The sequence below is a fragment of the Sphaerodactylus townsendi genome, linkage group LG14 (genome assembly GCF_021028975.2).
Source record: "Sphaerodactylus townsendi isolate TG3544 linkage group LG14, MPM_Stown_v2.3, whole genome shotgun sequence".
Taxonomy (NCBI): domain Eukaryota; kingdom Metazoa; phylum Chordata; class Lepidosauria; order Squamata; family Sphaerodactylidae; genus Sphaerodactylus; species Sphaerodactylus townsendi.
In genome coordinates this window covers 31,634,721-31,777,290 of record NC_059438.1, presented here as the reverse complement: position 1 = coordinate 31,777,290, position 142,570 = coordinate 31,634,721, and the positions used below count along the sequence as shown (strand labels likewise).

At 48.9% G+C, this 142,570-nt stretch overlaps 4 protein-coding genes across 5 annotated transcripts; 1 reads left to right on the top strand and 3 right to left on the bottom strand.

The window, feature by feature from the left end:
* Positions 1 to 70,458: 70,458 nt before the first annotated feature.
* On the top strand, positions 70,459 to 97,093 carry PPARA (peroxisome proliferator activated receptor alpha). Its single transcript, XM_048516235.1, has 6 exons — positions 70,459 to 70,701; positions 72,121 to 72,281; positions 77,569 to 77,707; positions 82,071 to 82,273; positions 87,305 to 87,752; positions 94,187 to 97,093. The coding sequence occupies exons 1-6, from the start codon at positions 70,464 to 70,466 to the stop codon at positions 94,432 to 94,434; spliced, it is 1,437 nt and encodes a 478-aa protein (XP_048372192.1). The 5' UTR covers positions 70,459 to 70,463; the 3' UTR covers positions 94,435 to 97,093.
* A 6,503-nt stretch (positions 97,094 to 103,596) lies between these two features.
* CDPF1 (cysteine rich DPF motif domain containing 1) lies at positions 103,597 to 120,454 on the bottom strand. 2 transcript variants are annotated; one of them, XM_048515815.1, is made up of 4 exons: positions 120,356 to 120,454; positions 114,930 to 115,051; positions 110,415 to 110,526; positions 103,597 to 105,297 (listed from the first exon to the last, which is right to left on the bottom strand). In XM_048515815.1, the coding sequence occupies exons 2-4, from the start codon at positions 115,040 to 115,042 to the stop codon at positions 105,139 to 105,141; spliced, it is 384 nt and encodes a 127-aa protein (XP_048371772.1). In that variant the 5' UTR covers positions 115,043 to 115,051; positions 120,356 to 120,454; the 3' UTR covers positions 103,597 to 105,138. The 2 variants fall into 2 exon arrangements, with proteins under 2 accessions (XP_048371772.1, XP_048371773.1); XM_048515816.1 differs by having other exon boundaries at positions 114,930 to 115,042; positions 120,356 to 120,453.
* Positions 120,455 to 122,516: 2,062 nt separating this feature from the next.
* Positions 122,517 to 130,400, bottom strand: LOC125443328 (polycystic kidney disease and receptor for egg jelly-related protein-like). Its single transcript, XM_048515350.1, has one exon. The coding sequence runs from the start codon at positions 130,398 to 130,400 to the stop codon at positions 122,517 to 122,519; it is 7,884 nt and encodes a 2,627-aa protein (XP_048371307.1).
* A 3,895-nt stretch (positions 130,401 to 134,295) lies between these two features.
* On the bottom strand, positions 134,296 to 142,002 carry LOC125443327 (polycystic kidney disease and receptor for egg jelly-related protein-like). The gene has a single exon (XM_048515349.1). It carries the CDS (start codon positions 142,000 to 142,002, stop codon positions 134,296 to 134,298), a length of 7,707 nt encoding a protein of 2,568 aa, XP_048371306.1.
* Positions 142,003 to 142,570: the final 568 nt, after the last annotated feature.

Here is a 142,570-nt window from a genome sequence, read left to right as displayed (position 1 = left end):
TCTCTAGTAGTTAGTAGCTGTTGGGACAAAACAAAAAACGCAATCAAGCCAAGATTATTCGGCCTGACCAGAGCCGAAAACCAAACTCCGAATAACCAGCCCAACGTGCATCTGTGGATTGCAGTGCAGATACTGCACAAGCCTCTCCCCTGAACATGTGGACACTCCGTGGCAGTTTGCTAATCCTCAGTCTGCTCAGCGGCCACTTCAACCCTGTCAATCCTGACTGTTCTTGCAGTCTGTCTTCCATTAGTCCCACTGTGCGGTTAGACTGGCTAGTTTTGCATCAGGAGCAGGCCACGGTCCTTTTGCTGTGCCTTTCTCAAGAAGGTTAAACCATTTGTCAGCCGCCACAAAGGGAAAGGATGGGAGAAAGGAACGAGGTTAAGCCACAAAATTTGTATTATTGTAATGCTGGGCTTTTCCTGCTCATGATGCATTTTTGGTTTTGCGCACACCGCAGAGCATTCCTCTGAAATGTTGGATCTCCACAGCGGCTGGCAAGCAAGCATTAACCCTTTCCTTGCTACAGCTTGCTTGGGAAGAACTTGCAGTGTATACTCAGAAGGAAATCTTGTTGAGTTTAACGGAACTTATTCCCTAGGAAGCGTATTTAGGAGGACAGCCTTATTCGAGTTAATTCATATTATTTAATAACTGGATCTGTTTTCATTGCTATGTCTGCCTTGAGACACATGTGAGACTCCAGCTTGACTAATGTATTTAAACACCTTGCTGAGTGGGTGCTATGATTTCTAGATGGTCTGTTCTTGCAGTCATATCTCTGTCTTAAGCATCTGGGCAAATATGGCTCATTTTGTAAGAGTTGGTTGGGTCAGTGTAAAACGAAGAACTTTTCTGCACAAGCAGAATAATGCACTTTCGATCCGTTTTCACAATTGTTTGCAAGTGGATTCTGGTGATATCCCTGGCGATTAATCCTGGGATAGTCACCCGAAATATCCAGGTTCCCTCAAGATCTCCTCACAGCCGAACCGCGGAAGACAGATCAGTCCCGTTTCTGGTGCTCCCCCCCTTATCACTGGATTTTCTTGGACCTGCTTGTATATGCGCCTTTTTGAAAAAAACACTCCAATGGAAGTTAATAGGAGATGGGGGCTACACATTTGAGGGTCCACAACTTTGGCCCCCATGAACCAAACTTCACCAAAACTGGGTGGTATCATCAGGAGAATCTCCTACTGATACCACCCAGGTTTTGTGAAGTTTGGTCCAGGGGATCCAAAGCTTTGGACTCCCAAAGGGGGTCCCCCCCCCCATCCTCCATTGTTTCCAATTGGATCTAATAGGAGATGGGGCTACACCTTTGAGAGTTTATAACTTTGGACCCCGGGAACCAAACTTCACCAAACCTGGGTGGTATCATCAGGAGGGTCTCCTAAAGATACTCTGAAATTTTGGTGCAGCTAGTTTAACAACTGCACCCCTGACAGCAGGCACACACCCCACCCCACCCCCGGGGCAGGCCTAAATGTCTTCACTAGAAACATGCTGAAGTGAGGATGTTGGAACCTGGATGAAAATGTGCCGATCCTTTTGAAACTTGGTTGTATCTAGATTAAATTTTCAGTGGGAATTTGGCCTTTGCTATTCCACACAGCTGCAAAGTGCATTGAAAGTGGATTAAAAGTGCATTATTCTGCATGTGCGGAAGGAGCAAATGAGTCATCAGGGCATTACTGGCTGGCAGGCTAAACATCAACCCCCACTGCACCCCACCCCACCTCCATGCATTGTGGTTTATGAGAAGCTTGACCTCCCCCCATCACCCCCTCCCCGCATCGCCCCCCACCACTTTTTTGTTTTTATTGGCTTCTTGAAATGATGGGAAATATATCACTGGTAGAAATGTCAATAGCAAAAGCTCTAGTTTTAGAATGTTTCCAAAGGTTCATGTCACTGTGCTTGGGGTTTTTTTAAAGTATGGGAGGGATCTGCAACTGTCATGTTACATTAACTTCACATGTAATAAAATCAAGGTATTGCACCGCTGGTCAAAATGGTCTAAATTTATACAGCTTGCTAATAATGATTTGAGACCACTTTAACTGATTAGTGAGCTGACTTTTTTGTGTGTGGTTCTTGCTGTGGTGCCCTTACTATAGTTTATGCACTTGCAATATGAATAACAATCGCACTTTTGAGGACTCAGCATGCTTTGCATCTTGATGTTACACTTAACAATAGTCCTGTAAAGTAGGCTGGTGTTATTGGCCTAAGGAGCAATATTTATACTCCAAAATGGGTTCTGAAGTGGCATGCAGTCAGCTGGCAGGGAAGTCAGAGACAAAAGAATTGATGGCTTTTCCAGGGTTTGAAAAAGAAAGACAGAAGAGACTTGATGAGTCATCGGGACCCAAGAAAGTGCCCAGACTATGTATTGTCGAAGGCTTTCACGGCCAGAATCACTGGGGTGCTGTGTGGTTTCCGGGCTGTATGGCCGTGTTCTAGCAGCATTCTCTCCTGATGTTTTGCCTGCATCTGTGGCTGGCATCTGCAGAGGGCCTGATAGATCCTCTGAAGAAGATGCCAGCCACAGATGCAGGCGAAACGTCAGGAGAGAATGCTGCTAGAACACGGCCATACAGCCCGGAAACCACACAGCACCCCTGCCCAGACTATTCTCTTGAATCCTGATTGATTGATTGCTGGAATGGGGGCAGGTAGGGTAGGTAATGGTGTGTCCCTGTGCCTTCATGGCACCTTTTAGCGGGAGGAGGGGCCTGCCTGCTTACAATCTGGTCCAGCCCCTCAGTTGATGCCTTGAGCTGGCTCTCGGCGGGGGATGTTGAGGGAGACGAATCACGAGCCATTGCGCTTGTCACAGAGCAAGTTTTAACATGCATAATAATTTCAGCTGGAGCATCAGTCTTAGCCGTCTCGGCAGGTGACTCCATGGTATATGGGAAAGGGTGAGTCAGAGAGCTTGTGTGTATTCGTGGGCCTTGCTAGCACATTGAATCAGATCGCGTGTCACCGTCTCTTTGTTGCATTGATGCGTTCAGTGGATTTACTGAATGCTGGTTGCTCCTCATTTGCTTGGTGAGTGGGTTTGAGGAGGATAATTCTGACAGGAACTATCCTTGTAACGGGAAGGAGGGGGCCATGCTTCAGATGAGACACTGAATTTGGGAGTTGTGGCGTAGCTCAGTCTCTGAGGGACTGAACTGCAAATCAACAAAGGAAATCTCACCTCTCTTTCCGTCTTAGCCCAAGATATATTGGAATCAAGTCACAGCTGACTTACAGTGACCCCTGGTGGGGTTTTCGAGTATCGCAGGTGGTTTGCCATTGCCTGCTTCCACATCACAACCCTGGTATTCCTTGGAGATCGCCCATCCAAACGCCAGCAAGGACAGGGCTGAGAGTGTGTGACTGGCCCAAGGTCACCCAGCAAGTCTCCATGGTGCCATTGGGGTTTTGAACCTGGGTTTCCCAGACCCTAGTCCAGCGGTTCTCAACCTGTGGGTCACGACCCCTTTGGGGGTCGAACGACCCTTTCACAGGGGTCGCCTAAGACTCTCTGCATCAGCGTTCTCCATCTGTAAAATGGATAAATGTTAGATTGCTAGATTCAATGTTATGCCATCTGCCTTACTACATGGCAGGTGTAATAACCTGGAAAAATCTAAAAGGTTGTGTAGCTGTAATTCTAAGGTAGTTGAAACATTGGCTCACCAGCTATTACATTGCACTAAATTTGCTAGAATTAGATCTAAATATGTCAATCTACACCCTCTCTTCCATTCTGAGTTAACAGATTCGATTAGATTATTTCTCTTGTTGAACAATTCTGATTCTGTTTTTTGTGAAGAGGTTGCAAGCTTTGTTACGGAAATAATTAAGAGCCAGTAATAATATATATATATCTAAGGTTATCCTTTTTGCCTTTTAAAATTTTTTATGTTTGTTGTGTTTTGTTACTGTTGTTCTATGTATGCCAATAAAGGCTTTGCTTTGCTTTGATAAATGTTAGGGTTGGGGGTCACCACAACATGAGGAACTGTATTAAAGGGTCACGGCATTAGGAAGGTTGAGAACCACTGCCCTAGTCCAACACCTTAACTACCACACCACACTGCCCCCCCTGCCCAATCTTGAAGCGAATAATTACCTGTCTCCCTTGCCTGGTTGTAAGGATTGCCAAGGTAAATGTGAACTGCTTGAAAAATTTCAAATGTGCTACATAAATAAAGTTGTATTATTCTATGTCCTATCATTCTCCAAATTTTAAGAGGCACAGAGGGAAATGTTAAACTGTTCTGACATTTCTAGAAAATCGTTAGCATACGTGCAAGCGCCACACTCCTCTTCATCTGCTATATAGACAAAAGATTGATATATGGACAAAAGATTGATCATGCCTGAAGTGTTGACCTGAGGTGGTTTCTCATGGAGACTGTAAACCTTACCAGTAAATTAATTTTTTCTTCTTGGGTGAGAAAGTGAGTAGACTATCTGATGGAATATTGGGCCTTTTAAAAACATTATTTATATACGACAATTAGTATATTTGGTACTTTACAGGTTGAAATAAGAAATAAAAAAGACCAGTGCCTAGATGAGTAGATTGTTCATTTGTTTAGCAACTTTGTTCCTTTAACCCAAGTTTCACATGCTTTCCTGCTAGCTGTTGCAAACTACGGCAAGCAGGAAGCGTTCTATTCTCACCCCCTTCCATCCACCATTATGGTGGATTCCCTAGGAGGCCGCCATTAGAGTGGATTCTCTACGCAGCTTGTATCTTTGTGGGGGGATTCTTGGGTGAGGGGATTCTCAGATGCACATTTCAGAGGGAAACATCCCGCATCCTGTCACCAGGCTCCCAGCGATCCTGGATGGCAACATGGGTCCATTTAACCTGTTTGTGTTGTCTACGCAGAAGGGACCTTGAAACTGTTCTTGGACCACTTTTCCAGTCATTGTTATTCTGAGGCTTCTTTTTCAGAGGTTGTTGATCTGAATCTTTTGGGGTCAGCCATTTTTGTTGCCGGTCTTCCCAGTAACTTTTTCAGTCCTTTATGTGTAATTGCTGCCGAAGCAAGACCAAGAGTTGTATACGTTTCATGATGAACATTTGTCACAAGACAACAGAATAAAGGCACAAAAATAAAGTTGGTTTTAAATTGGATTCTCTCAGCAGAGAAGCCAGACTGAAATGGAGTTTTGGAATCAAAATCCTGTAAAATCCAATCGTAGCATTGCTACTCTTTCTGTACAAAAACAAACAGTTCTTATGCAAGACCACATAAGGGCTATATATATGCAGGTCCGTGGTCAGGTGATCGGATGTTTGGGGTTGATGATGGGCAGGTCAAACTCTGTTTCTTCCCATCCCTCGATCTTTTCGTGCATCTGAGTAGCTGGCTGCTCTCTAGAAGGATTTGACCAGAGCACTCCACACACAGCCCGTGCGAGTAAGCTTGGAGGAGCATTGGGGAGGGGGTCGCTTCAGAGCAGGAATCTGTAGCGGGAAAACAAAGGAAGACTTCAGCAGAGAGCGAGTCTCCATTTTTCTGTGCTTTTCATAGCCAATCATAAAAGTTCCCTTGTTGCTTTCACTTATGTAAAATTAGAGCCCTCAGCAACGGCATCATGAATAATTGACTCCCAGAATAGCAAGCTATTGAACACCCCAGCAGCTTCCGTGAGCAGCTTGCTTCCTAGCACCCAGTAAGCTTTATTTCATTCCATTAATGAAGATTTTTAACTACGTAAAACTTTCACAGGTTAAAGGTAAAGGTAGTCCTCTGTGCAAGACCCGGGTCATTGCTGATCCATGGGGTGACAACATATCATGACATTTACCAGGCAGACTCTGTTTATGGGGTGGTCTGTCATTGCCTTCCCCATTTGTCTACACTGCAGTGGTGTCAAACTCACGGCCCTCCAGATGTTATGGACTACAGTTCCCATCATCCCCTGCCAGCATGATTCTGGCAGGAGATGATGGGAGCTGTAGTCCGTAACATCTGGAGGGGTGTGAGTTTGACACCTATGGTCTACAGCAGTGGTGGCGAACCTTTGGCACTCCAGATGTTATGGGCTACAATTCCCATCAGCCCCTGCCAGCATGGCCAACTGGCCATGCTGGCAGGGGCTGATGGGAATTGTAGTCCATAACATCTGGGGTGCCAAAGGTTCGCCACCACGGGTCTACAGTACATCACCAGCAAGCTGGGTACTCAACTTTGAGCCTGAGACAGACTACCTGAAACAGACTTCTGTTGGGATCAAATTCAGGCTGTGACCAGAGTTTTGTCAGCAGTAATACAGCTTACCATTCTGCACCATGGGGCTCATACTGTGACTTAAAACACTCACACACACACACAAAGTTCACTTGAGAGCAAGCAGAGCATTAACAAAATGTGTGTCATGTTCCATGGATTCTTCTTCTCGATCAGAGGTGTCCAGCTCTGGCTCTTTGTTCATGTTCATGGACTACACTTCCCATCAGCCCCTGCTGGCATGACCAATTGGGGAATTTTTCACAGGGCAACAGAATTTGGGAGTTGTAGTCCGTGAACATCTGAAGCACCAGAGTTGGACCCCTGTTCTAGATGGATGAGTATCAGAAGTTCTAGTACAATTTAAAAAGACCACACTCTCCTTGGGTCAGTTTTCACCCACTGTTCAGCTCACCTGGTTCGTGTATGTGGAGCAGCACCAATATTTTGCCAGTTATTTGCAGGGGGTTGTATTATTTAAGAACCGTTGTCTGATGAAGATGGGAGAGATTTGAAAATGGAAGAAGAAGAAGAGTTTGGATTTATATCCCCCCTTTCTCTCCTGCAGGAGACTCAAAGGGGCTTACAATCTCCTTGCCCTTCCCCCCTCACAACAAACACCCTGTGAGGTGGGTGGGGCTGAGAGAGCTCCGAGAAGCTGTGACTAGCCCAAGGTCACCCAGTTGACGTGTGTGGGAGTGTACAGGCTAGTCTGAATCCCCCAGATAAGCCTCCACAGCTCAGGCGGCAGAGCTGAGAATCAAACCCGGTTCCTCCAGATCAGAATGCAGAATGAGCTCTTAACCTCCTACGCCACTACGCATACAGCTGAAAGTTTTACAAGACTGTACTCAAGATGTGCTTCTAAGTGAATGTATATAGGATTGTGGCATGAAAGTGACAACCTCATCATTTTGCAACCTCCAAGACTGGGTAAAAAAAAAAATGTCAAGAGGACAACAGCTTCTGTGGTAGCTGCCTGAATCTTTCTCTTCTGACTCCTCACCCCAGTCAAGTTTTTGCCTTGAATTGTTGCTGAAGGAAATTGATTTTTCTTGCTCAGTGTGATTTCTCTCTCTCCTCCTTTCCAGGTTCCTCATCCATACCAAAAGCTGGCTTGGCGCTGACTTCCGAGCTCAAACCATCTGGTAGCCATCACTGCCTCCTGTTGAGATCACGGAAACAGGGCCCAGCAGGAATTTGTTCTTCCCCCCCCCCCCCCCCCCCGCCCTCAGCTGCGCATGGCATCTTTGGATGCCATCTTAGATGTGGGCAGAAAGCCCACTGGCGTGAAGACAGCAGTGCGGCAGAGAAGTACAGGTAAAAAGAATGCTGGGGGAGCCATCCTCACAGGGGAATGAACGGGAAATCGTAAGTACTTAACTTGGGCAGGAGGGCAGCCTTTATAAGCTGTCCCTCTTTTTGGCTGGCGGCCTTTTACCTTCAGTGAGACAGTGGGTTCAAAAGCACCGTCTGAATGAGAGAGGAGGAACTTCTCTGGCCTGCAGTGAGATCCAAGGCAACGATATCAAGTTTCATACTTGCTTGCCATCGAAATTCACATCTTGGCCTCGCAGCTGGAGTACATGTTACCCATACCACATGTAAAAGAGCTCGGCCTCTCCAGGCCTTCAAAGCCCTCCTCCTCCTTACAGGCAAGGAAAGCCAGAGCAGTTTGGCATTCAGCTCACAGGGAGGGCAGCGACTGGCTAAATTGTTTTCCTTGTTCTCTTGTCGTACTCTCTTGTTGGAGGAAAACCTCCCTGCTCTTCCCACCCCATCCGTCTCTGCATTTTGCAGACAACATTGCTCCACCAGTTTAATAGCTGAGTCTCACACATGTTGTCTACACCAGTGGTGGCGAACCTATGGCACGGGTGCCAGAGGTGGCACTCAGAGCCCTCTCTGTGGGCACGTGGGCACAGAGCTCGTCATGTGATAATAGTGCAATTATTTCAGGGAGATTATTAGCACTAAACCTAAGACCTAGTTTTGGGGAAGCAATGTAGGTAACCCTGTTAAGCGCTGTTAAACCCTACTGATTTTCATGAGAAAAACTAAAGCGAGATCCTTTACCTGGGAGTAAGCTCGGTTGCTGGCAATGGGGCTTGCTTCTGAGTAAACCCTTCTAGAGTCGTGATTCACCCTTTTGAAGCGTTGCACAGTTGCTTCAAAGCAAAGCCACTGACTACTACCAAGCTTACTCCCGAGTAACACGTGCCTTGGAGCCAACCATTTTTTCTAAAATAAAACCTCAGTATTCAGGTTAAATTGCCAGGTTGGCACTTCGCGATAAATAAGTGGGTTTTGGCTTGCAATTTGGGCACTCGTTCTTGAAAAGGTTCGCCATCACTGGTCTACACCAACATGGTACATTGGTTAAGAGCAGCAGACTGTCATCTGGAGAACCAGGTTCGATTCCTCACTCCCACACATGAAGCCTGCTGGGTTACTTTGGGTGCAGCGTGACCTAGTCACAATTCTCTCAGTACTCTCTCAGTCCCACCTCCCTCACAAGGTGCCTATGGCAGGGAAGGGAAGGCAATTGTAAGCTGCTTTGAGATTCCTTACTGCAGAAAAAAACAGGGTGTAAAAAACAACCCTTCTTCTTTCTTCTGACATTTTGAAGGAACCAAACCTTGTTTTTCTATCGAAGAGATAGAAAAAGTGCAGAGAAGGGCAACGAGGATGATTGAGGGATTGGAGCACCTTCCTTATGAGGAGAGGCTGCAGCGTTTGGGACTCTTTAGTTTGGAGAGGAGACGTCTGAGGGGGGATATGATTGAAGTCTATAAAATTATGCATGGGGTAGAAAATGTTGACAGAGAGAAATTTTTCTCTCTTTCTCACAATACTAGAACCAGGGGGCATACACTGAAAATGCTGGGGGGAAGAATTAGGACTAATAAAAGGAAACATTTCTTCACGCAACGTGTGATTGGTGTTTGGAATATGCTGCCACAGGAGGTGGTGATGGCCGCTAACCTGGATAGCATTAAAAGGGGCTTGGACAGATTTATGGAGGAGAAGTCGATCTATGGCTACCAATCTTGATCCTCTTTGATCTGAGATTGCAAATGCCTTAGCAGACCAGGTGCTCAGGAGCAGCAGCAGCAGAAGGCCATTGCTTTCACATCCCGCAGGTGAGCTCCCAAAGGCACCTGGTGGGCCACTGCGGGGAGCAGAGTGCTGGACTAGATGGACTCTGGTCTGATCCAGCTGGCTCGTTCTTATGTTCTTATGAACCTACTTGTTTTCGATGGAATGGGACTGATTTTTTCAGAGTGGGTTAAGATCTTGGGTATGTCCTGGGAGCCAGCCCCATTGTTTGGAAAGCACGTTGTTATGGTGCCCAAGAGTGCCTTCTGTCAGCTGCATCTGGTTTGCCAACTGTATCTTTTATCTGAATCAACCAACCTGGCTACAATAATCCACACCTCTGTTACCTTGCCATTATACTACTGTGATGTGTTCTGTGGGGCTGCCCTGGAAAACAGCCTGGAAGTTTCCACTGGTAGCCAAGTTCTAAACATCCTGTTTATTTCGAAACAGCTATATGGGCTGCAAGTCTGGTTCAAGGTGCTAGTGATAATCTTTAAAGCCTTTCACAGCCTGGTACCCACACAAATAAACTGTGGCTTTATGGGACAGTGAGCCTTAGCAGGTTTCCGTGCCTGTGAGCCGGCAGAACTTTCAGGGTTCTGAAGAAGCAGAGTTGGCCCACTTTTGGATGTGGTGCTTAGGAGCAGGTGGATTCTCATCTGCAGAATCAGGTTTGATTCCCCACTCCTCCACCTGAATGGCAGAGGCTTATCTGGTGACCCAGATGTGTTTCCACACTCCTACATTCTAACAACAACAACAACAACCTTTATTTGGCATTTAAAAATAGGTTCTAGAGCATTGCCAGACATTTTTGAAATACAAATCAAGAGTACATTCAAAGCGCAAACAGGAAGACTGTATATAGCAGTATACATTACTTAGAAAGTTCTGTCACTTGCAAAAGAAATTTTGCTACTTTTTCCAAGAGCATGACATCTGTGTTGTTTAACAGAAGCTCCACACAGAACAGTCAGAGTCACTTTCAGATTTGTCTAGGGCCAGCCTGGGAGAGAAATTCCTAATGCCCACATATCTTGGACAGTCAAGAATAATGTGAGCAAGAGTCTCCACTTCTCGGCCTTTTGGCTAAGATCAAGTGTAGTCTCCACTCCTACATTCCTGCTGGGTGACCTTGGACTAGTCAACAGTTCTTGGGAACTCTCTCAGCCCCACCTACCTCCCAAGGGGTCTGTTGTGGGGAGAGAAAGGGAAAGGAGCTTGTAAGCCACCTTGAGTGTCCTGACAGTAGAGAAAGGTGGGATTTAAATCCAAACTTCTCTTTTTCTTTTGACAAAGAAACAATATTTAATATTTGATGCTCACAACCTGAATTTAAAAAAATAACATTTTGCTGCACATCTGCGGCTAGCTCACTCGTAGGGTTTTTCGGACAGGTTGCCAAATATGATAAGGATAAATTCTTTCATGCTGGCCCTGCTCTTGGTGTGTCACTGGGTTATCCGTGGTTTCAGTATTGATCATGCCCATATCTGGATCACCAGACCCTTCCCCTCTGGCCCCACACCGGCTCCACCTACAGCTACTCAGCTCCCCTGTGTGGCTTATTCAAGTTTTTCTTAGCTTTCCCCTTCCTGGAAGACTGGTTTTATTTTTAACGCATGGTTCAGCAGCCCCACTTACGTGATTTATAATTGCGAGGTTTTATCACTATTAAGTTTCTAATCCCCACAACTGTGAGATCTTGGATTTTATCTCCTGTTTTAAAATATTACTTGTTATATAACATAAGTAACTGGCTTTCTGCGTTTTAAGAAAAGGCTGCTGAGGTATTTATTAGCACCAGTTCCGGTCTTCCAAGGAGTTAAGAGTGCGGCCCACTTAGTGCTGAAATGTATGTGTGTAGGGGGTGGGATTGGCATGGGGGTGGGATATCAGCTCTGCTAGTGTAGAATAGACCTCAGGTGGACTCTGTACATGCCATTCCGCTTTATGCAGTCACATTTTAACAAGTTTAAATAAATTTACAAGCCCTTATAAAAACCTAAAAGTAATTGGTTTTCACCCTTAAGCAAAACGTTTCGTAACAGGCGCATAAAGCATTAATGTAACCAAACCTTTTTTTTATTGTTAACAGCCACAGGACGATCAGGGTTAAAACTAACAGTTTGTCATTAATATTTATGATGGAGCTTATGACTCACCTGTGAGGCAATTAAGTGCTGCTTTTTAAGAGAAAGAGAATCGGAGATAAAAGATCCTTCTTCTGAATACTCAGTTGAATTTCCTGTGATTTTGCGCAGCCTTGTTTCGAATACGGGAAGTGAATAGACTCGAGATTACTAGTATTGTTTTGTTTTGGGAGACCTCTGTATATAGATAGCATCAATGCACACACAGTAAAATGAAACCCAAAAGGATCCAGAGTAGTGCATTGGTCTCCCCTCAAAATCAATTCAGAAACTCCCATTGGTGTAGTAGAATGTCTCAGCTTCGCTATTATTGGGAGCTAGATGGAGCATGCATGATGTAGTAGTTAAGAGCAGTGGACTCTAATCTGGAGAACCAGGTTTGGTTCCCTATTCCTTCACCTGAAGCCTACCAGTCATAGTTCTCAAGATGGGGCGAATGCTTTGGGGGGTGGTTTCATGTTTTTGACGATGCGTACATGACCCATCCCTGTTCTTTTGACCGTGCTTCGCCTTTTGATCGTGCTTCGCCCCAGTCAGTTAAACTCAGTATTAAAATCTGGATCAGATTTCCCAATGAAAATGTTACCACATCTATGTGAGATGTCATCCAATCCTAAGCAGGCTTACTAAGAAGCGAGTCCCACTTGGCTCAGTTGGCCTTTCTCCCAAGTAAATATGCATGGAACTAGAGCTGTATTATTGTTGGTTACTAGGAAGTTTGTTCAGTTGGTTATACATTTACATTTCTTTTCTCAACTGTTATTTATTTACATTTTCCTTCGCAGGTGAGATTTCCAGTTCCCACTGTGTCATCCATGCCCTATGAAGAAACATCAACAGTGGATCTCTCTCTCTCTTCTCTCTTCTCTCTCTCTTCTCTCTCTCTCCTCTCTCTCTCTCTCTCTCAGAACATACATTGCCATCATGAAAAATAAATGAATTATTCCTAGGCACAAATCTCCAAATGAGTTGTTAAAATAACAAGTCTGGGTTGTGTTAGTCCCAGAGAAAAATAGGATTCTGGGATGGCTTTCATTAGATGAATGTTGTTGGTAAGCTAGCAAGCTTTGGAGCTGCATAGAAGACTTCCAGTGCACAGTTTCCAAGTTCATGCGTTGCATACCAACCTAAGAATCCATTGCTGGTTTCTCTGCTTCTGTGATTTCTGCGATTTTGACAGAACTAGACCATTTTGGAGGGCAACCAGTGCACCATTTTTGTCTTGGTGTGCTTCTGGCTCTCTTTCAGATGTTCTCATCATCTTGGACCCAGTGTGCACCTCACAGGGGTGTAGCTCCATTAGAGGATCTTTCTTAGAACTCACTAATTGGGAAGGTTTGCATGGCAGGAAGGTTTTCTGAAGATACCTAAAGACCTTCTGTTGTAACATCTCAGTTGGAAGCACAATCAGGCCTTCAGCTGACTGACTGTTAAGGATGGGCTAAGATGGGAAGTCTCAGATACAGTGAGCATTAGGGGCAGGGTAGAAATATGAACATAGAGAGTGGAGAATTTAGCACAGTGACAACCTAGGCCAGTGATGGCAAACTTTTTCGAGACCGAGTGCCCAAATTGCAACCCAAAACCCGCTTATTTATCGCAAAGTGCCAACACGGCAATTTAACCTGAATACTTAGGTTTTAGTTTAGGAAAAAACGGTTGGCTCCGAGGCGTGCATTACTTGGGAGTAAGCTTGGTGGTAGTCGGTGGCTTTGCTTTGAAGCAACTGTGCAACTCTTCCGACGGGTGAATCACGCCCCTAGGAGGGTTGACTCAGAAGCAAGCCCCATTGCCAGCAACTGAGCTTACTCCCAGGTAAAGGATCGCGCTTTAGTTCTTCGCATGAAAATCAGTGGGGTTTAACAGCGCTTAACAAGGTTACCTACACTGCTTCCTCAAAACTAGATCTTAGGTTTAATGCTAATAATTGAGCCTAGCGGCCCAAGCCAGCCTAGATGTGGGGGGGGGGGGCGACTCTGTTTGCACATGCCCACAGAGAAGGCTCTGAGTGCCACCTTTGGCACCCGTGCCATAGGTTCGCCACCACTGACCTAGGCAGATGCCACTGTCATTGTCTTGCGATCAATAGCTGGGAGTCTACCATCAGGCCCAACGCCTGGTCCAGTGTGCACTCATGTGGAAGAGTGGGAAATGAAGAAATACCGAATTTATTTTGGTAAACAGTCCTCAACAATTGTGTCGTGCCTAATGTGTATCACACTGATGGGCTGACGGCTTGTGGGGTGTCCAATTCAGATCCATTCACTGTTTTCTCCAGAGGTTTTTTTTTTTGTCTTTCAGATCACTGAGTGGCAGCCCTCCGAACTGCGGATCTAATCAGAGTCAGACTGCCCTTTGGGGTGAGGTAGTAGGTTGTATAGTTTTAGGGTGATACCCTGCCTGTCAGATAACTATACAATCTACTGTCTTTCCTGAAGTGGCTGTGATAGCGGCGCTGGATATACAATTGACCCTTCTTCTGCAGTCCATCACAACCACCTACCTGCGGATCAGGAAATGTCATCTAACTGTTGTTGCTGCACACAAGTGTAGTCTGGTCAGAAGTGCAGTCATTGGCTCTTGGTAGACTATGCAAACTTTAATCAAATACAGCCCTTGTTTGAACAGGTGATCTCTTCGTCCGGAACGAATGGTCTCCTCTTGTACTTTGCAGGTCGGTCTCCGTGTCCAGAAATGCAAGCTTTGATGGCAACCGAATGGGCTTTTTAAATTTTTTTTTTTTTCAGGAAAAGGTACTGTTGTAGAAAAGATTGAGAAGAATGCGTTCATTTGTGTGAAAGTCATTTCGCAGAACTTCACAGACTGCAAAGACCCGCAAGTGAAAGTCACACACGCAAAAATGATTGGCAGTTAGAGGCCCCCAGTGCAAGGGGTGATAGTGGGGTAGATTCTGCTATGGCAGCGATGGCGAACCTTTTCGAGACCGAGTGCCCAAATTTCAACCCAAAACCCACTTATTTATCGCAAAGTGCCAATGCGGCAATTTAACCTGAATAACCCCTCGAGCAGGGGTGAGCCTGCTGTAGCCTCCAGCAAGTCCCCCATGCACCGCTCTGCACCTTTGCCCCCTCTGCCCCCCCCCCCCCCGCACCCGGGGCAGCAGCCACCTGGAGCACAGGCACCAGGCCCGCCAGCCGAGTCCTCCCTGCTCGCTGAGGTGCACGCACATCAAGTTCAGCAGCCCAGGCAAGCCTAGATGTGTGTGTGGGGAGGCGATCCCCCCCCCCCACATGACGAACTCTGTGTCCGCCGTGCCCACAGAGAGGGCTCTGAGTGCCACCTCTGGCACCAGTGCCATAGGTTCGCCACCACTGTGCTATGGCTTGGGGTTTTCATTTCTCACTTGCATTCAGTTGACTGTTGCTATTTGGTCACCAGGAAAGATGGGAGAGCTGAGGGAGACAGCTGCATAAGTAAGTTTGACCATTCTCCTATGTAACGTCTTTTTGTATGGGATATCTCCCACTCACATGCAAGAAAGCCACTCAATAAACAGTAGCCAGAAGCAGGGTGTGGCTGAAACTATCCCTGTAGCCTTTGGAGCCCTAAAATGCACAAAACAGGTGCTCTTTTTTTGCCATCAAGCTCATTTATGGGAACCATAGGGTTTTCAAGTCAAGAGATGTTCAGAGGCGTTTTGCCATAGCTTGCCTCTGCATCAAACTCCTGGTATTCCTTGGAGGTCTCCCTTCAAAATACTTGCCAGATTAAAAATACTTTTTTTTTACCTTCTGGGATCTGATGAGGTCAGACTAGCCCATGAATCATTCACTCCCATCTCCAGCATTCACAATGAAGTATATTCAAGAGTTGTCCTGTGGGCCACTTTCCCCAACCTTTTCAGTAGATGTGGAGTGACTTTGTATTTGCATCACAATTCAGTCAGTGTTTCTGATGAGAAGCTGCGAATTTTGCCCTTCAGGCAAGGTGGGGAAAGGCCAAATTAACCCAGAAGGCCCATTTCCAGACAGTGGGGGAGAATGGAAGACTTTCACAGCCGGATTCAACTGGTTCTGGTGGGTTTTCCGGGCTGTGTGGCCGTGGTCTGGTGGATCTTGTTCCTAACGTTTCGCCTGCATCTGTGGCTGGCATCTTCAGAGGTGTATCACAGAGGGAAGTCTGTTACACACTGTGTTGGTACATGAAGATGACAGCCACAGATGCAGGCGAAACGTTAGGAACAAGATCCACCAGACCACGGCCACACAGCCCGGAAAACCCACCAGAACCAGTGGGGGAAGGGTTGATAATCTCTGAAGCGGAGCTGCAGATATCTACACCATTCTGGTGGTTGCTGTCATTGTCTCTCTCTCATGCAGCCGCGGAGGGCCTGCAATGTGGAATTCTCCCTCCAAGCCGAAGAAGCCAACTCCATCAATACATGACGCTTGGCAGGCTGAGGTAGTAGGTTGTGTGGTTTCAGGGTAGTGATTTTACCCCAATCAGGAGATAACTATACAACCTACTGCCTTCCCTGAGAAGCAGTTTCACAACAGGTCCCGGAAGCTGGTACTCTGGTATTACAAAGAGCAGCTCTGTGTTAAAAATTTGTGGCGGTTCTTTACTACTGCAATGTCACTGCATGTCCTAAATGAATGCTGGGAATTGCAGTTGGTCACACAAGAGGAACCTCAGCAGAGAGCTGCACGTTGATCCGTCATAATTAAAAACTTTACACACACTTCGGTCCGTGGCCTAGAAACGCCCACGGAGGATTTTAGTGTCTTCATGAACCCCGAAGCAGACCTATATGTAAGTACAAAACAATACTATCAAAGCCATTATGCTTATATAGAGAGAGAGAGCACTTAATGTGTATAATTACTTTTAAAAACTCAATAAATTGTGCTGCCATTTGAAAAGTTTGACTTTTGTGTTATTTGAGTATTGAGAAAGCGTTATGACCTGCAAACGGACATTCATTTTTGCACGGGCACAACTTGGCTTTTAGAAGAAGAAGAAGAAGAGTTTCGGATTTATATCCCCCCCCCCCTTTCTCTCCTGCAGGAGACTCAAAGGGGCTTACAATCTCCTTGCCCTTCCCCCCTCACAACAAACACCCTGTGAGGTAGGTGGGGCTGAGAGAGCTCTGAGAAGCTGTGACTAGCCCAAGGTCACCCAGCTGGCATGTGTGGGAGTGTACAGGCTAATCTGAATTTCCCAGATAAGCCTCCACAGCTCAGGCGGCAGAGCTGGGAATCAAACCCGGTTCCTCCAGATTAGATTCACAAGCTCTTAACCTCCTACGCCACTGCTGCTCCTTTTAACACCATCTTTGCCCTTTTTGGAATTCCTACAGTAGATGGAAATTAACAAGCACCAGTTTTGGGTCACAGCAAGTTTGTCGAAGGCTTTCATGGCCAGATTCAACTGGTTCTGGTGGGTTTTCCGGGCTGTGTGGCTGTGGTCTGGTGGATCTTGTTCCTAACGTTTCGCCTGCATCTGTGCCTGGCATCTTCAGAGGTGTATCCCAGTGGACACTGGACACAGTGTGTAACAGACTTCCTTCTGTGATATACCTCTGAAGATGCCAGCCACAGATGCAGGTGAAACGTTAGGAACAAGATCCACCAGACCACGACCACACAGCCTGGAAAACCCACCAGAACACAGCAGGTTTGTTCTGAAGGGCTTTATTTGGCTATCGCTGCTTTTTATGTGTGTGTAAGATCAGCTACCGAGGGGGTGGGGGGGACAAGTATAATGTTCTTCTCCCAAGTAGTCCAGTGGGTTAGTTTTAAAAATAAATTATAATTCTTGAAGAAAAACTTTGTTCTTGCATGAAGTCCAGCATTTTTCTTTCTTGCTAGAAGACTGTTGCAGCAGAACCCGAGGCCAACTGGAAGGGAATGGGAACTGAGGGAATCTGCAGGTTGCAATAGCAGCCCATGAGTCCTTGTAAACAGCCACAGAGAGCATATCAGCATCCCCAGCCTTTATTATTTCATTTTGAAAACTGCCATTTGCCCTCCTAGCAAAGAATGTTGAGAGTTGTAGTTAATTGAAGGTGCTGGAAATTCTCTTTGCAAGCCCACATTTCCCTGACAGAGCTAGTGTTTATTGGGGGAAAAGAAGAAGAGTTTGGATTTATATCCCCCCTTTCTCTCCTGTAGCAGACACAAAAGGGCTTACAATCTGCTTTCCCTTCCCTCCTCACAACAAATACCCTGTGAGGTAGGTGGGGCTGAGAGAGCTCCGAAGAGCTGTGACTAGCCCAAGGTCACTCATCTGGCATGTGTTGGAGTGCACAAGCTAATCTGGTTCACCAGATAAGCTTCCACAGCTCAAGTGGCAGAGCAGGGAATCAAACCGGGTTCTCCAGATTAGTGTGCACCTGCTCTTAACCACTACACCACGCCGGCTCTCAGGGAGCAACAGTCAAACTGCTTGAAGTCTGTACTTTAAATCACACCAGCAGACAACACGAGCTACCAGCTCCCTTTTGATGGGAAAGAAGGATTCTGCTCCTAAAAACAAGTGAAGTGGCTCCTGGCTTTGTCGCTTTCATCATAGGTGAAGTGACAAGCAAGTGAGTGACAAGCTTAGTTCCAGCCATGCTGGGCCCACCACTGTTGTGGCTTTCATTTCCTGGTAGTGAAAAGGATGTGCTGAATTGATGCCTGACAACTCAGGCTGATTTTGCAAGAACTGAACACCTCCTTTCCTTATCAGGGCCCTACAGGTACACAAAACACTACAGGCAGCCTGCCAGATAGTGGGGAGAAGTAAATGTCAGCGGTTAGCAAGCAGAACCCAAGTGCTAAGGGGAACCTGAAAAGCAGACTTCAAACCCTATTTGAAGTTGGTCCGTTTACCTGCCTGGGAATTCTGCCTGCCTGTAAATGGATGTTTGTAAAGAGCTTCAGCAGAGGTGGGATCCAGCAGGTTCTCACAGGTTCCCGAGAGTAGGTTACTAATGATTTGTGTGTGCTGAGAGGGGGTTACTAATTGGTGATTTTGCCACGTGGTTTTTGCCTTAGTTGTGCCCTTCCTCTCAGCAGTAGCGCGCAGAACTTGAAGCAGTCTAGCAGGAGGTGCACCGGTGTGCGTGGCAGCCTGCGCCTGCGTGCATTCGTTTCCTGCCCAATGACCGGCGCAGCAGCTGCGTCCTTGCCACAGCCACGCCCAGGAATGCCCAGCCACGCCCCGTTGTGCCCCGCCCAGCCCCATTGGCGCTACGCCACAGTTTGAATCCCACCACCATGGGAACCTGTTACTAAATTTTTTGGATCCCACCACAGAGCTTCAGTCACTTCTAGGCGTGATTATTTTACTGGGTGAGGTTTCAAAGTGGGAGCGTAACCCTTGGCCCACCACCTCAAACGGGGCTTCTATTATGAGTGCATTATAAGGACAAAAAGGCTCGTCCTACCCAGCTGGCCAACCTGACCGAGGCTCACCTGTAATCTCTGGCAGCAAAGCAGAGAATCTGGGGCAGCTTACCAGAGATGTAGCAACTGGACTGGCCAAGTCCTGTCAAGACCCCGTTGGGCTGCATTTCTCTGAAACACCCGGCATCATCCCAACCTCATCCCAGCCGTTCTTGAGCATTCAAAGTAGTACAATTTCTGCTTCCCAGTGAAGTCATATGATATTCAGATGAACTTTGAAATCCCAAGAGGCATCCAAAGAGCAGCAAATGATACCAGCAAGCCATCTCAGAAAGGGGCCGGGGGGAGGGGGGAGGGAACAAATGAGGAGAGGCTGAATGTTAGCAGGAGAATACGTGGAGTTTCAAAGAGTTTTCATTTACAGCCGAAATCTCTTATTTGCATGATAATGCATTATTTATTGCACACCACTCTGAGCTGTGGGAAGAAAGGCAGGAGTAAAAGCTTTCTCCATAAATACAAATAAACGATTCCCAGCTCAGCTGGCTTTAGAGAATACAGCATAACCCAAACAGCATATCCATGTATATAACATGAGTCATGGATAGCAGACCTAGAGGCAAATCACATATCCCATATTTCCAAAGGTAGAATATATGTGTGAGGCCACCAACTTTAATTGAGAGAGCCAGTATGAGGTTAAGAATTAAGGACTCTAATCTGGAGAAAGGATGTGATTCCCCACTCCTCCACATTATTCCTGCTGGGTGACCTTGAGCTAGTCATGGTTCTCTCAGAACTCTCTCAGCACCACTCACCTCTCTTACCTACTTCTTATTTCCAGTCTCTGACCACACAAGGACCACTCAGTTATCCTGTTTGCCCGTAGAAAATGGCAGCAGAAGTCCGAGAGGGTCAGAGTCTTTGTCCCTCTCTTGCATGGAGCATTTGCCTTACCCAGCTAAATAGGCTCCAGCAATATTGCTCAGATCTGCTTCCACCTGTTTGTAAAAAGGATGTGGAGCGGGTGACCAGCGTACCCTCTGACATTCTTCAGCAACTGGGCATTATAAAGCCTCAGAGACTGATGCGCACTTGTGCTGGGAATATAGAAGAAGAAGAAGAAGAAGAGTTTGGATTTATATCCCCCCTTTCTCTCCTGCAGGAGACTCAAAGGGGCTTACAATCTCCTTGCCCTTCCCCCCTCACAACAAACACCCTGTGAGGTAGGTGGGGCTGAGAGAGCTCCGAGAAGCTGTGACTAGCCCAAGGTCACCCAGCTGGGAGTGCACAGGCTAATCTGAATTCCCCAGATAAGCCTCCACAGCTCAGGCGGCAGAGCTGGGAATCAAACCCGGTTCCTCCAGATTAGATACACGAGCTCTAAACCTCCTACGCCACTGCTGCTCACTATACATATAGCTGATGTTTGGCCTCCCCATCAGAGAATTCATATCAGCATCATATGAGTCACTGGCCCAGGTCTTGCTGATCCTCTGTCAAATCCAAGGCCCAAGAGGAGTGTTGCAAAACTTAATGTTTCCCAGTTTGTTTTTGAAAAATCCCTCCACACAGACAGCTAGCGTGTCAGGGAAAGGAGCTCCAATCTAGACTTTATCCCAACATTTTTCTACATGCAGAGGGCCTGGTTTGTAGAGGAGCACTCAGACGCATGCTCCCTGCCTGGCAGACTCTGGGAGGAGTTAACCTTGTCGGTAATGGAAGCATCCACCTGTGTCACTTACATACGTAGTGATTACAAGTTAAAATAATATGCAACAGGATTTCAGGCTCCTGAAGGTTACAAGTGCACAACCTGGACTGGTACAGAACCCCTGAGTGTCTGCCTTGGAGGACTTTGGGCGGAAAGACATTTAATCTTTGGGAACAGTTTGGTTCCCTGGCAAAGCCACAATCCATGCCCGTAGGGCAGCGTTCATCTTCACGAAGGCCAGGGCAACGTCTTTCCCTCCTTTTCTGTGCTTTCACAGCAGCCCGTCATTCAGAATGCTGCAGGTGAAGTTTTCCGTCTTGCTGTGCCAGGAAAATCTCCGCTTCTTTTATGCTGGCACACAGGAGCAGGAAGGGCCCGTGCATTCCAGCAAAAGCGACTGACGGCAAGACGTAGGCAGCTGTGCGAAGCCTTCCACTTGACATGTGCACAGAGACACCTGCTGGTTGATGACCGGCAAGCAACTGATCTTAGAACGCCTTCTCAAAGGGCCTTGCAAAAAACATGACAGGCAGAATACGTGGGATCTAAGTCTTTGCACGCTTTTTGTTTTTTAAAAAAATCATGTTTTTTTTAAAAAAATCATGCTTTGATTACTCACATTTCAGCTCGAAAAGCTGTCGACGGGACTTGACAAAATTTCAAAATTACCTTGAAAGAGCAAAAGGCATTCATTTTAAAAAAGTAAAAATGCTGAAACTGAGGTAAACGCACAACACAGACATCAAATTGGAGTAAACGCACAACACGGAAATCAAATTGAGGTAAATACACAACACAGGCATAAACACACAACGCAGGCATCAAATTGAGGTATCAACTTGAGGTAAATGCACAACACAGGCATCAAATTGAGGTAAATACACAACACAGGCATAAACACACAACACAGGCATCAAATTGAGGTAAACGCACAACACAGGCATCAAATTGAGGTAAATACACAACACAGGCATAAACACACAACACAGGCATCAGTATCGGTAACAGAGGAAAGCTGCCAGGCGACAGAGTAAGAAGCGCAGGGATTGTTTCCCTGGCATTGAGAAATAACAGCAAACATGCGCCGAAGCAAAGACTATGAGGTGAAGGCTCCTTCTGGTTGCAGTAAACTCCTCGTGCCTTTGTGTACTCAAAACACAACACAGGCATCAAATTGAGGTAAACGCACAACACGGGCATCAAATTGAGGTAAATACACAACACAGGCATAAACACACAACATAGGCATCAAATTGAGGTAAACGCACAACACGGGCATCAAATTGAGGTAAATACACAACACAGGCATAAACACACAACACAGGCATCAAATTGAGGTATCAAATTGAGGTAAACGCACAACACGGGCATCAAATTGAGGTAAATACACAACACAGGCATAAACACGCAACACAAGCATCAGTATCGGAGGAGGAAAGCTGCCAGGCGACAGAGTAAGAAGCGCAGGGATTGTTTCCCTGGCATTGAGAAATAACAGCAAACATGCGCCGAAGCAAAGACTATGAGGTGAAGGCTCCTTCTGGTTGCAGTAAACTCCTCGTGCCTTTGTGTACTTAAAAAAGAATTGTCTTGGTATTTTTAGCTAAGGACACCTGTAAGCAGGTATGCTTTCTTCAAGCCAGGAGAGAAGGACAGAAGAGGAGCCCACGAAACTCTGAAGTCAAGGGCTACAGAGGCACTGTTGGCCTGGAAAGAAGACAATAGACTTCCAAGCTCAACTACACTGGACAGTGGTCTATCTGATCCCATCAGGTGTACAAGAGGACCTGGGGATCTTCTGGAATTACACCTCATCTCCAAACTACAGGAATCAGTTCCCCTGGAGAAAATGATAGCTTTGGAGGGTGGACTCCAACTTGTTGGAAGAGTGACTCCTGTATAGTGGAGTTTATTCCTGTTCACATTGAGCAGAGTGCACAGGAAGCTGAGAGCACAGCAGAAGCCTTACCTCGTGTGCGTGCGTGTGAGGACCCCATGTGCGTTCAAGCTAGCACAAAAGAAAGTTGGAGTCAGTTGTAGTTTCTGTTCTAATAAAAAGAGTATTTATTAGTGAACTCCATTCTGGATAGAAAGGTAGGTAGATAGGTTCACTAATCTATCCTAATCTAGCTGGATGGCGATGGATGCGCAGAGCACCCATTCTCCCTCTAGGCATGGTGAAAGTAAGATGGAGAGGTCTCGAGAAGAAGGCGGAAGGAAGGAAGTCCCTGAGAGTATCAGTCTAACATCAAAGGGATAGAACAGTGATGGTGAACCTTTTCAAGACTGAGTGCCCAAATTGCAACCCAAAACCCACTTATTTATCGCAAAGTGCCAACCTGCTCCAGTGCCTCCACCCCACCCCACCCCTCAGCCTCTGCCCCACCCACTCAAGCAGGGGGCAGCCTGCTCTAGCAAATCCCGTGTGCACCGCTCTGCGCCTCTCTAGCATCTCCGCCTCCTCTGCCCCCCCTCGGACATCAGCCACCTGGAGCACAGGCACCAGGCCTGCCAGCCGAGTCCTCCCTGCTCGCCGCAGGGCGTTGTTCTCAGCGGCCCAGGCCAGCCTAGATGTGTGTGTGTGGGGGGGGTGTGATTTTCTGCCCCCACCCACATGATGAACTCTGTTCACATGTGCCCACAGAGAGTACTGTGAGTGCCACCTCTGGCACTCGTGCCATAGGTTCGCCATCACTGGGATAGAACAAGCATGATAGAGTTAAGGTGTCAATTCCTAGGTCCCTATCTAGCCACTGGCTCTCTAGTAAAACCCCCTCTGTAGGTTGAGGCAGGAAACAGCGTAAAGTCCTTCTCTTCCAACACAACTGAGGTCCCTATTCTCCCCAAGCGGTATCCCAAAATCTCCAGGAATTTCCCAAACTGGATCCGGCAACCCCACCCAATCTCCTGCTGGTGGCCAGAATGGATGTGGCAACCCTAGGGAAGCGGAGGCCAATTTTAACAGCCAAACAGGGCCAAGCAGGCCTGTGGCTTCCCCTGCTTCTGGCCCACACTTCTGGCAAATGACTTGCGGGGAGATAAGGCAGAGAGGGGGAGATGATTCCGATCCCTTCAACCTACCCTTTGCGATGTGCATCATTAGGGAAGATCCAAGGTTGTTTTTTACAAATGAGTACCGCTGCTCTCCTTTGCCGTTCTGAGATGCAGCTTGTTTCTTCTCCCAGCCGAAACTTCGTCCTGTTGATTTATGATGCCTTATGACCTCCCTGGGTGGAATTCTACCCCCCACCCCACAGTACATTCCACTGACTCGATTATTCTGCAGATTTATGGTGGTTTTTAAGCCAGGCAAGACAGGAGGAAATATGATGCGTAAAGAAAAACCCTCAAGGGCCCAAGGATGTGGTGAGAGGTGAACATTATATGGTGATCCAAGATTTCCTTTTCTACACAAATGTCAGTCTCTGGTGAGTTTCAGGTGTTTTTGGCAGCTCTGCCCGGCATACTGAAGCATGAGGATCTAACCTCCTTTCTAGCTGAAAAGGAGCTTTTCAATACTATAAACAAATGGAACAAAGGCGAGAAAAGAAGAGGATTTTCTCTCCCAGTCTTCACTGGTCATCTTTGCTCACAGACCTAAAACTGAGGTGGAGGAAGCTTCTGCCCCTTTGACCTCCATCCTACTGTGCTATTGAGCCTTTCCCCACTTACCCTTTTCCAAGGGTTGCTGCACGCAATCCCCAGCACGCGGCATCCCTGGCGCGTGCCCGGGCGTCCCCACGAGGCGCCCTTCGAAAGGCGCCCTTTGAAAGAGCGCCAGGAATGCCTCGCGCTGAGGGGCGCGACAGCGGCAGCGTCGGGGCAGCTGCGCTGTCGCTGCCCCTCTCAGTGGGGAGTGCCGAGGGACCCCGCGCTACTCTCCTCGAGTAGCGCGGGGCTTAAGGGAAGTGGGGAAAGGGCCATTGTCACCTTCTTCTAGATGCAGATGCAGCAAACTCAGAAACAAGATAGTTTTTATTTATTTTGACATTTATATCATGCTAGGCATAGATGTGCCCTGACCTGGATGGCCCAGGCTAGTCTCCGAAGCTAAGCAGGGTCAACCCTGGTTAGTAATTGGATGGGAGACCAAGGAATGCCAAGGTTGTGTAGAGGAAGGCAATAACAAACCACCTCTGTCAGTCTCTTGTCTTGAACAAGTTATGGGATTGCCATAAGTTGGCCGCAACTTGACAGCACTTTATATACATACAAATGTATATAGACCAGTGATGAAGCGAGGGGGAACTGCCCATGCGTGCCCGCCCCACCCCCGACACGACACCCCCTGGCCCCACCTCCCATGTGACCGCAATAGCGCCGCCCAGGACAAGTCGCCCTGGATGTCCTCTTTGCAGCTACGCGCCTGATATAGACCCAGCCTTGACTCTGAAAGGTGTACTTCGCTCCACATGGCATGAAGGAATACAGGACCAGCACTCTTAATAACTTACAGATGTGATGAAGTGTCATCTTTTTCTAAGAAGCATTTTGCCCCAGAAAAAAAGGCCAGGAACTTACAGAAATCCAAGAGGTGGTCTAGCTGTGAGAGAAGGCAGCACTTGAATCCTTGACTCAGAGGCTCCTTCCGTACATGCAGAATAATGCACTTTCAATCCACTCTCACAATTGTGTGCAAATGGATTTTGCTATTCCGCACAGTAAAGTGCATTGAAAGTGGATTGAAAGTGCATTATTCTGCATGTGCAAAAGGGACCAGAGAGACTGAAGGAGTACTATCTGCCACAGTAGGAGAAAGATGAGCCGAATAGCAGAGACGTAGCTGCAATGGGAACATCCGAGCAGCTTGCCCTGGGCATTGCCATTGCAGTCACATGTTGGGGGCGTGTCAGGGGCAGTGCAGAGCATGTCGGGGGCATTTCAGGGAGGGGCGGGAGGGGGTGCGCAGGCAGCTCACGTCCAGGGCGCAGTTCCCCCTCCCTTTATCACAGCCAAATAGCAGGATGCTGCTTTCTTTCTAACTGATTTAGGGAATAGGATGAAACTTATATAAGAGCAGGCCTGAGTCCCACCGGCACTTCACTTTGACCACTGGCAAGGGAGACAGGTGAGAGAAGTGAACTTCATCCTCAGCTAAGAGGGGCATTTTGACGAGCCTTTTTGTCCCTGCTGAGGGGGTGTATGCAGCCTGCTAAGATTTTTGGGATCTCAGTTTTTTTATGGGGAATGCAGCTCTGTAGAAAGATCTTCGTCCAGTGAGAGTTTCAGAGGAGCAAAACAAAAAAGTTGGTGCTTGGAACCAGTCTGGGAGGCCAAGAAGTCTGACAGATAAGACCAGTCCGTGAGGGACTGGATCACAAATCCATTGAAAAGAAGGCACTTGTGTGCTGGGTGTATCTGTACCCATCTCACAGATGCTATTTGCTCAGTCTCACCATTGGGCTCTGATTCTGCTCCAGAGCTTTCCACCATTGTCCATTTTCCAGGCTGGTTTTTCTCCTTGGTGCCAAGCCTTTTTCTCTTTCCGTGAATGCCATGAGCTGTCTGCTGAAATCAGTGTTGACAACGTACTGGAGTGAAATATTATTGAGCGAATTTCATCAACAGAAGGTTAATTTACAACAGTGCTCTAATATATGCACTTTAAATGGAAAAGAATGCAATTATCCTTGTTTTAATGGATACGAATGCATAATAATTTTTATTTATTTATTTATGGCTTTTCGCCAACTATTTATTTATTTATTTATTTGTGTATTTATTTATTTTCAATTTTCTATGCCACCCCTCCCCTGAAGGGCTCTGGGCAGTGCACAGCATGAATTAAAACACTAATGGAGCATATAAACAAACAATCACACATTAGAAACAGAGCAAATCCTAAATGCACAAAACAAGTTGCAATAAAGTTGAAAACAAATAAAACATGGAATTTACAGTTGTACAGGATTAATTTTTAAAATAATTTATTATAAAAGGGGAGGGGCTGCATAGTAAATCAAATAAATAATGAATAATGGAATTGAATTTTTAATTTCTATACCCCGGAGGGCTCAGGGTGATGTACAACAATGCAAAACAAACAATAAGCATAATATACAGTGGCAATAATCATAAACATCAATAACAGCAATAATAACAACATCACAAGAACATATCAATATTCCAGGATCAACAATGCTCATAATATAGCCAATATAACAACATACCATCATAATATCATAACATCTTAGCCACTATAACAAATACTAAAAAGTATAACAGAATATAAAAATTTATTAAAAAGAATGAATCTTTACAGATAAAAACAACATAATATATACATTGTATGATGAATCTTGAAATTTATCATATTTTAAGTTTGAAAAAGCTTTTCTTATAAATCATTACTTAACTAATATCATTCTTTTAAGTTTAACTTTCTTTAAGAAAATACCTGCTAAGCATTAAATGTATTGACTACAGATCTAATATCTGCAAATAATAAAGTACTAGTTCCATCATTAAAATCTATTGCAATCAATATTAATATAAGAGGCAATATGCCCCATATATTTTAATTGATTTTTCTACTTTACAAACATATTATTGAGACATATCAGCACAATATATAAAATATAATTTCCACTTCCCAACTTCTGTTTTGGCCATTTGTTTAGAAGGTTGGTGACCTTTGCCATTGTAGCATAATCTCTTATCTTCTCTTCCCACATTTCTCAGTCTGGACAAGTTACTGCTTTCTATCTATATGCCAATACCACTCTGGCTGCTGTTAATATGTACAGGAATAGTTCTTGCAATTTTTCTGGTAACTTTTTGGCAGAATTCTCAATAATAAAGTTTTTGCATCCCTTTGAAATAGGAGTAATTTGTTGAAGGCATGACAAGTCATTGGGCTTTAAGTATTATCGCACAATATTTTGCAACCTGGACTCTCCCATAAGAACCTGTTTAATCAACTCCTCTTCACCGCTAATATGCAGTCTTTCAATCAAGGGCTCAATAGTCATCAAGGTATAAAAAGAACATCTAAAAAATACATGGTCAATAGTACCCAGCTCCCCAGATCTGCACGGACAAATTCTCTTGGAAAGGAATGCACGTATTTTTTTCTAGGAGCAGCAGTGGTGAAGTGGTTAAAAGCTGGTGTTCTCTAATCTGGAGGAACCGGGTTTGATTCCCCACTCTGTCACTTGAGTTGTGGAGGCTTATCTGGGGAATTCAGATTAGCCTGTGCACTCCAACACATACCAGCTTGGTGACCTTGGGCTAGTCACAGTTCTTCTGAGCTCTCTCAGCCCCACCTACCTCACAGCATGTCTGCTGTGGGGAGAGGAAGGGAAAGGAGCTTGTAAGCCACCTTGAGTCTCCTTACAGCAGAGAAAGGTGGGGGTAGAAATCCAAACTACTCCTCCTCTTCCTCCTCTTCCTCTTCTTCTTCTTCCTCTTCCTCCTCTTCCTCCTCCTCTTCTTCTTCTTCTTCTTCCTCTTCCTCTTCCTCCTCCTCTTCTTCTTCTTCTTCTTCTTCTTCTTCTTCTATGTAGGGCAAACACAGCTCCGGGGCTGGAGGGTGTGTGTACAGAACCAGCCAAAGGAGCCGGTGGGGCTCTGGACTTCGAAGTTAACCCCAGTGAGAGCCCCTCCATCTAGCCAACATGCCACCCCAAGTCTGGGCAGTGAGGCAAGGCCACCAGTCATTCCCACACACCCCAAGCAACCAGCCAGCCCCTCGCCATCATCGCCCGCCTTCTCCAGCTCATGTATGTGAGACTGGAAGGCCCAGCCACAGCACTAGCCCTCCCAAACCCCTTGGAGCCCAGCTGGAGAGCCTCACTTTTAACAGTGGCTGGGGTAATTGGGAGGGATGCTGCTCCGGAGGGCCTCCAGAAGGGCGGAGATGCCACCCCCATTTCTACTGCGGTAAACACAGTGATATAAGCACAGCACTGTGGGCAATGTGAAGAATCTAGACAACATTTGCTATTGCACTATGCCCACTGGCCAAAATCCAAAACAAGTAAACAACAGGTGATTTTAATGTAGAAAAGAGCAAAGTGCAGTGCCAACACAGAAGAACAACACAGAGAAGAACAGAACAAAACAAAATCCTCTATTCCTCTATGAACAATACCTAACATTACTTAATTCCTACATAGTTGTGTATTGTCCATTTGAAGCGCCATCAGCCCCAGGTTCCAGGTGTGTGGGCCCCAGACTCTGGGTTCAGTACAGCAGGGGAGCTCCCAGAGCAGGGAGGCAGAAGGAGAGGTGAGGGTTTCTGCTTGATGATGGTCACTGGGCAAAGCAAGGTGCCTGACTCTTCTTTGTAGCGGGAGAAGGGTGGAAGGCACTCCACCTACCTAGGAGGCAGCCCGGACTTTGGGGACAGAGTGTGGCCGCAAACACTGGGCGGGGGGCGGGGTGAGAGGGCAGCAGGTAGCCATAGCTGGAGAAAGAAGGAAGGGGTGAGGCTATAATTAAAGGAGGAAACCCAAGGGGAGAACGATTGAAGAGGCACCAGTCATCCTGCCGAGGAAGAGGGGGCAATTACGGGCACGTCAGAGAAAAGGCAGCCAGATGGAAGCCCGGGGCTGTAGAAGCTACAGGAGCTGAGCTCCAGGCATTGAGGCAGGCCCAAGACAACAAACCAGGAGGGTGTCACAAAAGATTCAGGCCACTGTTATCGAGGCCAGTAGGATGAGATACAGGGCTGCTGGGGGTGTGATTCTGGAGGCCCTGTGGCAGGAGCGGGTAAAGACTGTGCCTGTGGGCCAGCAGAATTGTTTTCAGATAAGGGAGGGTTTTTTAATGAGGGTTTTAATGTTGGACGCTGATAAATTTGTATTGAACACAGTATTTTAAATGGGTTTTAGTGTTATGGCTAATGGAGCCTATATTGTTTATTTTATAATTTGTATTTTGTCTGCGTGCTCCATCTGTTGCTGCTGTATTTAAGTTGTGTACTGCCCAGAGCCCTTCGGGGGAGGGGTGGTATATAAAATTATCATCATCATCATCATCATCATCATCATCATCATCATCATCATCATCATCATCATTATTATTATTATTATTATTATTATTAATTAAATTTGATAAACCGCCCACCCCCGAAGGGCTCTGGGCGGTGTACAGCAAAACCACAACTAAAACAATGTACGCAATAAATAAGTGATAAATAATTAAAATACATAACTCAGAATAAGCAACATTCTAAAACCCAGTAAATAATGTTTGGGCTGGCCAGGTGTTGTCAGAGGGATCCAGATGAAGATTTTCTTTTCTGGTGGTCTAAAGTAGCACAGGGCCTCCAGAATCACCCCCCCCACACAAAAGTCAACACCCCCAGCACCACCAAGCCAGCAAATTGACAGTTGTGGTCTAGTTTTGTTTTGAAGTCAGGTCATCTAACTGGATCGTTGTGTGGCATGTAAGCCAGCCTCTCCTTGGAAACTTTGTCTTCCAGAATTGGCTGCTGATTCTGAGGCTCTGTGCTGAGGACGAGCACTTTGCACACAGCCATTATCCAATTTCTTTGTACCTTCCGGAGCTGAACTCTTATCCTGGAAAAGCCCTTGGGCATCCCAGAAACCGCTTGCCAGATCCAGTTTTTAAATCACCTTTAGTTAGCAGGTGCTTGGATTTTGGGCAATCCTATATATATGGTGCTTGCGTGTAAAGTGCATTGCGGGGGGAAACACAGCATAAGTTTGGCAGACTCCCAGCCCAAAGCTCAGACGATCACTTACAGTGTCAACCATAAACAGAGGTATAGTTTTCTAAGCTGCAGCTCTGTTTGGACTTTACTGCTAGTGAATCTTCCTCTGGTTACAAATAAACATTTGAAAAACCATTTAAAAAACAAACAAACAAAGGTTTCATTAGCAATTAAAAGCGATAAACCCTGTTCTTACTGTAATTTTGTGCTAAATAACTCCCCCCAAAAATCTCTCTTATATTTCCCACATGGCTTAACAAACCCGGAACTTTATTTTCTTGCAGTGTGATCTTTTCATACAAAACTTGTAAAACGATACTTAATAAAACGATACTTAATAAAACCAGTTACTTTTCCTCTTGGCTGTTGTAAATATTTCTGTTTTAACCTGTCCTCCTTTCCCCATAAGAATTGGACTGCAATGCTGTTCATTTTCATTTTCTAGAGTCCCATGTGTATCAGCTGTGATCTAAGCACTCAGACACTTTGGTTTATGCTTAACGTTGCAAAGGAAGAGCGTAAATGAATTATGCAGCTTGACATCTCAAAAGTCAAATGGAGCTAACATTCCGGGACAAAACGTATAAAGATATTTTCTCTCATAGAAGTGGCTTCTTCTTTTGCAAAATCTCTCATTTTGTAGTGGCTAAAAAACATCTCACAGGGTGTTTGTTGTGAGGGGGGAAGGGAAAGGAGATTGTAAGCCCCTTTGAGTCTCCTACAAAAGAGAAAGGGGGGATATAAATCCAAACTCTTCTTCTTCTTCTAGCAGACAGAGACTTTTGTACTGTCATAGAATGTGCACAAACCAAAGTATGTTCCATTTGATCACATAATGAGTGTCTTTGTGTTATTACTGACAGCAGAATACTATTGCGTGATAGCACAAGTGAGGAGTTGAAAAACTTCCAACCCTATCCAATATTTCCCCAGTGCTGGTCATTGCAGCCCTTGTGGTATTGAGAAAATAAACAGTAGTCCTTCAGCACCTTAAAGACTGTGGCCATTTACACCTGTGTGGTCTCCTTCGCTTTGAGCACACATTCCCTTCAGGTTTGATTCGTGTTTACGCACACATTTTCTCCTCTTTGGCACTCATTCCACTCCCAGATCTCAGAATCCCCATTATTTTTGGAATGCTGTGTAAACACAACTCCTCCTCACTTTTCGCAGGGAAAGTGAAGGAGATCCCTAAGTGTTAAGGTTTGCTTGGGTTTTCTCGCTCTTCTCCACCTTTATGTGTCCACTTCTTGGGCAATTTTTATCTTCTTTCCTTTACTGTACCTTTTATTAACTTTCTGCCATCCAGACGCATAGCTGGGCCAAACTGTGCCCAGTGCACAGTCTATATTTTCTGTCCCCCATGTCCCCCACCACGGCACCCCACCCCCATGGCCCCCCCTGTGGCGCCCCCCTTCCCACACTTACCTTAGTTCCTTTCCTTGTGAGCCCCAAGGTCTCCTGGGAACTGTAGTTCCTCAGGCCGTTTTTAACCTGTACTGTGAACAGGCCTTTTTTTCAGCCTGAAAAAGTTCTAGAAAAAGGAAAGGAACTAAAGTAAGTGTTGAAAGGGGGGTGGGGGAAGCCGGAAGGGGGAGGGGTCAGGGTGGATTTTGCGCCCCCCACGTGACCCAAAACTGTTTGCCCGGTGCATGGTGCACCCCTCCAGCCCCCTGGTAGCCCCACCTCTGCTGACATCCATTTATATAACTCTGAATGTGGCCCTAGTCTTCTACATCCTGGGTCCAGTTGCCTATTGGGAAACGGGGTTTCCTGCTTCCCCATCGCTTTTTGGTGTATTCATGCACCTGGGCAACAAGGAATCAAAACAACAGGTTGTATATACTATTGCAAGGCATGTATTGTGTGGTAATATCAAGCAAATTTGAATCATATATTACACATGAGTGCCAGGTAGTATAAATACTTTTCTACTATATCTACAATAATAAAGAGAAAAATCAACACATGACATATCATCTATAACATCTACAGATCAATTCAGATCTTCATCTGTGTATTCCAAGATAACGATACTTGCGTAGTATATAAGTCCAGTTAGCTACGTGATATAGAGGAGTCAATAAGCTCAACTGGTGAAAGCCAAAGTTCTGTCATCTGAAGACTCGATGTCGAACTCACATTTATGGAATGCAAGTCAGGTAAGTCAAATTGTGGAAATCATGCACAGGTGTATCCAATGATGTAGAACCACCGATCAAGAGCTGCAGCAAGCGGCAATGTATGCAACCGGCAAAGAAGCAGCGAACAGTAAACGGCAGTAAAATGCCAGGAGACAGCAGGAAACGGCAGAAGCGACAGAACGTATTGTGTGCTATGTTACATTTTCAACAATTTTTCTTCTTCAGTGCCTTTGCTTGACATTCTTATTAAATAATGTGGAATAAGATTTTTGGTCCTTAAGAATCAATTTAAAAATTACCTTGGAAGGATTGCCCACATGGGTTATCTGCCATGAGTTCTGTGCTTTTAGGGTGCCGTGTGTGTGTGTGTGTGTGTGTGTGTTGTGGTTCCCCACAGCATTGTGTTGCATTTGTGCACCTCCAAAGGTTTCCTGAGATTTTCTCCAGTCTTTCTCAAATCTGCAAAGTTGAAACCTGGGTGGCTGCTTTAGTGGTGGGTAAATTCAGATTTTTCTGGCCCACATTTTCCCTGACCTTATCCTCACAGCAGCCATCTTCCCCTCATTCCGTAGAGGGGCTTTTATTATTTTTAAAATATCACTAGCAGGCCCGGCCACGCATTGCTGTGGCAACTGTCCTTCTCATCACAGTCCACAACCCACACAGATGTCCATGCAGGTCCAATGATCAGCAGCATAGCCTTTTGGGGTGGTCAAATGGAATCCCTCTTTCCCTTTTCAATGCATATCATTATATGGTGCTGACTTGTTTTTTTAGTATAAGGTAACCCTTCCCATTCCACAATGGAACTGTCCAGATTGCGAATCCCGCTGTCCATGAGGCTGGTTGACATGCACAGTCCTGGCTTGGGGAAGGCAGAACTGGGGCAAGGAGGCTATCCCAGTCAGGCAGCAGAGGCAGGGTGGTGAGGCACTCAGATCGAGGCCAGCTCCCTGGGTTCTTAAAGGGCCACGTGCAAAAGAAGTGGAGCCGGTAGTGTTGGTTTGCCCCTACCCCGTGGATTTTCTTAGAAGAAAAAGGCAAACTCCAGCTCGCTTTTAGTAAAAGAGAGCTGTGGTGAATATGGGTGAGGAAGTCGGTAAGTGGTGGTTGGATGTGAGGAAGGGCAGAGTGAGGTGTGTGAGGATGAGCTGGATGTGTATTGTGTGGTAGCAGTGGGTGAGGCACAGAGAGTGAAAGTTACCTGCATGTGTGTGTGGGGGGATCCCACCTGTCGTCTCACACGGCAAAGTGTGTATGTGTTTCACTTCCACTCGTATTACCTAACAGTATTGCCTATTTACTGTTTTCACTGCTCATCTCTGCCCATCTGAGCGAACATTGTAAGCCCTCATACCAAGACCTCAGGCCACAGACAGACAGGCTGCACGAACATTCTAAGGGTGACAGTTGAACACAAACAGCTTCTTGGCCTGATGCGCCAAGAAAAAGACGTTTTACCTGGCTCAGGTATGGACTTTCGGTGATTTGAAGGTCCGATTACCTGCCCGCAACAGGGAGGGATGTCCTGTGAAAATTTGGGGGCGATCCATACAGCAGCTTCTGAGGGAGACCATCAGGGACAAACTGTTAAGATTTTTATATAGATAGATAGATTATATCAATGTATTGTTGGAACAGCAGGTGTAGCAGGCCTTTCAATCCGAAGCTTTTATTTGTTTAAAAAGGCTCCAGCATCTTCCTTTGTACAGAGCCATATTGGGGAGGGCAGGATATAAACTGAAAAATAAATACATACAATAAAGATGTGAGGAGGAAAAAATCTTACCGAGGAAAGTGGCTAGACTTCTTCTTCTTTTCAAATGAAAGCTATGAATTTAGATCATCTGTTACTGCTAAAAAAATGCTTAAACTTTCCCTTCAAACCTCAAAGGGGAAATTTCATTTCTTTACAGACCGTAATAAAGATTGATGATGGTGATGAGGAGGAGGAGGAGGAGTCAGATTCTGAATGACTGTGGTGAAAAGTAGACCATGGGGTAAATCTTGCACCTGTCCCAAGAGCTGCTTGTGCCCTTAAAAATATTTTCAAATGATTTCATCCCTCCTCTGCTGGCAATTTCAAGGTGATTCATAATCCATTAATAAAATGATTTGGGGGGGGGGGATAATCACACAAGAAACTACAGCACCCTTGGTTGTTAGAAACAACAACAGCAACACAATCAGAAGTAGAAACAGGTCATTCCAGTTTGTAAGAAAGCCTGCTAAAAGAGAGATGTTGTACAGGCTTTCCTGTGAAAAGAAAATGACAAATAAAATCCAACTTTCGGGAGCTCTGCTGGAAAAGGATGGGATTTGCTTGCAGCTTGGCACGCAATGCAGGCTGGGCAGACAAGTAGCTGGCTTTGCCGCGAGGGCTCTGGATTCAGGGGTCAAGGGACAGGCAGTCGTCCTTGTGGGCTGTGGAAAACCTCTGTTGCTGGTGAGCCTCTCGGAAGAGGTTGCTTTCCTCTGCTGATGAATCCTCTTTGCTTCCTGGGTTATCCTTGTGCTGCGAGATGGAAGGAAGGAGCGGGAGGATGCCTTAAATACTGCTACCCTCTAGTGGCCCAAAGCAGACAAAATAATTTGACCACAGCATTCCTTAGCCAGAGTGCTCTCATAGCAGGAGGAGGAGTTCAGCCTCGCTGGAGCCCAGCTTCTAATTCTTTGTGCATCTCTGGCACCTCCCAGTGGTGATGGGCATCAGCCCTGAGCAGTCCTAAAGGGTGATTGGCAGGTCCTTCTCTTCTCTGGCAGGTCCTTCTCTTCGAAGCTGGTCCCTCCATTCCTCTCTCCTTTCTCAAACCACACCATCAAAATCCCCTAAACAGACAGTGGCACCCGCTTACCTTTGGCCCCCTGGAACAAAAACCGGGATGAGCTCGATCCAGACATAATTAATGATCAGAGAATGTGGCATCAAACCAGCTTGCATTTAAAATTCCACAAGAAGGACTCCTTGGCTCTAATAACCTTTGAGGAAGGTGGAGTGAAGAGCCAGGCTGCCTACAGATGGAGACAAGGAGATGTCTTGCAGGTCCTGTCTCAGGGAACAGCCCAAGGTAGGTAACTTTTCAGTTTCAATAAACCACTGAAACCCTTAATGAGGAGATGTTGCCTACCTAAATAGGAATCTATAGATGTAGAAGGCTTTAAAAACATGTCATATGGTTGCCAGCCTCCAGGTGGTGGCTGGAGATCTCCTGGGATTGCAACTGATCTCCAGGGAACATAGATCATCAGTTCACCTAAAGAAAATGGCCGCTTTGGGAGCTAGATGCTATGGCAGTGGTGGCGAACCTTTGGCACTCCAGATGTTATGGACTACAATTACCATCAGCCCCTGCCAGCATGGCCAATTGGCTGATGGGAATTGTAGTCCTATAGCTTTATCCTGGGGTGTAAAGGTGCTCCCTACTTGCTTATGCCTCATTATGCCTCATTGAAGCACCTCCCCTGCTCAAAAGCCCATCTCCTCAGGCTCCACCTCAGTATCTCCAGGTACCTCCCAACCAGTGGTGGGATTCAAATAATTTAACAGCTGGTTCTGGGATCTGGGGGGATGGGGGTGGCAACTGAACACTTCATGCCCAAATGGCAGAAGCATAGGGAGGGGAAATGGCGTCTGGCGCAACTTCTGCTCTGGGTGCTCCCTCCGTGCCCTGCTTACCTGAGGCGGCAATGGTTCCGGCAGCCTGGTGAGCCAGGTCTGGCAGGGCCGAGGGGTGCCCTGTGCCGGACCTGCCAGGCTGCTCATTCAGCCAGCAGAGGCTCCGTCAGCTGAACGAGCTCCACCGGCTGAACGAGCAGCCTGGAGTGGTGGGGCAGAGCCGAGGGGCGCCCTGCAGTGGCCCCACCATGCTGCTCGTTTAGCCGGCGGAGGGTCTACTGGCTGAATGAGCAGCCTGGCAGGGTGGGGCCAGGCCGAGGGGCACCCTGCAGTGGGCAGGCTGAGGGGGGAAGGAGGAGGGGTGATTGGCAGGGCGCCTTAGAGTTTAGGCGGGATTTGCAGTCGTGGAATTCACCATTTAACAAACGGTTCGGCTGAACTGGTCCGAACCGGCTGATTCCCACCTCTGCTCCCAACCTGGAGCTGGCATCCCTAATAGTCAAAGAGTTACTTAACATTTGAGACCAAATCCTTGCATGAAGGAAGAACAAATATGAACAAAGGAAGAACAAATATGAAAATAGGGGAGATTTTTTTGTTCTGAAAAACACACTTCTGGCAATAGCATGGTCAAGGGATGCCATTTCAGATTTCAGTACGAAAGAGAATATGTGGGAGAGGAGGAAAGCCCAATTCTTGGAAGAATTCAAGACTGAATTGTAAAAGTGACCTGCATTTTAAGGTAATTTCTGGTAAACTTTTTAAAAATACTTTATAAGAACCACTATGGAGGTAGCAAAAAAACTGACACCATTTTTTTTTAGTTTGAGGAAAAGGAATTTGTATTTTGGCATGAATAACTTGTATTCCCGCTCATTTAACACTTAACAGCAATCGTCAGTGTATGGACTGAGTGAGCTGACCAGGAAAATAAATGCTCTGGAGGAATAATCACACGAGGGCATGTAAACCTGTGACTCTGACACCCTTCAATGGAACCTCTAGATATGGTCACTTATGAATACCAGAATGCATGCAGATAGGTTCAGGTGGGTAGCTTTGTTGGTCTGTAGTGGTAGAATGACATTTGACTCCAGTTGCACTTTAAAGACCAACAAGATTTTCTAGGATATGAGCAATCGAAAGCGTGTACTAGAATCCTGTACTAGGATTTTGTTAAATAATGCACATTTTCAGTTAGAACTGTGTACATGAAAATATATTCAGTTGGAAAAGTACAAAGTGTTTTGCTCTGGAAATGACAAACACAAAAGGATCGGAGTTGCTCTAACAGTAAGGCAAGCTATAATGCAACGTCTGAGCAAATAATATCAGCCAGACTTCTTGGAAAGCCTATTAACATCAGTCAAGTTTACGCCCTAACTACAGATGCTGATGAGGAAGAAATTGAAAGCTTGCATGCAAATGTCCAGGAAGAAATGGCTCATACATTTAAACAAGATATGCTGATAATCACAGGTGACTGGAATGCAAAAATAGCAATCAAAGCAAGATCAAATATTGTTAGAAGAAGTGGGTCAGGAGTACTAAATGAAGCAGGAAAGTAGCTCAGAATTCAGCAAAGACATTGATTTGTTTACTGCAAACACATATTTCAGGCAGCCAAACAGTCAACTGTGTATGTTGACATCACCAAATGATCAAGATAGGAATCAAAATAGAATACATAATTGAGAGCAGATGATGGAGAAGCCCTGCTTGCTCTGCTAAAACACAGCCAGGAGCTGAATGTGATACAGATTAGGAATTGTTAATATCAAAAATTACAATAAAGCTGAAAACACCAAAAGGAGGAAGTCCCAACTAGGCTTGGTAAATACCCTAAAAATTTGGTAAAATTCGGATTTGGATTTATTTGGGCGGTATATAAATCTGAATAATAAATAAATAAATAAATAAATAAATAAATAAATGAAAGAAAGAAAGAAAGAAAGAAAGAAAGAAAGAAAGAAAGAAAGAAAGAAAGAAAGAAAGAAAGAAAGAAAGAAAGACAGACAGACAGACAGACAGACAGACAGACAGACAGACAGACAGACAGACAGACAAATAACATATTCGGATATACCCGAAAATTATCTGGGCATAAAATTATCTGTATGCCCTAGTAAGACAAATAACATATTCAGCTATACCCGAAAATTATCTGGGCATAAAATTACCTGTATGCCCTAATAAGACAAATAACATATTCGGATATACCTGAAAATTTGGGTATATCCAAAACATTCAGGACCGTTTGATTTTTTTAATTTTGGGGGTGTTTTTTCACATTACCCTGAAATTTTGATGTCACTAGCTTTAAAAATGCACCCCTGACAGGCACCCCAAGAAATTTGCCCAAGATTCTCTGTTCTGCAGTGCCTTGGCACCATTGTATCCAATGGGGAATTACTGAGGGCTGCTGGTGTGAGTCTCCTGAATGATGCCCACAGCATTTGCCCCTCCCAAGCAAACTTTAGCAAAGTTGGCTAGTTCCTTTCAGGAGACTCACACCAGCAGCCCTGCAAGAAATGTCCCCACCCAGAGCAAGACCCCCACCAGAGTGCCTCCCATTGAAACCTCTACCACAGAGCCAGTGGGCATAACAGAAAGCCCCATTGAAGTCTATGGTGGGAAAAGCAGCGTCTTCCCAGAGGTGTGGTTCGCACCGCTCCTTTGCAAAAACCTCACTTATTTTGCGAGGTTAAAAGCGGCGGCTTCACACTGCTTTCGGGCGGCCAGGACGAACAGCTGCCCAGGGACGGCATTTTTGCTGTTGCTGGGCTGCGGTATATCGCCCGTGCGGAAAGGGCCAAAGTGAAACTAAAAGCAACAATCAGCATAAAAAGTATTAAAATTAACAAATTGCTAAAAGACCAACTATTAGAAATCCAACCATTAAAATCAATCAAGAAGTTTACAAAAAAAGTATGATTTTGTAAACTTTTTAATAGGTCCAACATTCCATCTACACTACACCCAAAGAAAAGTTTAGTAAAATGTATGTACAACACAGATTGAAAATGTTCTTTTTTTTCCTTTTATTGGAACTAGTCTTTAATGTCCGTTTATTGTAAGGATCATTTAAGTAGCTGAGACAGCATCTTGAGCTATAAAATGGAGTATATATTTTAAAAATAAATAAATGGCTACGACTACGAGTGAACTTTATTAATGGTGGTGATAATGTAATGGCCCTGGAGACCATCCTGGGCAGGAAGAATACACCGGGGTTCAACTCTGTACTGGCTCAACAATTGTACTGCTCACAAAATGAGAAGTCTTGCAATGTAGGGATGAGCCCCGCGAACCCAGCAGAGCCTCAGAAAGAGCGCAGGAATGCCTGTGCCATCTGTGTCCTTCTGGGCGCACACGCTCACCTATCCCCCAGGCCCCCATGAGTCACAGGTCATGAACTACCTGACTCACGGTCACCAGATGTCCCAGACAAAGGGACAAAGGGGCGCCTGCCCCCAGGTATGGATTTGACCCAGACGTGAACGTTTCCTCCCGCACGTAGGCAACCCCATGATGTCATGTACTATACAGTATTCTCCCGCTCTCCCGCCTCCCAATACACCCCCATTGAAACCCTAATAAAAGGTGCCAGGGACCAGACCACGGCAGAGTTGCCAGATCCACGGATCACGCTTCCTGCTGCTGGCTCTCTCCACCGGATGATATCGCTGCGTCTCGCCTCTTCCTTGCGACCCTCGCGGGCCGACTTCATTGCAAGAACAAGTTTGTTAATTGCAGTAGTATTAAATCGACTGCTGCAGATGGACTCCAAGTATCATTTGTGTGGTGCAGTGCCATTTACCAACCTTGGTTGGGTCATCAGTTGTGCCCTTTGTAGAAAAGCAAGAACTGGTCTAAGGCCTGGTCTATATCTATGGCTACATCTAAGAACGTAAGAACATAAGAAAGAGCCTGCTGGATCAGACCAGAGTCCATCTAGTCCAGCGCTCTGCTGCTTGCAGTGGCCCACCAGATGCCTTTGGGAGCACACATGCAGGATTTGAAAGCAAGGGCCTTCTGCTGCTGCTGCTGGTCCTGAGCACCTGGTCTGCTAAGGCATTTGCAATCTCAGATCAAGGAAGATCAAGATTGGTAGCCATAGATTGACTTCACAAATCTGTCCAAGCCCCTTTTAAAGCTATCCAGGTTAGTGGCCAACCCCACCTCCTGTGGCAGCATATTCCAAACACCAATCATGTGTCACATGAAGAAATGTTTCCTTTTATTAGTCCTAATAAAATAGGCAGACGATACAGGGCCCTCAGAACTAGGACAAAGAGGCCTTGAGACAGCTTCTACTCTAGAGCTGTGGCTATGCTAAACTCCGCTGCTTCATATTGATGTATTTGGGGCTGTGTAGGGATGGGTGGAGGAAGGGGAAAGTGAGGATGATGTATGAGTCTGAAATTGTGTGCATCGAGGAATGCTGCTGTCAATTTCGTTGTGCGTGCACAATGACAATAAAATGCTTATGCTTATGTTTATGCTTAATTCTTCCCGCCAGCATTTTCAATGTATGCCCCCTGGTTCTAGTATTGTGAGAAAGAGAGAAAAATTTCTCTCTGTTCATATTTTCTATCTGCACTTATTATTGCAATGAGCTCTATCTGCGGCTGTCACTTCCCCCTTATTTTACTAACCTTATCTATCCCCAGTTCCACTGAGTTTTTATGCTGGCCCGCTCTAATGTTCTTCCTACTGCCACCTTGCGAGGTCGGGCCCTACACATTCCTCACAGCGAAAAACTTTGCCTCTGTCCATCCAGGCAACCTGAAATTACAGAACATGTGTTGCTCCACAACAAGTTTTATGCAGCCTTGCGTGGAACACCTATAAGACCGTTACTTAAGGAAGGTGCTCTGTTTACCAATAGTGCAACAGAACGCTATCTCCTTGGTGACCAGTACCCCCAAATGATGGTGAAGGTGGCCAGGTTCCTCTCTCTCGCTGTGAGGATCCATGACTCTAAGTGTAGTACTCTGTGATTCAAAGTCTCATGTCAATAAAGGTTGCTGTTGTTGTTTGTCTTTTAAAAAATCTTGGGGAAATTTCAACTGGAGCAAAATGCCTCATCAACAAAGTTCCTGATGAGGGAATAGCACTGGCTGTTGATTAATTTCTGAGCCCAATTCAAGGTGCCGGTGGCACAATGCTTACCTAAGTAGACATGGAGCTGAGCACCAAGAAGAGGAAGAGGAAGAGGAAGAGGAAGAGGAAGAGGAGGAGGAGGAGGAGGAGGAGGAAGAGGAAGAGGAGGAGGAGGAGGAGGAGGAGGAGGAAGAGAAGGAGTTTGGATTTCTACCCCCACCTTTCTCTGCTGTAAGGAGACTCAAGGTGGCTTACAAGCTCCTTTCCCTTCCTCTCCCCATAACAGACATGCTGTGAGGTAGGTGGGGCTGAGAGAGCTCAGAAGAACTGTGACTAGCCCAGGGGTAGGGAACCTGCGGCTCTCCAGATGTTCAGGAACTACAATTCCCATCAGCCCCTACCAGCATGGCCACTAGCCCAAGGTCACCCAGCTGGTGTGTGTTGGAGTGCATAGGCTAATCTGAATTCCCCAGATAAGCCTCCACAGCTCAAGTGGCAGAGTTGGGAATCAAACCCGGTTCCTCCAGATTAGAGTACACCTGCTCTTAACCACTATGCAACTGCTTCTCTCAAGACCTTTTCTGGCAACCACCAAGTATTTTTTGGAAGTGAGCAGAGCCAGGTAGGGCTTGTTCCCAGCAAGGCTTCTGATGGACTATTGGAAATATGATTGTCCATGTAGGTTTTTTAAAATGTTGTTTTGGCAGCAACAGTCACCACAGTACAAGGATCTGTGCTGTGTTACTGAAGTTAAGCTGTGGTGATTATTTTGTGGCTAGCTCAGTTTTTGGCAGCAGTCATTTTGTGACAGCCATTTTCATGCTGTGCCCCTCATGCTATGTTAGAATTCTATATGTGTCCACGGGCTCAGAAAGGTTGGAGATTCCTGAAAAGGAATGCTTTTGCCCATATGCTCCTGCCCAAACACTGAGATCAACATCTAAGACATTGCTAAATGTGCTCGTTCCCATTAACTGCAGGAAATTGGGTGACCACACAGGGCAGGCCTTTTTTCTGTGGTTGTACCTCATTTCTGAAATTCCCTTCCTACCACCTAATGCCTTCTGTGTGTGAGCGTGTGTGTGCTTGTGTGTGTAGGGTGGAATTTGCTTCCGTATCTAAGTGTATGAGTTTTATTGTTGCTTAGGCCAATTTATTTCTGCCTGTTTTATGCACGCCAACATCCTACTATTTTCACCAGCTACCAAATGGTTTTTAAAATGTGACCTGCTATTGTTTTAATGCTCCTCTGGCTGATGGTTGATTGTTATTTCCTTATTATTTTTATTCTTGTATACCACTTTGTACGAGGTATATAAAGAGCTAGAAGAAAGTTTATATTTCTGCACAAATGCCTATTGTGTTTTGCACACAAGTACAACAAGAGATGCTGCTGGAAGTCGTCAAGGCACTGAATTACTGAGTGTGCCATGCAAAAGAAACTGGAGTGGCAAATTCGTTTTGGATACATTTTTGCTCAGGAATCCCAGTTCAGGTTCCAATTCAATTTGTATTTTTAAAACATAAAATAATTTAAAATGATAACAACTAATGAGATAATTTCATCCTTTCCACCACGTCGTACCTTCGGGACAGTCTTACCCCATATGTCCCTGCTGGTGGTCCCTGGCCCCTCAATGTTTTGGCTGGCCTTCACTCGGGCCAGGGCCTTTACAGCCCTGGCCCCTGCCCGGTGGAACACTCTTCCTCCAGCTGTCCGGGCTCTGTGGGATCTTGGTGAGTTCCGCAGGGCTGGTAAGACCAAATTGTTCCACCGTGCCTTCAGAGAGACCGGCTGCTGAATTGCGCCCCCTCTTTTTGTTAAACTGTGTGGTCCCTATAACAACTATGGGACCTTCCGTTCCCCCTCCTGGGAGGGTTTAGTTGTCGGGTGCCATACACTGTTCATATTGAAATGCTGAATTTTTAAACAGGTTTTTAATTATTTAATGTTCATAGAGCTTATGTATGTATAGTTATATTTTGCTTATGTTTTAAATTGTGCTCTACTTGTTACACTTCTTATGTTGTACACCGCCCAGAGCCCTTCGGGGGAGGGCAGTATATAAAATTAATAATAATAATAATAGTAGTAGTAGTAGTAGTAGTAGTAATGATAATAATTATTATAATAATATATAATATAATAATAATAATAATAATTATTATTATTATAATATTTCCTTCTCTATATCAAACTTCTTGTCATATACAGGATAACTCAGACCAGGGGTATCAAACCCATTTGTTATGAAAGTTGGATATGACATAAATGTGACTTGCTCAGGTTGGGCCGGGGGGCGGGGGGGAGGGAGGTCCTCTGCTGATGAACCCCTAGCAGGCTTCTTAGTCCGCCAGGTCAGATTGGGAGAAAGGGATGTGGTTGCCTCAGCTGGTTGTGGGCCTAATAAGGTCCCTCAAGGGGTCAAATCTGCCCCCTTGGCCACATGTTTGACACCTGATTTAGACAGTTCTTTCAGGATACTTTCACATTGTTTCTGAGGGTAGTGTGGTATAGTAAGCACAGTACATATACCCACTTTTTTATTAGTCCTACTTCTATACTTGAACAACAGCTTGTCCTACCAATCGTAAGCTGCTGAAGACTTTGCCATCACTATCTTCATGCCAGGAGAAAAACCTGACCTGCGTAATTCTCACATATATTACAGAATATGTTTTCATGTCATTTTCAACTCTGAAAATCCAAGAGTCACATTTAATGTCAGCCTGCAAGATGGGAGCAATTTTTCTTTTACTTAAAAACATGTATGTCCATCTCATTCTTTATCCTATTCTGGCAATAAAAGAATCCCTTTACTAAATCTAAACAACACATGTGCACTAAGCATTGTCATTTCCATCTTTCTGTCATGTATTTTCCTCAGTCAAATATACTAGTACTACCATTAGTATCACGTTGGGGGAGGAGGTGTCCATGAAATATGTTGATATTAAAAAGGGGTCCTGCTTTCCACTGGAGTTTTGACCTACCTAATTGGCCCAGGCTTACCTGATCGGGTCAGATCTCAGAATCTAAGCAGGGTTAGTACTTGGATGGGAGACGATCAAGGAATCCCAGGGTTGCTATGCAGAGATAAGCAATGGCAAACCACCCCTGAATATCTGTCATCTTGAAAACCCAGCAGGGGAGCCCCACTCTGGCCCTCCAGATGTCCATGGCTGCTTGCAGGGGCTGATGGGAATCGCAGCCCATGAAGTTCTAGAAGGCAAGAACTGGACACTCCTGATAGGTTTTCAAGGCAAGAGATGTTCAGAGGTGGTTTGCCATTGCCTGCCTCTGAGGTAGGCAACAGCAAACCACCTCTGAACATCTCTGACTCCCCTTTCCACCACCACTCATACTAGAAAAGGCCGGGAACCAGTGCCCTGACAGAAAGAAGCTGGCTTACTCCCGAGAAAGCCCACCCCCTCAGCCGCCCTCTGGCTGAAGGGCACCCACGCAGCCCCAGCAAGCCCCTCCCTCCGAGCAGGTGAGCGCCTCCGTCACTTCACAGCCGACGGGGGGCGTGGTGTTCGCAGGCGGCGCGCCCCTCCCTCGGTCTCGCCCAATGGGCTTCCAGGACGGCGGGGTGTGTGTGGGGGGCGTGGGCGGGGCGCGACGTCCCGTCTCGCGGCAGCTACGGCCTCACTTCCGGTTACCTGTCACTCGAAGAAGCGGAGGGGCTCCTCTCGTCTCCCGGCCGGCGGGGTATGCGCGCGCAGCTCCGCTCCTCCCCAGCCGCCGCGATCCTTCCCTCCTCCCTTCCAGAGCGGAACGATTCCTTCTAGGCAGGCGGCGGCTTACTGAGAGCTGGAGCTCCGCTAGGCAGGAAGGAGGGAAGGCGGGCGGGCGAGCAGGTGCCCGCCCAACAGGTGGAGCGTCCTTCTTGAATGGCATCGTGGCCTCGCCTGTGGAAGTGCCGCCTGTCAGGAGGCCGGGCTGTGCGGGCGCGGGGCAAGCCCCCTTCAGGTGCGTGGAGCCGGAAGGCGGAAACGAGGGAGGAGTGGGGCTCTAGGGAAGTTGGGGTGGGGGGCTGCTCCTGTTGAATGCCTGCCTGCTGACCCAGAGGAGCGCATGCTTTTTGAAAGTCAGGTGTGGATGTGAATGACGGCACACCATTATAGGTAGGGAGAAGCGCTGGCTCACCTTGTGTGTATCTTGAGAAGGGGGTGCCAAGCCAGGCCTTTGCCCTCTGGAAAACTTGTTTTTTTTTTTAATGGATTTAAACAAACTTCAAGCTTAAGCCACCTCCAGTTGTGGAAAATCCTGCTTCCTAACCTTGGAGTCAGTTCTGAGCGACTTGGAGGATGGAGGGGCGAGATTATTAAAATTGGGATCTGCTTGGCTAGTATTTGGGATTGGAGGCACAGGTTGCAAGGGCCCTTCCTCATTATCACACCCAAGGGCTTTGGGGTTGCCTAGTTTCCTCGTGACAAAAAGTGGGGGGAGTGCAGTTTTCTTCTTTTTTTATTTTTTAAAAATTAATTTTCACAGTATATTTGACAACTGTAGAAAAAGTTAGAAGCCAAAAAAGTAGTGTTCTGATTAAAAGGGCTAGATCCAGCTGCTGTGCAGAGAAGAGAAAAGTGAAAGCACCAGCAATCCGAGAGGCTGTTTCAAGCATGCAACTGTTTCAAGCATGCAGACAGCCTTTCGTGTCTGTTGGCTAGGAGATAATTTCCTTATTATAGATGTGGAGTGAGTCAGTTGTGCAGTGAAAAAGCCCGGCAACTGAAACATATTTCTGAAGGTGCTGGTTGATGTCAAGAAGGTAGCATAGTGTAGGAAGTTGCCTGTCAGGGGGATGCTATCTAGGTGATTGAGATACATCCCTGGAACCGCACAACTGCTTAAAATAACAAATTGCTGCTGCTAGAAAGATATATGTAACCAGCCTGCTACATGAATCCACTGCCATTTGTGCATTCTTTCCTTGATCTTTATGGCTTCACACGCTTTGTAAACAACTAGGCTTCCCCTGGTACTCCTGTCCCATGCAGACTGTTACATCCGTTATCTTGTATCTTGTATGCTATCTGCCGCCGAACTTGGGGTGCTTTAGCTCCAAACACTGTTTTCCATAAACTCTTGGAAAAATTGGAGGGGGGGTTCTCTACGGGGGATAAAGGGGACTGAATGCCAGCTTCGCCATAACTGGCTTTGCCAAGTGTGGTGGTCTGATGCCTATTTAATAAATGCTACTGATCAGTACTTCAGGGTCCGTTTATTGGCTTAAGGTTGCGAGACCTAACATTAAGCCAGTTCTCCTGGACCCCCATACCTACTTTTATCCATACCACTATGGATGGATATACGGGCAGCGAGACTATCAACAATGGGGCCAATGACCATGGAGCCCAAGGTGCGGACAGCGGGGCTGTAGGGAACGTCCTCTAGGGCATTGGAGAGGGAGCCCGAGAAGGTATCCTGGATGATACGGCTTTGCCCAGAGTGGAAGAGACACCCTCGAGATCTTTCCACTGGGAGCAGATTGGACGAATGCACCCCTTTCCACTGGGCATTGTGGCTAGGGGTCATACCAAAGCTCCATGTGGAGGAGATCGAGGGGGGAGGAGATCGAACAGCAAGGCCCCCTGTACATGGGGAGGGGAAAGGTGAGAGAGACGGCTTTCCTACGACGGAGCCACAAAGAACTGAGACAGGACCTCCGTCTTTTGCAACAGCAACTGATGGATTTATGCCTAGCTCCTGGTCAGCCGCCAGTGGTTGCCCCAGAGGTGGCCCAACAACCTGTGGTGAATGTTCAACAACCCATGGATCCAGGTCTGGAGACTGCCCATGTCCCACAAGCACCCCAAGCTCCTGTGGGCCAGGCGGGAAGATAATGGAAGAAGGAGCTGAAAGCAACTTTCAACAGGAGCCTCCAGAAACTCCCTTATTTTCTCGTGCAGGTGGGCTGCTACATACGAATGATGAGAGATGAATTCGAGACCAATGTAGAGCGGGTGTATGAGGTCGGGGCGCTGCTGGAAGGTGAAGCTGCTATCTGGCAAGTGGGGCTGTTCGAGGACAATGCCCTAGATTTACAAGACTTCGACCAATTCATGCTGTCTCTGAGGCAGCAGATCGAGGACCTGTTCCTGGAAGATAAGGCCCAGGTGCAACTTCAACACCTTCGCCAAGGTCGAGATCCATGGCCGACTATGCAAGAGAATTCGGATAGCTGGCCAGCAGGATCCGCAAATGGCTTGAATGAATCTTCATCCACATGTTCAAGGATAGCCTAGACCCCGATGTGCTACAGTGGGCATTGATAGTGGGGGATCTCAATACCCTGGTGGGGTGGATCTGCTTGGCTGGGGATGTGGAAGGGCAGCTGAAGGACGGGACCCCCACAAGGTGTGGCTCCTAAGTCAAGCTACAGGGTGCTGGAACTGAGGATTCTTGTCCTCATCCCAGTATTTATTCTATTTACCAAATCAGACAGCAAGCAATCAGCTTTTCCCCTCCCCCCAGTTCCTGGTCTCTCATTGGTTCTGACAGAGGCACATAGTTTTGTTTTGCTGTAGCTCCCCAGCTGGTGATTGCTGGGAATTATAATCCTGACATCCCACACCCTCTAAGATTCCCACCCACCCGTCCTGTTCGGGTAGGCACGGTGAAATGCCCACACCAGCACGGTGAAATGCCCACACCAGCCATGGGGCCGATACATGTTGACTGGACACCCACTCATTAAAGTCCTTCCACGTGACCAGGTACTGCAGTCGTCCTCTGTGTAGGTGGGAGTCAACGATAGTGCTTATCTCTTGGTGAAGCTCGCCATTAACCTCGTACAGAGTAGCTGGAGGGAGAGCTGGGTGCCAAGCATCTGAAAGGGCAGCCTTTTTCAGTAGACTAGAATGGAAAACCGGGTGGAAGTGTTTAAGGTTTTCGGAAGTTCAAGTTCAACAGCCACCAAATTAATCACCCGGGAGACATGAAAGGGAACCAATAAATTTGGCGCCCAGTTTCCTAGTCCCCGGAAGTTTTTGGTAGAAAGGTACGCCCAATCCCCCACTTCATATACCACCTGTCACCTTTTTCGGTCCGTGAACCTTTTGTAATCCGCTTTAGCCTTGGCCAAAGAGTACTGTACCAGACGCCAAGTGGCGTGCAGAGATGTGACCCACTCTTGTAGGTTTCCTGGACTATCCAAGACAGTACCCTCCAGGGGAAATGGATTACTGTCTTGCCCATACACCACTTCGAAAGGGCTTTGCCCAGTGCTAGTATGCACAGCGTTATTATATGCGAACTCAGCGAAGGGGATCAGGTCCGCCCAATTGTCATTATGCTGGTTGACGTAACACCATAGGTATTGCTCCAAGATCCCATTCTCAGTTTGCCCATCCGTGGCGGCATGGTAGGCGGAGGACAGTCCCAATTCAACCCCCAGGAGCTTAATAAATTCCCACCAGAACCTGGAGACGAACTAGGGACCGTGATCAGAGATGACCTTCCTGGGCGCCCTGTGAAGCCTATATACGTGTGAGATGAAAAGTTGGGCCAGTTTCTGAGCTGTGCTGATCCCCCCACAGGGAATGAAGTGGGCCTGCTTAGAGAACAGGTCCGCTACCACCCATACCAGTCTTCCCTTTACTCGTAGGCAAGTCCGTAATAAAGTCCATGGAGGTGGACTTCCAAGGAGCTTCAGGGGTTGTCAGAGGCTGTAAAAGCCTGGGCTGGTGACCCAGGACGTGTTTGGCCGAGGCACAAATGGGGCAGCCAGCGACACACTCGGCCACGTTCTTGCGACCCTTGGAGGTAGGAGGACAGTCGTCCAGAGCTGCGCAAGGAGGAGAGGTAAATAAACAAAACGAACCCGAGGCGGCTCCATGCAGAGCCGTCTCTGCAGTTCGCTGCAGCCTCAGGGCCGCCTGCCCGATACCATGCAAGCGGTCCCGAGCCTCCACTGGCATAATTAATACCGGTGGAGAGCTGCCGCCGTGCAGAAACAGCCTAAGTGTGCAGGATCGGGCTGCAAAAGTATATGCTTAGGAAAATGCTCTCATTTGCCTTTCCTCTGTGGTTTTCATATTCCTTGTCTACTAGTGGGGTCTGCTGTTGACCTTGGTCTGAATCTTCTCTGCATGCAAATGTGCTCACCCCTTCCACTGTAGGGAAATATAGCAACGTTTGGGGCACTGGGGGGAAATCTAGCTGGGCTACCGTTGCGCCGTGTTGCATCTTGTTCGTTGTGTAATAAGATTGAAAAGGATTAGGGAACTGAGGCTTAATGTCGGCTTCAAATCTGGCCTCCGAAATGAGAATGTTTTCCAGCTGTGTGTCGCTCATCACCAGCCTTCTGGGAGCAGGGTTTTATTAGCCCAAGATAGGTGTGTGTTGGTGCAGTTCCAGATCAAATGCTTGCTACAAAATTACACTTTATTAATTAATATCTTCTTCTTCTTTTTTGGCCTGCTGAGATTTAGATTCAGAATCAAGAAAATTAGTTACAGGGAATGGCAAAACCCTTAACATGTTGTAGCAAGTAAAGAAAAGAAAAGCTCTCGTTAACATACTTGGAATGGATTTAAATGCAGTCGTATCTCTGTTGCTAATTTGGGATCTTATATCTTATAGTTTTTGCTCCTTTGTCCTTTAAGACTCTGTTTCCATCTGTTTTTTCCCTTTGGGGTGGGTGTGCAAAGGAGTAGATTTGATCAAGTAATTATTTACTTTAACATAATCTTTTGTGAGCAGGGTGTGTGTTCCTCGTATAGGAGCAATTTATTGTATGGAAATGAAATGCCTACCTTAGGGGTGTGACTGAAACTGCAAATTCATTATCACACTCTTCTATTTGTGCTCCGAACACCATTAGGGACATGGAGCATGCTTATTAAATCTTGACCACATTTGTGAGGGATGAGTTTTGGGTATGTGGGATAATACCAGTTTTGCCGTAAAGGCAGTTTTGAACAGTAAAACTATAAATAATGACATGAAAATTGTACTGCTGTAGGTATTCTCTGTTTAGAATAATTCAGGGGAAATACTCATATTGTATTTGGGTGCTGTGTGGTTTCCGGGCTGTATGGCCGTGTTCTAGCAGCATTCTCTCCTGACGTTTCGCCTGCATCTGTGGCTGGCATCTTCAGAGGATCCTCTGAAGATGCCAGCTGGGGGGGGGGGGGGTGGGGGGGGGGGGGGGTGGGGGGGGGGGGGGGTGGGGGGGGGGGGGGGTGGGGGGGGGGGGGGGTGGGGGGGGGGGGGGGTGGGGGGGGGGGGGGGTGGGGGGGGGGGGGGGTGGGGGGGGGGGGGGGTGGGGGGGGGGGGGGGTGGGGGGGGGGGGGGGTGGGGGGGGGGGGGGGTGGGGGGGGGGGGGGGTGGGGGGGGGGGGGGGTGGGGGGGGGGGGGGGTGGGGGGGGGGGGGGGTGGGGGGGGGGGGGGGTGGGGGGGGGGGGGGGTGGGGGGGGGGGGGGGTGGGGGGGGGGGGGGGTGGGGGGGGGGGGGGGTGGGGGGGGGGGGGGGTGGGGGGGGGGGGGGGTGGGGGGGGGGGGGGGTGGGGGGGGGGGGGGGTGGGGGGGGGGGGGGGTGGGGGGGGGGGGGGGTGGGGGGGGGGGGGGGTGGGGGGGGGGGGGGGTGGGGGGGGGGGGGGGTGGGGGGGGGGGGGGGTGGGGGGGGGGGGGGGTGGGGGGGGGGGGGGGTGGGGGGGGGGGGGGGTGGGGGGGGGGGGGGGTGGGGGGGGGGGGGGGTGGGGGGGGGGGGGGGTGGGGGGGGGGGGGGGTGGGGGGGGGGGGGGGTGGGGGGGGGGGGGGGTGGGGGGGGGGGGGGGTGGGGGGGGGGGGGGGTGGGGGGGGGGGGGGGTGGGGGGGGGGGGGGGTGGGGGGGGGGGGGGGTGGGGGGGGGGGGGGGTGGGGGGGGGGGGGGGTGGGGGGGGGGGGGGGTGGGGGGGGGGGGGGGTGGGGGGGGGGGGGGGTGGGGGGGGGGGGGGGTGGGGGGGGGGGGGGGTGGGGGGGGGGGGGGGTGGGGGGGGGGGGGGGTGGGGGGGGGGGGGGGTGGGGGGGGGGGGGGGTGGGGGGGGGGGGGGGTGGGGGGGGGGGGGGGTGGGGGGGGGGGGGGGTGGGGGGGGGGGGGGGTGGGGGGGGGGGGGGGTGGGGGGGGGGGGGGGTGGGGGGGGGGGGGGGTGGGGGGGGGGGGGGGTGGGGGGGGGGGGGGGTGGGGGGGGGGGGGGGTGGGGGGGGGGGGGGGTGGGGGGGGGGGGGGGTGGGGGGGGGGGGGGGTGGGGGGGGGGGGGGGTGGGGGGGGGGGGGGGTGGGGGGGGGGGGGGGTGGGGGGGGGGGGGGGTGGGGGGGGGGGGGGGTGGGGGGGGGGGGGGGTGGGGGGGGGGGGGGGTGGGGGGGGGGGGGGGTGGGGGGGGGGGGGGGTGGGGGGGGGGGGGGGTGGGGGGGGGGGGGGGTGGGGGGGGGGGGGGGTGGGGGGGGGGGGGGGTGGGGGGGGGGGGGGGTGGGGGGGGGGGGGGGTGGGGGGGGGGGGGGGTGGGGGGGGGGGGGGGTGGGGGGGGGGGGGGGTGGGGGGGGGGGGGGGTGGGGGGGGGGGGGGGTGGGGGGGGGGGGGGGTGGGGGGGGGGGGGGGTGGGGGGGGGGGGGGGTGGGGGGGGGGGGGGGTGGGGGGGGGGGGGGGTGGGGGGGGGGGGGGGTGGGGGGGGGGGGGGGTGGGGGGGGGGGGGGGTGGGGGGGGGGGGGGGTGGGGGGGGGGGGGGGTGGGGGGGGGGGGGGGTGGGGGGGGGGGGGGGTGGGGGGGGGGGGGGGTGGGGGGGGGGGGGGGTGGGGGGGGGGGGGGGTGGGGGGGGGGGGGGGTGGGGGGGGGGGGGGGTGGGGGGGGGGGGGGGTGGGGGGGGGGGGGGGTGGGGGGGGGGGGGGGTGGGGGGGGGGGGGGGTGGGGGGGGGGGGGGGTGGGGGGGGGGGGGGGTGGGGGGGGGGGGGGGTGGGGGGGGGGGGGGGTGGGGGGGGGGGGGGGTGGGGGGGGGGGGGGGTGGGGGGGGGGGGGGGTGGGGGGGGGGGGGGGTGGGGGGGGGGGGGGGTGGGGGGGGGGGGGGGTGGGGGGGGGGGGGGGTGGGGGGGGGGGGGGGTGGGGGGGGGGGGGGGTGGGGGGGGGGGGGGGTGGGGGGGGGGGGGGGTGGGGGGGGGGGGGGGTGGGGGGGGGGGGGGGTGGGGGGGGGGGGGGGTGGGGGGGGGGGGGGGTGGGGGGGGGGGGGGGTGGGGGGGGGGGGGGGTGGGGGGGGGGGGGGGTGGGGGGGGGGGGGGGTGGGGGGGGGGGGGGGTGGGGGGGGGGGGGGGTGGGGGGGGGGGGGGGTGGGGGGGGGGGGGGGTGGGGGGGGGGGGGGGTGGGGGGGGGGGGGGGTGGGGGGGGGGGGGGGTGGGGGGGGGGGGGGGTGGGGGGGGGGGGGGGTGGGGGGGGGGGGGGGTGGGGGGGGGGGGGGGTGGGGGGGGGGGGGGGTGGGGGGGGGGGGGGGTGGGGGGGGGGGGGGGTGGGGGGGGGGGGGGGTGGGGGGGGGGGGGGGTGGGGGGGGGGGGGGGTGGGGGGGGGGGGGGGTGGGGGGGGGGGGGGGTGGGGGGGGGGGGGGGTGGGGGGGGGGGGGGGTGGGGGGGGGGGGGGGTGGGGGGGGGGGGGGGTGGGGGGGGGGGGGGGTGGGGGGGGGGGGGGGTGGGGGGGGGGGGGGGTGGGGGGGGGGGGGGGTGGGGGGGGGGGGGGGTGGGGGGGGGGGGGGGTGGGGGGGGGGGGGGGTGGGGGGGGGGGGGGGTGGGGGGGGGGGGGGGTGGGGGGGGGGGGGGGTGGGGGGGGGGGGGGGTGGGGGGGGGGGGGGGTGGGGGGGGGGGGGGGTGGGGGGGGGGGGGGGTGGGGGGGGGGGGGGGTGGGGGGGGGGGGGGGTGGGGGGGGGGGGGGGTGGGGGGGGGGGGGGGTGGGGGGGGGGGGGGGTGGGGGGGGGGGGGGGTGGGGGGGGGGGGGGGTGGGGGGGGGGGGGGGTGGGGGGGGGGGGGGGTGGGGGGGGGGGGGGGTGGGGGGGGGGGGGGGTGGGGGGGGGGGGGGGTGGGGGGGGGGGGGGGTGGGGGGGGGGGGGGGTGGGGGGGGGGGGGGGTGGGGGGGGGGGGGGGTGGGGGGGGGGGGGGGTGGGGGGGGGGGGGGGTGGGGGGGGGGGGGGGTGGGGGGGGGGGGGGGTGGGGGGGGGGGGGGGTGGGGGGGGGGGGGGGTGGGGGGGGGGGGGGGTGGGGGGGGGGGGGGGTGGGGGGGGGGGGGGGTGGGGGGGGGGGGGGGTGGGGGGGGGGGGGGGTGGGGGGGGGGGGGGGTGGGGGGGGGGGGGGGTGGGGGGGGGGGGGGGTGGGGGGGGGGGGGGGTGGGGGGGGGGGGGGGTGGGGGGGGGGGGGGGTGGGGGGGGGGGGGGGTGGGGGGGGGGGGGGGTGGGGGGGGGGGGGGGTGGGGGGGGGGGGGGGTGGGGGGGGGGGGGGGTGGGGGGGGGGGGGGGTGGGGGGGGGGGGGGGTGGGGGGGGGGGGGGGTGGGGGGGGGGGGGGGTGGGGGGGGGGGGGGGTGGGGGGGGGGGGGGGTGGGGGGGGGGGGGGGTGGGGGGGGGGGGGGGTGGGGGGGGGGGGGGGTGGGGGGGGGGGGGGGTGGGGGGGGGGGGGGGTGGGGGGGGGGGGGGGTGGGGGGGGGGGGGGGTGGGGGGGGGGGGGGGTGGGGGGGGGGGGGGGTGGGGGGGGGGGGGGGTGGGGGGGGGGGGGGGTGGGGGGGGGGGGGGGTGGGGGGGGGGGGGGGTGGGGGGGGGGGGGGGTGGGGGGGGGGGGGGGTGGGGGGGGGGGGGGGTGGGGGGGGGGGGGGGTGGGGGGGGGGGGGGGTGGGGGGGGGGGGGGGTGGGGGGGGGGGGGGGTGGGGGGGGGGGGGGGTGGGGGGGGGGGGGGGTGGGGGGGGGGGGGGGTGGGGGGGGGGGGGGGTGGGGGGGGGGGGGGGTGGGGGGGGGGGGGGGTGGGGGGGGGGGGGGGTGGGGGGGGGGGGGGGTGGGGGGGGGGGGGGGTGGGGGGGGGGGGGGGTGGGGGGGGGGGGGGGTGGGGGGGGGGGGGGGTGGGGGGGGGGGGGGGTGGGGGGGGGGGGGGGTGGGGGGGGGGGGGGGTGGGGGGGGGGGGGGGTGGGGGGGGGGGGGGGTGGGGGGGGGGGGGGGTGGGGGGGGGGGGGGGTGGGGGGGGGGGGGGGTGGGGGGGGGGGGGGGTGGGGGGGGGGGGGGGTGGGGGGGGGGGGGGGTGGGGGGGGGGGGGGGTGGGGGGGGGGGGGGGTGGGGGGGGGGGGGGGTGGGGGGGGGGGGGGGTGGGGGGGGGGGGGGGTGGGGGGGGGGGGGGGTGGGGGGGGGGGGGGGTGGGGGGGGGGGGGGGTGGGGGGGGGGGGGGGTGGGGGGGGGGGGGGGTGGGGGGGGGGGGGGGTGGGGGGGGGGGGGGGTGGGGGGGGGGGGGGGTGGGGGGGGGGGGGGGTGGGGGGGGGGGGGGGTGGGGGGGGGGGGGGGTGGGGGGGGGGGGGGGTGGGGGGGGGGGGGGGTGGGGGGGGGGGGGGGTGGGGGGGGGGGGGGGTGGGGGGGGGGGGGGGTGGGGGGGGGGGGGGGTGGGGGGGGGGGGGGGTGGGGGGGGGGGGGGGTGGGGGGGGGGGGGGGTGGGGGGGGGGGGGGGTGGGGGGGGGGGGGGGTGGGGGGGGGGGGGGGTGGGGGGGGGGGGGGGTGGGGGGGGGGGGGGGTGGGGGGGGGGGGGGGTGGGGGGGGGGGGGGGTGGGGGGGGGGGGGGGTGGGGGGGGGGGGGGGTGGGGGGGGGGGGGGGTGGGGGGGGGGGGGGGTGGGGGGGGGGGGGGGTGGGGGGGGGGGGGGGTGGGGGGGGGGGGGGGTGGGGGGGGGGGGGGGTGGGGGGGGGGGGGGGTGGGGGGGGGGGGGGGTGGGGGGGGGGGGGGGTGGGGGGGGGGGGGGGTGGGGGGGGGGGGGGGTGGGGGGGGGGGGGGGTGGGGGGGGGGGGGGGTGGGGGGGGGGGGGGGTGGGGGGGGGGGGGGGTGGGGGGGGGGGGGGGTGGGGGGGGGGGGGGGTGGGGGGGGGGGGGGGTGGGGGGGGGGGGGGGTGGGGGGGGGGGGGGGTGGGGGGGGGGGGGGGTGGGGGGGGGGGGGGGTGGGGGGGGGGGGGGGTGGGGGGGGGGGGGGGTGGGGGGGGGGGGGGGTGGGGGGGGGGGGGGGTGGGGGGGGGGGGGGGTGGGGGGGGGGGGGGGTGGGGGGGGGGGGGGGTGGGGGGGGGGGGGGGTGGGGGGGGGGGGGGGTGGGGGGGGGGGGGGGTGGGGGGGGGGGGGGGTGGGGGGGGGGGGGGGTGGGGGGGGGGGGGGGTGGGGGGGGGGGGGGGTGGGGGGGGGGGGGGGTGGGGGGGGGGGGGGGTGGGGGGGGGGGGGGGTGGGGGGGGGGGGGGGTGGGGGGGGGGGGGGGTGGGGGGGGGGGGGGGTGGGGGGGGGGGGGGGTGGGGGGGGGGGGGGGTGGGGGGGGGGGGGGGTGGGGGGGGGGGGGGGTGGGGGGGGGGGGGGGTGGGGGGGGGGGGGGGTGGGGGGGGGGGGGGGTGGGGGGGGGGGGGGGTGGGGGGGGGGGGGGGTGGGGGGGGGGGGGGGTGGGGGGGGGGGGGGGTGGGGGGGGGGGGGGGTGGGGGGGGGGGGGGGTGGGGGGGGGGGGGGGTGGGGGGGGGGGGGGGTGGGGGGGGGGGGGGGTGGGGGGGGGGGGGGGTGGGGGGGGGGGGGGGTGGGGGGGGGGGGGGGTGGGGGGGGGGGGGGGTGGGGGGGGGGGGGGGTGGGGGGGGGGGGGGGTGGGGGGGGGGGGGGGTGGGGGGGGGGGGGGGTGGGGGGGGGGGGGGGTGGGGGGGGGGGGGGGTGGGGGGGGGGGGGGGTGGGGGGGGGGGGGGGTGGGGGGGGGGGGGGGTGGGGGGGGGGGGGGGTGGGGGGGGGGGGGGGTGGGGGGGGGGGGGGGTGGGGGGGGGGGGGGGTGGGGGGGGGGGGGGGTGGGGGGGGGGGGGGGTGGGGGGGGGGGGGGGTGGGGGGGGGGGGGGGTGGGGGGGGGGGGGGGTGGGGGGGGGGGGGGGTGGGGGGGGGGGGGGGTGGGGGGGGGGGGGGGTGGGGGGGGGGGGGGGTGGGGGGGGGGGGGGGTGGGGGGGGGGGGGGGTGGGGGGGGGGGGGGGTGGGGGGGGGGGGGGGTGGGGGGGGGGGGGGGTGGGGGGGGGGGGGGGTGGGGGGGGGGGGGGGTGGGGGGGGGGGGGGGTGGGGGGGGGGGGGGGTGGGGGGGGGGGGGGGTGGGGGGGGGGGGGGGTGGGGGGGGGGGGGGGTGGGGGGGGGGGGGGGTGGGGGGGGGGGGGGGTGGGGGGGGGGGGGGGTGGGGGGGGGGGGGGGTGGGGGGGGGGGGGGGTGGGGGGGGGGGGGGGTGGGGGGGGGGGGGGGTGGGGGGGGGGGGGGGTGGGGGGGGGGGGGGGTGGGGGGGGGGGGGGGTGGGGGGGGGGGGGGGTGGGGGGGGGGGGGGGTGGGGGGGGGGGGGGGTGGGGGGGGGGGGGGGTGGGGGGGGGGGGGGGTGGGGGGGGGGGGGGGTGGGGGGGGGGGGGGGTGGGGGGGGGGGGGGGTGGGGGGGGGGGGGGGTGGGGGGGGGGGGGGGTGGGGGGGGGGGGGGGTGGGGGGGGGGGGGGGTGGGGGGGGGGGGGGGTGGGGGGGGGGGGGGGTGGGGGGGGGGGGGGGTGGGGGGGGGGGGGGGTGGGGGGGGGGGGGGGTGGGGGGGGGGGGGGGTGGGGGGGGGGGGGGGTGGGGGGGGGGGGGGGTGGGGGGGGGGGGGGGTGGGGGGGGGGGGGGGTGGGGGGGGGGGGGGGTGGGGGGGGGGGGGGGTGGGGGGGGGGGGGGGTGGGGGGGGGGGGGGGTGGGGGGGGGGGGGGGTGGGGGGGGGGGGGGGTGGGGGGGGGGGGGGGTGGGGGGGGGGGGGGGTGGGGGGGGGGGGGGGTGGGGGGGGGGGGGGGTGGGGGGGGGGGGGGGTGGGGGGGGGGGGGGGTGGGGGGGGGGGGGGGTGGGGGGGGGGGGGGGTGGGGGGGGGGGGGGGTGGGGGGGGGGGGGGGTGGGGGGGGGGGGGGGTGGGGGGGGGGGGGGGTGGGGGGGGGGGGGGGTGGGGGGGGGGGGGGGTGGGGGGGGGGGGGGGTGGGGGGGGGGGGGGGTGGGGGGGGGGGGGGGTGGGGGGGGGGGGGGGTGGGGGGGGGGGGGGGTGGGGGGGGGGGGGGGTGGGGGGGGGGGGGGGTGGGGGGGGGGGGGGGTGGGGGGGGGGGGGGGTGGGGGGGGGGGGGGGTGGGGGGGGGGGGGGGTGGGGGGGGGGGGGGGTGGGGGGGGGGGGGGGTGGGGGGGGGGGGGGGTGGGGGGGGGGGGGGGTGGGGGGGGGGGGGGGTGGGGGGGGGGGGGGGTGGGGGGGGGGGGGGGTGGGGGGGGGGGGGGGTGGGGGGGGGGGGGGGTGGGGGGGGGGGGGGGTGGGGGGGGGGGGGGGTGGGGGGGGGGGGGGGTGGGGGGGGGGGGGGGTGGGGGGGGGGGGGGGTGGGGGGGGGGGGGGGTGGGGGGGGGGGGGGGTGGGGGGGGGGGGGGGTGGGGGGGGGGGGGGGTGGGGGGGGGGGGGGGTGGGGGGGGGGGGGGGTGGGGGGGGGGGGGGGTGGGGGGGGGGGGGGGTGGGGGGGGGGGGGGGTGGGGGGGGGGGGGGGTGGGGGGGGGGGGGGGTGGGGGGGGGGGGGGGTGGGGGGGGGGGGGGGTGGGGGGGGGGGGGGGTGGGGGGGGGGGGGGGTGGGGGGGGGGGGGGGTGGGGGGGGGGGGGGGTGGGGGGGGGGGGGGGTGGGGGGGGGGGGGGGTGGGGGGGGGGGGGGGTGGGGGGGGGGGGGGGTGGGGGGGGGGGGGGGTGGGGGGGGGGGGGGGTGGGGGGGGGGGGGGGTGGGGGGGGGGGGGGGTGGGGGGGGGGGGGGGTGGGGGGGGGGGGGGGTGGGGGGGGGGGGGGGTGGGGGGGGGGGGGGGTGGGGGGGGGGGGGGGTGGGGGGGGGGGGGGGTGGGGGGGGGGGGGGGTGGGGGGGGGGGGGGGTGGGGGGGGGGGGGGGTGGGGGGGGGGGGGGGTGGGGGGGGGGGGGGGTGGGGGGGGGGGGGGGTGGGGGGGGGGGGGGGTGGGGGGGGGGGGGGGTGGGGGGGGGGGGGGGTGGGGGGGGGGGGGGGTGGGGGGGGGGGGGGGTGGGGGGGGGGGGGGGTGGGGGGGGGGGGGGGTGGGGGGGGGGGGGGGTGGGGGGGGGGGGGGGTGGGGGGGGGGGGGGGTGGGGGGGGGGGGGGGTGGGGGGGGGGGGGGGTGGGGGGGGGGGGGGGTGGGGGGGGGGGGGGGTGGGGGGGGGGGGGGGTGGGGGGGGGGGGGGGTGGGGGGGGGGGGGGGTGGGGGGGGGGGGGGGTGGGGGGGGGGGGGGGTGGGGGGGGGGGGGGGTGGGGGGGGGGGGGGGTGGGGGGGGGGGGGGGTGGGGGGGGGGGGGGGTGGGGGGGGGGGGGGGTGGGGGGGGGGGGGGGTGGGGGGGGGGGGGGGTGGGGGGGGGGGGGGGTGGGGGGGGGGGGGGGTGGGGGGGGGGGGGGGTGGGGGGGGGGGGGGGTGGGGGGGGGGGGGGGTGGGGGGGGGGGGGGGTGGGGGGGGGGGGGGGTGGGGGGGGGGGGGGGTGGGGGGGGGGGGGGGTGGGGGGGGGGGGGGGTGGGGGGGGGGGGGGGTGGGGGGGGGGGGGGGTGGGGGGGGGGGGGGGTGGGGGGGGGGGGGGGTGGGGGGGGGGGGGGGTGGGGGGGGGGGGGGGTGGGGGGGGGGGGGGGTGGGGGGGGGGGGGGGTGGGGGGGGGGGGGGGTGGGGGGGGGGGGGGGTGGGGGGGGGGGGGGGTGGGGGGGGGGGGGGGTGGGGGGGGGGGGGGGTGGGGGGGGGGGGGGGTGGGGGGGGGGGGGGGTGGGGGGGGGGGGGGGTGGGGGGGGGGGGGGGTGGGGGGGGGGGGGGGTGGGGGGGGGGGGGGGTGGGGGGGGGGGGGGGTGGGGGGGGGGGGGGGTGGGGGGGGGGGGGGGTGGGGGGGGGGGGGGGTGGGGGGGGGGGGGGGTGGGGGGGGGGGGGGGTGGGGGGGGGGGGGGGTGGGGGGGGGGGGGGGTGGGGGGGGGGGGGGGTGGGGGGGGGGGGGGGTGGGGGGGGGGGGGGGTGGGGGGGGGGGGGGGTGGGGGGGGGGGGGGGTGGGGGGGGGGGGGGGTGGGGGGGGGGGGGGGTGGGGGGGGGGGGGGGTGGGGGGGGGGGGGGGTGGGGGGGGGGGGGGGTGGGGGGGGGGGGGGGTGGGGGGGGGGGGGGGTGGGGGGGGGGGGGGGTGGGGGGGGGGGGGGGTGGGGGGGGGGGGGGGTGGGGGGGGGGGGGGGTGGGGGGGGGGGGGGGTGGGGGGGGGGGGGGGTGGGGGGGGGGGGGGGTGGGGGGGGGGGGGGGTGGGGGGGGGGGGGGGTGGGGGGGGGGGGGGGTGGGGGGGGGGGGGGGTGGGGGGGGGGGGGGGTGGGGGGGGGGGGGGGTGGGGGGGGGGGGGGGTGGGGGGGGGGGGGGGTGGGGGGGGGGGGGGGTGGGGGGGGGGGGGGGTGGGGGGGGGGGGGGGTGGGGGGGGGGGGGGGTGGGGGGGGGGGGGGGTGGGGGGGGGGGGGGGTGGGGGGGGGGGGGGGTGGGGGGGGGGGGGGGTGGGGGGGGGGGGGGGTGGGGGGGGGGGGGGGTGGGGGGGGGGGGGGGTGGGGGGGGGGGGGGGTGGGGGGGGGGGGGGGTGGGGGGGGGGGGGGGTGGGGGGGGGGGGGGGTGGGGGGGGGGGGGGGTGGGGGGGGGGGGGGGTGGGGGGGGGGGGGGGTGGGGGGGGGGGGGGGTGGGGGGGGGGGGGGGTGGGGGGGGGGGGGGGTGGGGGGGGGGGGGGGTGGGGGGGGGGGGGGGTGGGGGGGGGGGGGGGTGGGGGGGGGGGGGGGTGGGGGGGGGGGGGGGTGGGGGGGGGGGGGGGTGGGGGGGGGGGGGGGTGGGGGGGGGGGGGGGTGGGGGGGGGGGGGGGTGGGGGGGGGGGGGGGTGGGGGGGGGGGGGGGTGGGGGGGGGGGGGGGTGGGGGGGGGGGGGGGTACCCCCCCCCCCCCGCAACTGCTTCTCAGCTATGGGGAAAGTAGTAATGGCCATGGTCTTGCTACCTGATGAGCAAACTATATAATTTGTTTGGAGGTTGGTTTCATGATTAAGTAATGCATACGCTTTGCAAATAATCGAAGGGGAAGAGACTGCTGTGTGAATTCTTTTCTGAAATAGATTATTTCTTGCCTTCTAAGGTTGTAAGTTCATTGTCAGGAAAAGCGACAGAGTGCCCGTCAAAGGATTCTGTACTGTCTTTCTCTTGAATAGAGAAGAAGTATTTGTCCTTTGCAGTCTCTTCCAGAAACAGATGTCGGTTCTTCTGTAGTTTTTCGACTTGTAAATAATTGCGTTCTGTTTGGATTGGGCAATGAATCATGAAGGACCCTGCAGCTGTGCAGATGCAGGGAGAGCCAGCCGAAGGGCGGAGGTGTGTGTCTGGGCCACTGCTTTGCAGAAAGAGGGAGAAAGTGACCAAGACAGAAAATTGACTCCTTGGTGGAAGCCAATAAACGGAGCCGAAAGATATCTGAGTGCAGCTGTGAAGGGGCTAGGAAAGAATGCTGCATGTCGAAGAGGAAAACTGATGTTTAGGACTCAAATCTGTTCATATTTAATGTGTTGAAGCACTTTGCGATTGCGTGACGGCCTCATTCAACTGTTACGTTGTTTGGTCAAAAGATCGCTTTTGCAAATGGAATGTCAAATGGAATAGATTATAATGGAATAGAAATTGGAATAGATTGGATCCTATGAACAGAGTCTACTTTGGTATTGTATCTCCCACCCTACCTGATACACTTGAGGAGCAGCAGTGGCGTAGTGGTTAAGAACAGGTGTACTCTAATCTTGAGGAACTGGGTTTGATTACCCGCTCTGCCGCCTGAGCTGTGGAGGCTTATTTGGTGAACTAGATTAGCTTGTGCACTCCAACACATGCCAGCTGGGTGACCTTGGGCTAGTCCAGGGGCCTGCATTGGCCATGCTGGCAGGGGCTGATGGGAATTGTAGTCCATGAACATCTGCAGAGCCGCAGGTTGCCCTGGGCTAGTCACAGTTCTTCTGAGCTCTCTCAGCCCCACCTACCTCACAGGGTGTTTGTTGTGAGGGTGGAAGGGAAAAGAATTTGTAAGCCCCTTAGTCTCCTACAGGAGAGAAAGGGTTTTTTTAATCCAAACTGCTGCTGCTGCTGCTGCTGCTGCTGCTGCTGCTGCTGTTGTTGTTGTTGTTGTTGTTCTTCTTCTTCTTCTTCTTCTTCTTCTTCTTCTTCTTCTTCTTCTTCTTCTTCTTCTTCTTCTTCTTCTTCTTCTTCTTCTTCTTCTTCTTCTTCTTCTTCTTCTTCTTCTTCTTCTTCTTCTTCTTTCGACCTGTTAAATATTCTCAGCATAACCTTACTTTGCGACTCGTCATTGTGAGGATAAGATGGAGAAGGGGTTCAAGGCGAAGGAAAAGAGATTCCACCTAATCATCAGGAAAAACTTCCTGACAATAAGGGCTGTTCCACAATGGAATGCACTACCTCGGACTGTGGTGGAGTCACCTTCTTTGGGGTTGTTAAAAGAGAGGCTGGATGGCTATCTGTCAGGAGTTCTTTGATCGTGTCTTCCTGCTTGGCAGGGGGTTGGACTTGATGGCCTTTGGGGGTATCTTCCAACTCTATGATTCTAAGAGAGAAGGCTGCAACCCCCTCTGGGTGGAAAGACAAGGTATAAATAGCTAAATTAAAAATAATTTTTGAAAAAGATTTACTGTTCAGGAGCTGCTATGGCGGCAGCAGCAATTAAAACCCTGCTTACACTGAAGTTAATTTACCTGGGCTCTGCGAGTCCTTGGATCATAACTTATTGAGAATAGTGTAATCCCTCTTCAAGAAACACAGAGATAATGCCCAAAGTGAAGCACCCAGCGTCAGAGTTCACGGTATGATACATTTCCCATTTTTTTCTGCAGTTTTTCAAAGATGGAAATCACTAGTGCAGGGTTCTTTGGCACGGCGCCCATTTGCCCAGTGCCCACCGGGCTTTTCAGAAAGTGGGTGGGGTCATGCCAAGGCGGGGCTGCTTGATTGCTGCCCTCATTTCCACAAGAGGGTTTTCCAGAGTTGCAACAGCGGCTGCAACCGCTGGAGGAGAAGGAAGATTGGCCGTCATCCGAGCTTGTGGTTCCATTCCTTCTTCAGGCTTTCTTTTTATCCCCCCTTCTCTTTCTCCTTTCTCCTTTCCCTTGTTTCTTTCTGCACATGCAGAATAATGCACTTTCAATCCACTTTCAATGCACTTTGCAGCTGTTCAGACTAACAAAATCCACTTGCAAACAACTGTGAAAGTGGATTGAAAATGCATTATTCTGCATGTGCTGAAGGGGCCATTAGCAAAAAGAGGAAGGAAGTACTGTGTTTGAATCCGCCTTCTCTGGAAACCATTTGGGGTTTGGCTCCGCCTCCTGTGGAAAGCCATTTTGGGGTTGTGCTCACCACTCCGTCTCAGAATTCAAAAGGTGCCTGCCAGCTCCAAAAGGTTTGGGACACAGAAATAGTGGATAGTTACAACCTGGTTGGCAATTCCTGGTTGGCATTTATTCTTTAGAGCCGTGGTGGTGAACCTTTGGCACTCCAGATGTTATGGACTACAGTTCCCATCAGCCCCTGCCAGCATGGCCAATTGTAGTCCATAACATCTGGAGTGCCAAAGGTTCGCCACCACTGCTTTAGAGGGAGGGGTAAAAAGAGAGTTGTATTACTGAGCTACTATTGTGGGGAAGAGAGGACTGTATCTGTACTAAATATGTAACTAGTGTGAATTTAAGAACCCTTTCATAGACGCCAAGATGAGACGAACAAAGAATATTTGATGAGGTTTATTCATTTGCTCCTTAGAAATTATTTCTGTATGGAGTATTTGAGGAAGCCTGAGACTCTGTGCAGCTTGAAGGTTAAGGCAGAAGACTGATCACCTCTTGCAGTGATGTAAAAATTATACCAAAACAAGTGGAGGGAGATCCCTGCATCTGTGTGACTTCATACAGAACGGGGTCATTTGAATCTTGGTTAGTTGGATTGTTTTGTCTTAAGGTCAAAAGTCCCAGGCTACAAGTGAATATTTAACTACTCATCCAAGGACAGCCAGCAATCTTTCTTTAATGGAACATGAGATTAGAGTGGCAAAAACAACAACTCTACAGAGCCACAACTTCGAGCTTTGAGTTTGCCAGCACACATCCGGCAAGTGTAACAGATGATAATAAATGGAATGCAAACTCTGAAAAGTGAGTGTGAATATAAATTTTTTTTTGGTTTAGACTGTGTCGTGAAGTGCTAGCCCTGGGATTATTGCCCTGAGTGTGGAGACAATGTCTGTGTGATTGTGTCGTGTGATTGTGTCGTGAATGAGCTAGCACATGTGATTTGTGTTGTGAATGAACTAGCATATTCATTCTCAGTAACAGTGATGCTTGGGTGATAATGTTTGACCACGGAATCAGTGATCTAGGAGGGTGGGTGGTTTTCCTTTACTTGGGCTCTTCAAGCAGAGGCTGAAGAGTTGACTGACAGAAAAGGTCACTTTAGATTTATTGCCCTGAAAAGGGGGTTGGGCTAGATAGCAATTCCAGCTCTCGCACTATTTGTTTCTGCTATTAACTGGAGAGATGCTATTAACTGGAGAGGTGCCAAGAAATGCTTTCCTGTCCCAGATTTTACAACCCAAGAGCCACTTCGTATGTCCTCTTTTCGGGTGTGTACCAAGGACATTGTAAGTGAGCGTCTGAACGTGTTATGTTTGAATGCAATCAGAATATTTGCAGAGGTGTGCTTGTGAAAGAATTAGGGTTTCCTAAGGATCTCTGTTGAATGTACTGGCAAAGCAGTCTTTGATAAAGGCATGGTTAGAACGAGCAATGTTATTAAAGGAATTACTGATGGTGAGGGATCCTATTGTATTGTTTATCGATTTTTCCTGTTGGTTGATTTGGCTCACTGTGTCACCGGCCTTGAGTCCAAGTGAGAAAGGCAGACTATAAATAACGTCAATAAAAATAATCCCCGTAATGAAGGTCGACGGACAGAGGTGGCTCTGAAGACTTGCAGAAGCCAGTGACCTTTTCCTGTTCTTTAATTTCTACTTGCAAAAGTGGGAATGAAAGCAAATGGTGTCCAAAGTGTCGTATGGATAACGATTACATTGGACTGCATTGCACACATTTAGACTTTGCTCTCGGCTGCTGGTGTCCTGCTTCCTCCATAAGCGATTGCTGGGCTCTTCTGTTTGTTGAAGCCGCTGGTGCTACGCCCTCACCTTCCCCAAGTGAGGGTGGAATTTCAAAAGCCACTAACAAACTAATGGTAAGGGTGAAGAGGGGAATGCACACTGCGCGTGATGCAAGACTTCTCACTGAATATGTTAAAAACCAGAGCCTGCGTAAATTTCTGTGAAATCTGACAAGGCAACGATAGCAACTAATAAGAACATAAGACCAGAGTCCATCTAGTCCAACACTCTGCTACTCACAGTGGCCTACCAGATACCTTTGGGAGCTCACATGCAGGATGTGAAAGCAATGGCCTTCTGCTGCTGCTCCCGAGCACCTGGTCTGCTAAGGCATTTGCAATCTCAAAGCAAGGAGGATCAAGATTGGTAGCCATAGATTGACTTCTCCTCCATAAATCTGCCCAAGCCCCCTTTAAAGCTATCTAGGTTAGCGGCCATCACTACCTCCTGTGGCAGCATATTCCAAACACCAATCACACGTTGCGTGAATAAATGTTTCCTTTTATTAGTCCTAATTCTCCCCCCCCCCCAGCATTTTCAATGAGTGCCCCCTGTATTCTAGTATTGTGAGAAAGAGAGAAAAATTTATCTCTGTTAACATTTTCCATCCCATGCATAATTTTATAGACTTCAATCATTATCCCCCCTCAGACGTCTCCTCTCCAAACTAAAGAGTCCCAAACGCTGCAGCCTCTCCACAGAAGGAAGGTGCTCCAATCCCTCTATCATCCTTGTTGCCCTTCTGTGCACTTAATGGAGCGGCGTTGAACTCATTTGTTGCAAGGGCTGGATATGATATGAATGTGACCCGGGGGGTGGTGGTGGCCCCAGAACAGCACTGGGGGTGGCCTGGACTGGTGGGGTGGGGTGGGGTGGGGTGGGGTGGGGTGGGGTGGGGTGGGGTGGCTGCCTTGAGAGGGCTTATCGGGCTTGTGAGTTAGCTGGCTCACAGGACTGATAATCCCCCTCGAGCCATATCTGGTCTCAGGCCGCACATTAGACATCCCTGATCTAACATGAAGGTATGAAGCATGAGTGGCCAGCAGAACACAGCAGCAGATGAATGAATTGAAGCTCAAAAGTCTAAGGTTCTCCTGTTGCTTCTGGAACCCAGAATGAATGTGGAGCAATTCTGAACAGAGAAGATGACCCGTGGGGAAGGCTGGACAACCTCTTCTAGGGTTACTTTGTTCAGAATTGCAGCCTCCTGAGGCTCCTTTTCCTGAGGGCTGTGTTTACGTGGATCTGTGGTCACTTTGTGTCCCACGAGGAATTCTCGGCTGAGGGATGAGAGGGCGAAAGAACCTTTACCCTCTTCACAGGTGCAGCTGTTTCTGTGTTGGGGTAGATGGTTTGCCCAAAAAAACTTGGACTTTGTGTTGTGTACCCACTGAACCTAGTGGGATTAATCTTTACCCATAGATAGTATAGCTTTGTATCATTAAAAACTGTAGTGTAACGCTTCTGTGTTTGTTACAGCTAACGTTCTTAATTATCTCCATCCCAGTCAACACACTTTTAATGGTTTTGGAATAACGTTCTTCAAGGCTTCGAAAGCGTGTTTTTAGTTGGCTTACTGGTTCTTTGATTGATAGGTACGATAAAGGAATTCATCCCAGGAGGCCATTTCTCTGTAGAAAGGTGTTGATCAAGGTGCTAGCTACCGTAGTCTGTCTTTGCACTTGTCTTGTTCTCTTGATCAGGCCAGTGTGAACTCAAGACTCATGTATGCCTTTCGATAGGTCCGGCACAATATGCTGCCCTGCTGAAGGAATACTGTTCGGGTTGGGTGGTCAAGCATCAGCGCCTTTTCTCTTTTAGTAAACGGCCTTTCGTTGTTGACAGGGGCGGCTTTATTGCAACAGAAAAACGGAACGATCCGTCCTGGTAATTCAGCAAAGTTGGCCATTGGGATTGCTGGCGTTTCATTTGCTAGAGATATAGATGCAAAAATTGCATTAGGAAAAGTATTTCGAGTAGTCTGAGCCTGCCTTTTTACCTGTTCCATTAAAAGTGAGAGCCAGCGTAGTGTAGTGGTTAAGGTGTTGGACCTGGGATCTGACCAACCCGAGTTCAGGTCCCCACTCAGCCATGGAAACTTTCTGGGCGACCTTGGGCGAGTCGCACACTCTCAGCCTCGACCTTGGCAAGTATTTGGATGGGAGACCTCCAAGGAATACCAGGGGTGTGATGTGGAGACAGGTAACGGCAAACCATCAATATTGACTTATACACGAGTATATAAGGTAAAAGGATTTGTAAATTCTTCTAGCAAATAATGTTGGGCATTCTATGGTAAAACTAACATTTGTGGGGGATGTGCAAATCAGGAGAGCATTATTTATAAGTTAAATTTTTTAAAATTGCTTCTTGAGCTTAATGCCCCCAACCCAAGGGGTGGGGGGAAATCTGCCCTTGGGAGTGACGCAGAGCCACGCAGATGGATTTGCCCTCCCCTGCAGAGGGACGAATTCGCCTGCACGTGGCTGCCGTGGGAGGGGAAGGGCAGGTGATTGTAAGCCACTGAGCCTCCTTAAATGTAGAAAAAAATGGGGTATAAAACCAACTCTTCTTCTTCGTAAATAGTTAAAGCTTTTATTCCTTTCAAGAAAGTTTGTTTGGTCTGGTCTCTATTAGTATGCAAGGAAAATGTCTTCTTATACTTGACGCTGATAAGTAGCCAGTTTACCAATATTATATTAAGGATCTGACTGTATAAATTTTAGTGTGTGTGTCTGTGTCTGTGTCTGTGTACACAAACACACCCACCCAAACACCAATTATGTGATGGGTAGAAGTCTCACGTAAAAACTCTCCTGGATGTGGGAAGAATACACAAGTATCTATACATTAACTTCATTAGTACTTAACATGTGCCTTGAATACGTATGTGTAAATGGATGCATCTATGCTCCTTGAATGCGTCTCTTGACAGTGGCATGATATTGTTCATGGACTATAAATAGCTGGAGTGTGACCTTATGCGTTGTTTGCCCATTCAGAAGTCTTTGTTGCTAAGTGACTCCATTGCCAGAAGGGCAAAGAAATTTTAATGTTCTTAACTCTTTGAGCAGAAGGTCTCTTGTGCATATTTATTTGTGATTTAAGACATTTATTTGAATTTAAATGTGTTTTGTTGTCACCTCCTTCGGGGATTGACAGGCTGGAAATATGGGCTCTTGAAAAAGCAAAGAGTAATTGTTTCCTTTTCCCAAAACTTAGGGGTGCTACAATATGCCCAATAGCCATTTAAGAACCAAAGCAATGTGTTCACACGGAGGTGAAAAATTATGGTACTTTGTGAAGTTAAGAAGGCATATAGGATGTCATCTGTGCCTATAAAGTTACTTTATACTGAGGCAGACCATTGGGACATCTAGTTTAGACCATCTACCACAGATTCTGTTCACTAGAGATGCCAGGAATTAAGTCTGGGGGGCACGTCTGCATCCATTCAGAGCACAAGCACATGATTTGAACGTACCTTCTAAGCATCGTCAGAATAGATACTGCTTTAGAAAGTATGGCCCTTTCCACACATGTAGAATACTGCACTTTCAATCCACTTCCACAGTTGTTTGCAAGTGGATTTTTCAGTTCCACACAGTTGCAAAGTGATTGAAAGTGCATTATTCTGCATGTGCAGAAGGAGGCTGTGTGAACGTTTCACTGCTGACTGAGAAAGTACTTTGGTCTAATAACATGTGGCAAGAACGTTTGAGAGTCGATGAGCATGAAAACTGAAGGGCAGAATATTTTATTTCTAGTCTTTATTTTGTGGAAGTGTCTACAATTCATGCTTGTGCAGTGTGGGCACCTGTGCTGATTAGCACCTGAGGTGGCCTCTCGGTGATCTGTTGAAAGCTTATGTTCAGCTCAGGTGAAGGTGCTGATTCATATGCAGAAATCCTCTATCAAGTACTAGATGTGCCATTTGCATGGCAGTAGTCAGAACAAGCAAGGGACAGCAATAACAGTTCCAGGAAACCAGAAGCACAAATATCAACAGACAAAGGTACAGCCAGCTTTTAAAATAAAATTCTATGAATATACAATTGGGAGACCCTCAAGAAGAAGAAGAGGAGTTTGGTTTATATTCCCCCTTTCTCTCCTCTAAGGACACTCAAAGGGGCTTACAAACTCCTTTCCCTTCTCCCCTCACAACAAACACCCTGTGAGGTAGGTGGGACTGAGAGAGCTCAGAAGAACCGTGACTGGCCCAAGGTCACCCAGCTGGCGTGTGTGGGAGTGCACAGGCTAATCTAGTTCACCAGATAAGCCTCCACAGTTCAAGCAGCAGAGCGAGGACTCAAACCCAGTTCCTCCAGATTAGAGTACACCTGCTCTTAACCACTACGCCACTGCTGCTCCTGCTCAAGGACATGTAGGGGGGGCATCTCATTTCCCCCACCTCACTATTTTTTCTTTTATTTCCCTGAAAGCCCCCATAGCCGCCGCCCCCACACACACTTTTCATCCTTCTCTCTTTTACACACACCAGTGAGTTTGCCTTTATCCGCCTTCCCATCTTCAATTTTTCTTTTCCTCCCCTGGCAGCATCTGAGAAAACTCTGGCACAGTGTGGGCTGGCAGGCTTGGTTGCACAGTGGGGAACAGACAAGGATTTGCAGGAGGAGGGTGTCTTCATTTATCCCATACCTACTCCCCACTATTTCTTCTTTCCTTTCTCTTGAGTACTCCAACTTTTCTCTGTTTCCTTCTCTTTTTCCCACCCACCCACCACAAGGGAGCAGCAGTGGCGTAGTGGTTAAGAGCAGGTGTACTCTAATCTGGAGTTTTATTCCCCGCTCTGCCGCTTGAGCTGTGGAGGCTTATCTGGGGAATTCAGATTAGCCTGTACACTCCCACACAGGCCAGCTGGGTGACCTTGGGCTCGTCACAGCTTTTCGGAGCTCTCGCAGCCCCACCCACCTCACAGGGTGTTTGTTGAGAGGGGGGAAGGGAAAGGAGTTTGTAAGCCCCTTTGAGTCTCCTTACAGGAGAGAAAGGGGGATATAAATCCAAGCTCTTCTTTTTTTTTCCTTCTTCCTTCTTCTTCTTCTTCCTCCTCCTCCTCCTCTTCTTCTTCTTCCACAGATTTGGCCCAGTTGAGAATTGGTACAAAAGAAAAGATTAATATAAGTCCTGTTTTGATGGAAAACTTATTCGGACATTCTCCTTGAAGACTTTCATGAAGCCTTCTGAACCTGTGTGTTTGACAACATTAAAATCCCTATTTACCATTTTCCAGATACAGTACAAGAATGCCTTAAATCTAAAGAATCTCTGCACATGTTCAACAATTACTATCTATTTTAATCCAGACTGTGACCCATCAAACATCTAGAAAATCTTAATTCTTCGTGTGCTTCTGTCTGTATTGGATTGTTCACCCTGTTCCATACATTAGGAGGATGTATTTTAAGTAAAGAGGTCTATAAGGTCCAGAGGAGTAGCGCCAAGGGGGCGGGGGGATGTGCGACACATCAGGCGGGCGCCCCCGCAGAGGCGTTCTGGGGCGTGGCGTGGTGTTCCGGGGGCAGGACGAGGTGTTCCGGGGACTTGGAGGGGTGCATGGTGCGCGCACCGGGCGCACTTCCCCCCTCGCTCCATCCCTGTTAAGGTCACATCTGATTCTCTTCCGTGTGTCCTCAACAGAAAGTGTTTGTTCAACTTGTAAGCACTGTTGAGGCTCAGTTTCTTCAGTTAAAGAGCCTCGTGATGGTACAATTTTGCTAGTTGCTAGCATAAATACCATGAGGTAGAGGCTGCGAAGAACATAGGAAATCCAGGTTCAATTCCCTGCTAAGCCATGTTGGGTGGTACGGCAGGGCCAATCAGTGAGCCACCTTACAGGATTGCACCCTGCTTTAAGCTTGTTAGAGATGAGAAGGGGCGGATACTTCAGCCTTGCTAAAAGAGATGTCTTGCTTTTAGAAATTTCATGAATGTCAGCTGATATACACTGCCTGACCAACATGGTGGACACAGAAAGCCTGCTTTGTCCCCTCAATCCCTTAGAGGAGGAGGATCTTGGAAGCCCTTTATCTGGAGAATTTTTACAAGACATGGAGAGCATAAAGGAACTCTCTCAGTCCATCAGCGGGGATAGCTCAGGAGCATTGAGCATTACGGATTTCCAGTCTTTGGGAAGTGGGCCTGGATCCGATGGATCAATCATTACAGGTAGGGATTCTGGAACGGATAAATGTCTGTGACTTTTATTTAGATTTTTACGTTGGCGTACGGCCACAATATTTTATTTTGTGTTGCAATGGGCGATATGGTTTTATCGTTCTGGTTTGGAATACTGCTGAAATCAGATACTGCACAAAACAAATGATGGTAAAGTGGGTGAGGACGAACCTGTTGTGCACATCACCTCACAGTTCACATTCCAAGTCTCAGAGTTGCAACTCCAGGCAAATGTGTGTCCTGTACACTCTCCATACAATACACTCTCCCGGTACTGTATACTGAAAATGACATGGACTTAGCCTTTTGGCAGCCAAGTGAGCCTCCGTCAGTTTTATTTTTAGCGCATCAGGAGAGCATTCAGTGTATAAAAGTGGGGCAAAACATAAGGCCAGCTTTGCCGTACTGCTCATCTGTATCCGATCCAGTGAGAAAAGCCTAATTCGGTGACAAAATGAGATAATGTTGGATTTTGAGGTTATTTCTAATATTATGGTTCTATAGCAGTGGTTCTCAACCTTCCTAATGCCGCGACCCTTTAATACAGTTCCTCATGTTGTGGTGACCCCCAACCCTAACATTTAATCCATTTTACAGATGTAGAACACTGATTCAAAGAGTCTTAGGCAACCCCTGTGAAAGGGCCGTTCGACCTCCAAAGGGGTAGCGACCCACAGGTTGAGAACCACTGTTCTATAGCATGGCTCAAAATCACTCTTCCTGCGGTTGCCTTGCCCCAGTCCCCTTAAGGTTGCCTTTTTAGTTTTCTTTTCCTGTTAGGGCTGTGGTGACGAACCTTTGGCACTCCAGATGTTATGGACTACAATTCCCATCAGCCCCTGCCAGCATGGCCAATTGGCCATGCTGGCAGGGGCTGATGGGAATTGTAGTCCATAACATCTGGAGTGCCAAAGGTTCGCCACCACTCTGTTAGGGCTATCCTTCACGAGCTCTTTAAAATATGCAGAGGTGTAGCTGGTCCATACTGTGCCCGGTGCACTCTCTGCTTTTTCAACCACCACCCCCACCCTCCCACCCCCACACACTTACCTTAGTTTCAGCCTGAAAGTGCAGGCTGGAAAAAGCGGCCTGCTTACTTGAGGCTGAAAATGGCCTGGTGGGAACTACACTTCCCAGGAAACCTTGGGGCTCGCAAGTGGGGGGGGGGGCAACCTCCCCCAAGCATGCGCCGGTGCAATGTGCAACTCCCCCCGCCCCCTGCTAACTCCGTCTCTGAAAATATGCTACATTTTAATCTCTTATTTCTCAAACGGATATTGCATGATGGTTTTCTGACTGCTGAAAAGTAAGATTTTTAAAATATACTTCTATGGATAACATCTGGAATGCTGATAATTAAGAGAGTGCCTTTCTTCAACATCTGCTAATATTATTTCCCCCTCCCGTCAGATTCTCTTTCACCAGCATCAAGTCCTTCATCTGTGAATCTTGTAACGGCTCCCGGTAGCAAAGACGAGCCGCCTGGTGCAACGTTGAACATCGAATGTCGAATATGTGGAGATAAAGCTTCCGGATACCACTATGGAGTACATGCTTGTGAAGGTTGTAAGGTAATGTCAGTGTTATTCAGTGTCTAAGAAATGTTGGTGTAAAGGATACAATGGTGTTGATGGTGAAGTAACCTTGAGTGCATTCCACAGCCCGGGCGATGGGCCAGATGCTTCGGCGGAGACTTTCTGCTTCTATGGAATTCCTTACATTTGGAGAGTAACGGTTGAGGTCCGTGCACCTGGACAGAGTGACTCTGTACACGCAGGGGTGTCCAACCCTGGCGCCTCAGATGTTCATGGACTACAATTTCCATCAGCCCATACTGGCAATTGGCCATGCCAGCAGGGGCTGATGGGAATTGTAGTCCATGGACATCTGAAGCGCTAGAGTTGGACACCCCTGCATGTACAGCATTACACAAATGTGACTATCATGAACGTGTGTTTCTTAATGAAGGCTTGCCTGATTCTTAGGGGGTTTTGGGGGTCCCTTTTATGGAAACAACTTGTAACTGAAGTCAGGGGGAAAAAGAAGCTCTAAAAATCAGTCATCTAGGCCAGGGGTAGGGAACCTTTAACACTCAAAGAGCCGTTTGGACCCATTTTCCATGGGAAAAGAAAACACTTGGAGCCGCAAATAATTTTTGACATTTAAAATAAAGATAACACTGTATATATTGGGGTTTTTTACCTTTTACTCCGCTCATTCTGAGAAGCGCATGGATGCGTCCGCCCTGCTGCCTGCAGGGTGGGCAAGGATGGGGCCAGCAGCTCGGCTTGTGGAGCCGCAGTGCAAGGGCAGAAGAGCCGCATGCGGCTCTCGAGCCGCAGGTTCCCTACCCCTGATCTAGGCCCTAACCTAAAGAAGGACATTTGCGAAGATCAACGATTAAATCCAATATAGATTAACTCTAGTACGAGCTGATTGAAATCAAGAATGCAGACACAGCAAACTTTGCCTAGAATTGTGCTGTTAGGTGTCTGCCATTTTTATTTGGAGATAAGCTCTGGAAAATAGCACATGTGTTTGGAATCACACCGTGGAATTTTTGAGTCCTGTATGTCTTTGTGTGTGTTTACCTAAAACTGCATGCTGGAACATGGCTTCCGTGAAATATAATTTTTGTTCCTGAAATATGGTATAAGCAAATATACAACCGGCTTGCTGTGCTGGTTTTTATTTGCCATGTGTGAATTAGAGAACGAAAACAGCCCTGTTGCAAGTAACTCAGTCTGGAATAGATGTAGAGTGAATTGGTTGGGAAACCAGTCTTGTGTGTGTGTGTGTGTTGCTATATCTGATATTTCTGTTATTTGCACCGCAGTTTCCTTGTGAATCAAAACCTTGATTTTTCTCAGTGGGTTCTAACTTGGGTGCTGTTGGCAATGAATTGTCCGTGGCTGTGGATGCCCTTAGTTGACAACAAGCTGTGAAATGAGTGTTGGGGGAGTTTTGCTGACAAAAACAATTACAAGAATTGGACTAGGGCAAAATAACAAGGACACTCCCTGGAGCTGAGCCACAATAGATAATGACTGAGAACTGCAGGTACCTGCAGAGCATTGGGAAAGATATGAGATGTGTCTAGCCTTTATTCTGTGTGGAATGCCTGCCAACGGGTCCATCTGCAAGTTCGGAGATCAAACTACGAAGAATTTGAGCAAAATATTTGAGCTGGCACTTGACATTTGTGGATTGAGGTTTGAGATTTTTAATTGGATGTGGATTCACCAAATTTAAAGCTGGAAATGATCTTCAATGATGTCATATAATCATGTGCCTTGTGCAATCCCTGTAGAAACACTTCAGACGGACCTTGAGAAACTTCCTTTGGCTGTAGAAGCCAGATCAAAAACGTAGGGACCAGACTTCTATTTCAGCCTGCTGGGTTACGTATGACTATATGTTTCTACCTGTTTGCTACCACAAAGAAAACTAACAATAACAACAATGGCCTTTATTGGCATACGAAAGCAAAAAATTACAGAACAGATGTGTGTAATAAGGAAAAGTGAGAAAAAAACACGCTTAGAAATTACCACAAGAATGAAATTTGCAACATCCTCACAAAAAAGTGCATCAGAACTATTCAGGAGATATGGAATTTTGTAACATTCTTGCCATTGGGAACACTGAAAAAAAATGGAGTGCATATATTTCATCTGTATCCTGTCATATTTGGGGCATGCAAACAGAGAATGGTCAAGGGTTTCGACAGTAACCAAATCACAAGAACAAACTCTTTTTGAACGTTACACGTTTTTGTATCTCCCGTCCAAAAGGGCTGATGGTGACACATTACATCGTGCAGTGGCCAAGGCTCTCCTCTGGGTGGGGTTAATCAAGATGCGGAGGTATGCTGCCATAACTCCACACTCACATGGAATTAATAGTGTGGTAGGGGAACAAGTTGTCTTAGCTGCAAGGATCGAGTTATGAAAGTCAAGATCCAAGAGTCTGTTCTTGTCTAACGTGCAGCCTTCCACACTCATAAGCATGAGAACAAAGAAAACTAGGTGTTATAATGTAATTTCTAAGCACCATGGCAACCTAGCTTAATAAGGAAGTTGTCCATATGCAAACAGACACTACCCTTCTAAGAGAGGCCATATAGAATCTATCTCTCATGTCCTTCTCTATTCCTCCTGTTACATGGAATCTCAGACTAAATTTCTCAATATATTACTAACTGAAGGAAAAGGCTTTTCAGATAATCCCAAGGTATGGTTCCTTTTTTCCAACCAAGACACCGCTGTAGTTGATAAGGTCAACCGTGCACTTAAGATGTGATACACCAAGAAAATCTGCATCTATATTTGCTGAAGGTAACCAAGCACCCATGTCAAAATAAATGAAAATTTGTTGTGAACTTCTCCTGTTTCAAGAAATAGTTATTTCCATACATTTGGCACCAAAATACTGTATATCAGTGGTTCTCAACCTGGGGGTCTGGACCCCTTTGGGGGTCGAACGACCCTTTCACAGGGGTTGCCAAGACTCTCTGCATCAGTGTTCTCCATCTGTAAAATGGATAAATGTTAGGGTTGGGGGTTGGGGGTCACCACAACATGAGGAACTGTATTAAAGGGTCGCAGCATTAGGAAGGTTGAGAACCACTGCTGTATATGATTCCAACAACGTTTTTATTGTATTGTTGTTGATCCGTAAATCGCCCCGATCCAGTTCTGAGAGGGGCAATTAAGAAATTTGAGGAACAAAAAAAGAAATTACAACATAAATCAGTGTGTCTTGGATATGACAAAATCATACGTCCACAAGGGTTGACAAATCCTGCCACACCTTACAAATAATCGCTATATGTGCCCAACGTTTTGTCTTCAACACTACCAAAGATCAGAAGAATCGCAATCTTCAACAGTTGGCGGTGGCTATCGCTACCTTGGTTCAGGAGTGAATTTCTATTGAAATCCTTCTACAGTGATATGGGCTGCCAGATATAGATACCCAGCTCAGGTTACAAATAATGGTTCAAGGAACACACCCAGTGGTGTTCTTCCGACCCGATCCCAAAAAGTCAGAACAACACTGGTGGGTGTGTTCCTTAAATCATTATGTTGTAAGTTGATGTTGTAATATTGGTTGTAACCATTATGTTGCAATTTTCTTGGAGTAGTTGATAGGGTGGCAAAATGTCTATAATCAGCCATTAGGCTTCGAGACCTCAAATCCAGATTTTGACTGAATTGGTATATTTTGACTGAATTGGCAGTAATTTTTTTAGATAAGTAAATACGTTTTCTTTGATGCTAGTAAAGCTCATTTGTATGCATGTAGCAAGGTCCAGTGTAAATCAATGGACAAGGTCTTTCAGCTGGTCTGAAAGTTCCAGATTCCTAGCATGGCTTGCATAGTTAAGGTCAAAGAAGTGACTGTTTTCTTGTAAGAGTTTTGGAAGTGGTGTGAAAGATGCTCCGTTTCCCATGGGATCGGCTATACTTTTTGTCCCACTGTTATCTCTACTTAAGTATGTTTTGCAATGTTTTATTTAAAATACTTTACCATGCATTTTCACCTGCGCTGGGAACACTTGCAAAATGAAATGCAGATATAATATAAACAAGACACACCAAAATATAGCCCAGTATGCCCCCAATACCTTCTTAAAGCTTGTGATGAGTCACAAGGACCTCTGCCTAGTGCTAGTTCCACCGGCACAGCTGACAAGGGCCCAGACTCTGAGCCACAGGTTCAGATGTAAATGCAAAGAGCTCCTTTTGGTGTAAACCTCTCTGCAGATATCGGTTTGAAATCCTTGCAAGGGAAGGGGGGGGGGAACTGTCATGAAAACCTGTGAAACCTGTTGTGGCGATTATGGGAGAAGTGTAAATATCACCTTTTAAATCTGCCTTTCAAACTGCCTTGAACTCTGAGGGAAAAACCATTATGTATTTACGGTCTGAAATATAACCACTCCAGAATAGCAGTTCTATAACTACATATATAACTGTCAGGATTTTGCAAGCTGTAACTTGCTAGATTTTCTTGCTATTTTGTGGGTAAGTTTGTTTCCTATATCAGCAAAACCTCTGCTGGTGAAGGTTCACACGAGATCCTTTGGATTCTACTCATAACTTTTCTGGGAAAGGTATACTTTAAACTTCTGGGCTGCGTTATCAGATGGATTTAAATTACTTAATATGTAACAGGCATTGTTAGGATATAACGGCAAATCGTTAGTTCCAAGAAAACATTTTCCGCCACACAGCCTTGAAGTCCAGCCCAATTCTGAATTTCCACCTCTCCTCAGCAAAGCGTGGGAAGTCCCCCCCCCAAAGAAAACAAGAACTGTAGCCAAGAATCCCCCATTGGGGGGGGGGGGTAACAAAGGTGGCCCACAAAAAACATGGCATATCTCTGAGGCCAACACATGAGAGCTGGGCAGGCGATGGAAGCCAACTAAGGTCAGCTCCACCCCCTGGCCCACTCTAGAATGCCCCAGGACATTCTGACGCAGCTGTCTGTGCTGGTGAGCCGAGGCACGGGCAGCAGCTTCCAGGTTGGGCGCCACGGAGCCATGCAGTGCCCACTGGCTGGGATAAGTCTCCTATCCACAGGCAAATTTTCCCCTTGCGCCAGAGGGGTGTGGTACCCATACCTGTGCAAGACTGCGCCAGCTCCAGAGGTGGATCCTGCTCTCTCTCTCACACACACACACACACACACTTATTTTTTTGCATAAATATTTCCTGCTGTAACTCCATGTAGCTGAATGGTGTGACTGAATGGCGAGTGAAAAGGGGAAAAAAATCCTGTCTACATAAAATGTCATGAGCTTTTAGTATTGAATCATGTTCACTAACCTTGTTTCTTCACACTTTTCCACAGGGCTTCTTTAGGCGGACAATCAGACTCAAGCTAGTCTATGACAAATGTGACCGCCACTGCAAAATTCAGAAAAAAAATCGTAACAAGTGCCAATATTGTCGTTTTCAAAAGTGCCTTTCCGTCGGAATGTCTCATAATGGTAGGTAAGAGTGACTTTTTCTTTATACCTCCGTCATGACCCAGTCGGAGTAGGCGACATCAGATAATTGCACATACACCGTGGATTGTCTTCGCAGCCAGTATCACTACCCGCTTGTAGTGCTAAGGAATATTTGGTTGGATCCCAAGGGGCCTTTCCACTTCATCAAGGGGGAAAACTGCCTTACCGCTTGTACTAGAACTTTGCCTGAGAAAAGGTGAAACTAAATCCAGAGGTGTTCTGCTTGCCAGATCTCTCACTCCAGCAAAGGAGAGTTTCTCCGTTCTCCATTGGGAGAACTTGTATTTCAAGTCCAGGCCTTAGTGAGCAGCATAGCAGTCTTAATTCCCGGGTAAAGGTAAAGATAGTGTTCTGTGCAAGCACTGGGTCATTACTGACCCACTGAGTGATACCACATCACAGTCTTTACTAGGCAGACTAGTTTATGGGGTGGTTTGCCATTGCTTTCCCCACTCGTCTACACTTAAGAAGAAGAGGAGGAGGAGGAGGAGGAGTTTGGATTTATATTTCACCTTTCTCTCCTGCAAGGAGCCTCAAGGTGACTTAACAAGCTCCTTTCTCTTCCTCTCCTCACAACAGACACCTTGAGAGGTAAGTGGAACTGAGAGTTTTGAGAGCACTGTGACTAGCCCAAGGTCATCCAGCAGGAGTGTAGAAGTGTAGAAACATATCTGGTTCACCAGATAAGCCTCTGCCACTCAGGTGTAGGAGTGGGGAATCAAACCTGGTTCTCCAAATTAGAATCCACCTGCTCTTAACCACTACACCACATTGCCAGCAACCTGCCAGCAACCTGGGTACTCATTTTACTGAACTCAGCAGAATGGAAAGCTGAGTCAGTCTTGAACTCAGGTTGTGGCTCCAGCTTTTTAACTGCAGTGTTGCCACTTAGCACCCTGCACCCCCGGGTTCCTAATTCCTTGAAAGGCCATGAGAAAGCAAAAGGAACATAATTCTCTGTAGTCAGCTGTTGAACACTGTAGCCCCTCCTGCACATGCAGAATAATGTACATTCAATCCAATTTCACAATTGTTTGAGAGTGGATTTTGCTATTCCCCCCAGTAAAATTCAGCTGCAAAGTGCATTATTCTGCATGTGCAGAAGGGGCTTATAAATAAGAATCACAGGTGATTAAAATAATAGGATAAAAGTGCACCTCCATTTTATTTTTCGCACACTATTCTAGCAGAATACATATGGTATTCTTGTACAGTGGTACCTCGGAAATCGATCGCAGGCTTCGGGTAATCTCTGATAAGTTCCTCGAGATCGCCGATCGCCAGGCAAATCGGGTCTCTCCTCAAGACTTGGAAGTTAGTCGGAAGCCTCTAGGAACTCATTCGGCCGAACTTCCGAGGCTACTAAAATATGCCATTGCATGCGCGAAGAAATGGTGCATTGGCGATAATGCAAACTAGCTGCTTATGAAACATGCATAAACGGCATACCTCGGAGTACGCCGTTTTCGGTGTTTGCTGACCATCGCCGGACAGATTACCGGCAAACACCACTGGTTCCACTGTATTTCCGTAGTTCCTGTGATAGGTAGGGGAGGCCCATGGTTTTGTTCTTCTGCCGTCTTGTGTGATGGTACAGAGTGGCATTTGCCATGCTGTCTGTTGAGTGTAGAAATCATAAAACCAAGTGTTTTATTTTGGGGTGTTCTGTAATTATTTCTCCGAGAGATGTATGTGCTATCAGGATCCCAGAGTAAACAGCAGGCACTATCAAATCCAGCAATAAAATGCCATTGGTTGCTTTCTGAACATAGCAGCATGACCGGTCCCCAACCCAACCAGCTGAAGCAGAATCAAAACTTAAAACTCATTGCTGCGAGGAAGAAGGGGGTCTGTTCTTCTTAGCCACTATTCTAACGCACATTATAATATTTTGTCATCAAGTTTCCATGTATTTTTGAAGTGCTTGATAAGTGAAATGGCATGCCAGGAGCAGCAATGGCGTAGGAGGTTAACAGCTCGTGTATCTAATCTGGAGGAACCGGGTTTGATTCCCAGCTCTGCCGCCTGGGCTGTGGAGGCTTATCTGGGGAATTCAGATTAGCCTGTGCACTCCCACACATGCCACCTGGGTGACCTTGGGCTAGTCACAGCTTCTCGGAGCTCTCTCAGCCCCACCTACCTCACAGGGTGTTTGTTGTGAGGGGGGAAGGGCAAGGAGATCGTCAGCCCCTTTGAGTCTCCTGCAGGAGAGAAAGGGGGGGATATAAATCCAAACTCTTCTTCTTTTATAAGTAAAGCTTCCTGTGTAACCTGACTGGCAGTTCTGTCTCTATGATAAATAACCCCCCGCTCATCTCATTCATCTGAACAGAGTGTAACAACAGTTATTTGAATTTATATTATGGTTCACTGTATTAATTCCAGTATCTCCCTGCTTTCCCCCAAACATTTGTTTATTGTTTAAAAGGTTAAATCCCCTGTGCAAACGCCAGTTCCCACGAGTGATGCCCCATCATGACGTTGACTAGGCAGACTGTGTTTACGGGGTAGTTTGCCGTTGGGTGCTCATTTTGTCGATTTCGAAAGGCGGGATGGCTAAGTCGGCCTTGAGGCAGCTACCTGGAACAGGCTTCCCTCAGGATTGAACTCAGGACGTGAGGAGAGCTTTGACCACAGAACTTCAGTTTTCCCATCTGCACCACGGTTCTCACTGTTTGTGGTTTACTCATTTAGATCTCTAAAGAGTCTTACCATGAGCATCTGAAGCTTGTAACAAATTTGAAAATAACGTGAGACTTGCAATGGACAAGTATTAAAAAATATATGGGACGGTCTTGTGCAAAATACTGGGGTTTTTGCTTTGTTGGAATTCAGGAGCAAAGGAGTTCCAGAGCTGGGGAAGGTCTTCTCTCCATGTCTGACTTCCTTGTTCTAGACCAGGGGTCTGCAACCTGTGGCTCTCCAGATGTTCATGGACTACAATTCCCATTAATTGGCCATGCTGGCAGGGGCTGATGAGATTTGTAGTCCATGAACATCTGGAGAGCCACAGATTGCAGACCCCTGTTCTAGACACCACTTTCAACAGACTGTAGAGATCACGGTGAAATTTTAAGATGCAGGCAGGCTCAAGCATATGGTACATCCGAGCAGTTGTTATAGGTTAAACTCTGAATATTATTCCAAGAATACTAATGGAGGCTTGTGCAGAGTTCAGAAGGAACTCTCGCAGATGTTCTCACCATCAGAGGTGATAATGAGCAGTGTAAGATGTCTACTCCAGGTTGGGAAAATCGGTACCACTTCCACCACGTGTCCAAATCTTGGAAGAACAATTCGGGCATTTATTTAGAAAATGTTTCTGCTGCCTCTCCAGGAACCTGCCTGAGGCAACTGACAGAATAAAAAACAAAAAAGCAAAATATTTTTAATTAAAATCTAGCATTTAAAAACCCAGCCCAGCTTAAAAACATATATGAAAACAAACAACCGGTGTCTTTAAATAAGTTTCCAGACTGAAATGAGGTTTTAAAAATCAACCCTCGAAAAAACAACTGTGGTTTGGCCTGGCGCCTAAAAGAAAGCAAGATGGATGCCAGGCAAGCCCTGAGGGGAGGGGATTTCGACACGTGAGGTGGCACCACTAGGAAGGTCTCGTCCCTGGTAGCTACTTGCCCTGTCTTTGAAGAGCAGGACATGAAGAGCAGGGCTTGTGAGGCAGATTCATTAGTGGGGAAACGTGGAAGGAGCTGATCCTTCAAGGACATCTTGGAACTGAGGTTGTATTGGTTGGATTTCCTTTTTCTCACTGCTGCTGCTGGGATCCTGCTGTGTTCTCTCAGTGTCACATAGTATTAAGCTTCTAGTTCAGTGATGGCGAACCTATGGCACAGGTGCCAGAGGTGGCACTCAGAGCCTTCTCTGTGGGCACGTGCACAGAGTTTGTCATGTGAGGAGCAGAAAATCACCCCCCCACACACACACACACATCTAGGCTGGCCTGGGCCGCTGAGCACGATGTGCGCACACCACGGTGAGCAGGGAGGACTCGGCTGGTGGACCTGGTGCCGGTGCTCTGGGTGGCTGGTGCCTGAGGGGGGGCGCAGAGGAGGCAGAGATGCTGGAGACACACAGAGTGGTGCGCGCAGGACTTGCTGGAGGTTAGAGCAGGCTGGCCCCTGCTCGAGCGGGTGGGGCAGAGGAAGAGGGAGCCAACCAGTTTTTTCCTAAACTAAACCTCAGCATTCAGATTGGCACTTTGCAATAATTAAGTGGGGTTTGGGTTGCAATTTGGACACTCGGTCTCAAAAAGGTTCGCCATCACTGTTCTAGTTGAACAAAATATCTCGTTGTACAGTTTACGTGTGTGTTTTCCCCTCAGCCATCCGGTTTGGTCGTATGCCAAGATCAGAGAAAGCAAAACTGAAGGCTGAAGTCCTGACAGGTGATCACTGTGTGGAAAATCCTGAAATGGCAGATCTTAAATCACTTACCAAGAGAATTTACGAAGCCTATTTGAAGAACTTTAATATGAACAAGGTGAAAGCCAGACTCATCCTTGCCGGGAAAGCCAGTAACAATCCAGTAAGTACACAAAGCAACTAGTGAACTGAGGTACATATAAGACAAGAAGAGAAGTCCTCTTTTGTACTAGAGAGGCCGTGTGCTGTTGCTTAGGTAGCCCTTTGGGGGAGGGTGATATGTAAATTAAATTTCAAATCAAATCAAACATTGGTGGAGATTCATGCCAGTTCTATCAAGTTAGAAGAAAAGAAGAGTTGATTTTTATACCCTCTTTTTCCCTGCCTTTAAGGACCCTTAAAGCAGTTTACAATCGCCTCCCCTCCCCTTTCCCAGAACAGACACCTTGTGAGGTAGGAGGGGCTGAGAGAATTCTGAAAGAACTGTGACTTCCCCAAGGTCACCCAGCAGGTTCATGTGGAGGAACAGAGAAACAAACCCAGTTCATCAAATTAGAGTCTGCTGCTCTTAACCATACACCATTCTGCCTCTCAACTTTTGCTGCTCATAACCATTTTGTTCCCTGTGCAAAAGCCTGTCTGAAGTAAGTTTGCAGACATTAAGAAGAAGATAAAGAGTTTTGGATTTATACCCCACCTTTCTCTCCTGTAAGGAGACTCAAGGAGGCTTACAAGCTCCTTTCCCTTCCTCTCCCCACAACAGAAAACCTTATGAGGTAGGTGGGGCTGAGAGAGTTCCAAAGAACTGTGACTAGCCCAGGATCAACCAACAGGAATGTAGGAGTACAGAAACACATCTGGTTCACCAGATAAGCCTCTGCCACTCAGGTGGAGGAGTGGGGAATCAAACCTGGTTCTCCAGATTAGAATCCACCTCCTCTTAACCACCACTAAGGGGAGTGTCTTGCAGAACAGAAAGAAATGTACTTAATCAGAAAAACTGGACCTGAGGCATGAAGTTTGATTAACTGGTCAGATTAATTGAGGGAGATGGTGCCCTAATCAAGCATCTTAAAAGAAAAAAAAAGGATTCTTTCAGTGTATGTAGCTACAAAACCGCAGGTCTCAACTGCCCTTAGAGGTGTCCTCTGTTGTGTTTCACAGAGGAAACCTGCTGGGTGCCCTGTTTAAAATAGGTGGGCAGGGGTGTATGGTTTTCTGGTCACTTGGGCTAGAAGCTTTCCTTAGGACTGGCTGTGCCTGAAGTTTGGAAACCTCGGCAGCATGAACTAATGCCATGCAAGTTAATTAATTGATTACCACATAGTGGGGTGTTTGCCAAGAAGTCAGCTGCTGGGATTGGGAAATCTCACATCGGCTATTTTGCAAAGATCCTATTAAGATGGGCTCGGCAGCTGGAACAACTGCCCAAGGCATAATTTGTCATGCGGTAGACCTGACGGGTTGGAGGCATAAAAGGGAGTTGATCGAAGAGGAGAGGGAGAGAGATTAGTGTCCCTTTTCCTTGGAAGCCTGTGAACGGAGCACCAGGAAACCATCTTCCTCTACAAGAACTGCACCCTTTGAATGACGCAAGCGAGCACATAAATGCTTGGGGCAGAGTAGATCTTCTCCAGCCACTCTTTAAGTTCCATTTATTGTATTGAGATTGTTGCCCCCATGCTTAATCGGTTCAAGCAGGAAATGCTTGCTTTTGCTGGGTTGTGCCTTTAGTATTTTCAGTATGTTCAGTTGGGAAACAGCTATGTGTGATTTACTCTTGGAGGTCAGCTGCACATTACCTTTCTTCACTTGTTTACACTTGTTCTCCTCTGCTTCCCGCAGCCACACAGGTGCAGGGAACCTTTCTTTAAAAGAGAGAGAACTGAAACAGGCTCAGAACAATAGTCGTCGTGGGGGGGGGGGGGGTAAGGGTCCTGCCTCCCCCCACCCACCCAAGCAGTTTTCTCATGCTCTATGTGGAGCGGCAAAATAAGCAAACTCTCCTTAGCTCAGTTTTCTCATAAAACTGGGGAGGAGAAGCGGGACCCCGTTCTCGCGTATAAACAAAAAATATGAACAAGTGAAGAAAGTTTTCTGATTAAGTGTAATTGACCCCCTCATTCAGTTAGGCCCCTTCCGCACGTGCAGAATAATGCACTTGCAATGCACTTTACAGCTGGATTTTACTGTGCAGAATAGCAAAATCCACTTTGAAACAATTGTGAAAGTGGATTGATAGTGCATTATTCTGCACATGCAGAAGGGGTCTTAGTCTTAAGCAGACTGAAATTACACTGGCCATTCGTAAAGAAACATGGGCCCCCTCCGCACATGCAGAATAATGCTCTTTCAATCCACTTTGCAGCTGTGCGGAATAGCAAAATCCACTTGCAAACAAATGTGAAAGTGGATTGATAGTGCATTATTCTGCACGTGCAGAAGGAGTCTTAGTCTTAAACAGACTGAAGTTACACTGGCCATTCGTAAAGAAACATGGGCCCCTTCCGCACATGCAGAATAATGCACTTTCAATCCACTTTCTCATTTGTTTGCAAGTGGATTTTGCTATTCTGCACCGCTGCAAAGTGGATTGAAAGTGCATTATTCTGCATGTGCTGAAGGGGCCTTACCTGGTTTGTGAGAGGTGTTTGTACTAGGCTAAGAATAAAAAGGAGGGAAGGTGGCATGGTATATAGCCCGTTTGCATCAGATCTCAGAGGCTAAGCAGGGATGGTACTTGGAAGAGAGACTGGCTGTGCACTGGTGAATCTGCGTTGTTTCTCACATGCCTTGAAAGCCCTTTGCTGAAGTCGCCATACGTCAGCTGCGACTCGGTAGCACTTTATACATACCCAGGAGCGAAGAATCTCCCATTATGTTTCATTCTGGGCAACTGTTGGTTCTGCTTTTTGGAAATGACTATATGTTTTTATGTTTTTAACTTGGAGTCTTGCTGGGCTAGTGGTTTTAAAAACAGTTATATTTTTTAAAAATTCTCCATTTATTGTGAGTTGGCGGTAGGATCCCATTGTGCTGGAGAAGGAGGTGATATTTCAGCCTGGAAGGTGATCTTTCTTGTGGTAACGAAGGCATTTGATTGGCAGGTTAAGATGGTGAAAAACCAGGATCTGAAAGGAGGTTCTTTTAGTGCCTGTGATTTCCTAATTCCTCCAATAAGGTTCATGACATCTAGGTCAGAACGCTTTTTACATTCCACCGTAATCTTAACGGTACTTATTGATAGAAGGACTGAAACGACCCAGTTCTTTAGCAGAGAAAACGCAGCAGAGTTATATAAAAAGGAGTTTTAATAAAGTTCTAAATATAAAAACTCAGATTACAAAAATATATTTACAAAAAGAGGAAGACAAAATAGTTGTGTGCCACAAAGCGCTGGCAAGCAAACAAGCTTATACAAATAAGCAAACAAGGAAAAAGTACATAACACAGCACAGCATGCAACAATACAACATAAGGACAAGGAGCAAAAGGTAGAGGGAAAGGGAAGGAGAGATAAGGAGCATGGAAAAGCTACACCAGAATATGCAGCAATGAAGATCACCCTCAATTAACCAGTTAACTGCCCCACAGCCCTGCATCAACATACAGCAACCAAATGGTGCCACTGTCTTGCTCCTGCAATTATTTACGTAAGAGATGCCAAATATTCTAACACTTATTTCAAAACCGCAATATGAACGAATTGGAATTGTAAAATTTTCCAGCAGTTCTATTTTCTCATTGGTAATCCAGGCTAAAAAAGATCCCACTAGCAGTAATTTATGTACTAGTTTATCTGCGAAACTATTCAGGCACTGTATACATATAATTCAACCAGTGTACATAAGTTTTGGGTAAGTTTTCTATGACTGCTTACCACAGTCGGTGGATCACACGTTGTGACTGGATAGGGGCCTGAATGCAAAGAAACATACAGCTGGCTCTAATCCCAGGGGATCTTAAGATGTGTGCGTTTCATGCATCTCCCCTCTCCCAATGCCAGATAGCAACCTGGCTTGGAAGCAGGACGCTGCTTGTGGGTTTGTTACAGGGACTCATCTGGTCCAAATAAGAAAAGGCAAAACTTCTGCCGATCGAACATGTGTCAGTCAAATGAGTCTTAACCAACTCCTTTGATCCCCACCCCAGCATCTTTTTGGACTTCCAACTATCAAGAAGTTTTATGGAATGTGGCGGGGAAGGGGGGAGAGATAAGCCATAATTTCTGTCCAGCATCTAATAACAGTGTTTGGGCCCTCCTGTGTTTCAGAATACAGAACGCTTTTCTGCATTTTGTGAGGTCCTTTATAAATTGGAGGGGCCAGACAAAACCTTTCCACTTCTTTCACACGGTGTTGTATGGCTTTTCCAAAAAAAAAAAATTCTGGTTGAAAATTCTTTAGAAACTGTGCTTTTTTAAAGTCTCAACTCTCTTTCAAATACTGCATGGGTGAACGGGAGAAATGGAAATAGTACATGCATGAATTCTGATACAATACGAACAGAAGCACAACTGTTCTAGGGACCCTGGGCATCTCAGCTGCTCACCTGCATAAAGTTACAACGCACAGTTTTTCATTCCCTTTGGGAATGTTGTTAAGTGAAATAAATATTTCTGCAGTTACCCAAGCTGTAAAATATAGAGTACATTTTAACTTTCAGTTGTAAGCAAATAAGCCTGTGATAACGGAGGAAAAAATCCACTGGATGTGTGACTTTTGATCCTTAATGTTATCACAATGCTAAATATTTTTTGATAGTGAGGTTAGGGATCTTCATCTTCCATGGTTACAGTGGCGTATTTGCCTAGGGATAGGGGGTATCCTCTGTCCCCAGCCGCCCTGATCTGGTCACATGGGGGGCGCAAAATCGGCCCCCCACGTGACCAGGAAGAAGGCTTGTCGTCTTCTGGTGCCCTTGGCCCCCACCCATGTCGTCATCGAGGACCCCCCAGCCTTGCCCCCTCCTGGCTGTCGGCTCCTCCAAGCCCCACCCTCTTCTTCTGGGGAGGACAGAAGCAACTGGAAGGGGGCGGGGCTCGGGGGTTGAGCCAGAGTTTTTTGCCATTTTCCCTCGGTACACCTCTGCATGGTTAACCTATGTTCTGGAGAAAATTTAAGAAGGGTTTTGATGCCTAGCGGTAACAATAGATGTACAGTCTTAAAACATTTACAAGCATCTTTCCTTGTAGCCGTTTGTTATACATGACATGGATACGTTATGTATGGCGGAGAAGACACTGGTGGCGAAGCTGGTGGCCAACGGAATCCAGAACAAGGAGGCCGAGGTTCGAATCTTCCACTGCTGCCAGTGCACCTCGGTCGAGGCTGTAACAGAACTTACCGAATTTGCCAAATCTATTCCTGGCTTCTCGAGCCTAGACTTGAACGATCAGGTGACACTGTTAAAATATGGGGTGTATGAAGCCATTTTTGCCATGTTAGCTTCCGTAATGAACAAAGACGGGATGCTAGTAGCCTACGGAAATGGTTTCATAACGCGAGAATTCCTCAAAAGTTTAAGGAAGCCGTTTTGCGACATCATGGAGCCGAAGTTTAAATTCGCGATGAAATTCAACGCAATGGAACTAGATGACAGCGACATCTCCCTTTTCGTGGCTGCTATAATTTGTTGTGGAGGTAAGGTTTAAAATAGTAATAGCTTTAAACAAAGGCTTATATCCTTCTGTGCCCACCAAATTGTGGCTTATTGAGAAGTTAAAAAAGCAATATAAACCACCATCACTGGGTTTTTTCCCCAAAGAAACAATGAGACACAGATCAGTCTTGGGTGAATTAATACCACTTTAGTTGGCAGTAGAAACTTTGTGTGAATCCCTGTGCCAATTACGTTTAGCTCTTTGCCTATTCTGCTTGTGAAAATACCTTCCATTTTCAAAGTTTTTTATTTATATTACATTGTGACCCAAAAAAATTGGTTTCTGTCCTCAACCATGTTATCTTTCTGCTTCTAGTATAAATATTTAGCCATGTTTAGATATTTGAAGGAATCTCATGTTGGTGAGGGAGCAAGCTTGTTTTTTGCTGTTCCAAAGACTAGGATCAGAAGTGATGGGTTCAAAGTGAAGGAAAAAAGATTCCACTTGAACATCAGGAGAAACCTCCTGACACTAAGGTCTGTTCAACTGTGGAATGCACTCCCTCAGAGTGTGGTGGAGTCTCCTTTGGAGGTTTATAAAGAGAGGCTGGATGGCCATCTGTCGGGAGTGCTTTAATTGGATATTCCTGCATCGCAAGGGGTTGGACTTGATGGCCCTTGGGGTCTCTTCCAACTCTATGATTTTATTTTTACAGACTTTCTGTTTTAGATGGTTAAGAGTTACAATTCAAACAAAAGCATAGGACTTACGACTAGGCTGTAAGCGGCTGAAAAACGTACATTTTGGTTCAAAGCTCATCAGCCTTAGTATGTATGTATGTATGTATGTATGTATGTATGTATGTATGTATGTATGTATGTATGTATGTATGTATGTATGTATGTATTTATTTATTTATTTATTTATTCGGTTTATAAACCGCCCTCCCCCTAAGGGCTCAGGGCGGTGAACAACATAAGTAGAGCACAATATGGGGTTCATGTTTTATTAGAATCTGTTACACTGTATTTTGTTTGTTCATATTTTTAAGTTGTCATCACAAGGAAAAGGCAGAATAAGAACTTAAGGGGCACTGGACCAGGGATAGGTAACCTTTTGGGCCAAGTGAGGGGGATGGGAATCACATTGTCTACCTGTGAAGGTGTCGGTGACATGGTAACTTAAATGAGGGTGGTTTGGGGCTGTTCTGGGCCAGACACACTTGGAGCAGGCCAAGTCCCAGTGAGGCTATAGAACTGCAGGATCTGGCTATTTATTATACAGGTTGGGGTGATGAACATGAGCCGTCCCTGCTGCCTTCTCTAACACTGCAGGGCCCTACAGTGCAGCCAGCTTGGGCTGAGATCTGGCCTTGGGCCCCAAGCAAAATGGTCTGATATGCCGCTCGCTTAGAAGAAGAAGAAGAGTTTGGATTTATACCCCACCTTTCGCTCCTGTAAGGAGTCTCAAAGCGGCTTAAAAACTCCTTTCTCTATCCTCTCCCCACCACAGACGCCTTGTGAGGTAGGTGGGGCTGAGAAGGTTCTGAGAGGACTGTGACTAGCCCAAGGTCACCCAGCAGGCTTGATTTGGAGGAGCGGGGAAACAAATCCAATTCACCAGATGAGAGCCCGCAGCTCACGTGGAGGAGTGGGGGAGGTTCACAACAAACAAACAAAGAACCTTTAATGGCATTACAACATTATATACATAGATCCACTTAACCCAATAGAGGGAAGCTAAAATAAATGGACAGGTAGAGAAGGCTGATGTTCAGGATTTGCTCCTAAAGCGTTGTTTTATATACAGGTCCAAAAATTTGCGTGACTCGCATCAAGTTTAGCATCACTTACTGGAGCTTCGTTCCAACAGAAAGGTGATCTTTTTGCAAGTCAGATGCATACTTTCTTTTTTTGAGTAGCAGAGGTGACAGGTGTTTGACTCTAGGTCCTGGTGTAAAGTGAGACAATTAAAGTAGAATTGATGAGTCTATAGAGTCTACACAGTTCCCATTGCATATGCATAGCCTTAGGTGAGTAAGGGGTTTTAATGCTTATCTCCCTGTCGACACGGCTGATGACGAAGGGCATTTTTGTATTCAACGGGCCAGCATCATTAAGTTCTCCACGGAGCTCTGGGCACGGTGTTTATCTGGTGGCAGGTATTGGAGCCCCTTATTACCATTGTGTAGGTGATGCCTAGGAGCTAAAGGAGAGCAAGTCCTGGAAGCAACTTTCGGGATGAATAGGGTCTGACGTTCCTGGTCAAACAACCTTCTCTCCAGAAGCTGGAGAGAAGTCTCTTTAGAAGGTAGCATGGCCAGATAATCCAAAGAGTAGCCTGAATTTGTTGATTTTTGAACTTGCTATAATGCCCCACCATTCCGAAAGTGACAAGCAAAGTCTTGAGGGGCTTTATATATGACAAGGAGGCTGCATCAGCGGTTGAAACAGATTCGCCAAGCGTTAAAATATTTGAGCGTGGCAAGCCATCGCTCTTGTCTCTAAGAGATGCTGCCCGGTTTCGAGGCAACAGGGTGGCGATAAGGCGAACGCAAGTGAGGCATGCCCAAAAGTTTAAATAAAGAAGCGAGATTGTACTCGGCTCCACAAGCTGTGTTGGACCAGGAGCCTATCCAAAGTGGGACTCCACATATAATAGTTGCTGGGCCACCTTGGTGTTGTAAAGACTTTTAATGCTGCAGGCACAAATTGATGGCCCTTTGTTATGGAAAAAAAAAACGTGGGATTAGTTGATACACTGACCATGGAGTTTGTAGCGCAGCATGGTCTCTGTGGCTGGCCCAACCCCCTCATATAATGGAGGTGCACTCCTAAATATTTAAAACATTTGACCTGTTCCAATTCTGTTATTCTTCCTAGCACCCAACGAGATGGCTTCCATGGGATTTTTGAAAACACTACAACCTTCGAGCCTTTTTTGAGAGTTGAGTGTCAGGCCAGTTTGGATTTGTACAGTATTCGATTGCAGAAGTTGCTAGTGGAGTCGGCTTCATGTCGATTTTTTTGGTGTACGTACCAGCAAAATCTGCGTCGTCTTCTTATTATAGCAATAGAGGGGATTGGATGTCCATCTAAGTTTGGACAGTGTGAGAGTTTCTTACAGATTTAAGTTCTTGCTTGCTAGAGTCATTTAGCCTAAATAAAGATTAAAAAGAACTGGTGCAAGGACACAGCCTTGTTTTTAAACTCTCCTTGGAGACAGATATTTTAAGTGTAAGCGATCCCTCCTGATTGCATTTGATTTGGCATACTGTGTTATGGTGTAACACCTTTGATTAGGGAGATCTAATCTATTCTCTACACCCATTTTTCCAAGTTTAGCCCATGAAGCTTATCTCTTTGGGACAGAAGTCAAAGGCCCCCTTGATGTCCAGGGAATGCTGCATTGGCCAATGGCCTTTTGATTTCTATTACACGGGTTTTGGTTATTAGCGCTTTCGGTTAATGACCATTATGCGTGATCAGTAGGGTAGATTTACCTTTGCAGAACCCTATCTGCTCAGGTCCTAGAACTCCATTTGAGATGACCCAATTATTCAATCTGGTTAGTAAGAATTTAGCATAAATTTTCCCCGGTATTGATAGTAAGCTAATTGGCCTGTAGTTTTTTCTGGAACATGATGGTCACCTTTTTTGAAAATAGGGACTATTATAGCCTTTGTCCAGGCCTCTGGGATTAAGCCAGTTTTGTTGATTGTAGTAAAAAGGGAGGCCAAGAGTGGGGCCCACCAATCCACATGCTTTTAAATATCTCAGGTGGTAATGCATCGGGGCCTGGCGCCTTCACCTGGCTTGGAGTTGTTTTAATCATAGAGGCGCTTTTACTTCTGTTGGGGTGACTGTACGCAAATCCATGCGAATATCCGGGGATGGCAGGACTTGAGTTGCGAGGCCATACTCTTCAGCACTAAAAGTGTACTTGTAATGCTGGAACCAGGCCTCTGAATTCGAAATGCCAGCCGGACAGGCTATTGTTGTTAATCCTAGAGCTACTGGACACTATTTTCCAGAAAGATCTGTGGTGTCATTGGAATTGAGTGGCCTGAATGAGTTTTTCCCTTACTCTGCATTGATAATGGACATTTTAATGTCCTTTAGTCAGCTGGCTGAGCTGTTTTTTAATTGAAAAAGTATGTATCGGAATGGAAGGCTCATTATTAGCTCTCTGCCATGAATAACAATACAGTGGGCTCCTAAGTTGTTGTTTCCTTCAGATGTTGACATTCCTGGTCGAAGGCATCTGCCTGGGGTCTTTTACTTTCTTTGGCTGATGGGTGGTGTTGACTGCGCGCATAAGCGCATTAATGTGCTGTACTAACTCTTCATATAGGCTCAGCAATGAGTCCGGAGACTCATTTTGTATTATTTTGAGAGTGTATTTCTCCAAAGGTTTGGCTGCTTATTAATCTCACAGAGCTGCTTCTCTGTTTGGGAGAAGACCACAGTTGATTTTTTTTTTTAAATATGGGGAGCCAGCTCGTTATTCTTCTTAAGTGGCAAAGATTGATCCCTCGGCAAGGCTAATTTCCAAGGAGAGCGGAAGATGGTCGCTAGCACTATGGTGGTCAATATGGAAGTCTTTTACACCTGCAAAGAGGTCAGGGGAAACTATAACATAGTCTATCACACTACAACCTCTGCTAGAGAGGAAAGTATATTCTCCAGAATGTTTAAATTTGCAGAGGCCGTTCAAGTATATCATGTCACAGGAAATCCATGTTTTGACCAGCTCCTTGCCTGAGTGGTTAACAAGATTATCCTTCGAGTACCTCGGTTGAGAGAAATACCAAGGTAACTCTTCAGCATCTAAACCCAATTCTGTAATGAGAGCCTGTTCGTCTGCTCCCACTCTAGCATTGAAGTCACCTGCCAGGAGAATATAATGGGGGAGGTTCATTGCTCTTAATTACTACGCCATGATGGCTCTGATGTTTGCCTACCCTTCTACTACACTGTGGGGCACAATTCAGTGTTCTCTTACCGAACTGTCCACTGTAGACTATATGCTTGGTATAGTGAATTCCTGTTGAGGGCTTATTGCAGCTAAGAGTCTGCGTTGAGTCGCTTATTTTATTCAGCCCCCACCATGTAACTTTTCCCTTTTACATCATTCTCCTTTGCCCAGCGAACTTGTAATTTATAAATCACCATCCTTGTTACAACAGGCTAATGGTCTTTTATAATTAAGTCACTTTTGGAGTTCTCAATGGCTTTATTAGATCATTATTGTCTGAACGTCGTCCCAGAGCTGTGCTTAAACTAGTGAGCGGCTGAGTTCACGGCAGGCTACATTGACAATTTTATTAAATTGCTAAAACGGTTACAGTTTTCTTGAAGCTCTGGATCATGCCCGAGGGGTTCATAATGTAGTAATTAAAGAGCAGGGAGGTAAGAGGACAAACACTGGATCGATTGCATCCAGAATTATTTATTTCAGGCAATAAGCATTTAAAAGCACCAGCCAGGCCCGACTTGCCATAATGTCATGTAAACTAATTGTTGTGGGATGCTAGTCTAAATATTCCTTTGCAGGTCATGCAAAACAAGCTGTGTTTCACCATCCTCCTAAGACACAGTTATCCCTTCCGCCAGTGGTGGGATCCAAAATTTTTTGTAACAGGTTCCCATGGTGGTGGGATTCAGACTGTGGTGTAGTGCCAATGGGGCTGGGCGGGGCACGATGGGGGTGGGACTGGGCATTCCGGGGGCGGGGCATTCCGGGGCAGGGCTGTGGCAAGGACGCAGCCGCTGCGCCGGTCCTTGGGTGGGGAACGAATGCACGCAGGCGCAGGCTGCCATGCACGCCGGTGCACCTCCTGCTAGACTGCTTCAAGTTCTGCGCACTACTGCTGAGAGGAGGGGCGTAACTAAGGCAAAAATCACGTGGCAAAATCACCAATTAGTAGCCCCCTCTCGGCACACACAAATAATTAGTAACCTACTCTCGGGAACCTGTGAGAACCTCCTGGATCCCACCTCTGCCTTCCGCATTGTGACTTTTCCCATTGCAGTTTTGATATATCGTGGGTCGGCATAAGAAATTAAGTGGAAATTTGGAGGGAGTTTTGTGGAAGCTTCATCGACACTGAAAAAACTTAGAAATTCAAAAATGCATAAAATATATGTTTAGCATCATATAATATCAACATATTTTATCTTTTAATACCATAAATATACACAATTACTTTTTAAAAGTTAAAAGAGAGAGAAAAAATTCAGACTTATTCTTTGGCACAAAGGGAGGACCGAATTTTTTTTACGTGGATTTCCAGATTTCTGGGGTGCCATGCCATGCTCCTAACCCCCTCGGTGTTTATCTGTATTTGTATATCGAATGTAAACGTCACTGGACAAGCTGTGGACCTTTTTCTAGGCTGTCCACTCAGATAATTCCTTCTCGTAAATGAACAGTTGTGCAATGACTTGACTTTGCTTTTGTTTTTGAGAACAGATCGCCCGGGCCTTGTAAACATAGGACACATCGAAAAGATGCAGGAGAGCATTGTGCATGTACTGAAACTTCACTTGCAAAGCAACCACCCTGACGACATCTTCCTTTTCCCAAAACTCCTGCAGAAAATGGCAGACCTCCGACAACTTGTCACGGAACATGCTCAGCTTGTTCAGATAATCAAAAAGACTGAATCTGATGCGCATTTACATCCTTTGCTGCAAGAAATCTACAAGGATATGTATTAAGGCCTTGGGGGATTGGTGCGATAACAAAAGGACATTAGCAATATCGATAAGATGGGAACAAACGACTTTGCACAATGATCTCTGCTGTGCTTTGATTTCGAATCATGAGTGAAGCTAAAACGGAGTTTAACTGGAATTTCTCTGGCCAGGGTTATTTTTGTACTTCGGATAGATTTGTCGTGCGTACAAATATGGCAATAATCCGGGCTGACTGAAAATGTGGGCAGCAGTGGGTAATCGGTTCTGCTGGATCTGAACTCTGCTGATGCAGTGGTTTTCAACCTCTCCAGATGGGACCCGCTAAGCAGCTACAAAAGCGTGAGAGAAGTCACATGGCATGACATCAATGTGGACATGTCATCAGTCACATGATAGGAAGAGCCAAAGTGATGACCTCACCGAGGCCAGGCCGTAGGTAGCGGATCAAGAAAGCTTTTTCTCAGCTTGTATTTCCATCCGGAAGAGATAGTGAGCGTAGGTGTCTTTTTCAGAGAGACACACATGTACCACCCCAAACACTATCGCTGGCCTTCTCTCCCCCGTCCCCTGTCCCCACCAGTTCTCTGATTCTGGCATGGACCCTTCACAGGGAGGAGCTACTGCAGAACATTAGAGGAGCCACGTTTAGAGTGGCGTGGGCAACAGAGACAAAAGGCAGGAGACATTTTTGTAAGAAGAGGGGGTGGCTCTTGAATCTGCCTCGACTAAAAACGAATTCTGACCATCAGATGCCCTCTTGGCATGCATCCAAGGACAGGCAGTCGATTCTTCCATAACTCTGCAAAAAAATAAGCTAAAGCTGCTCCGTAGGGCCTGATGACCCAGCCGATGGGGCCTCATGAGGCACTTGAGGGTCCTGATCCAAGGGGTTGAAGACCACTGTACTAATAAGGAGTTTTGAAGTTTCTCACACTTCAGCTCTTCATTGTTACTACTGTAGGAAGGCTAGCAGTCCTGACTGTTCCTGTAGCTGTGGCATCCCAGGTTGCATTGCAAACTACATTTGATACTTGCTCAAAAGTGGATCTGGCATGATAGAGGACGGAGGATGCTTCAGAATTCAAATGTGCCACAGGTCACAACCCATTCTCTAGGTGCATCTAGAGTAACTTTTTGGGTCTTGGCTCCTATCGCAAACTGAAACCTATGCAGTTGACGCTAAACCAAGTGTTCACAGATTCTGTTTTTTAAGCTCTTCATCATGGCTTGTGCTGTTACCTAAGACATACCTGTGCTGTCTTTATCTATGAAGTGGCTTAATAGTCATACTCGCCCCCTGGTGACCCCCAGGAACTAATTCTGTCAGAGTGCCCATGAATTTCTAGCAAAGTTCTCTGCTCCTTCACTGTACTACAACTCCCAAGATACTTTGGGAGAGATATGGCCTTTAAGTGGGCGTGAACTTTAAAACGTAGGCTTGCCGGCGGATCTCCTCGTGCCAGATTCATGCACTCTCCCCGTACAGACGATTTCCCCCCCCCCCCAAGGGCTACATCATGCATTCTTAAGAGACCCCTGGAGTATAGCCACTGATGCTATAATATTTGAAGTGGCTATATTTTGGCTGTGTGTGCGCGTTTAGTGTATATTACTGTTATAAACCAGGGTGTTTTTTTTAAAAAAAGCAGACAAAACAAGTAGTTTTTTTCAAATGGTACTGTTCTAGGAGGTGTACATTTAGCAGAATGTGTGCATTCAAATCTTTCTTTGTTCTGTACCTTTATGGCTAACCGTCTGATGTGAGTGGATAACAATTCTGAAAAGGATTGTGAAACTTTTATTTATTTTGTGATGCATTTTACAGAATCACGGTTCACAACTGTAAATCAATATTGATTGGGCGGGGGGGGGGGGCAGAATCCCTTCAGTTGATGATAAGTATTCAGGTTTAATCTTTCATGGTCTTTCAGTAAGATATGTGTGTGTCGCAGGGAGCAGGGGCATTTGTTTAAATAATGAAAAGTGGGGAGGGGAATTACAAGATTGTTCTCCCCCCCCATAAATCTATGTGCCTTCTTGATTGATTGACTAAGTGATCAGTTGATCGATTTAGAAAATAACCTCTGCATACCAAAAATAAATAAATAACCAGGTTTGTCTAAAGTCCCCAGAAGGATTTGATAGGTCAAAAGCTTTCCGTTGGTATAATGTGATTCAGACAATTAACCTGTGCCTAGAGATGGTAGCTGAGGATGATTTCTCAAGATACTGAGAAAACTATTTTCCTGGAGAATTGATCTCTGGACTTGCAGATCGAGGGGAGAAGCTATGTTTTTTCACCCACTTCATACCACATTTGTTTTTGCAGATGTCGACATTCTGTTGGTTTCTAATTGACCAGGAGTACTTCTGGTGCTTCTCTGTCTCGCATGCCCTTCTCTGCAGTGCGTTTGTTTGTAGTCCAAAATAACTTAGAATGCACTCTGCAGGGTGTCCCCCGCCCCCCACTTTGGTTTGTCTGTTCATCCAGTATAGGTATTTCACCATTCTTAGCTGCAACTTGTGAAGTGCAAATGCAGAAAGAACTCTAAGAGCTTGTAGGAACTTCAGCAATAGACTAGCGTGCAGGAGTGTCCAACTCTGGCACTTCAGATGTTCACGGACTACAATTCCCATCAGCCCCTGCTAGCATGGCCCAGTGACGAAGGGAGGGGGAACTGCACCCAGGGCATGAACTGCACACGTGCCCCCTCCCACCACCGACACCCCCCGCCCCCCCTCATGACTGCAATGGCAGCACCCGGATCGAGCCACCCCAGATATCCCCATTGCAGCTACGCCTCTGGCATGGCCAATTGGCCATGCCAGTGGGGCTGACGGAATTGTAGTCCATGAACATCTGAAGCGCCAGAGTTGGACACCCCTGGGCTAGTGGATATTAGTCGTTTCAATGGGAAGCTGTTTGCACTACCTTTCGAAATGCATAGGGTTGGGGCAATAACACAAGCATCGATATTGAACAAATGTTTTGTTTCTTAGTTTTGTTTTCCAAAAATGAAATCTGCTACCTCCACAGATTATGGAAATCTGTGAATCTAAACAATTTAGATTCTTCAAAAAAAATGTTCAACTTCTATGGAAGGGCCACTGTGGCGAGCCCAAACGAACCACGGGGAGGTTCTTGCACTGATTTTTGTCATGCGAAAGGATGGAATGTTTTTCGTTCAGCAGCTTAGAAACCACTTCTTTTATTTTTATTTTTATTTTGCACATTTGTATCCGATATTAATGGCTTCAGATTTGGATTCTAGTGATGGAGAACTACTTTTCTGAACATATTTAGATAAGAAAACCTTCCAGTATGAGTCTGAATCTCTTAATTGTTCACCCTTGTCAGTGGGAATCACCCAACATGTCATTGAGATTAGCCCTGGTGACTAAGAGATGCGTCTTTGTAGATTTACATAATTAGAAGTCAAACCTAAATACACAGTTGTAGTATCTGACAGGATAGAAAATACTGTAATGCCTGGAATTGGGTTGAGCTCTGATGCAACTGTGGTGCCTTTCCATGTCCAGTGGATTGTTTTAGTGTAAGGAATCTTTGAAAAATAGCAGTTGAATGTTTCACTGTAGCCTCCTGTTGGTCCTCCAGTGGTGTACTGCCACAAAACAGTGCCTGGGGGTTGGGGTGGAGGAGAGGAAGGAATTCAACGTCTGCTCATATGTACGATCGGAGCAAAAGAAAAATTTGGTATGCACTGTTCAGGATAAAGATGAGAACTGAATTGTAGACCAATCCACAGCTTCTTTCTGGCTTTTTCCTGGAACTTCTTAGCTGAACGCTCCACTGGGGTCCTAGTGCCTGCCTGGTTCAATTCCCCCGCACCTTAGTAAAAGACATGAAACGTTTAGTATTGTTCTATATCTGTCATTTAATATTGTTCAGCTTCTACATGGAGGGGAGTGTCTCCAAGTGGAAACAGGCAGGTTTTTGCCAGTGCTTGTTAATGGTGACAAAAATGCTCTTTAAAATATTCCCAGTTTAATGTATTGTCGAAGGCTTTCACGGCCAGAGTCACTGGTGTGCTGTGTGGTTTCCGAACTGTATGGCCGTGTTCTAGCAGCATTCTCTCCTGACGTTTCGCCTGCATCTATGGCTGGCATCTTCAGAAGATGGAAGATGCCAGCCACAGATGCAGGCGAAACGTCCGGAGAGAATGCTGCTAGAACACGGCCATACAGCCCGGAAACCACACAGCACCCCATTCCAAGGATATTTTTAAGGAAAGCTGCAAATAAGAAGTGGTTCTTTAATGGTTATTTTGATCTGGCACTATTTTCTCTGGCGGAAGCAGACAGCTGTCACTTCCTGTACAGAACGCAGGACCGCACCCTCCTCTTTATCCTGAACAGGGTACAGTTGGGAAATCATCTGGTAGTCCAAGCCAAAGAAGCATTCTCAGTAGTTCTCAGATTAGTTAGATCTCGTGATCAAGGAAGAGGCGCATGAGACTATTAAATGCGAAGTCCTTACCATTAGCACCTGGGGGGCTTAATGGATGCCTGGGCTGTCTTCTGCACTTGGGCCATTGTCCTCCCCCAAAGTCTTTCTTTTAGCAGATCGCCTTCATCTGGAGCAGAAGATGTGCACATTTGGCTAAGGTACCTTCTGCAGCTCTAAATGTAATATTTTCCGTTACGCAGAAAGAACGGCAGAGGTCTAAAACCAAGTTACGGATGGGTTGTGTAGCTAGCAACCTTCATGTAACCTGAGCAGTTACAATTCCCCTTCCAGTTGATTCTTACTGTCAAGATACAGGTCTGCTGTGGGGGAGCTGTCATCATACTATGTCCTATGCCTTACTGAATCTTTTGGCACTCGGCAATCTAGGCAAAAATTGCACAACCTCAGTGCTTTATTTGTGGGAGGGGATAAGTTCTGCCCCTCCCCCAAAAACCCAAGCCTGCCACTGTTACTGTCCCACCAAAGTTTGATAGGGATAATGGGAATTGAGTCCAGATTTACGTGCATCTTTGTTTGCAAAGTCTTCTCTTGGATTTCATTTGTTGGCATTTCTACTTGACACACACCTCTGTCTTAATGATGTTGCATTCACTATTCTTGTTCCCCTAGTGAGATGGTTAAAAGATAAACTGACAATTTGCTGCTACTTGCATAGTCAAATATAATAGGGTATCTCATCCATTTTTCATTTCATAAAATATCGGCAGGAATATATATGTAGAAAGAGTGCTGTGCTAACATTTAAAACTATTTGTTGATCTGGTATGTTCACAACTACCATAAATCCTGTGTTCTGATATTGCCAATATGGGTGCCTTCCTAGATGTAAAAATATCAAGGGTGGGAATCAGAAGTGTGTAATGACTGTTTGCTTTCAAGCAGTGGTCTTTAGTTCCAGACTTGGGGTGGTGGTGGTGGTGTTTAACCATGAGGAGGCAGCATGAAGCATGTGACAGGACACCACATGACATCAAAGAAGAGTCAGATTCTCACAACTAGCCTGTGCCAAAGAAGAATTATCTTTATAATTTCACGGTCTCACCGTTGCCACCTCCTGCTTTTCGTGGGTGTGCTGAAAGAGGTGTGAGGTTAATGTTTTGCGGCACGTCAAATTAGAATAGTTTCTCTCTCTAAAAGACCAGCCGTTTTTCCTCAGGAGTTCATAATAACATAACCAGAACTTTACTTAAACTGAGAGAGAAAACATACAGTACATACATTAACGAAGTGTTACAAATATTAGTTTCATGCACGGCTCATGGTTTGTTACAGTTTGGTTGTGTTACGATATCTTATAGTCTAGTCAGAGCACTTTCTATATATCATTTGGTTTACAGAGCAGTATACAGAGCACATCTTAGTGAGTCAGGGAGTCTCCTCGTGCCGTGGTGGTGAACCTTTGGCACTCCAGATGTTATGGACTACAATTCCCATCAGTCCCTGCCAGCATGGCCAATTGCCAGCAGGGGCTGATGGGAATTGTAGTCCATAACATCTGGAGTGCCAAAGGCTCGCCACCCCTGTAGTGTGTGTGAAGTGAGGGAACAGAACACTACCAACGGATTTTAACTGTCACCTTTAGAATGTTCATGCAGCTTCCCAGAATTCCCTGCTGCTTCTGCTTCTGCTGCATGCAAACAAGGCTGGAAATTCCAACAGTATGCCCTTTCTGGCCATGCATGCGCACTAGGAGCAGGTCTTCCAGGGAAAAAAATGAAAAAGGTAGCTTTGTGGGAGCGGGACCCTGTGACAGACCTAAGGGACCTAACCTGTAGGTTGAAGGCCACAGCTTTAGAGTTACAATTCCCATTAAGCTGCACTACAGGTACTCAGAGTAGTAAATGTCTAAAGGGTACTGTAATGGAATTGTTTACGAATGTTGGAAACTTCACCGAATTGAGAAGACTTGGTCTCCAGCTAAGTAGGGGTCACATGACCTACCTTCCATCACTGTAGGTGTACATATGGGCTGTTTGTGTACTGGATTCACAGCTGCATTTGTGGGATTCCACGCACCAGCATCTTTAAAACGAATGAGGGTTGCAAAGCACCAGTTCTGGATGGGATGGACAATAATTTGAAACACTGGAGCTTCTATAGAGTCAATTGCTGAGCATAGAAATGACAAGAGTACCAGCCATCCAGGGGCTTAGGGTTGAACCTGTGGAAACAGCTAATTTAAATATGTGACTTGAGGGTTTTATTTGGAAGCATTCTGAAGTGATTGGCAGTGTCCACTTCTACTTTTACTGACGGACGATTGCAACGAACGGTTACACCTCATGTTTATCAGTAGAGCAGTTTAGAAGCTTCAGAACAGATTACTCTATTCATGACAGCCTGTACGTTTATTTTCCTGCACTGTTTTTTTCCAATTTGAGGCGGCAGTAAAACTTAACCTGTAAAGAATTCAGTCAGATGTAGTGAACTGTATCTGTTCTATGCTGTAACCATATTTTCTGTTGCTTTGCTTCTGAGTATGTTGTGGCCCAAACTTATCGTATGTTTCTTATGAAGTTTGTTCGATCACAGATGGGAATGGAATCGACCAAGACTTACAGCCCAATCCAGAGGTGATGGGGGGTGGGGATGGGGATGGAGCCACACTGCCCTCTCCAAAGGGCTCTCCTGCAGTGCGGGAAGCCCGAAAAAGTAAAACCCAACCTCCCACACGCACACACACACACACCACTTTCCCGTAAGGGAGAATAGAGATTCGCCACCAAAATTGTGGTGTATCTCTACCAGCAGCTCTGTGAGCACATGGGGGCCGATCGGGCTCTGGAGACCGACTAAGGTCAGCCCTAGTCCCTGGAATGCACCCAGCCGCGCTGGTGCAGTGTTCTGCGCTGGCTAGCCTGGGCAAGTGAGGACACTTTTTGAGTCAGGCACTGCAGAGCTTGGCTGCCTGAGTAAATGGCCCTTCCATTGGCACATTTGCCTGTTGCACTGGTGGAATGAGCACTCAGGTGGAATTCGCACCCTCCGCCCCAGATTGGGCTGCCTGGCTGACATCTTGTGTAGAACAGTTTTCACGGACTGTGACTATAGTTTGAGGGATTGATCATCTAAAGATTTACTGGTAATGTTAGCCCTACAGACTCATTGTTCAAGTGCCTGTGTGAGCTTAGTATAGTCAAGGTGACCTCAAACATGTTAGCGCCGAGAATCCTTCCTCGTGCAGTGATTCACACAAGTTTGGAAATCCTTGCTGGCAAGAGGTTGCAAGACTTGATGTGATTCATCACATCACGCCATCAACTTGTTTAATTCTTGAGGCGGAAGTAATGTAGATGTGGGGAAAATGGTTATCTGAAAAACTGGCAGTGTGCTTTCTAACTGTGTAGTGTATCCTTAAACAAGGATCCAAAACGGGGGTGCTACATGAACAACGAGTGTCTTTGGGCTGCACCTCTTACTGCTTGCAGAGTCATCATGCCTTTTATTTTGAAGGAAGTAGAATCCCATCCAGTGTTATCAGCCATCTTGTATTGTATTCTGTGGCAAGGCTGCCTTAGACTAACTTTACTACTACAGTTGTCCCTCCCACGTTGCTGGGGTTACAGGTGCAGTGCCCCCACAATGTGGAAAACCGGGTAAAATTGCATCAGAGCTGCAGGTTTTTTAGGTGGCCTGTGTGCAGCAGCAGCTATTCATCTGTTGCAGAGGCAGCAGACCGAGGCATTGGCAATGATGGCCCATTGATAGCGGCAGACGTGGGGAGCTTTTCATAGGCACCCCCTTGTGGTACCAGGGCCCACTTTGGGGAGGTTTTGGGGGGGATGCTCATGTTGGGGGGTGGGGTCTGACCCCAACCTGTGATCAGTCAAAACCACAGTGAGGGAAGTTGCAATGCGGGAGGGGCAACTGTACTGGTTCAAGAAGATAGTTTCCAAGGGCAGCCATGTTGGTCTGCAGAAGAAGAACTAGGGTTGAGACCAATTGTCACTTTAGAGACCAACACGATTTTCAGGGCATGAGCTTTTGAGAGTCAAAGTGCCCTTCAAATATTAGCTCAAAAATAACTCAAGTTCCACATTAATTTGAGTTGGTTCATATGTGCAATCACTGAGAGCGTGAAGCACTGCTAACCGTGGCAGCTCGCCTGGCCCAGGTTACAAGCAGGGATCGATTACGTGAAGGCCGTTACAATCTTTGACTAAAAAGTAATCCATGATATGCAAATGTTAACAAGAAAATAATGATAAAAATAACCAACTAGTTAAAATGAATGGTGTTAATGTGGAAGGCAACCCTTAGACCAGGGGTGGCCAACCTATGGTGCACCAGATGCTCATGGACTACAATTCCCATCAGCCCCTGCCAGCAGGGGCTGATGGGAATTGTAGTCCATGAACATCTGGAGCACCATAGGTTGTCCACCCCTGCCTTAGACATTTAAGGTGTCTGTTTCTTTGAGCTCAGTTGTGGGGTAATTTCTGAGGTTGCACGTCCATAAGCTTGTTGAGAAGGAATGCAGGGCGTATTCTTAAAGTAAATTCTCTGTGTTCATGCTTACATATGAAGTGAAAATTAAACCATCTGCTGTTTTGAAAATTTGAAGCACTTATAAATTCAGTATAGGTGGGGATGAATAGGACCACTTGAGGGGGTTTAATTTGCTAGTGTTCTAGGCTCCCCTGACTGTGTTGGAGAAACCTTTGTCTCCTACACAGACGACACATTAGCTCAGGTTACATTTCTTAAAACAGCACCTGAATTTAGTAGTGTTCAAACATGAGGGTGAAACTGCTCAGGTAAACATAGCATTTCTAGAAAAATGTAAAAGTTGATCTCTCTTCTTTCTCATTGTCGAAGCAAAACAAAAAAACATACAGATGAGAACATTTTTAATAGAATAATCTGATCTATCCATGTTCTAATGGCCATTAACTGACAATGTATTTTTCTAACTTTCGATTTCACATTAGTTTTCCTGCTCAGATAATAAGGGATTGAATAATGAGATGTATTTAATGACTCTGGGATCTTGTTAGAACTTCTGTGCACTTCAAATGCATCTGTAAGACTGATGAATGTATGCAAAGAGGGGTAATTTCACAATGTGATTTTTGCCTTAACGTGTTCAAATAAAGTATTTCTAAAAATTGTTTTGTGTACTTTTAATGAAACAGGCTGCAACGTACCATTTGTCTTTTGTAACAAAATGGGAAGGCAATGGCCAAGCATCTCTGCTTATTGGTTGCTTTGAGAATCGTGTCAGGCGGGGAGGTCACCATGAATCGGTTGACACTCAACAGTTCACCTTTTTAACACAATAGGAAATCATTGATGACTGTTTCAATTAAGAGGGTTTTAAATATATATATATGCATATTCCGATTTGTTATTTGGGTAGCAACTTCATAAAGTGAATTAGGCTTAATACGTGCCACACTAGTTTGCTCAGAAATTATTGTTAACTTTCAATTGACTGATATTAACATCTAGTCAGTATCTCAGTTCAGGAGTTTGCCTACCCAGAGTATTTCTGAGCATGCATATATGTTCACTGTTCAGCGTTTCTAGGGGTAGAATCCTGCTAGCAGAATTATGATTTACACTCAGGTATGTTCATAAACATTAAATTTATAGCAGAGTCAGCCTGGCAAATGAGAATTTTTAGCTAGTAGGATCTTTCCAAATAGGAGATTCCTCAATTCTGGTGCCACCACTGAAAGGAGGCCCGACTCTGCCCGAGAGCTGACTGCAAAACAATCACTGCAGTAGAAAGTCCCAATTCAATGCCAGAGAGACCAAGAAAACAGCCAGCCAGAAATACCAAGAGGAGTTAATTGCATGCGTGGCTTTTATGCATGCGTGCCCTGTAGTGACTCACACAAACTCTCCCCGCTGCTGGGATGGTCCATGAAGTACAACTGTTCATTTGACAAGGCCAAACAAAAATAAAAGATCTGGCCCGCTGGCTGGTTGGACAAGTCTTGTATTTCAGAAACATTTCTCCTACAACAAATGCCTGGCCTTGAACAGGTGCGACCAGAAAGGCCCATCGGACACCAACATAGCGACACTGCCATTGCTGACCAGAGTCTTCCAGCCACAAATCCAGATGCCGATTTTGAACCGGAGATGAGGAGATTCTGTCGATGGGAACACATTGAGCAAATGGCAAGGTTCCGCTTTCAACCATCTCTCTCTGCTTCAAGCAGCATTTCCCCCCTTTGTCTTGTAGAAGGCTCCCTCTCCGTCAGGCTCTGCTTTTGGTTAAAACCATCCTATTTTTTCTTTGCACCTTTGGAATCTCTTTTCTGTGAAGACTGAGATTTGGAACCAGCTCTTTTCTCCAGGTCTTGCTTTATTTCCAAAGGAAACTCCTCGATGTGCGAGTTAGTACAGGGGAGGCAGAATCGTTTTGCGTAGAATAAACTACAGTCCTGCGAGAGAAGAGCAAAAAGGGACTGAACAATATTTCCTTGGCATATGACAATTTTTACCCTAAAAGGAACATAATCCTGCAAGTAAAACAACGCCCCCCCCAAAAAACCCTGTTTAACATATTTTTACCAGTTGTAAGCAAATGACCCCCTTCTGTAAACAAATGCAGTATGACGCAGCAGTGGCATAGTGGTTAAGAGCAGGTGCACTCTAATCTGGAGAACTGGGTTTGATTCCCCACTGCCTGAGCTGTGGAGGTTTTCTGGGGAACTAGATTAGCCTGTGCGCTCCAGCACATGCCAGCTAAGTGGCCTTGGGCTAGTCACAGCTCTTCGTAGCTCTCTCAGCCCCACCTACCTCACAGGGCGTTTGTTGTGAGGGGGGGAAGGGAAAGGAGTTTGTAAGCCCCCTTGAGTCCCCTATAGGAGAGAAAGGGGGGATAGAAATCCAACTCCTCCTCTTCTTTTAGCACACCTGAACAAAAAACCCAACCTTCCTTCTGGGTAAATAGAGCAAGACAGCATATCACACTTGAATGCTGCACTGTTACTCCAATTAACAGTGCAATCCCACGCAGAATTATTCCAACTGAAAACAATGGCTTCAGAACCCAATGGCCCCAGATTTACTTGAGTAATTCTGCACAGCATTGCACTGTATGTCCCACAGAAAACAAGAGAAGAACCAGCTACTTACAATTAATTTAAGTTCCATTGCTTTCAGGTGAGTCAGTCGCCACCAACTTCTGTTGACTGCGCATAATCCAAGCAACAAGAGCCCTACTATGACCTGCTGCTTCTTCTAAAGAGAGCTCGCGTGTAGTGTAGTGAACTGGTGCAGTGGTTCAGAGCAGGTGGATTCTAATTTGGAGAACTGGGTTTGATTCCTCACTCCTCCACCTGAGTGGCAGAGGCTTATCTGGTGAACCAGATGTGTTTCCGCACTCCTACATTCCAGCTGGGTGATCGTGGGCTAGTCACAGTTCTTTGGAACTCTCTCAGCCCCACCTACCTCACAAGGTGCCTGTTGTGGGGAGAGGGAGGGAAAGGAACGTGTAAGCCACCTTGAGGCTCCTTACAGGAGAGAAAGATGGGGTAAAAATCCAAACTCCTCCTCCTCCTCCTCCTCCTCCTTCTTCGGGTCTAGACTCTGCTGGCCCAGCAACACATGTGGGGAGGGAATGGGAATGGCATGTTTTGACTGCTGCCCTCAACTGAGAGGCGGGGGCCAGAGAGGATCTTCCCCTCCACCAGCAGAACTAACAGGTTGGATCTAGACATAATTGGCAATTTCCATCTCCTTCCTGCTGCAAACCCTACATGACATTCCTCAGGGTCAGAATATTGTGAAGGTGCATGAGCTGCAGGAGGAAAGCTGTGTGTGTGTCTGTGTGCGTGTGCGTGTGTGAGTGTGAGTGTGTACCATCAAGTCACAGCTGACTTAGGAAGACCCCCATTGGGCTTTCAAGGCAAGAAACGTCCAGAGCTGGTTTGCCATTGCCTGCCTCCATGTGAGCTGAGAGAGTTCTGAGAGAACTGTGACTGGCCCAAGGTCACCCAGCAGGCTTCACATGGAGGAGTGGGGAAGCGAACCCAGTTCTCCAGATTAGAGTCCACCGCTCTTAACCACTGCACCCCGCTGGCTCTCAAGGCTCTCAGCTGAGTCTGAATTCCTCCATGGAGGGCAGGATCCTGTCTACTGCCTATCTCAGATCACCCCAGTGACAGCAGTGGACAGGGGGCGTATGTGCACAAGTGCACGTGTGTGTGTGTACACACATGTTGCTGGAGCTGATTTTGTGTAAAATGTCTTGGAATTGTTTTGCTGTTAAGTTCAAGAGATGGCTGGAGAGGGGGAATTAAATACATTCATGGAGAATAGACTAATGAGCCACAGTGAGCGCTAAACAGAACACACATACCCGATTCACAAAGCAGCAAACCTCTGACACCCAACAGGAGAAGAAGAAGAGTTTGGATTTATATCCCCCCTTTCTCTCCTGCAAGGACACTCAAAGGGGCTTACAAACTCCTTTCCCTTCCCCCCCCCCCACAACAAACACCCGGTGAGGTAGGTGGGGCTGAGAGAGCTCCGAAGAACTGTGACTAGCCCAAGGTCACCCAGCTGGCATGTGTTGGAGTGCACAAGTGAATCTAGTTCACCAGATAAGTTTCCACAGCTCGAGTGGCACAGCGAGGAATCAAACCCGGTTCTCCAGATTAGAGTGCACCTGCTCTTAACCGCTACACCACTGCTGGCTGCCGTCTTCGTGCACTGTTTATGACCTTCCCAGAGGTCACCACTGAACCCACCACAAGAAGGGCCCCTGGTCTGATCCAACAAGACTCAGGCTGTAAGCACCAATGCTGCACAGCCTTCTGCGTACCTGCTCTTCAAAGAGCTCAGCGCCACATCATCATGCCAAATGATGGGTGAAAGCAACGAGTCATGAATCATGCTTCACGGCCACACGCACAAAAATCCCATGGGATGTGAAGAAAGGGCCTCTCTGTTGCACAAGCCGGGAAAACCAGACCTCTGTGAACTGGAACGCTCTGTCATGACACAAGATGCACGGCTTTCATCTGCATGTGGTGACGCCACACAAACAAGCAAACCCGCAAGCCTGCATCAGAACGGAAGCAAAGCAGGACAACAGCTGGCAGGGAAGAAAGAACTCTGCTACGCTCTGTATGAACCCAAATAAACCCTGCAGTGAGCTTGCGCCTGCTCTCCTCCAGCGGTAGGATCAGCAGCAATTGCTAGGCAGAAGCAGTCCTGAGAAGCGATCCAGCTTCTGCCCCAGGGCGCATCCGCACTACAAATGTACCTTATATACTCATGTATAAGTTTACTTTTTCAGCACATTTTTGTGCTGAAAAAGCCCCCCTCGACTTATACACGAGTGAGGGTCCCACTTAATTCTTGTGTGGCATTCCCCCTCTCCCGTCTTCACTCTCCTCTGCCTTCTTCTGTGCCTCCCCCCTTCCAGCCTCCTTCTCTGTCTTCTTCTCTGCCTTCCCCCTTTCAGCCACTTTCTCTGCCTCTGCCTTCTTCTCGGCGGCAGCTGGCCCTTGGCTCTTGGCGGGTGACAGCCAGTCGACCTGGGTGAGCTGGACAAGCTGCGGGATGGAGAGGTCGGTGGCAGAGACCTTGAGATTGGTGAGGGGGGGTCAGTGGCAGAGACCCCCAAATAGCGCTCGACCGTGTCTATTTTTGTTTTTGAAATTTACCAGTAGCTGCTGCATTTCCTACCCTACACTTATACTCGAGTCAATAAGTTTTCCTAGTTTTTTGTGGTAAAATTAGGTGCCTCGACTTATATTCGGGTCAACTTATACACGAGTATATACGGTAAATTGTTTTCATAGTCGCTCCCATTCTCCAAGGAGCAGGAGTTTAGGCACAGGACTACCAACCGTCACTGGCAAAGAATTTGCAACGTTTCCCAAACTGCAATTCCCAGGATCGTTTGGGAAAATCACGGAACTTAAACTAGTATAAAAGTAATATCAATTTATATGGGAGATATGCCTTTTAGGGTTCAGAGTCACTGTCAGATAGGTTTAAATAAAACGGCCTGTTTCTGTCGAATTATCCAAAGGGTTAACAGATGTCTTGCGTTTTTGGTTAAGATAGTCGCTTCCATTCTCCAAAGAACACAGCACTGCCAACCATCACTAGCAAAGAATTCGAAATAGTCTTGAAAATTTGCAATAGTCCTGAAAAACTGTCACCGTGTTCTATAAACAGTACATCTCCTTAACAGGTTGAGTATATAAAAGAATATTTACAACTGAGCTCCCAGGAACCATGGGATATGTTCCAGCAGACATAATATGCTTCAGGCTCACAGTTCCCTGGAAGTTTTCCATGGTGACCTCAAGAGACAGACGGATGCATTTCTTGTTCAGAGATTGGCTGGAACTGAGGGGTGTGTTGATCATTTGCATCTGTTATACAGAGCTCCGGACAACTCAGGTAACCAAGTCAGAGTCTTGCTATGATTAGCCATTTTCAATTGAAAGCTATTCTATATAACAGGCCAATATCAAGTGCCTTGCCTATTAGAAGAAGAAGAAGAGTCGGGATATATACCCCACCTTTCTCTCCTGTAAGGAAACTCAAGGTGGCTTACAAGCTCGCCTCCCCTCCCCTTTCCCAGAACAGGCACCTTGTGAGGTAGGCGGAGCTGAGAGAGTTCCGAAGAACTGTGACTAGCCCAAGGTCACCCAGCAGGAATGTAGGAGTGCGGAAACACATCTGGTTCACCAGATAAGCCGCTGCCACTCAGGTGGAGGAGTGGGGAAGCAAACTCTGTCCTCCAGATTAGACTCCACCTGCTCTGAAGAAGAAGAAGAAGAAGGAGGAGGAGGAGGAGGAGGAGGAGGAGTTTGGATTTATATCCCCCCTTTCTCTCCTGCAGGAGACTCAAAGGGGCTTACAATCTCCTTGCCCTTCCCCCCTCACAACAAACACCCTGTCAGGTAGATGGGGCTGAGAGAGCTCCGAGAAGCTGTGACTAGCCCAAGGTCACCCAGCTGGCGTGTGTGGGAGTGTACAGGCTAATCTGAATTCCCCAGATAAGCCTCCACAGCTCAGGCGGCAGAGCTGGGAATCAAACCCGGTTCCTCCAGATTAGATACACGAGCTCTTAACCTCCTACGCCACTGCTTAACCACAGGCTTCAATACCACTCTTAACCACTGGCTTCAATACCAGACAGTATCACATGCATGTGCTCTACTGATTAAGATGATGTGATGTTATAGGATACTCATAAACAGTCCAATAATGAAGGAAAATAGAGCAATTCTGAATTAACCAACTGGGCATCGGCTGGACAAAAACTTACATAGGATCTAGGGCGTAAAATGAGTGTGCTGCCATCGGGAACGGCTGAAGAAACAGGACAGCTGAGGGCATAATGTTACAAAGAAAATTTGGCGAATCCTTTGTAACTCTGTGGGATTATATGGTGGCAAAGAACAAAAACAGTTGTGGCAGAGCTTCCTGGGAAGTGGGGGAGGGCACTCTTTCATCTGAGGTCCCGAGGTTGCTGTACGAGAAACTCCCTTCGGAGCTATAAATGACCAAGCGTCACATGTTTACTCACCGTGCCAACGCACACGCGCTTTCTACACAAACTGCACTCCGATCCAAGGATAAGGAATTTGTCCTTGTCAGAGGTAAACGGATCTCTCATGACGTAGCAGTCTTCCAGGAGGCTGGGGGAAAGGAATGCCACGCTTGAAACACAGCTCTCAACGTTCAGCTTGGAAGCAAGTCATGCCCACAACAAAACCCGTGGCTGATATCAGCAACCAACATTTTACAGGGCTTGTATTCAGGGCGGCGAGCTCAGCAATCCCGATCCATTAAAGGAAGAGGTGTGGGCAAAGGGCTTTTTCCCCCACAGTGTGAATAACAGAAGAGATTAGAGCTGACCTGCCTCCTCTTCTTCTAGTCCTCCAAGGCCAAGGCAAAGGGCTCTCTGGCTTCCACTCTACTCCCCATGAATGACAACAGAGGCTTTGGAAGAGCCCCTTTCCCCTTAACATCCTTAGTCCTCCAAGGCCAAGGCAAAGGGCTCTCTGGCTTCCACTCTACTCCCCATGAATGACAACAGAAGCTTTGGAAGAGTCCCTTTCCCTTTAACATCCTTAGTCCTCCAAGACCAAGGCAAAGGGCTCTCTGGCTTCCACTCTACTCCCCATGAATGACAACAGAGGCTTTGGAAGGGCCCCTTTCTCCTTAACATCCTTAGTCCTCCAAGGCCAAGGCAAAGGGCTCTCTGGCTTCCACTCTACTTCCCATGAATGACAACAGAGGCTTTGGAAGAGCCCCTTTCCCTTTAACATTCCCCTTAACATCCTACAAATAAGCAGGGATGACCTACTGCAGCAAGACCTGGCAAGACTTTCTCACTGCTCGCACTGGCAGGGAGGGGGTTAAAGAGCCCTTTGCTTGGCCTTTTGCTCCTGCAGAAAGTTGCTGAGCCACGCACTTGCAGAGAGGGAATATCCTTGCCATCAGGGCTATTCAGGAGCAGCAGTGGCGTAGGAGGTTAAGAGCTCATGTATCTAATCTGGATGAACCGGGTTTGATTCTCCGCTCTGCTGCCTGAGCTGTGGAGGCTTATCTGGGGAATTCAGATGAACCTGTACACTCCCACACACGCCAGCTGGGTGACCTTGGGCTAGTCACAGCTTCTCGGAGCTCTCTCAGCCCCACCTACCTCACAGGGTGTTTGTTGTGAGGGGGGAAGGGCAAGGAGATTGTAAGCCCCTTTGAGTCTCCTGCAGAAGAGAAAGGGGGGATATAAATCCAAACTCTTCTTCTTCTATTCTGTAGGACAGAAAGGAACCTACCCAGGTCCCAGGCTGCCAGGTGCACTCTAGTGGCAGACTCTAATCCGCTGAAATGGATTTGTTTTCCTACTCCTACATTCCACCTCAGTGACCTTGGGCTAGTCACAGTTCTCTCAGAACTCCCTCAGCCCCACCTACCTCACAAGGAGTCTGTTGTGAGGAGAGGAGGGGAAACGAGTTTGTGAGCCGCTTTGAGTCTCCTCACAGGAGAGTAAGGTGGGGTATAAACCCAAACTCTTCTTCTGAAGAACGCTGCCTGAGAGTTAAGCTGCTTCAGCGGAATTCAAGACCTGGCAAGTCTCTCTCCCCTTTTCATCTCCAGTGTTGTGACCTCTCCCAAATGGCCTGATGTTTCTAAAGGGCATTCTCACATGCCAAACAACCCGCCAGAAGAACCTGTTCCCCTTTCGCTCCCCTCTTGCAGACTCGAGATGCTGAATGCTGCCAGGCACCAAAATAGATTCTGTTGCCCAGGGACTGAGGCTCAGGCCAAAGAAACATTCATTCATTCACAGATCACTGTGCAGTTGAAGCAGAGATTCTGTTCTGCTCAACACAAAGATTTCAAGTAAGAATGACTCCCCCCCCCCCCTTCTTGGGGTCCTGTTAACTATCAGAAGCTCCAGGAAAGTGCACCCAAGATACCTCTGCAGTAAATTCCACCTCATTCGCCGGACACGTTTCTATGCCTGTACATACTTAAGACTCCTTCCTTTTTCACCAGGAACAGAAATACTATGAGCAGGGAAGGACAGGGAATTCTAAATGACACTTTTCAAGACCCTTGCCAATTCATAAGAAGGAGCCTGCTGGATCAGACCAGAGTCCATCTAGTCCAGCACTCTGCTACTCGCAGTGGCCCACCAGGTGCCTTTGGGAGCTCACATGCAGGATGTGAAAGCAATGGCCTTCTGCTGCTGCTGCTCCTGAGTACCTGGTCTGCTAAGGCATTTGCAATCAGAGATCAAGGAGGATCAAGATTGGGAGCCATGGATCGACTTCTCCTCCATCAATCTGTCCAAGCCCCTTTTAAAACTATCCAGATTAGTGGCCATCATCACCTCCAATTCCCATCATTCCTTGAGGGAAGCCACAGTATTTAAATGGCTCTGAAATAGACCTGAAAGATACTCATTGCAAACGAGTAAAAGTTGTAGGAAACAAAGAACTGCTTCTAGAGAAAAATAGTTTCATGGAGAGCTACCTGCATGCAAATCCTGGGACTAAACCCTACTGGACTGACCTGAGTGGGTTTCCGAGGAGACCTCCACAGGTGTTCTCTCACAGCCACGTGAAAGATTTACCTGTCTTGGCAGGCAGAGGAGTTGCTCTATGGCTTCAGAACAAGCAGGTGGTCTGGGGTCATCCCACAGGACAGGACGTACAAAGGGGATTGTCAACAGAGAGGTGTTAATCCCAAGAGGTATCTCCACCATACGGAGACGCGTGCAACGTGATCTAGGGACAGCTGTACAGCTCCCTTTATTTCACACACATGAAGCTGGTAGGACTGCTCTGCACTCATCTGATTTCTCCCCGCATAACCGTTCCTACCCTGCCGCCACTGAGATACATCCAGGACCCGACACCGTCACTCTTCACTTCATGCAGATGACGAATTCGCCTCTGCCCTCCTTCACAGCCTCAACAGCTTCATTCGTGACATGGCAAACAAACCCAGGTTTGCCACCAAGGATTGTTCAGCAAGGAGCTGCAGTTGATCCTGGCTCTCTGGGGGGGGCGGGGGGTGCTACCCACACCTGCACTTGGCATTTGTGGGTGGGTACGCTTTCCTCTTTAACCAATCACAAGTCTTTTTGCACTATGTGAAAAGTAAGCCCATCCAGGGCTAAGCTTTATGTTCAATGGCAAACACAGAATTGGGAACCCAACCCCTGTGTCGCTGCCACAAAGGGGCAGGGAGAGGGACTTGATTCACACTGTCAAAGAGAAACACCCTTTTCTCCCCACCTCGATGCTTGTCCCAACTGTACTTACTTGTCTTTAGTAGATTTACCTGAAAGACTATAGATTGTTTTCACATGTACCATCAAGAAATGAAAGGATTAAATTTGCATACCGTTCACAGTTATGCCCAATAATAAACTTTATTAAATATGGGAAAATACTGGGGTGTTGTGGGGTTTCCAGGTTGTATGGCCGTTTTCCAGTAGCATTTTCTTCTGACATTTCACCTGCATCTGTGGCTGACATCTTCAGAGGATTCTCTGATAGAGAATTCTATCAGGAGAAAATGCTACTGGAACACAGCCATACAGCCCGGAAACCACACAACACCCCAGTGATTCCGGCCGTGAAAGCCTTCGACAATATATGGGAGAATAATTTTACATTCAAGGTCATCTTCTTTTGGAGTAAATACAGTAGATTTATAACCCGCTTTTGGAGTAAGTAGTTTTATAACCCGCGTTTGGAGTAAATACAGTAGATTTATAACCCGCTTTTGGAGTAAGTACATTGGTTTATAACCCGCTTTTGGAGTAAATACAGTAGATTTATAACCCGCTTTTGGAGTAAGTAGTTTTATAACCCGCGTTTGGAGTAAATACAGTAGATTTATAACCCGCTTTTGGAGTAAGTACATTGGTTTATAACCCGCTTTTGGAGTAAATACAGTAGATTTATAACCCGCTTTTGGAGTAAATACAGTAGATTTATAACCCGCTTTTGGAGTAAATACAGTAGATTTATAACCCGCTTTTGGAGTAAATACAGTAGATTTATAACCCGCTTTTGGAGTAAGTACAGTAGTTTTATAACGAGCTTTTGGAGTAAATACAGTAGATTTATAACACGCTTTTCACTGTAATACATTTTAAAAACATGACTGTTTTTCCCCTTCCCCTCCCAATCCTACTATTAGTCCCTGCTGTGGCCTGCCTGCTCTAGCCCCCACCCACCATGAGAGGTGTTTAATACAGTGGGGGCCAAGCAGGGAGGAGCCAGATGTTCCTCTGCCATGGAGACAGGGGGGAAGGCAAGTCTATGGGAAGAAAATCAACCAGAAAAGGAACAGGAGGAAAGGGACAGGCAAAGGAAGGGTTAAGTGACTAGATGTGGGTGTGTTCATGCATACAATCAGCCCTGCTGCTCCTCTCCGCAAATCACTAAAAGCAGCAACGGTCGAAGCTCTACCAACTTTATCAGTCACTGGCATTGCCCGCTTGGCAGAGATGCAGCAATTGTTACACAAAACACCACTGGTAACAAATGGTAAGAGACCTACGGGATGTACTTACGTAACGGAGTAGGCATTCGGAGGTTTATTTCCATAGTAGCTGTATGGGACATGCAACCCACAGAGCTCGCAGTCAAAGGTACCCTGAAGGGGAGGCTTTCTGTTGGGTTCCATCTTAGAACACTGCAAGGACAAAAAAAGATAGTCAATTTATGGAAACAGTGAAGGCGGAACTGTGGGGATCTAATCCAGCAGAGATGTACACTGTGGTGGGCTGCACCTTGTATCCCACTGGAACTGAATTCTAAATTCACACTAACAGGGATGTACAAAGTCACAGCTGACTTGTGGCAACCCGAGTGAGGGGTTTTCAAAGGCAGGTGGTTTGCCATTGCCTTCCTCTGCAGAGCCTTCCTTGGTGGTCTCCCTTCCAAGCACTGATCATGCTTAGCTTCTGAGATCGTACACACGTAACATCTCCTTATTCTTAGCTAATACCCTTAATCCTACTAGAATAGAATAGAATAGAATAGAATAGAATCTTTATTGGCCAAGTGTGATTGGACACACAAGGAATTTGTCTCCGGTGCATATGCTCTCAGTGTACATAAAAGAAAATACATTTGTCAAGAATCATAAGGTACAGCACTTAATGATTGTCATATAGGTCTAGTAAGCAATCAGGAAACAATCAATAGTAATAAAAACATAAAATGTAAAATCATAAAATAAAATGAAATGTCAGCACAGGCTATAGTCATACAGTCATAATCTGCTCACAGATCTGCTCACAGATCTGCTCACAGAGGCATACAGCCTATAGGAACATGGGGTTTCCCATGTCCCCGGGTGCATGCCACCGAACCCCTCCCCCCTTGCAGGGAGGCAGGGGATGGGGCTTGGGGGCGGGCAGCTGCAGCTGCCCGCCTGGGCCACTCGCCACTGCTGAGCCTCGCCCCCCCCCCCGGCCTCCGTGCAGGCCGTCTTTTGCCCTCCCCAGGCCCTGGGGAAGGCAGGAGTTGGCCTGCAGAGAGGCGAGGGTGGGGCTTGGACCAAGCCCGCCCCCCGGTGCAGGGGGCGCCCAGAGAAGCTGTTGCCCCCGGATTCCATTTCCCCTCAATACACTTCTGTCTGTTCAACACAGGTGCTAACTTCATAGCACATCAAAAGCAGCCAACATGGAGTCAAAATGGCATTTCTATCAACAGTAGAATTAAGCCAGTAAATTAAGAGCTTTCCTAATTTAATCTGTGAGTTCAAAGCAGCGTCCTCTGCCACGTGCAAACCCCCTTTTGAGTTAGGAAACCCAGCGGGGATTCTAACAGGGGGTCCTTAAACACAAACAAAAAATAGAAGGAAGCATTTGCATACTTCTTTTCCCCATGTTTCTGAGTGAAATTCCAAATTCAGCCAGCCTTGTAGAATCATAAGAGTTGGAAGAGATCACCAGGGCCATCAAGTCCAACCCCCTGCAATGCAGGAACACACAATCGAAGCACTCCCGACATATGCTCGTCCAGCCTGTTTAAAAACCCCCAAAGACGGAGACGCCACCACTCACCCATCTTTCACAGTGAGCATAGTTACAATCAATTTGCACATTGTTCAGTTTGCACATGATGTCAAACAGACTGTCACATGACTGGTTCACACAGTCACCTAATAGAGGCTCATGTTCACATGGCAGAGGAATGGGGGGGGGGGCCCCTTCCGCACATGCAGAATAATTCCCTTTCAATCCACTTTCAATGCACTTTGCAGGTGGATTTTACTGTGCAAAATAGCGAAATCCAGTTGCAAACTATTGCGAAAGTAGATTGAAAGTGCATTATTAAAGTACATGCGGAAAGGGCTCCTGGCCCAGTGAAGGATTTGGGGGGAAAGGGAAGACAAGCTGAGAGCTCTCCACGCTTCCTCTCGAAACTCAAAACTCTGTCTGGCCAGATGCATCTTCCCAATCTGGTGGGGGGGGGGGGGGGTGGGGGGGGGGGGGGGTGGGGGGGGGGGGGGGTGGGGGGGGGGGGGGGTGGGGGGGGGGGGAGGGGGGGGGGGGGGGTGAGAAAATGGCAGCTTTGGAGAATGGACACTCTGGAATTATACCCCACTGAGGTCTCTTGACTTTCTCAACCCCACCCTTCCCAGACTCAAACCCCAAATCTCCAGGAATTTCCCAATCCAGAGTGGGCAACCCACCTTCTACGACTGCTGCTGTTCAGTAGCTACCCTGCAAGGATTCCTGCACCTTCACCCCCTCTGGAACTGTCTGTTCTGCTGATGAGGCCACTGATTCCTTAAGGGGCTGGATGCATCTTTTTATGGCATCCGTTCTGCCTGGAGTGACTTTGCTAGGAGTTTAACCTCTTGACAGACCCTAAAGTCCTTCATGATACGTTCTCAATGTTGCTTTTGCAGATGTCCAGACTACTGATGCATGCTACCAAATGCAGAATAACTGAGTTCAAAACCCAAGGAAAAAAGAAATATAACTAGGACAAGGAATTAGATATAATTAGTAAAGTTGCTCTTGAAGCATCTTGAACACAGGTGTCAAACTCGTGGCCCTCCAGATGTTATGGATTACAGTTCCCATCATCCCCTGCCAGCATGATGCTGGCAGGGGATGATGGGAACTTGGGGGGGGGGGGGGGGGGGGGGGGGGGGAAGGCGGGGGCCGGGGGGGGGGAGGGGGGGGGGGGGGGTGGGGGGGGGGCGGGGGAAGGGGGTTGGGGGGCGGGGGGGTGGGGGGGGGGGGGGGTGGGGGGGGGGGGGGGTGGGGGGGGGGGGGGGTGGGGGGGGGGGGGGGTGGGGGGGGGGGGGGTTGGGGGGGGGGGTGGGTGGGGGGGTGGGGGGGTGGGGGGGGGGGTGGGGGGGTGCGCGGCGGGGCGGGGTGGTTGGGGGGGGGGGTGGGGGGGGGGGGGGGGGGGGGGGGGGGGGGATGGGGGGGGTGGGGGGTGGGGGGGTGGGGTGGGGGGGGGGGGGGGGGGTGGGGGGGGTGGGGGGGGGGGGGGGGGGGGGGGGGGGGGGGGGGGGGGGGGGGGGGGGGGGGGGGCATCTGTGGCTGGCATCTTCAGAGGATCCTCTGAAGATGCCAGCCACAGATGCAGGCGAAACGTCAGGAGAGAATGCTGCTAGAACACGGCCATACAGCCCGGAAACCAGACAGCACCCCAGAGGTGGTTTTCCATTGGCTTCCTCTGCACAGCAACCCTGGTATCCCTTGGAGGTCTCCCATCCAAATACTAACCATGGCCAACCCTGCTTAGCGTCTGAGATGTAATGAGATCAGGCTAACCTGGGCCTTCCAGGTCACAGCAATTCTTTAACAAAAATAAAAATAAAATCTTGTCTAAGCTGATGTTCCTTTCCAGAGCCAATGTACAGTTGTATCAAAAGATGAGAAGCAGATGTGTAAACACTGCTGCCCACTAGAGGGCAAAATTGGAAAGGCTTCAGTTGCCAGGTTTGGCATCAGGGATAACACAACTGCCCATTTCTCTCTCCTGAAACCACTGGAAGAAAGCTGCAGGAATAATCCCGCAGAAAGGTAAGAGAAACACAATGAGAAGTCTTTCTCCATGTACAGATGAGCCATCTTTGCCTTTTCTTGCAATGAAGAAGCCCCAAATGTCATCATTTTCCTCACTGGGACGTTGTTCCAACCTCTTGATTTTTTTCAAGTGCTCCTTTTAATGACTTTTTCATGTACTTTAATAAACTCTTGAGCATTACCCCAGCTGCCCAGGGTAGGCAGACATTGTTTATTCACTTCAATTATACTTGCCTTTTTAAGACTTAAACCACCACTTGGGGGCCCTTTCACCTCCACTGTACGCCATGATCCAGCAGGAACAAATTCTGCTTTACAGTCAGCCAGTGGTGTACCCACAGAAAATGGCACCTGGGAAAAGTGCTGAAATTGTGCCCCCTCATTGCACCCTCCCCTCAAAATTGTGCCCACGGGGAGGGACAGAGAAAAAGGGTGCCCTCAACTTCTTGCCTACCTCTCAGCCAGGCTAGTGGAGGTTGTGGGTGGGGGTGCAGGAGGATGAGGAGATGATGGTGGCATGCAGCGCAAAGCAGCTCTCATGGGGAGGCAGGGGTAGCCAAATGAACCTCTACGCAGTGGCGTAGGAGGTTAAGAGCTCATGTATCTAATCTGGAGGAACCGGGTTTGATTCTCCGCTCTGCCGCCTGAGCTGTGGAGGCTTATCTGGGGAATTCAGATTAGCCTGTGCACTCCCACACACGCCAGCTGGGTGACCTTGGGCTAGTCACAGCTTCTCGGAGCTCTCTCAGCCCCACCCACCTCACAGGGTGTTTGTTGTGAGGGGGGAAGGGCAAGGAGATTGTAAGCCCCTTTGAGTCTCCTGCAGGAGAGAAAGGGGGGGGATATAAATCCAAACTCCTCCTCCTCCTCTTGTTCATGTGACACTTGCAAGTGGTGCCTGGGGCCCCAGCCCTCCCTATCCCCCCTAGGTACGCCACTGCAATCAGCACTGTATTTCCCATCTTGATCCATTCGTCGTCATGCGCAAACATACACACAGTTCCCATCTGATCCTTGAGTAAGTCAGATTTTTAAGCATGAACCCAGCACCAGTGCTGAAGCAGCCCCTCCACATCCTGCTAGTAAACAAAATTTCTCCAATCCAAAGATGGCTGGAGGCAGCTCATGTTGCCGTGACAGCCACAGATGCATGGCATCCTCTGACATGGTCCCATGCTTTGCAGATCCTGCTGAAGGTCTGAATAGGGTTGCCAAATCTAGGTTGGGAAATTCCTAAATTGGGGAAGGCGGAGTTTGGGGAGGGAGCTCAGCAAGGAACCAATGCCAAAACTATCATTTCCTCCAGAGAAACTGATCTCCGCAGGCCAGAAATCGGCAGGAGGTCTCCAGGTCCTCCGAGGAGGTTGGCAACTGTGCGGGCAAGCAAAGATGATGCCTCTTTTAGGGCCCACCCCACGGAGCATCCCCGCTACAAACCAAAAAGCAAAACAAAGCCCAGGCTTAGCTCCCAGCAGATTACAAATCGTGACTGAAACCCTTTTAAAAAATTTAATTCGGAGTCCAGGTTGTTGTTTCAGTTGCAATTGCAAAAGCACCTGGCTTCAGCTAGGGTAGCCAACCTCCAGGTGGGGCCTGGATATCTCAGCGAATCTCCAGAAGGCAGAGACCAGTTCTCCTCGAGGAAAATGGGTGGGTTCTGTGGCATGACATCCAGCCGGGGTCCCTCCCGTCCCCAAACCCTGCCCTTCTCCCCGCCCCAACAACCTCCAGGAATTTCTGCACCTGGAGTTGGCGGCAGCAGAGAAAAGCCGGGCGCCCTTTATGGGGCAAAGCGGGATTGGGGACTGCATGCATCTTTTCCCCAATATCCCCCCAATACACATACGTGCACACAGTAGTTTGCAACTGGGAGGTCTTTGCTTTTGCAAATCCAGCCCCTTCCTACATGCAGAGTCAACCCTCCCCCCTGCGGTTCTCACCTGCCCCGGCCGCTGTCTCTTCTGCACAAGCCAATGCACTGCAGTGAGTGGTGCTTACTCCCGAGGAGGCAGGATCAGGGGCAGCCTGGAGCACTTCCGGGCGCATGGGGATGACATCAGCATGGTTGTTGCATGCATTTTCCCACCCCTTAAAGGAACGACGGCGCAGCTGTTGCGCACACATTGGGGTGGGGGTGGGGGGGCAGAGGTGGGATCCAGCAGGTGCTCACCAGTTCCCAAGAGTGGGTTACTAATTATTTGTGTGTGTCTGTCTCCATGCCCTCGCCTCCCCCTCTCTTCTTCTTTCTCGTAGCCCGGAGCTTGCTGGCTAGTAAGAGGAGGGACCCTTTAACTACTGTTGGGTCCAGGGGACTCTTTACTTGCTTGGTAGGCTATTTATTTTGGCACTCTGATCATTTTATGATAAATTGTGATTTACCATGCTGCTTGGCCACAAAAGCTCTGTATTCCTGTATGTGAGAATGTTATTCTAATCTGTGTCTCTAATCCTGGATTAATTAATGTGAAATATTTGCAGAATATACAGTATGGATTGCGAATTCTCGTTCACAATGGATGATGTTCTGGTTTATTTTTTACTTTAAAACAGAAGAAGGTTAAAGAAGAAGAAGAGTCGACTTACTTCCCTTCCTGCAGGAGACTCAAAGGCTTACAATCTCAGTTGCCCTTCCCTCTCACAACAAACAAACAACACCCTGTGAGGTGGGTAATATGCTGTGACTAGCCTAAGGTCACCCAGGAATAAAAAGGGAGTGTTAATGACCGATTTTTAGGTATTCGTGGGTCAAAAGGATTACAAAGACATTCTGTGGTAAGTGAATGTTTAAAGGTAATTAAGGCCTACTAATGCTTACTCAATTTTTAAAAAAAGTTCATGACCTTGTGTATCCTGGCATAGTAGCCTTGATATCTAGCCTATGCAGTAGGAATGGTCCATCGGATCCATAGCGTGTTTAATGGAATTTCATGTCTTAATCTAAAGCAAAATTATTTTGGAGTATTGGAAATGTATTAGCCCCTCGTCAGAATATTGTTAAACAAACAGTGGTGATGGCGAATCTTCACTAAACTGTAGTGAACCGCTTCAATGATTTCACAGTTGGCATACCGTTTCCTATGTATTGGTTAATAAATGGCTGTAGAAAATGTAATTTCCCCTGTTGGGCTCTTAAACATGTTTTAGAAATATGGTAAAGTTCCTTGTTTAAGGAAAGTATCCTTCTTTTGATTTCTAGAAACAAAATTAAGTATTTGAAAGTATTAAGTATTTGACAGGCAGTCAATTAGAGGAGAAGTAGTTGTTTCTGGTGGCAGTAGACAATAGGGCTTGCTATCATGAGTTTAAATTATGGACAGAAAGATACCAGCTGGAAATTAGGAACTTTTTTTTTACAGTAAGAATTTTTTACAGTAAGAATTTTTTACAGAGAAATTATTAATGCCCCGCCCCCGGAATGCCGGGCCATTCCCTCTGGCCATGCCCCTTCCAGTTCCCACATTACGCTGAAGTACTACCGTTTTAATCCCACCAAATTAGGGAACCTGTTACTAAAATTTTTGGATCCCACCACTGAGGGGGCATACTGGGGATTGGTCCCCCTTCCCCTCTGGACAGCTCAGTTGCATGCGGGGGGGGGGGCACAGACCCTCCCCAGAAGGCAGCACTTGTGGTGTTAGCTGTGTGTGTGTTTTAAGCAATGCACAGCCTGGAAGAAAAGGGCTAAAGTCTCATCGGAATAAAATCATATGGGTGAAATGAATATGCAGGCAAAACGCAGGCATTTGCACGCGCATATAGCCATTACATTATGCACTTGGTGTTCAGAGTCGTAGAAGGAGAGTCTGGATTTATACCCCACCTTTCTCTCCTGTAAGGAGACCCAAGGCGGTTTGCAAACTCCTTTCCCTTCCTCTCCCCACCTCGACAGACACCTTGTGAGGCAGGAAACAATAAAAACATAAATTCTAAAGGGGAGTAAAAACTTTAAAAGCTATAAAAGGGAGGGAGGGGTTAAACATAATAACTGAAGGCTGTAACAAATCATTAAGCCTGCTTTAATGCACAAATCAGACATATTTCAAGCGTGGCTACACAAAATTCTTCAGATGAAGGGCTGTTGCATTTAAGGTTAGCAGAGAATCAAACAACAAGATAAACCATTTTCCGGCCATTTATTTTCCTGGCTTTGAGTCCTAGGTGACGCGAGTTTCTCCTTTCTGAATGCCCATACAGAAATCGAATGAAAAGCTCGGCATCATGTTCAGGTGGCGTTTTACACCTTATCAAAAACCATATCTTGCGGATCTTGTGACACAGAAACTTGACCACTTCTGCTTCTTCAGAAGGCTCTTCATAGACGGGTTGTTTCATGTCTTCATAGGAAGACATAATCACAGCTTGAAATAAATTGATCAACACACAAATCATGACCATCATAAATGAAGACAAATAGAGGCTTCCTAGTATCCTATTGGATGTAAAGGCAGTGTCTTTAAAAGCTGAAACACAGTAAGAGAATACTGTTTGAGCGGAATGAATCATAGTATTGTAGTTCCATTCATACTGGCCAAATACCAGGTAGCCAAATGCCATGTAGACAAAGAAATATACTGCCACCACAAGAGCCATGGAGCAAATTCCAGGGAGGGCTGCTAAGATAGAGCGTTGAGCCAATCGCACATCATAAAAGAACCGAGAATATCGCAGCGTTTTCAAAATGATAAGAAAGATCAAAAAACCTAAAGCGACCCTTATTGTCTGATCGATGTGAGAAACTTTATGGAATGGAATGAATTCTTTTGGATGAAGTAAATAAAGCTGTATTAAGCTGGAAGCCAACTTGAACTTGAAGGAATGGTTCAAAAGATAAAAGAGACAAACTGTCTTTATCCCAAAGTTAATTAAGTTAGAAACATTTCGGACGTATCTTAGTCGCTGTTGTTGCACCACGCAAATTTCGTCGGCGATATAAAATATGAGTATATAGGCAACAGTGACAAACACGAATTTTTGTGTCTTACTTAGCTGCTTGAAAAGTGGGAGTTTGTATGAATGGATTGACAAGCTTGTGTTAACAGGGCCTAAGTCAGACATCTCAAAAACAACCGAGATGCTGCAAAATAAATCTGCATCTGGATTAAAAGCTGTCAGCTCAACTATTAATGCCCATGTATTTTCATCCAACCAGCCTCTCTGTTTCAAAAAAGCAACTCTTCTTGATGAATTGGACTGTTGTTCTTCTGGGTGGAAATGAAAAGTATATCCTCCTGCTCCATAAGCATGTAGTGTTCCATATGAAGTATATTTCCATTGTTCAGGGACTGAATAGTATGTGTAGCCTGAAAAATTGCTGAAAGGGTTGAAAATGGATTCATTGGCAGAATTTGTCCATGACCCATGGTAATCTCGTTGATCTTCTGGGTCATGTCCATAATGGTGAAGACAATGACTGTTACTAATCACAAACAAATTTACCAAACTGCGTGGATGAAAGCAATCCTTTGACGTATTCGTTGCTCTTATTTGTCGCATTCTGGGCAACCCCAGGATTTTGGACCAGGACTTTGAAAGATAAGATGGGTAGTTCTTGTTGTGGATCAAGTGTAGAAATACATTCTTCAGCCAACTGTAAATGTGCTCTGGCTTGCTTATATCTGAGAGCCCCTGAGAGAATTTGTTATGAATGTCTTGATTGTAGTAAAAACTAGCAGTGTTTTCCATTGAGTAGGCGATACTTAAAATAAGAATTAAAAAGACAAAGTGACATATGATACCCTTTATGAACACAAAAGCCTGTTGTTCAACCTTCTGCTTTTTCTTTAAAAGTGCAACTTCGTCCTCTTCCAAGGGCTGGTATTGTTTGGTGCCTCGAAGACGGACCAGCTCATAATGTAACTCGCGCATCTCATCGGCATCCATAGTTTTATTGTCCAGTTTAATCTCTAAGTAGGTTTCTCGTTTTGACCATGGGATATTATCACAATACTTTGGATAGAGTGTCCTCAAGGCTGAAAAGAAAGCAACGTTCAAGGTTTGAAGCAAAAACACGCTCTCGCAAAATGAAACGCTCGAGGCTATAAGCCACTCAAAAGATGTTTCATAGTCATACGACAGGCCGTAAAATATGATAAAAAACGATGACACCGTCGAAGTGACCAAGACCAGCGTCCACAAGACATATGCATACCACCAGGGGATTATTATTTGTGGGTTTTTATTAGAGAGCACAATGGGACTATTTAGTGGTGTTACCTGAGGAAATGGGTCTTTCTTCTCATGTCTGTTATTAAAATTGTTGGGGGCTTGGGCATCATGAACCATGTCCTCTTCCGTTGCAATTATATTTGCATCCCCCTCAGAAACAGTACAGTTACTCTGTTTCTTTGCTGCCTGCCCCCAGCTTTTTCTTTTCAACTGTTCCAAACCGTATGAATCTGGAGTTCTAGAAAGGCTCTTGTGGAAACTATCGCCTAAACCTTTTGAAGCGGTTTCAGCAAGGTACCATTTCTGCAGACGCTCCTTCCAGTTCCTAAGATTTCTAGACATGAAAGCAGAACGTCCTTGATGCTGAGTGTTAAACGGGCCCTGTTGCAAAGGCTTCTGCTGAGAATACTTGAACAAGACGGTTATCAATATCTGTAGAGGGAAGAAAATGAAAGCGCTATGAATTCCAGTCAGTAGAGACCTCAAATACAACGGCTGTTGAGAAGCCACTAGCTCATCCTTGTTAGCACTGAAGAAGATGATATTGAAAAGTAGGGTGCACAACAGCATCGCCAAGCAAGAAGACAACCTGTGGAGCCTTTTCAAAGAACTGGTGCTGATGTGAGCGAAAACAGAAAGCCATAGGTGGGTCTCTGCTAACTCACAGGCAAGATTTATCCAGAAGAAATCCATTTTGCTTAAAGGTGTGGTGGGGTGAGTGGCAACAAACGACCTTTCTATTAGACCATCATCCTTATTGAGCGCAAACCATTTTCGGCATATGAACTTCCAAGATTGTTTGGTGAATACGTTTTGCACTTTGACTCTACTCAAGAACCAGTTAGGAGATGAACCTCCATGATTGTGCCACGCACGGAAGGAATAAATATCTCCAAGGTCGTTCTTGCTAGTCAGGAGAAAAGTGTTGACTGCTCCACGGACAAGAACTGGGTATTCGGGGTGTCTCAAACAATGTATGTCGCTGGCATCTCTGTGGCCTATCAGTTGGATGAAAACATCGGCTGTGGTTCCTGCTCCAAAGCGGCTTCCTGTGTATATTGTGACAAAGTAACATACTTGGTCATAGGGGTCATTGTCTGATAAGACTATGATATGGTCTACGCTTTTTACATCAGCCCTGTCTTTCCTCATGGTCCAAACAGCCAAGCAAATGTATACGACAAAAATGAAAAGGACCGTCACAGTTGTCACTGGGTTGTTGTTGACGCGTACCAACGGGACCTCCTTCAAATCAGGGTGGACGCTGACTTTGCCCGCCAAAAATTTCATGTCATTTTTGGAAGTTCTTCTCGGTCGAGGACTTGCTGTTCTTGGAGTACGTTGTTTGGCTTTGCAGATGCAATGTAATTTCTCCCAGCTCGTCTGAGGGCCAAGGTCGCAGACACCTTCTTTCCATTGACTCTGGATTCCATCTAGGTATAAGCAGTCAGCGGTAAAAAGTCTGACACCAACGACCTGAACTCTTGGGTCCCACAAGAAAGGATCTGATTGTAAAATAATAGACATGTTCCATTTTTCAGCACTGTTACCTTGGAACATGGATTTCAGCAAAGACCGGGAAAGGCAAAATATAGAAGAATCTTGGGCTGCACAGCCATGGCCCTTAGACTTCTTTCCTGTTGTTGCTGTATGTTTGTTATGGGAACCACTGAAAGATGCGATGGGAGGATGGTTGATGTTGAGGCCTAGATAAACAAATAGCTGGAAAGTAAGCTTCCGTTCAGTTACAATCTGGATGAAAACTTCTTTGGAATTTCTATGTACTTCAAAACTAAAGCCTCCAGTTTTTTTGTGAAGTTTTCTGTTGTGTCCAATATTCAGCTCAAAGATGGCAGGGCCCTCATCTTTTCTGGTCATGATCATTTCAGCTACGTCAGGTATGACCCCCACTATGTTGCCATCAGATCTGGTTCCCGTCATCTTGAATCCAGTCACCGTTGTGCTGATATCTTTTGAAAAGGGTAACCAAGGGAAAGGGTTTTTATGAAATGCAAAAACAACAGTGGAGACTTCAGCATCTGCTGGCAATTCGTCATGACCCTCTTGATTGATTTTGGAATAAAAGCAATTCTTACAGACCCCTCTGTGAGGGAAAGTACCAGGAACACTCCACTTGGCGTCTTTTCTGAATCTAATGGTCCAGTCACTGGTTTCCATAACAGTTTCATTTTCTCCAGGGACTTTACCTTGTAAGATTATTTCTGCTAATATCTCAGTGATGGAGAGAGTGTCTGTCACCCCATTTTTATGGACATTTCTGTAGTCTAGCAGAGATGCTTTCAGGATATTGGACAGCCCTTCAAAAATACCAGTGCTGAGAACTTCTATGTCCCTAGAACCCAAGTTTTTATCTCTGTACCTTTTCAGTTCTTTACTCAGTTCTTTGAGTTTTCTGAGGGCAAGGAGTTGTGTCTTCCTGTTTACTTCTGCGGCTTCCTGCGTTATTTGAGAAATTCCTGAAACCATTTGGGTTAGTTCCAGTATGCCAGTTGTAGGGATTTCTGCAGACTTGTTAAGAAGGATTTCCCGAAGCTCGGTCTTAGAGGAGTGAAATTGTTGCAAAGCTTCAATACTGTTCAAAACAGAAGCCACCATGTAGACAAAATATCCTGCATTAAAATAATCCCCACTTTCAAGAAAATATGAAATTGGAGCTTTTGGCCCACTGGATAAACCATGTAATTCATTTAGAATATAATCTGTTTGCTTACCTATGAATGGACCGTGTACCTTTGCCTGTAAGGTTACTTGAGAAAATGCTCCAAGAGCATCGTATGCCTCAATGTGTATTGTCAAGGTATATTGCTTAGAGGGGATGCCAATGGGTAAAAAAGATGGTGGGATTTTAGACCGATAACCAGAATACACAATTGTCCCCGGGGTGTTGTTTTCTATAGAAAACACTTTAGTAATTGTTAACGGGTGGGACGCTGCTTTGACTTTATATGTAAGAGGCAAATGTTTATCTCTAAACCCGCTACAGTGAACAATGAATTTTGTTAGAAACACACTTCCTGTGGTAGGCTTAAGCAAGCACTTGCCGATCTGAGGAGGAGAATTTACAAAAAATGAATAGTTATAAACAGATGACTGGTATCTCCAGATGCTTGCTTTTAGAGTAAGCACGTATGTTGCCTCTGTCATATTTAGAAAACTCAGAGTTTTGATACACATGTATGGACTAGACCGTCCAGTTGTAGTCTTGGCATCCCAATCAAAATTTATTTCAGTGAAATTTGCCGTGAGAAGTGACCAATGATAGAGCAGTCTGATTGATTTCCCACAGTTCATGCACTTGCCAGACAGACACAACCTTTCTCTGGGTGTGACTGACGGACCACAATTTTCAATACATGTGATGTTCAGAATTGGAACAGAGCTTGGCTGCACATGAACTGTTTGTTCAGCCCGAGCTATCCTGCCACCTTTTTGAACCGCGAGACAAAAATAATAAATAATATTTGCTTGAAGGGTTTCCGGCTGCACTGTTTGGACTTCATTAGATGATGTTGTCCATTTCAAATTCACTTGATCTGGGTGACATTTTCCCTTCAAACTTAGCGTCATGGATGCGTAGTCTGATTTTTGTTTGGTGCAGTACCAAGTAAAGGTGATCCTTTCAGAAGGAAGGGCTGCCTCGGTATCATAGGAATAAGATCCATCTAGAGTCCATTGATCAGAAAATCCAACTGTCCGAAAATTGCCTCCAGCAATGATGGCCACAAGACTACCTGACCCAACCTGGACAAACACCGAATCAGAATCCTCCACAGTCTCTGAAGTACCTGTTGTGGTTAATTTAACTGTGAAATTAAAGAGATACAAACCATCATCGAAAGTAGAACCAGGAACATCTAACATAACAAGATCTTGCCTTCCAAGGCCAGGTGGATCAAAAGGTTTTGACCAGTCAGGGGTAGCCTTCACATCTGAGACTTTATAGATTTTCCAAATATTGCCTCTGTGTTTAGAACTTGGGCAATTCATCTGTATGTCAGCAGACAGAGTAAACGAGGTCCCTTTACTGTACTGTAAGACACTGTTAGAAGAATCAGGTTTACGTATTTTAACATGTTTAATAAAACAATCGTTTTGAAGGCAAGGAACTGTGAAGTTGCTTTCCTTTGAAGCGTAAGGGTTGATTGTAGTTTTTAAAACAGCCCTTATCAGTCTTTTAGTGCAGTTCACTGGTGCTACAAAACCCGCATACAAGGCAGGATTGAAAGGTAAAACAAAGTGAGGAATAAAATGGGCCGCATTTTTGATGCGATCCCTATACGTATAAGTATTGTTTCGTAGGAGGAAGTCCCCTCTTGAATCAAACAATTGCAACTCAAAGGTCCACTCATTCTGCAATAGTGGGTGTTGTATAGGAACAAACCACACAATATAGATCAAACTTTGTAAAAAAGAAGGACCGCTGTTGAAAACATGAACTTCTATATTTTTCTCTGGGAAAAACTTTTGTAAAGGGATTCCCTTCCTGTTAAGGTACGTGTGCATGCTCAACCTGTACCATTGCCATTGGTGAAACTCGATGGTGAATAGATACGAGAGGGTTTGCTGCTGGTAGAAAAAGTAGTGCATGCTGGAGGGATCATCAGGAGTCTTTCCTTCTTGGGTGGAATAGTACAGTCCCCGTGCTGGACTGAAAAGGTAGGTGCCCATCTTGATTTTGCTTGTGTTGAGAGTGAAATGAAATGGTGGCTCACTCTTAGATGTTAGACTTAAGGTGGCATTAGAGTACCCAAGTTCCCCTCTCAGCTCCCCAGTTTCCCCTTCTTCAGTGCAAAAATATATGCTGGCTACAACCTTCTTCCTGGAATGCTGTGGGATACGGCCAACAGAGAAATTGTTCTTCAGAACATATGGACTGTAGGAGGTAGACCAGAATCCACTCTCAACGTCTAACAGCCTATAGGCCATTTTTCTGGGGCTTACACGTAAGAGGCTCCAAAAGAGATTGATGGTGCTATGAGTGATAGCGAGCCATTTGGAATGGATGCTAAAAAGGTGTACCAGGATGGGTTCCACCAGCAAGTCCAGACTAAGGCTGTCTTGAGGTCCATGATCAGTGTGGAGGGAAGCAACATGTAGCCCTTGGTGGGTATCATGAACTTTCGGGTGGTAGCTGAAGTAGGAGATGCACGTGTTGTACAATTTACCATTATGATGGTGTGGAGAATCTGGACGATAGCTAGCAGGGAGGAGCAAGACCACAGGTTCACCTCCTTGACCACTGTGGTGGGAAGGCCATCTTGAACTGTTGAGGCGTGCACACCAGCCAAGCAGCACTGGTTTTTGCTTAGAGGCAGGACATGTGAGTGGCTGGAGCAGGAGAAGCTGGATGTCCTGGCCAAACACTTCAGTGCTCAGGTCATGGTGAAGGCACGTGGGCACTCTGCAGGAAATTGATGCACCCTGTATGGGGATCCGGCTGGAATCCCAAGGCGGATGTGTTTTGAGGCAGAAGCCCAGCAGCCACCGACACTGCCGGAGAATCGTACTACGCATCCAGGCTGATCTCCAGCACCAGCTACAATCAGAAGATGGAAAATCTGTGCATCCCCTTCTAATTCTTGACACAAATCCCGAGACTCTCAGGCAGTAGAGCTTGGGGTCTCCGTCCCATAGGCATGAAGTCCTAACGGTGGAGTTTTGCTGCTGTCTGAAATGGGTTTGTGGGTCTGAGCAGATGACCAGCAATGGTGATGGCAGTAAACAAGGGGCCGTAGCCTCTGGGTACTGGAAGCAGCGCCAGTACCAGAAGAGGAGGAGGGTGCACGACACACGGTGCATGTTAAGGTGACACAAAAGGCTAGAATCAGGAGCAGCCCCTGACACTCATCATCCCCAACTGCCATACATGAAACTTTCACATGAGTTCTAGAATCCCATGCATCGCTGGGCAACCAGTTTCTGTACTTCCCTGCCCCCCCCCCTTCCTCAAAAAGCAATGCCCCTCATTCTTTACAAACCCCTTTGTGGTCTTCATAAAATGTTCTACCTCATCTTTCCTTCATCTGAAACCAAGTCCTTATTTGTAAAAATGGACTATAAGCCTGTTTGCATACGTATTTTCTTAGAAGCGTGTGTGATTATGCACGCTCAAACACACACTTTGCAGGACATGGCCAAGGAAAATTTCACTTTCGTTTGAGATAATACTGGCCAGTAGAAACAGATATTGGTAAACATCTGAGGAAGAAGCAGAGACAGAGGAGGAGTAGTTTGGATTTATATCCCCCCTTTCTCTCCTGCAGGAGACTCAGGGGCTCACAATCTCCTTGCCCTTCCCCCCTCACAACAAACACCCTGTGAGGTAGGTGGGGCTGAGAGAGCTGCTTCATATTGAGGTACACTGTTGTCTCAATGAGCTCTAATTGATGATGGCTCTCCAGTGTTTCAGGTATTCTAGCCATGGTGGGAGCTTCTACATACAAAAAAATGGGCTGTCCTACTGAATCGTGACTCTTCCCCAAAAGTAACAGAAAGGTTTGCACTTGATGTCTTGGTAGTTGCCAGTAAACAACACTTTTTAAAGTGCAACTTATACACAACTTTTAAAAAAAGATAATTTGGTTTTTATAATATATAAAATGGGAGCAGGTAAGGAACTATGGTGTGGGGGAGATAATCAGTTGAGAAATTTTTCCCCAACACATATCTTCCTCCTAGAGGATGAGGTTTGGGTAGACCAGTTTTCCTATTTCGGATTTTCGATTAACATAAACAACCCTTCACATTGACTCTCATCCAACACAAAAAGTGCAATCAGAATGGAAGTTATAGGAAAAAGGGGGAAATAACTGCCTGAACCTCCAACTTCATTATCGCAAGGTAATAAGCTAAATCTGAAAATAAGAAAAGATATCTGCTATAACACCTCCCCACCCCAGTGGCGGGATTCAGCAGGTTCGCACCACTTTGGCAGAACCGGTTGTTAAAATGGTGCTTGTAAACAACCAGTTAAATTATTTGAATCCCACCACTGCCCCACCCCCGCCTAATTAGGAAAGGGCTTAAAGTGGGCTAACAGCAAGCATGTTAAACAACACACCTGCACGCTTAAAGTGAAATACATTTGGTGTTCACCAAAATCCTTGGCATATTATAATGCATAGCATACTGGAGTGAATTCTGCTTTTTCATTTGAAACTATATACTAGACACAAGCCAATCATGCAAGAGATCACCATATCTAATAGATGTTCCATAATCTGCTGAGTATTTTATATGTCCCAAAATCCAGCAGCTGAGCCCCAAAATCCAGCAGCTGAGCCCCTATCTATCTATCTATCTATCTATCTATCTATCTACTCCACCATCTATCTAGCTTCCATCTGGCCCATTCATCTATTCATCTATCTATCTATCTATTCATTCATCTATTCATCTATCTATCTATCTATATCTATCCTATCCTATCTATCTATCTATCTATCTATCTATCTATCTATCTATCTATCTTGCTTGCTAACCTGCCTTCCATTGAGGACCTGTATACTGCACGGGTCAAAAAAGGGCTGTGAAAATATTTAATGACCCCTCGCATCCTGGACATAAACTGTTTCAACTCTTACCCTCTAAACGTCGCTACAGAGCACTGCACACCAAGACAACTAGACATAAGAACAGTTTTTTCCCGAATGCCATCACTCTGTTAAACAAATAATTCCCTCAATAATGTTAAACTATTTATTATATACTTTATTATATAATTACTGCAGTCTACTTTTTTTCTACTTCATCATTCCGTATTTACCCATCTCCTCCCACTTATGACTGTATGACTATAGACTGTGCTGACATTTTATTTTATTTTATGATTTTACATTTTATGTTTTTATTACTATTGATTGTTTCCTGATTGCTTACTAGACCTATATGACAATCATTAAGTGCTGTACCTTAGTGATTCCTTGACAAATGTATTTTTCTTTTATGTACACTGAGAGCATATGCACCGGAGACAAATTCCTTGTGTGTCCAATCACACTTGGCCAATAAAGATTCTATTCTATCTATCTATCTATCTATCTATCTATCTATCTATCTATTCTATTCATTATCCTGTATCTATCTATCTATCTATCTATCTATCTATCTATCTATCTATCTATCTATCTATCTATCTATCTATCTATCTATCTATCTATCTATCTATCTATCTATCTATCTATCTAATCTAACCATGCGTTTGTTGCTTCAAGATTGACCCTGCACCTGCTGGCCCAAATGCACTGCAAATTTCACAGACACTTACTCATTCCCCCGACTGTGTTCTTACATACCTCCCGCTGTCAGACAACACACCTGAGTCAAGTAAAACATAAACATACTTTTTGATCACTATTTTAGTGTTTTTGAGGTCATAGTTATTCCATTTGAAATTTCACCGGCTTGCCATAAAATAAAAAGTCATAAAACGTCCGTTTCTGTTATGGGCAGTTCACTTATTGGCAGCAAAAAACACATGAGCTGTAGAACTTTTCACCTAGATAGTATAGTGCTTCATTTTCATTAAAAGATTCTTCATAGACAGGTTGCTTCATTTCCTTATATGAAGAGATAAAATTAGCTTGCTTCTCTAGTAATAAAGCTGGTTCACACAGGCTTCTGCAGGCTAGGTGCCAGGGGAGGAGCAGCTCAATGGTCACCCATATGCACGGTTGCCAATTTCCAGGATTTGACTGGAGATCTCCTGCTATTACAACTGATCTCCAAGCACCAGGGAAAATGGTTTGGCTGGAGCAAATGGCCACTTAGGAAGGTGGACTGTATGACAGGTGGACTTGCTGGCCACTGAAGTTCCTCCCCACCCTCCTGAGGCTCCACCCTCTAAATATCTAGGTATTTCTTAACTCGGAGCTGGCAACTCTGTCCACACAGGAGTCATAACCACTGCAGTCCACCCCTTTCCCAAGTCAAGTCCACTGACATTCAAAAAAACAGAAGTTGGTAAAATGTCTAAGGCCAAACTAGATGTGACAGTATCCTCGTGGCCACCATGGGGGTACCACCACCACTGAAAAGTGATTTACAAATGCTGCAAGGGCCCAATCCTGATCAGACCCCTCTGCATGACACTTTTTATCTGTGCTCCCCCTGCCCCCACTCTGTACAAGTGTCAAAACGACTGCCACGAAACTTTTCCACGAAAAGATGACAGTACATTTGTATATTAATCTGCCATCTCCTGGACCCTTCTTTGCAGTAGAATGTTCCACAGGGGTCCTAGTGCTCACCTAATTCTTCTACTATAAACAAGGTCCAGGAAATGGCAAATTAATATAAAAAATTACTGTCATCTTTTCATGGAAAAGAGTATACCAGAGCTGCTTCATCATATGAAAAGATGTGGGGAGAGGGGAGGGAGACTGAGCCCCACGCTGAAGAACCTTGCAATATTTTAAAGTCACTTTTAAATGGCAGTGGTGTCCTCATTGTAGCCACAAGAGTGCCATCATACCTAGTTTGACCTTAACCTTAGTTTGGATAGTGATTAAGTTGGCCAAAGTTCACTGTAGCATGTTTGTAATCTGGAAAAGCACTCCAAGCTGGCAATTGATAGCAGAAGTAGAAATAGTTGAGAAGTGGAACTAATGGCAATTGAACAGCATATTTAGGAAAAAAATGTATATCAGTTCAGGAAAGAAATATGGAATTTATTCAAGTTTTAGCAACATCTTTCTTAAACGGAAAGATAAACCATTTTCTGGCCTTCAACTTCGGTGCTTTTGAGTCCTAGATGCTTACCCTTTCCTCTTGCCACTTTTCCAAATATTATAGTGTCCATAGGGCCAGTGCTGCTTGTGGACGGTGTCTGATGGGTTATGCGACACCATAGACTTTGGATTTTATGAACCACAAAGTTTACTGCTTCTGCTTCGTCAGAGTGCAGTTCGTAGGTTGGCTGTTTCATCGATGCATAGGTAAAGATAACTACAGACTGCCACAAATGAATAAGAACACCGATAATGGCATAAATAAATAAAACTCGTAACAAGAGGCCAATCCATGAATTGGATGAAAACGTAATATCCTTAAGTGTCATCATGTGAAAACAGTATGAAACAATAGTCTCACCAGAATGAATCATAGAATCATTATCATCCCATTGATATTCACCAAATGTAAGGTATCCAAATGATATGTGCGCGAAAAGGAGCAAACCAGTTAGCACAGACAAAGAAACAAACAGCGGTAAAGCAGCTGCTATGGTTTTTTCTGCTAGACGGACATTATACATGAATCTAAAATAGCGATAAGGCTTTAAAACCAGAAGGAAGGTCAAAACTCCTGCCACCATCCTATAGAGTTGATCAATTTGAGAAACCACATGAAAAGGAACAAATTTTTCTGGATTCAGGAGAAAAAATTGTATCAAGGTAAAAGCCATTTTGAATTTGAGTGCAATTAACAAGATAAAAAATATACAGCTGGTCTTTATTGCAAAATTGATTAAGTTGGTGGTTGTTTTTAGGTAGCCTATCCTTTCCTGACGTAACATATTAAATTCATCGGCTAGGTAAAAGATCAGAATGTATGTCATCAATCCATATGCCACTATCTGGGACTTAGTTTGAAGACGGAAAACAGACAGTTTGTAAGTATGTGTTGACAAGCTGGCATGAATAATTCCAATGTCAGAAGTCTCAAACATGACTGTTATACTGCAGTATTGATCTATGTCTGCATTGAAAATGGTCAGCTCAAAAATAACGACCCAGGTCCTCTCGTCAAGCCAGACGTTTCTTTGAAGATCATCCAGCCTCATTGTGGTATTGGGTCGCTGTTCTCTAGGGAAAAAATAAAAGCTATACCCCTCGGGGCCATATGTGTTTAAAATACCATAAGACTTATATTCCCACTGATCAATGTCTGACTCAAATGTAAACCCTTGAAAACTGCTGGAGTGTTTGGAAGTGGATTTATTCATGGGGATTGTCCATGATCCAATATAATCCGTTTCATCTTCTGGATCTTTTCCGTATTTGTAACGGCAGTGGCTTTCATTAACCAGAAAACTATTTACGAAGCTGTGTGAATGGAAGCATGTTTTCCTAGCACTTGAGGCTCTTATTTGCCTCATTCTGGGCAACCCAAGAATTTTAGACCAAGTGTCTAAAAGATAGGTTGGTTGATCATCATTGTGGATCAGTGGCACGAAGACATTGCTTGTCCACGTGTACACGTCCTCCAACCTATTTACTTGGGACAGATTAACAGAGAATTTCTCATAAATTGCTTGATTGTAACGAAAGCTAGTAGTGGTATCTACTGAGTAGGCAATGCTTAAAACACAGGATGAAAAGATCAGGTGACAAATAATATCTTTTACAAAAACAAAAGCTAGGTGTTGCGCTCTTGTTCTCTTCCTCATAATGATGACTTCGTCCTCTTCTAGAGGCCGGTATTCCCGGGATGCTCTAAGTTGCACAAGTTCATGATGAAGCTTTTTCATGTCTTTGCCAAGCACAGTCGTTTTCTCCAGCTTCATCTGTTCATATTTTTCTGTGCTTATCCAGGGGATATGTTTGCAGTATTTGAGAACTACGGTGCTCATAGCTGAGAAAAGAACCATCTTCAAAATTTGAACCAAAAACACACTCTGAAAAAGGGATGTCATGGATGCGATGAACCATTCCAGTGACGTTGTGTAACCGTAGGTCAGTCCATATAAGATGATGAAAGAAGATGAAATGATAGATATTAAAAAGACCAGTGTCCAAGAAACGTACTTGCACCACCATGCAAACTTTGGCCTTATAAAAAGGAAGTTCAACACTCGGCATATTAACCTTCCTGCCTTCGTGTCTGTGTCCTTCTCACCCGAATAATTGTTACGGAGGTTTGGTCGTGACGGGCTTCGGGCATTCCAGTTTAAATTGAGATCCTCAGAGCTTTCCGATACTAAAAGGAAACACCGTTTTTGCTCATTCTCATCATTCTCATATTCCGAAGGCTTTTCTTGTGAATATCTAAATAAAATTATGATTGTCAAATGCACAGGGAGAGAAAACATAGCACTCACAAATCCAATGTAGATGGATTTCAGATAACGCAGCTGTATTGAAATGACCTGTTCTTCCTGTTCGCCACTGAAAAACATGATGTTAAATAACAGGCTAGTAAGCATGATCACCAAGCAACAAGATATCCTCTGAACTCTGCTGAAAGGACCAGTGACAACTTGAGAGAAGACGGAGAGCCACACATGGCTGTCTTCCAAGTCTTTGGCAAGTTTTATCAAGAAGTAATCCATTTTTTTTAATGGTAAATCTTGGTTAGTCACGAGAAATGACCTTTCTATTTTGCAATCTGCCTTACCAAGGCCAAACCAGTTTCTACACAAGAACAGCCAGGACTGTTTAGTTTTGACATTGAGCACTTTAACTCGGCTTAGGTACCAGTTAGGGGAAGAACCACCATTATTGTGCCACACGTGAAGAGAAAAAATGTCTCCTAAGTCTTTCTTGGTGGTTATGAGAAAGGTATTGACAGCTGCACGAAAGAGGATTGGAAAAGTTGGGTGTTGTAAACGATGTACATCACTGACAGCGTTTTGGCCTATCAGTTCTATAAAGACATCCGCTGTGGTTCCTGATCCGACACGACTTCCTGTGTATACAGTGACCACATAGCAAACTCTGTGAAAAGGGTCATTATCTGGCAAAACAAGGATTTTGTCTTTTCGTTTCATGTCAAGTCTATCTTTCATTGTGGCCCAGATAATCAGAAAGATGTAGATTGCAAAGATGAAAAACACAGTAAACAATGTCACTGGATTTGTGTCAAATTCTGCTAAAAGGACCTTTGTTATATCCAAAGGATTGGGATAGATCTGAAATGTACCAGCAACAAATCTGACACTAGTGCTGGAGGTCCCTGTTGACCTGGGCCGTTTGGTTCTTATGGTAGTATCTTTTAATTTGCAGATGCAATGGATCTTGGACTGGCTGGTCTGAGACCCAAGGGTGCATGTTTCTTCTTCCCACTGGTTCTGAACTCTGTCTAAGTCTAGACACCCTGTTGTAAAAACAGTAATGCGAACCACCTTTGAGGTTTGGACTCTCACAAAAGGATGGGACTGCAAAACAATGGAGATGTTCCTTTTGTCTGCTCTGCTGCCTTCCGCTGAAGACCAAAGCAAGGACCGAGGAAAACAAAGGACATAAGGAGTCTTAACTGCACAGTCACTAATATTGGGATAATTTCCATTTAATACTGAAGGTTTGTCAAAGTAAGCAACGTAAGAAATCAATGGAGGATTGCTGACATTGAGCCCAAGATAGAGAGAGACATTGAAAGTAACCTTTATTTTACTCTCAATCTGGACAAATATGTCTGTGGAGATTCTTCTCACTTCAAAACTAAAACCACCTGTTGTCTTATGGTATTTTTTATCTGGCCCTACCGTTAGGCCAAAGGTGTCAGAATCCTTGTTTTTTATGTCCATCATCACTTCCACAACCTCAGGTATGATCCCTAAAGTGTCACCATTTTCTTTAGCTGCGGTCATTTTGAACCCAATCACTATCATGTGATTAGCTGCTGCATCCACAAGCCAAGGGAAGGGATTCTCAACAAATTCATACAAAACGGTGGAAACCACAGCATCCGCAGGGAAGTCAGTATCGTTTTCCTTCTTCAGTTTGGGATAGAAGCAGTTCTTACATTTTCTTTCTCTAAACGTTTGAGAAATATCCCGCTTCTCATCTTTCCGTAGATGAATGGCCCAGTCTTTAGCTTCTAAATTAGTTTCATACTCGCCAGGAACTTTGTCCTGCAATACTAAGTTTGCCAGTATCTCTGCAACAGCAATAGTTTCCTTAACTGAATCTATATTGACATGCCTACTGTCCAATAGAGCAGCTGTTAACACATTTGATAGCCCCCTAAATATACCGTGGAGAAGGATTTCAGTTTCCTTAGAATCCAGATCCTTGGCCTTTTGCCTTTGTAGAGCTTTGGTGGCTTCTTGGAACTTCCTGACTGTGAGAAGCTGAGATTTCCCATTTATTTCTGTGACTTCCTGTGTGATTTGACAGACGCTGGCAATCACTTGCCTTATTACCCCAATCTCAGTCATTGGAATCCCTGCAGACACGTTAAGGAGAGTTTCCCGCAAGTAAGTTTTAGAGCCACGAATGGCTGGTGATGACCTAATATTGTTCAATACTGAGGCCACCATATATACATAATAACCTATATTAAAGTAATCTTTGGTTTCGAAGAAAATTGACATGGGGGCATTTGATCTGCTGATTAAATTGTGAAGTCCACTGAGAACAAGAGCAGTTGACTGGTTTCTCCTTGAATCGTGCACGGTGGCTTGTAAAATGTCTTGAGAAAATGCTCCAAGGGCATCGTACACCTGAACAGATACTATCAGGGTATACTTTTTAGATGGTGTGCCAAGGGGAAGAAAACACGGAAGACTTTGACGTTGGTGACCTACATATACTATTGTTCCCAATGGACTATTCTGTGGAAAAAACATTTGACTCGTTTTCATGTCATCAGAATGTGCTATGATTTTGTACGTCAGTGGTCCATGTTCATCTTCCCATCCACTACACTGGACACTAAATTTTGTAAGGAACACTGTGCCTACCCTTGGATAAATAGTACATTTCCCAATCCGTGGGGGATTATTAATAGAAAACGAATACTCATAAGTGGCGTCTTGTCTCCCTTTTGTGCTTGTTGTGAGGCTAAGAGTGTAAGATTTGTGTGGCATAGTGTTGAACACCAACGGATTGATGCTTAGGTAAGGAATCGACCTCCCAGTTGAAGTTTTGGCATCCCAGTCAAAAAGTATTTTATTGGAGCTTGATGAAAGAAGAGACCACTGATAGACAGTTGGACTAGCTTCACAGTTTAAACACTTCCCATACAGTGTTAATCTTTCAGCTGGTATAATGTTTCTTCTACAGTTTCGAACGCAGGTGAAATTCAACACAGGAAGAGAACCAGGCAGAACCCGAACTGTTTGATAAGCATCTGCAGTTCTTCTACCCTTCGTAATTCTCAGAATAAAATAATATGTGTTCTGTGGTAGAAGTGTCTCTCTTTGTACTATTTGAACCGGTTCCTGGGAATCGGTCCATTTCAAAGTCTCTTGACCTGGACGGCATTTCCCATCTGTACTCAGTTTCATCTTTAAAAAGTCTGGTTTTCGTTTGGAGCACAGCCAGTTAAATACAAGTCCTGCGTGGGGGTTGGCTGAATCGGGGTCAAAGGAAGCAGAGGCATCCAAAGTCCAAGGATCAGAAACACCGACTGTCCTGAAAGAGCCTCCAGCTATGACTGCTACCAAATCACTTTCTACAACATGTATGGTAACTGAATCGGACTCTCTGATGGTTATGTTATATGCTGGCAGATATGCGGTCACGGTCATTGTAAGATGATACAGGCCAGGCTTTAAGAGTTTTCCAGGCAAATGAAATGTGACTCCGACTGTTCTAATCCTGCTGGTCGCTCTTGATGAGCCTTTACTATGAACGCTGGAGATTTCCCAGATTATATCTATATGCAGATTTGTCCTACACAGGGCCTTTGCAGTTGCTTGCAAGGTGATTGTTGACTGTCTTGTATAGCTTATGAGAGAGTTAGAAGGATCAGGTTTCTGGATTATGGCAGTCACTTCCTGACAGTAGCTCTTTTGACAAGGCACCGTCGGCTTTAAGACCTTTGATCCACGAGTGCTGACTTCAGTGTTTAAAACAGCTCGAGCCATTCCAGCGCTTCCGCAATTCACTTCTGCTACAAAACCCGTGTAGAGAGCGGCTCTGAAAGGTAGAAGAGAGTGGGGGAGAAAGTGGGCAGCATTTCGAACATGGTCTTTGTAGGAATAAGTCTTGTTTGCAAGGAGATGGTCGTTCTTTGAATCAAAAAGTTGCAGGTTGAAGGACCACTCACACTGCAGCCGAGGATGCTGTACAGGAATAAACCACACAATATAAGCCAAATTTATATCAGGCGAATGACCACTGAAAACATGAACTTCTATGCCTTGTTCTCCCAACGACCTGAATAGACTCCCCCTGCGGTTCAAATACATATGCATGTTGAACCGATACCATTGCAGCTGGACAGATTCAAGGATGATCAAGAAGGAGAAACTCTCCTGCTGGTAGAAGATGTAGTGGGAGCTGGTGTTCTCACTGGTGGCATGGACAACACTGCCTTTTTGGGTGGAATAGAAGAGTCCCTGTTTACTAAAAATGTACGTGCCAGTCCTTATCTTCTGTGGGTTGAGGGTGAGATGAGTTGGCATTGTATAGCCAGCTGCGGAAATCAGGGTGTCACCTGAAAAATGGAGTTTGCCTCTCAGTTCTCCAGATATCCTTTTGTTGGTACGGAAGTAGGTGCTGGCTACCACTTTCTCCCTGGAATGTTGTGGTTTGGGTGCAGCACAGAAATTCCTTTGCAGAGCCAATGCGTTGTATGAGTGATACCAGTCCCCGTGACCCTGTTCATCCACCAACACAAAAGCTGTTATTCCGGCAGTCAGAGGTTGGAAGGTCCAGGAAAGGCCGAGGGTTTTATGGGGGAAGCTGGACAGTCTGGAAGACGCAGTAAAGACGTGAAGCAGGGCAGGCTGCACGTACAAGTCCAGGCTTCGACTCAACTGAGGTTCCTTCTCGATGCGGAGTGACACCGTGTAGAATCCACGCAGGGGGTATTTCACAGTGGTATGGTAGCTATAATACGATTCACACACTTGGTGCAATTCTGCACGGGGATAAACAGCGAACTCAGTTGGTCTATTATGCTGATTTGCAGGGATGTGTTGGTCTGCAGGACTTCCTCCTTGGCTCCTGAAGTGGTAGATCCAGGTAGAGCTCTTCAGGCGTGCACACCAACCCCACTGCACCGGCTGCCATTCACGGATGGGAAGGTTGTGCGGCCAAAGCAGGAAAAGACGGACATCCTGCACGGTCATTTCAATGCTCAGGTTGTGGTGAAGACAGGTGGGCCCATAACAGAAGGACGATACGCAGTGCATGGTGATACGTGTGAAGATCCAAGGTGGATGGGGACCTTGCCTGACGAAGCCTGTGCCCACCACCAGTTCACCTGACCAGTTGTTTGTGGTGTTTACCAAGATGGCGTCTCGGTACCAGAGACAGCGAGGAGGGGGCTGCTGACGGTTCTCTTCCCCATTGATATCTGGAATCAGTCTAGGAGCTTTTGAATACTTCAGCTGGATGTCCCCATCCCACAAGCATGAGACATGGTGTTTGCTGTCCTGCCTCTGATAGACTCGGTGTCGAGGGTTTGAACAGGTGACTGACAATGGGGGTGGCAGGAAAGGAAGGGTTAAAAGTACCTCTGTGTACTGAGAGCAATACCACAAGAGGAGGAGGAGAGGTGTGAGGCAATGCATCATTGGTGTGAGAAAAGGAATCTCAGTTGAAGAGCGGCTGCCCACCTTGTCCGAGACTCACCAACTGTGTTACTTCTAGAACCTTCCAGGTGTTGTCCCGGGCAACAAGAAGCTACATTGATTACGGTGCCAACACTGGTTTCCTGGCTGGAAAACACACCGTCCATGTGTATGTAAAACATTATTCTCTGGGTGCTGTGCAAAAAAATAAAAAAAATAAAGTCATTTATAATTTTTTTTGTTTGAACTGATGGTTAGTATCACCAAAGGCTTTGCAATCATCTAGGTCAGGGGTCCGCAACCTGCAGCTCTCCAGATGTTCATGGACTACAAATCCCATCAGCCCCTGCCAGCATGGCCAATTGGGTTTTCTGGGCTGTGTGGCCATGGTCTGGTAGTTTTAGCTCCCAACATTTCCTCCGCATCTATGGCTGACATCTTCAGAGGCATGTCACAGTAAAATGCGTTTCTCTCTGTGGTACACTATGGCAGTGGTGTAGTGCCCACGGGCAGGGGGGCGTGAGCATGGTTGGGGTGGGGGCGTTCCAGGTGGGTGGTGCCGCAGCAG

What these genes read in the sequence shown, in the direction of transcription:
- LOC125443328 (XM_048515350.1), bottom strand. Translation starts at nt 130,400, where the DNA reads ATGCACCGTGTGTCGTGCACCCTCCTCCTCTTCTGGTACTGGCGCTGC.
- CDPF1 (XM_048515815.1), bottom strand. Translation starts at nt 115,042, where the DNA reads ATGGAACCCAACAGAAAGCCTCCCCTTCAGGGTACCTTTGACTGCGAG. An exon ending in CCGAATGCCTACTCCGTTAC is followed by an intron (nt 110,527 to 114,929) that starts GTAAGTACATCC and finishes CCTTTCCCCCAG; the next exon opens with CCTCCTGGAAGACTGCTACG. An exon ending in AGCGCGTGTGCGTTGGCACG is followed by an intron (nt 105,298 to 110,414) that starts GTGAGTAAACAT and finishes CTTCTCTCGCAG; the next exon opens with GACTGTAGTTTATTCTACGC.
- PPARA (XM_048516235.1), top strand. Translation starts at nt 70,464, where the DNA reads ATGTCAGCTGATATACACTGCCTGACCAACATGGTGGACACAGAAAGC. An exon ending in ATGCTTGTGAAGGTTGTAAG is followed by an intron (nt 72,282 to 77,568) that starts GTAATGTCAGTG and finishes ACTTTTCCACAG; the next exon opens with GGCTTCTTTAGGCGGACAAT. An exon ending in CGTCGGAATGTCTCATAATG is followed by an intron (nt 77,708 to 82,070) that starts GTAGGTAAGAGT and finishes TTTTCCCCTCAG; the next exon opens with CCATCCGGTTTGGTCGTATG.
- LOC125443327 (XM_048515349.1), bottom strand. Translation starts at nt 142,002, where the DNA reads ATGCATTGCCTCACACCTCTCCTCCTCCTCTTGTGGTATTGCTCTCAG.